Source organism: Tasmannia lanceolata, unplaced genomic scaffold (genome assembly GCF_043159265.1).
Source record: "Tasmannia lanceolata isolate RefF3 unplaced genomic scaffold, GAP_Taslan_0.1 ptg000013l, whole genome shotgun sequence".
NCBI classification, from domain to species: Eukaryota; Viridiplantae; Streptophyta; class Magnoliopsida; order Canellales; family Winteraceae; genus Tasmannia; species Tasmannia lanceolata.
The window spans coordinates 165,526-285,107 of record NW_027518690.1 but is presented as its reverse complement, the minus strand read 5'-3'; the positions used below and the strand labels follow the sequence as shown (position 1 = coordinate 285,107).

Genomic DNA, 119,582 nt, shown 5'->3' with positions numbered 1-119,582 from the left:
CACCCGAGTTGCCCTTATTGTATATTATGAAATGCCCAAAATAACCCTTATGAAATACTTGTATCTCATTGAAAATTGCCCGAAACACTCCTATTTCATTATAAAATGACCCTAATACCCCACTATTACGGATTGTATCGTACCCTCTCCTGTACTTGATTGTAACAAAACAAAAAAAAAACAGCTAATTTTTCTTTTATTGGACTCAAAATAACATTCTTTGTTTTGGATTTTGAATCGAAAACAGACTATTGGATTCGAAATTTTGTTTAATCTCGACACCAATAACTAGTTTTATCAGAATCCAAAACAAACAGGGTAATTTTGAGTCCAATAATCAGTATTACTCTACTCACAATCATCGTTAGCAAAATGTTTTTTTTATTTTAGAAAAACATGTTTCATTGGTTTTCCGTTTAATACTCCATTTAAAACTTATACACCCGTTTTTTAGAAAAATGTTTTAAACTTATTAAACACAGTTTTTGCCTATATTTTGTAAATGATGAAATTCTAAACGCTTTTTTTTTATAAACCAATACTGTTAGACTTGAATTTTTCCCGTGCCCTTTTTCTGCCAATCACCTTTTGCTAACTATGCTCCCAATCGGCTCGTGAAATCCAAAACAAACAAGGTCTGCCTATGTTGTCATCTTAGTGAGCTTCTTCAAGCCATGTACGCTCAACCTCTGCTGATGTTGTCATCTTCCTAGCATTATTTTTTGCAGCCGAGGGAAACAAGGCCATGCTTGGCACCTATTAAAAATCATTCTGTGGAGGGGTCGGAATGGACCGAGATTAGCACTGAAGTGAAGATCGAACTAATCACATGGATTAAAGACAGTAGGGGTGTCACGTACGGAATTGGTGAAATCTAGAGAAACTGGAACGTTGTTATTTGGGAGATGAAGATTGTGGGGAAGATAACCCCTAGGTGGGAGGCACCACCAATGGGCTAGATGAAGCTAAACTTTGATAGGTAATCCGGGAAAGGCTGGGGTCCGGGGAGTAATACGGGATGCAGATGGGAGAATTGTGATGCCTACTCGAGTCTGGTGGGAACTTGCCAATGCAAACGAAACCAAGGTAAGGGCTCTACTATTCTGTCTTAAATGGTGCATAAGCAATATCTCCGAACTACTCATTGTCGAGGGTTCGTCAAACACGATTACATGGGCTACAGAAAATTCGACAGGACCATGGAGACTTCAAAGTTACATAGCTGAAATTAAGGACTCCTTTCACAAATGAAGCAACTAAATAACTAAGGTGTCTCCGCTCTCGCTTCATCCGATACGTATGATTCGTCCCAAAACAGAGCATAGAAGGTCGGCAAAAGAAACGGCGGATCAATTGGCTAAAGAAGGAATATCGCTGGAATCAATTGGTGATTGGAGACGGATAATCTCAATCACTACTATCTAAGCACATTGCTTCCAAATTTTATTTTGATGTAATCCTGCCTGGATACATTCCCGTTTCCTGTTTTTGGGGACAGCTTGTCCCCTTGTTGTAGCTTTCGATATTAAAAAAAGTCAATTTTCAAAAAGAAAAAAAGTAATAGTCGCTTAAGATTTACAGTAATGAAGACAAATAGGGATGAGGAAGAAGACCAATTTACAGAAATTATATCTGAACATCTTTCCAATACAATTGGTTCCTTTGTTTTTTCTCTTTTTGTTCTTGATTTCCATTCCCATTCTCACATGAGCGGGTGTAAATATAAGAAACAAACCTAAAGAGGACCAAACCCTCATGACTGAACACCCAGATCAATGATAATTCCTTCTTTCTTGTTTCGGATTGTAATCAAAGGCCACCAAAGGCTGGATTTTCGTTTCTATTTTGAAATGGAGGCTGTAAAACATAAGGAATAAATCTAAAAAGTGATGAATAATAAAAATCATAAAACCTTTTACATGGAGAAGCTCCAGCAGGTTCTTTCTCGATGATGGGTATTGCTCTTTCTCCATGACTTCCCATGCGGCTCATTAAGACGGTAAAAATGTGTGGGTGCCAAAATAAGAGAGATGCTATCACTCGCACCGCACGGAAGCGTACTTTTCAGAAAGCGAGTTGTTCTTCATTATGCTGTTCACTAGCATCTTGAACTTCAGACTGCAGTCACCTCCACTGCAAACAAAATAAAAGGCCATTGAGGAATAGAATTACAAAGGAGTTTTAAGATAAATCAACATGTAATGTGCTATAATATTCTATTTAAGAACTAACAAAAATCCCAGATATGGACATACATTGTGTGAACTTGGGCAAAGATAGAAACATATATCTAAATTTCTTTAGTCCTGTGATTTATTGAGACAATAGGATGAGGAATCTAATCGTATATAACTAGCCAAACTTGTACTTGACATTGCTAGTCTAAATAACACTACTATATTGTATCCATTATTGCACCTATGTAACATAAATAGTATAACTTTTGTTCCTAGCAGGTCTTTGGTTGTGCCGTCAACTCATACAGAAATCCAAATACATCTACTTCAAGGCATTGTTGAATAAACTTCATATAAGAAAGAGATTTAAGTGATTATATGAAATTAGAAGTCTATTAGGTAAAGTAAGTCCCTTAGAAAAATTTTCAAATATTTGTCCTGAGCAAGGTGCTCGTATAGAGTGACAGAAGCAAATTCGCATATACACCACCCAACCATGGGGAACATCCAACTGTCCTACTCTGCATTTTTTAGAGAGAGAGAGAGAGTCATTGAAGGAAAAAATATAAAGAAAAAAAATGTCAAACTAGGCATATTAGGCAACCACACCATACTAAATCGCATTATGCGAACCATGACAAGGCTTCTGCTTCTTTCCCATCAGATTTCACACAGGGACCTCTCCACGTCCTATAAAACCCATGGAAAACAACCTTTTATGCCCTACCCAAATACCCAGTGCCTCGTTTGGCATAATTTTGTTTTACCCACTTTGCCCCTATAAAATAATTCAGGAGGGATGTCATGTTTACCCTCTTCCCTAAAATACGACTTACCCCAAATCAGCGGTATTTGATTTCCACTGTAAAATCAAATACGACTTAAAGCTCTCTCCTCCATTCCATGTCCGATGCCACTCTTCAATTCCTATCTCCACCTCTCTTCCTCTGAACTCCTCTCTGCCCATGTCCAGATGCTCCACAACCATTTCCACGCATACATCAAACCCTAAATCTTGCCGCCCTCCACAACATAACCCAACTCCTTCGGGGTTGCTGAAGTCTAACTTTGATGGCTCTAGTTTAGGCAATCCAGGGCCCGCTGGTATAGGTGGTGTTTGTATAGATTGTTCGGGTTTAGTTCTCTGGTACTTTTCTGACCCTATTGGGGTGGCTGAGTGGCTGACTCTAATGGGGCTGAAGTTAGGGCGGTTCATCAAGGTATCAAAATGATGGATCGTGATTGTTTGGCTATGATGATCGTGAAGGGTGATTCCAAGAATGTATCGGCTGTTCTTCCGTGGAGATTTTCCCACTTTTTCGATGAGATTTTTGATCGAGTGCTTGGCTCGTCTGTAATCTTCTTGCATGTCAGAAGATCTGCTAATGAAGATGTAGATAGACTTGCCAAAGGTGGTGTGGGAAAGTTGAGTTTGGAGTTATTTGATTTCCTCCCCCCTTGACAGTCCCAATTCTATGTATTCTTCTTTGATTTGTACTTTTGGGTGGACCATCTCGGTCTTCCTTTTCATGGAATGAAATTGCTACCATTCAAAAAAAACATAACCCAACTCCTCTGCTCACCATTCCTCTACATTGGCTCCACCCCAATGTCTTCACCCATCTCCGATCTTTTCATCAAGAACCCCGGCGACGAAAAGTCCTTGCCATGTTCCACTACTTGAAAAGATCCATCGACGGCCCAGATCAGCCGGATCAAGCTCATGGTCCCGTGCTTGTCTCACAGTTCAGGGAAGTTAGGCCGAGTTTGTTGACCGTGTCATAGAGGAGTGTGTTGACGGTAAGGGATTGAAGGGTGTAAATGGGGCAGTGACAGTTCAGATGGAGGAGCTGATGAGTGTTTTTGTCAATGCCAAAAGGCTGAGGGAAGTATCCTTGGGAAGATTATTGGCTCCTTGGACATTTATCAGTTAGTACTCTATCTCTACGGGCTTGCAAACATCCTCCTCGGATTCAAGGATTCTCATTTGTTGCACAATTCCAAACAATGAGATATGCCTTTTTCACCCTCCCTTCGTTGGTATTATTCTTTTCCCCATTTACAAGAGAGGATTATTCGATCGAATTCCCTAGTCTGTAGTTTCTATATTTATTTTTTTTTCTTTTAGAATGATGTCTCTAGTTTCTTCTTCTTCTTCTTTTTCTGAAGAGGTAATTATGATCTATTAAAAGGGGCAAAAAAGCCCAAAGCAAGATACAGGGGAATATACAATACAATACATAAAGGGAATAGAAGAGAAAATATCAAGGAGGAAGATAGTCAAACGATTGCATTAGTTTCTTCGTTTTTTAATGATAGTCTGTAGTTTCCTCTTCTTTCTTTTTTTGAGAAGAATTTATTACCTTGTGGAAGAAGTAACATGTAGTTTGTCATTTCCTTTGTTTCTCTTTTCTTCTTCTTCCCTCTTTTTTCTGCTGTGACAGCCTAAATATTTGATTGTGTCATTTTTCCTTTTTAATCTATTAAATATATTTCATTCTTGGGTCGAGATCCGGTCCAAATCCGATAGAAATATGGATCAAACAAGGGTAGAGAAGCTGGTGGTAGAATTCAGTTGGTTCTATCTGTTTGTAAACTTCTGATAATCAAACACAACTGTGAGGTATTCAAACAACTATGGCAGCAAATGCTTAGATTAACCTAAACTAGATCAAATACAAAATCCAAATTTTTGCTTTTAACCTTATTATGAAGGCTATAAATCTCTCTGCCTCTCATAAACTAACCAGAAAGCAAATGACCAATAACCCAGAAAGATATGTGGCCCAATCCATGTCTGCTCGGCAGTTGTAACAAAAGCCAAGGCTTTAGCCTTTAGGTTTCAGTTTCAGTCGTGATGGAAATGGAAACATGTCGGTTTCATATGGAAATTTTAGTGAAAATATTGTGAAATTACAGAAATGTATAGAAACAAAAAAACAATGGATATTTAAGATGAAACTTTAGGAAATGCTAAAAATAAGCACAGACACATACTAAAAACTATTACATAAGCAAAAAAAAAAAAAAAAAACCACCCATAATGGTTTAACAACATGGAACACTTAGTGGCATGGATTGTCCCACATGTCAATAATTCAAAACATACCACATTTCACATGTAAGTTATATAAATATTTATATATAATACATATCAGTGTTTAAAAACGCGGTTTCGACGCAGACGCGGTTAAGAACGCGGTTGACGCGGCCAAGTCAGATGAGTAGTATTTTTTTATAAAAATAAATGAAAAAATTCGAAAAAACTTAAAAGCTATGATTTTATCTAGGGGGATTCCCGTAGATATGATTTTATCTAGGGGTTTCTAGTAGTTATCCCTTAAATTAATCCCACAAAACATTTCAGTTGCCGCCTATGCATACCGCCCAAATTTTTTTGACTTTTGAACATCAAAATCCATCACCATTTATAATTTTGGTGGCTGGCAGCTGGCAGTGTGATATAAATGGCATTTACAATTTCAAAGCAATTTGGAAAAGAGACTTTCTTTTTCTTAACAATAGAAGTGTTGTATTATATGCGCCCAGTTTTTTTACTTGGGACAGCCACCTTGTTGCATTTCTTTTACTTAAAGTGGGCTGTCCCAAGTAAGAAAAAGGACCGAAAGTGTCATTTAATATGCTACACCCAGTTTTGTTTCTTGAGACAGCCACCTTCGATTATTTATATCAGTTCTTTTACATAGATGGGATTGTCCCAAGTAAGAAAAGAGCCGGATGTATCATATCCCAATTTATATTAAATAAATATCATAAAAGCTTTATGCCTAGGGCTTCGTTTGACTTACCTTAGCAGATAAGGAAACTAGGGGAAAAAAAACCTTTCTTCTTCCTCTTGGCAAAGAAACCTACGAACCAGAAGAAATTTTTTTTCTTCCGCTGAAATGGTTTTGGAACTAGGGAAAAGGGTTTTGCAAAGAAACTAAGGGCGATTGGGGGTGAATGAAAATGGAGGCATTGAACATCGATTTATAGGTAAAAATGGGATTTTTTTGTTGAATAAATCAAGCACAGATCTTTTTTTTTTTGTCTTCTTTTTCATGTTTTAGATTCGAAAATATGTTTTGGGAAGATGAATCGGTCGGAGTCACGGATTGCGAAGATTCGCATGCTAGTCCATCCCATCCGAGAGAAAAGTGATATTCATGTTTGACTCGGCCCGGACTCGCCGAATCTGCGACTCCAAGATGAGGTCTGCACGAAACCGAGTCGACTCAGCCAAGTTCCGAGCCGAGTCAGCGAGTTTTTAAACACTGATACATATATCACAGTTCACATGCAATTCATATAAATACACTTATGTAACACAAAGTGTTATAGCATACCACTAATAATACACTACTGATTTCGGTTTCACATACTAAAAACCATTAAATAAGCAAAAAAAAACCACCCATAATGGTTTAACAACATGGAACACTTAGTGGCATGGATTGTCGCACATGTGAATAATTCAGTACATACCATATTTCACATGTAAGTAATATAAATATTTATATATAATACATATATCACATTTCACATGCAATTCATATAAATACAATTATGTAACACAAAGTGTTATAGTATACCACTAATAATACACTTCTGATTTTGGTTTCGTTATGCATTTCGGTTTCAATATGTGTTGCGGTGGGGATGGGAATGGAAACATTTCGGTCGTTTCATGCCGATTTTGGGGGAAATTTAAAACTATGACAAAAGTTGTCTGACCCTCATGCATGAAGATTAAGGGCCTCTGGTAAACTAACCAGAAAGCAAATAACCCCTAACCAAGAACGGATATGCTTCCCAATCCATGTCTACTATGCAGTAGCAACAAAAGCTGTGTGATCCTCACTTTTTCACTAGCAGGAAGATTAAGGGCCTCTTTGGATGAAAACAAAATGGGTCCTTAGTTGTGAATAAAATTATTTGAAGTTAATCTAAATTGCATATGGGACATCAAGGCCTCTTTGGAAGACATTAACTCTCTCATTTTTATAAACTTTTATAACTATTATTTGTGAATAATTACATTTAACATCCAAGCCATATCTGCATGTAAGATTATATACAAATAATGTTTAGACATCCAAAGGGGACCCAAGTCTCCATTCCACTGGAGATTTTTTCTCCAGTATCAGTTAACCGTCTTCAACAGTTGTGTGAAGTGCCAATCTTGCGTATTAAGGGTAAGATAGATGCGACATATGAGTCCCATTTTTCTTACAACATGTGACGCAGGCAGAAGAAGGCTACATACGCCCCATTTATCATCACTAATAGATCCATGGTTGAGATACACCATCTCATCCATCTCTCCACCTTAACCTCAAAATGGGTAGAAGAACGGCCCGATTATCCCTACATTTTTAAAGGAAGGATGTCTTGGTCATGTCGATCCATACTAGTAAATCAAATATCACAGGATTTATCGCCTGAGGAACCATTTTTCTTTATTGAGAATTTGAGATTACTTTGGGAGGAAAATACAGGCCAATAAACCCAAGAAATCGGTTGATAATCATCTTCACCAATAGTTTCAGTCGTCATTGGTAATGACACATTGACCTATATCTCGATCTGTAAAGGATATGCAACTTGATTTCATGCAGCCCACTTGTTTCAATGTTAGATGAACTGTTTGTTATGTATGACTAGTTATAGATATAGTATTATATGATGTTTACATCAGGCCCACCTATTTGTATGATCTAACCCATTCAGTTATTGGTCCCCACCATAGATAGGTTGTACCTCAAAAATATTCTCCAGAAGATCACTCAAACCCTTCAATATATTTGATGTAAAATGGACAGCTTAGAAAGTTAAAACATCTACAGGGGTAAAATTAGTGTTAAAAGAAACACTGGAAAAATTTATTCCCTAGTTTGTTGTGCACAAAGAAATAGTCAAAAATAATTCAAGCATAAAATTTTACTCCAGAGAAATTTAATCTCGTAAAGCATTAGCCCCAATTTGATTTACATGGGCTTTACAGGGTGCGGAACAGAACCTTAAATAATATCACTTCGCCATAATGAACGGCATGGCTAACTACAAAAAAATCAGATTTGAAACCTAAGCATGTCATCAATAAAGTGAATAATCACACCCCAAAAAATGGATGACATCATCATGGCTTATATGGCCATAAAGACTCCAGCCTAAACCAACCTCAAGATAAGCACCCATTCCTAATTCCTGAAAAAAAGGTTGTAAGATTGCACCAGAAGACTCCGATCCGCAACATCGTAGGACCTAAGACCTGCAAGTGTGATGACAGTCTTCAATGAAACAAGAGCAACACAAGCTATCAGCTATAAACCTCTCTATGAATTGGTCAGCTCCTTTGGCAAACCAAAGTGAAGGGACCAAGCCTATGGTGAAACAGTGAAAGCAAGTAAAGTGACCAAAGTGCACCTCTGCAATGAAATAACACTTCCCTCAAAACAATTATAAACCCCAAAAACCAAGAAAAGGGATGCCTTGTATGACAAGGAAATGGGAATTAGACCTTGCAGTTGTTGGCTTGGGCGGGCACTGGACCCAAATCGGAGGTTGGCTGCGTGCTCTTAGGCCTTGTGCCATCAATGCCCCCTGGTCTGGACTCTTAATAAAGATAACGGTAGCGCCTTTCCCATCAGCAATTGCTTTTGGGATAGATGGTGAGCACCACGATCCTATAGGTGGTATCAGAGCCACGTCTCAGGTTCGAATCCCCCCGGGGTCATTGTTGGTTGTGGGGGGGATGTGTTTGTGGGTGAGGGGGACCCAATCTCACAGGCGTCCGGCATATCGCCATCGTGGGAACGGCTTCTCCATTATAGTCGATGTAACAATGACCGGAAACGGCTTCTACAGCTGCCAACTCGACTCAGACTGCCGAGGAGAAGGGAAATAGACTGATGCTGCTACCGATGGTAGGAAATGAGACTACTACTAGCGAGACCAAGCCATGAAAGATAACCAGGGGCATTGTTGGCCTGGCCGGGTACTGGACCCAGATCGAAGGTTGGTTGCATGGTCCTAGGCCTTGTACCAGCAACTCTTATAGAGATAATGGTAGCGCCTTTCCCATCAGCAATTGCTTTTGGGATAGATAGTAAACGCCACAAATCAGTTAAGCTCAATAGATCTGGAAACTAAGGTTTACAAGCATAGACATGGACGAGACTGATGGCAGGGACTCTAGCATGAGTCACAGACATTGTCGTCTTTTTTTATTATTTACTTTCTATTTTCGTCATTTTATTTGTAGCCTACTTTTTAGGCATCAAATCTCATCCGTTTGGCGCCTAATTTTGTCATTAACAATTCACTTGAAAGAGCTTTACCTATTGGTTGATTTGTATAGGGTTTATTTCATACTAATTATGTTCCTTCTAATTATTGAATGCATTCTAAGCCTCGATATTGCTGCTACCCGTTAATTTAACCTTCATTAAATCAGCCCTAGGTTAGTCCCTTTAGAAGTTTTAAGTCTTCTGAGTTAACCCTAAGCGGTAAGTTTTTATCTTTACTTAGTTTACTTTGCATTAGATGAATGGTTGAGATTAGTTTTTAACTTTAAGTTATCTTCTAGGGTTTCTTTTCTTATAAATACATCTTATGAAAGCAATGTAAAAGACTTTTTGAATATTGAATAGAATTGAGAATTTTTTGTGAGAGCTATTGTGGCTTGGACACCTCTTCTCCTCTTCGTGGTTTGGAGCTATTCTTCTCTCATCTCATCTCATCTATTATCTTCTATTGTCTTCTATTTCTTCAATCAAATCAACACAAACAAGGTTAGTAAATCAGATTTTCTATGTTCTTTGTTATTTACCCTAAAACTAGAAAAACCCAAAATCCATAGATCTCCCTTGTTCTCCAAGATCTTGTTATGAGATTTTGAGGGATTGTTTTTATGATTAAACCTCAGCCTAAACACCCAAGAACCCTAACTGCAAACCCCTTTTGAGCCATATTGCAATTTTCACCCTTTTCAAGCCCTAAAACTATTTTTTTGTGAACCCTAGGCTAAACCTACCATCAAATCAGAGCATAAACCCTAGATTAACCTTTCTTTTACCTTCTAAACCTTAACCTAAGATTTGGACAGCAGTATTAAACCAAAATCCCAGATCTGCCAAATTACCAAAATACCCGTACACCCCAAAACTGGACCGTTTTGAGCCTTTTACTGCTGCTGGACATTATTTTTGTTTTTCTTCATTGGATATTATTATTTCCATGCTTGTGTTACATCTATTTCATTGGTACTTACATTAGCTTTTAGTTATTTTAATTGGTTACATGCGTAAAACATAGTTTAGGCCTAATTTTGTCATTAACAATTCACCTGAAAGAGCTTTACCTATTGGTTGATTTGTATAAGGTTTATTTCATGCTAATTATGTTCCTTCTAGTTATTGAGTGCATTCTAAGCCTCGATATTGCTGCTGCCCGTTAATTAAACCTTCATTAAATCAGCCCTAGGTTAGTCCCTTTAGAAGTTTTGAGTCTTCCGAGTTAACCCTAAGCCTTTCCTAAAACCATTATCCCATTAGGAGTGTAGGATTTTCCCTAGATTAGGTATTGTCCTGCATCAACCTGTTTAAATGGCTGGCAACCATGTAGCAAGGACACCCATTTTCTAATAGTTGCTTTGTAAGAGAATGCATCAACATGGGTACTACCAGGTGAAACCTGATTTTTTTTTTCTTTTTACATTGCCATTTATAAACTAATCATAAAATATTGATGTGTATCACTTAATATAGAAATCTTCAGCATCAATATGGGTGCTAGGAAAAACTATTTTTTATCTTTTTCCTTTTTACATAACCATTTGTAAACTAATTATAGACTTTAATCAAGCAGCTTCAAAACTACTTACTAAACTAAGTCACACGACTGGTGATAGCAACAAAACTCAAGAGGCGTAGAAGAAGCGATTATTTCAATGTATCACTTTTTACACATCAACTATTGATATTTTTTGCCATTGAAAAGATCAATTTACCCGATGCAACCAAGATGAAAAAAACAATAAGCAATGCCACCACAAATAGATTCTTTTCAATGTAGAAGATCCAAATGCAACCAAGGAATAGGAACCACCACATAACCATCAGCTAAGACAATACTAATTTAGCATGCATAGTTTTATGATAACAAGACATAAGATGAGCCACACCTTATGCGGTTCAAGGAGGCAATTGCTCGCAGAGCACTCCGGATCATGTCTTCATTACGATCCACTTCTTGCTTCACAGCATCCTGCTTTGGCTTGAAATTGATAGTCTTTTCGAGAGGATCAACCAAAGAGTCCAAAACTGCATAGTAAAAATTGACCAGACCCTGAGACTCAAGTCTACAAGATATACAAAATTCGATCGATTCTCGTATCAATGGCAACACAGAACAATACAAATTCCTTAAGCATTAAACCTACCAGCATGGACGGCAGCATGACACTTGTCTGCAAGTTTTGAGAGGATAAGATGGCAAGGCATTTTAACATCGTAATGATCTGGAAAGAAAAAAAAAAGTTCTAGGTTACAGACTTACAGTCATTAACATCGATGTTTCAAAAAAAAAAAAAAAACACTAAACAGGATTATGTCAATTACATCCCAAAATGACTGAACTGGCATTAAAAGAACCATGATTACCAAGTTGGCTCAATCAGTAAAACCACTCACCCGCCCTCTCATCCCTCCACTCAAACCCCCACCATAAACCACCCATTGCAAAATATTGCCACATATTGCAAACTGTGTAGATAAAACTGATCGTGAAGAAAAGCAACTATTGGCTGAACAAGACTCGTGGTTGGGATTCAGGGAAATGTGTCACGAAATTTTATTAAGGAGATATGCCGTGCAACAAGGACAGCCCAATTTTCAAATAAAATGCAATGTCAAATAAGCTTCTCAGACACACTTTGACATTGCCATGTAGACAAACCTTAATTTTTCATTCTTCTAGTTATCTGGAATTATTTGGTTTAATTAGAATATTAGAAACATGATTGTATAAATTATACTTACATATTCAATATTATCTGCCAAGGTTATTGTGTCAGGCAATGAGTGATGTCAGGCAATGAGTGATGGGTGAGCCAGGGTGATTATGCAGCTCGTTATTGATAAAATCAAAACAGAAATAAGGTGGAATAAGAACAAATACAAAGTGAGTCTTGAAGCTCAAAATCGAGCAACTATAAGCACGACACAAAGTTTACAAGTATGAAATATCCAACAAATATAACACATAAATTATCCATCTATAAGACCTACAAACCAACCTTTAAGGATCCCAATACAATTAAAAACTCTTTAACCTATGATACTCGGATACTTTTGTAGGCCCAACGTACCGTGTCTGACAGGCTACGATACCGATATTCGTATTCTGATAATGGATATTTCTGATGGTCAATATAACTATAACGTTTGAAACATATATCAATCTTTTTTAATTAACTATAATACTTTTTGCGTGTTAGTGTCACATATTTGCAATTATAATTTTGAACATGTGTCGTGTAGATGCTATTCTAAATTTACTATTAGTTCTGTTTCTCATGTATGTGTCTATGTCCTAGTTATGAATTCCATTCCGTTACGGCCGGAATTGCCAGAATGGAACGTTCCGGTCGGGATTCCGGAACGGAAACCCTCCACTCCGTTCCAGACGGAATTATGTCCCGTTTCTTTTTCTTTTTTTTAATTATTTCAGATTTTTTTTCATATTTTTAACAATTCAAAAAAAAAATTCAATCGTCATAGTGGAGAGAAAAGTTTCGAACGAAACACCGAAAGAAATGGATAAAACCCCGAAAAGTTCCGTTCCAATCGCCGGAACGAAACGGAATTTATAACTTAGGTCTATGTCCATATTTGTATCTGGGTACCATAGCCTCTACCCACCTTACATCAATATACCAAAATAAGTATCCATAAAACTCTAATCTTTAACCTCCCAACTTGACTGAAAATAGAACTGTGGATTACACTTTTATAAATACAGAAATTTCATAAGTTGGAACCTCCTCTGTGGTTTCCAAAGTGTCGTGTTTTCTTACCTCTTCCAAGTCATACAGTTCCAATTCTTCCAATTTTCTCCTAAAATTTCAAATTCAGATATTACAAACCCATGCAAAGTGCCATACATATGCATGCAGGAGTGGGTTTTTAGAAACCCCTCTGAACTTCACCCAGAAACCCATTAAAAACCTCCCATTATTTTATTTTTTTGAATGGTCAATAGTTTCATTAATAAAGACCGGGATGGTCGTCAAATACAAAGAAACGAAGCAAGCAAAAATACAAGGAAAAGAGAGCAAGAAAAGTAGAAAGAAAATAGGAACAGACAACAAAACAATTAAAAATCCCCAATATTAATAAATAAAAATGCCCACTATTGCTTTTTCTCTTTCCTTTTTTTAAGCTGGGTGGCTACAGCTGACGTCAACATAATATCAAGATGAAAAGATGACATTGTGCTGACATCGTATCTGGAAATTATGCAGTCTCATTCCAATTTTTTTCTTTACTAGTTTTTGGCTGTGAAGGCCCAAATTATAGGCCCAATAGGGAAAAATTTTGCGCTGGAGTTTCTTTTGATTGTAGGTCCAATCGAGATAGGTCAAAGGCTGTTTTGTTGACAGCATCTAGATGATACTGTGCCAGATTTGCTAGTTCTCTATTTCAGAGACCACATCAGTGTCTGACAACGGCATATGCAAGTTCAAATAAATATTATTACTTTTTCATTGAGTTCCAATGTTACCCATTCCAAAGTAAATAAGGCACAAAATTATCTAAGCATCCGGGTAAAACCTTTTCATATCACAACTCTTCCATGCTTAAAACAAAAACATACTGGCAAGAAGGCCTGAGTTAATAAAACACAGTTATCAGAGAATGTGAAAGATAAAAACAGCAGAGGTGAATACTCACCATCTAAACCGGATTTAAGATAAGGAACAATGAAAGACGATGGATTCACTTGATCAAGACAACTGTCCAGCAATGTGTCTACACATTCAAAAGCTGCTTTTCTAAGCTCAAGACCATCATCTACGATGTGCTTAAAAGGACCAAGATCAACTGTCCTTATCAATTCTTGCTGCATCACAAACAGTAGTTAACAAAAGTTATCACCGTCATGGATTTAAATTTCAGTTCCGATCCCTACCGAAACTGAAATTATTTTTCAAATTTCGGTCATTTCAGCAGTAATTTTTACAATTTCGAACAAAATGACCAAATTTTGGCCACAATCTGAAATTTTCAGATTTCGGACACAACTGAAATCCAAAATTTCGGATTTCGGCTGAAATTTAAAACAATGATCACCATAACCATATTATAGTGAATGTTAGAACAACAACAGGTGTCAATGGGCAAGACCTGAGTTCAAAGTCAATCTAGCCCGTTTATATCTGAGCCCAAAACAGGAGAAATAAAATATATATTATCTCCAATTACACCTGGCACAACCAACACTTCTGGTGAACTTTCAAAGTGGGGCCCAACAATGTTGTGCCCAAGCACTTGGAGCCTTTAATGTTCCTCACTAACTATGTCCTACCCATTTAATCCTGCAAAGCATTGCATACCTTAATAACAGTCTGGTCATAAAGAAGTGGCAAAAGTTCGGGAAGTAGGCCCTTAATAAGGTTTGGCTTATTGTGAGCTGCTGTACTCAGGGCTAGGACAGCCGCACGTCTAACATGCTGCAAAACCATTTGAAGAAGAATAGAAGTTAATATATTCCAGCTATATACCATTCAATATATATATATATATATATATATATATATATATATATATATATATATATATATATATATTCAAGCTATATAAGATCATTTTTTTTTATAAATAATCATAAAATTATGTCGCCTACCCGGTCTTCATCTCTAATTAGCATCAAGAATGAGGAGATCTCAGGGTATATAATATCATCTATTTTTTCTGGCCGCTCAACAATAGAATATTTTACAGCAATCACAACTGTGGCTCTTGTGAAAGCTGTTGGACTAGTGGTTCTCACCTGTAGAAGTGCATGGGTTTAACAAAAACATTGCATCACAAAACTAAAATAAATTCAAAACTCTGCAGTGCTAAACAGCCAAATACCAAATTACGCACTAACTTGGACAAGAACACCAAAAGTTATAATCGTAGCCATATGTGTGTGTGTGGTGTGTGTGTGTGTGTGTGTGTGTGTGTGTGTGTGTGTGTGTGTGTGTGTGTGGTGGATTGCAATTTTGGGAAATGGTGTTTCAGTAAAACTTTTGTCAAGGAAATACAATTATCATTATCACTTAATGCCTACACACAACTACCATTGAAGGACCAACATAATATAACATCCACATGCTAATATGAAACATATTCTATGATATAAATATATGTTTATAACAGAATAAGATGAAAAGGAAAATTACATATATAAGCAGAATGATAAAAAGTCGAATGACAAGTATCTAAGTAAAACCGGAAAAATGAAACAGATACACTGCGGTACCTTTTCCTGTAATTAGATTAACATGTCTGAAATATGTCCCACATGTAAGTTTAATAAGTCAATCTTTTGAAATACAGTGTCCTCCCATAATTCTGTTCATATTTTAGACATGGACATGTCTATAAGTATTGGAGACAGAAGCTGGATTTCAGACACAGTAACTTCACCACACTTGATGTGCTGACATATTAAAAAATAGAAAACAAAGAAATTAAATAAGTTTGAAAAAACAATGAAACTTCTACACACCAGTGTTGAAAAAATTAAACAAACAGAAAAAAAGAAAAAGAAAGAAATTAGTCATGTCCAAATGTGTCAAGATTACTATTCTTGTTACGAACCTTAGTACGGTATATGTTAATTTCAATTTAAAAAATATAAGATTAGACCTCCATGACAGGTTGTCCGATGCTCATTACATTAGTGGGAATGGTGGGCAAGAAAGAGGCTCCCCGCTTGTATTGTTATAGGTCCCAACGATCCCAATAATGAGAATTAGTGGAGGACCCCAAATAACCCACCCACGTAAGACTCAAGCAGTGCTCTAAGATAAAACCAAATGGAACAGGACATAAGAAATTAATTTGGCTTACTATTTTATTGGAGTTAATACCTTAAGTGCAGGCACTAGCTTCTTGGGCTCAATAAGCGCAATTTTTCCAAGACATTCAGCTACTACATTGCGAACCCCCTCTTCCTCACTTTCACAGTGGTTAAAAAGCAATTTCAATATCTTCTCGACATTTGTATCCTGAAAATCGGCCTGACCAGCTTTATCAATAGAGTGTCTTGCTATAACCTGCAAGATGGAAGACAAATAATAAAAAAAGATTAAAATAAGACATCAGGACATATGAATATAGTACCTAAGAGAATTCAAACCACAAGTAAACACACCTCTTTCAAGGAATGAAGCAAGAGGTACTGCTTTTTCTGTTGGTTATCAATTTGATCCAAGATAAAAGGCAAGTATTTGGACAGATTCCCAACAGCTATATTTCCGAGAGCATAAGAAGCCGCTGATTTTATTTCTTCAAATGGAGATTGGAAAGACTCAATAACAATATTCTCAATGTGTGCATGTGGGCTGAGATCTTTTCTTCTCCCAATTTCTCCTAAACATAGCAAGGCCAGATGTTGTTTAGCCTGAAAAACAAGTGAGGAGCAATTACACAAGATTTTTAAGCAAAGAAAAAAACATCGTTTCAAATGTTATCAAGAATCATTACTATCTTTAGTTTTTTTTTTTCGAATGGCAAATCTTATTAGCAAAAAGAACCAAGATGGATCATTACCATCTTTAGATCTACTTCCATAAAGAGAAAATTGCATGAATGGGAAAAGGAAAACAATTGCAAACAAAAGAAAAACAATAAGGGCAGGAATCAATGCTGTGTCACCACAACTTTTTTTTGTCGGCCATAAAGTTAAATTAAATAATCAATATCTAATCATGTCCCAACACAAACTTATTTGACTTGGAAAATTCAGTATTTCTGCAATCATATTACATACAGTATATTATCCAATGTATAATACTTACTATATGCAAATCGTGTATTATGAGGAAAATGTGATATATATATATATATATATATATATATATATATATATATATATATATATGAGAATAGAGTTCCTAAGGTGTCACCTCATATAGCTTATGTGAGGTGGCGCTTAAAAACATAAGGGGCCCACTTTGTTTGGATGATCCAAAGCATTCATATGATAGGCCCTCACATAGATAGGGTGTGCCCAAAAAATCAACTTCATAGGATCATCCTAACCCTTCCATTTGTGGAGGTTGAAATGGATGGGTATAAACCTCCATAAATCTGCCCATTTTTAACCTCCATAAATGGAAGGGTTAGGATGATCCTATGGACCTGATTTTTTGTAGGCACCATATCCATCTAAGGGCCTTTCAAATGAGTGGTTTCGATCACCCCAAAAATGTGGGCCCCTTATGTTTTGTGAGTGCCACCTCATATAAGATATATGAGGTGACACCTTAGGAACTCTCTCTCTCTCTCTCTCTCTCTCTCTCTCTCTCTCTCTCTCTCTCTCTCTCTCTCTCTCTCTCTATATATATATATATATATATATATATATATATATATATATATATATATATATATATCTCACATACAGTTTATATTATATGTTAGAGGTATCCTATCTTCCATGAGAGTAGAGAAGATATTAGAGAAGAAGAAAGGAGAAAATTTGTCTCCCTCTCACATGAAAACACTACTTATATGTAAGTGAGAATAGGGTTACATGGAATGACCAAAATGACCCCACGTTAGTGGTGTCCAGAAATACGCCCACTCTTAACATTGTTAGAATATATGCTCTGAAAAGCCAGTAGAATGACATTTGTTAATCAATAAAGATTTATTTTATGACATGAATCGGTAATTATATTAATGAATGTGTGATGTGCTTGTTTATTGACATATGTTCGTCATTGACACAAGTTCACTCCAGAGACATTATGGACAGCATAGGAAGGTCGCAGCGCTGGATGAAAATCGTAGCAAAAGCCTACAATATGACCCTCATAGCCACAATGTGTACAGTAACGATGTAAATCGTAGCAAAAGCCTACAATATGACCCTCATAGCCACAATATGTACAGTAATGGGATCCACGGCCACCAAATCCAAGGCCTCCCCCTGAATCTCTACCACCACGACCACGGCCACCACGTGTACCACTACCTGAACCAGTATGCATTGCAAGAGCAGAACACTCGATGGAAGAATCAACAGGGACCTCTAGCCTCAGGGCACGCTAAACTCGAGAGAATGTCTCTGTGAGGGACGGCAAAGATTCCTGCCCTATAATCCGCTGTTGAATCGGTAAAAAATCATGGCCCAAACCATTGAGGAACTGAACAACTCTTAAGTCACTTCTCTGTTTCGCCCACAGGATCTATAGAGAAGGGTTGGAATGTGTCAAGTTGCTCACAAAGGTAAGGAAACTCGAAATAGTAATAAAAAACCACCCGATCACCATGCTCCAGACGTCGTAGAGCCGAGTAAGTGTCACAAATCCGCATCGGATTATTTTCACCCGAATACAATGTTTTAGCATGATCCCATATCTCTTTGGTCGTGTCAAGAAACATCATGTGCTCTACAATCTGTGGCTCCATGCTATGAAAGAGGAGAGTCTGAATGTATGCATCTTCCTGGTTACACTAAACATGTTCCTTACTTTCTTATGAAGGAAGAGTCTATGTAAGATAACTAGTTTTCCCTTGAGCCTTAAGGTAAATTTGAAGAGACCACGACCACGCAGGATAGTTCTTGCCATTCAATTTGACATAAGTTATCAGAACCACAAGGAGGGTCGTAGAGGACTCGGAAGCCACAGTCGAAGAAGTAGGAGTCGTCATATCAAATCTCCACAATTACTGCAAGCAACCCGAGGAATATATATATAATCATCAATTACCACAAACCACACAATAAGTAATAAGGGAGGTAACAATCCTCAGCAAAAACAAGCAACCAACAACTACGAACTAGTAGCCCCTTCCAACTCCACCAACAGACAACCAACAAGCAAATCACTACTGAAACCAATCAACTAGCAAATCACATGAAAAACCACCAATAACATCAGAAAATCCAACAGGGGGAGGCCAACCATCAACTAGCTCCACATCCACTATCAATGTGAGTCAACAACCACCAAATCGGAACAACGCACACACCAACACTTGTTGTCCCGCACATCAGCAGAGAATTCCAAAACCAAGAACTTCACCCAAAAGCACTACGAAGAAGTGAGAAGCGCCAGACATCATCCAGGAACCCACAACAGAGTTGAATAAGAGAAATGATGGATATTTAGCACATAAATATGGCAGATTAAAGAAGATTGGGGACTGATTTGATTGGAAACGAATGAAAAAGAAGAAAATAGGGTATGTATATAGGCAACAACGATGTAAATGGAGTGGGAGGAGGGGCGGCTAGGGTTTGAAGTAGAGAAAACACAAAACTATGGTCAAAGGGGGTGGGCAGTTGGATTTGGAGAGAGAAATGGATGAGGAAAAATTAAGATTTAGGGTTCGTAATGATGGAAGGTGATGAGATATTGAAAAACCCAAAGTGAAGGAGAAGCTAGGGTTTGCCAAAATTAATGGAGATTAAAAAAAAGGAAAAAAAAATGGGTTGGGGTAAAAAAGTGATGATGATTCACCAAAGTTTTGGTTGAAAAAGGTTTGTGGTTAGGGTAAAAGTCAAACGTTAGGGTTTTGGCTAGAATAGGATGTGAAGGAAAAAAAAAATAATAAGAAAGGATACCATGAGGAAGGAAAGAAAAGGCCATGTTAGAGACTTAGAGGTATCCTATCTTCCATGAGAGTAGAGAAGAGAATAGAGAAGAAGAAAGGAGAGAAACTGTGAGATAAAATCTGTCTCCCTCTCACACGAAAATATTTTTTATATGTAAGTGAGAATATGGCTACATGGAATGGCCAAAATGACCCCACTTTAGTGGTGTCCAGAAATAAACCCACTCTTAACATTATATATACGCGCACACCAATTTTTATTTGGAAAGGGAAAAAAGAAATTAAAGGGATTGTTTCCAAATACTCTATGAGAACAGCCCCAATGGTTAGGATATACTATACAAGCAGGGTAGCCAATCCTAGGAATAGCTTATCCAAGAATTTCTATCCCTGTGGTGAACAACCCCAAAAGTACATGCTCCTTGCAAATATGGACAATAATGTACAATCATGTACTACCAGATCCTCCACGCTATCAATAAAGTACGTCCTTTCATATATGGACAGTAATGATCCAATAACGTAGCCAATCATGTACTCTCAGACCCTCCACATACAATCAGTAAAGTACATGCTTGATGCTTCATATATGTATGGTAACGATCCAATGATGTAACCTCAGACCGTCATCTCCATCAACCCTCTCCCTCATGTTTACTCTCTCTCCCCATTGTATGTGGCCCAATGTGATCCAGATGTCGGGCGACAAGTGGGCTAGGCTAGTGCCCATAACAAGCTTATTGACCAGTGACTCCATAGTGAGGGTGATCAATTGATCCAAACTATATTGAGAAAAAACAGACGCATCGCATAGGAATGAACAATGGGATCCAAACTATATTGACTGCTTTATCGACCCCTAAGAATCTGCTTCGTCTATAGCTTATATCGACCGGTCCAACAACTTCTGAATCTACTAATCCACCTAGCCCTATTATTAAGGCTCCAATGTGTTTGGCTACTGATGCTTGCTCTGGACCTCACTTTGATGCCCGCTTTATGTTTTATCGGTGTCCCCTCTCTCTCTCTCAAGTCTCAACCGCCATTCCTCCATTGAGTTGTACCAAATCCATCTACTAGGAACTCTGCACCATTAAGTGTGTCACACTAGTCACCCATGGCTTCTCCTTCCTCGAACCCCTTTCCCTTTCACTTGTACTTCTACAACCATGTCCTCGTTTTCTATCCATCACTTATCTTTCGCAGAAATCACCTCCATTTCCATCCACTCATTGCTTCTACATCAGAGACATTTTCTTCTTTTTTCCTCGAATGGCAGGAAGTCGGTGGACTTCGAGAAATTGAGCTCTTTTTGTATTGAAGGAGAAGAAAGACGGTGCCCTTGAGTGTGTTTTAGAGAGGGGATTTGGAAGGAACTTGCTTCCAATCAATACTTACATTTGTTTCTGAGCATATTAGGCTCTTCAAGGGCATATTTGGAGCTAGTTAGATTTAATGGATGGCAATTTGTAGCTTGAGCTTGATGGATGGTTGGTTTCGTAAAATGGGCGAAATTTTTACTTTAGGTTAACACTAATGTTACTTTGTAATTGTTTTCTGATTTTTCAATTTACGACCACCTGACTGGAATTGAAAATAATGTGTCTAACTTCCATAGATTATCAAAGTTTAATAGTCATAATTTCACCTACATTCAAGAAAAGAGTAGGCAACAATGATTTATTATTTTTATTATATCTCAGTCTAATTATTGTAAAAAAAAATCATAACTATTCCTATTTTTATGGTTTTAAGAGTAATTCCATCACTTCATATTTTAGTTAAACACAATGTTCATTTTTTTCTTACTTTTTTTTATTTCCATCACTTCATATTTTAGTTAAACACAATGTTCATTTTTTTCTTACTTTTTTTTATTTCCATCAATTCAATATTTTTGTGTTTAATATTTACAAGTAAAAGACTGGACAAATGAAGAAATTTAGAGTCAACTAGCCTGCTCCTTAAAAGCAGCCCGGATGAATCTATTTGGATCGACTTTTTATACGTTAACTTGAAATGCCGGCCCCAAACAAAAAATTCCATCAAAGAAAAGCATGGAGACAGAGACACCCTCTGAATACCATAGACCATCTTGATGGAATCAAATCCAGTCTCAAATGTGCACAAAAAGACCATCAACATTTTTGTGCACGATGTCCCAGAGCCCCAGCACCACTAGCCCGTCGTGTCAATTTTTCAGAATGGGCCATAACAGAAAGCCCCTTTAAACTGGCATAGTCATGCTCTACTAAACCAACCTGCCCTGGATACAGCCACAAATTGAGCAACTTAATAAAAGGACCCAGCTTAGCAAGGCAGGGGGGCTAGAGCCACAAAACATCTGATAGTCCAAATATTCTTAGACACTTAACACGGATTGTATAAACTTTTAAGGAGAGGGGGCGCACAATATCGACATTGGCTCAATATTTTAGGGTACTCAAATTCAACTGTACCATCAAGAACAAGAATGAAGGCAACTGACAAATATTGGCAGCACGCACAGGCGAAAGATATCATTCAAAAAAAAAAAAAAAACAGGCGAAAGATACATGAGAAGAAAACCTTACCGAATTGCTAGTGCTATTGTCTTTGAGGACGTTTGTAAGCATTTCTACTGTAGATGCACATTTCTGATCACCAGCAGCAAGGCAGAGAACTGCCACACATTGAGCGACGGAATACAAAGCCTGCTTTGCCAGGCCACCTGACTGGGGAGATGGTTTAGCACTGGAAAGAAGAGAATCTAATAATGAATCAAAGCTTGTATTTGCTGAATGGACTAGAGCAGCAAAAAATCTTTGCAATGCCTGCAGTATTGAAACAACAAGAATTTTAGTGAACGCAAGCAGCATGTTGATGCAGCCTATGTCACAAATATCTCCGATATTTTCAAAATATCGCGTTTTTATCGCGACATTTTGATAAAACAACAAACTCTCGTAATAATCCCGAAATTTTAAAAATATAGCGATGTTTTCATTTTTATCATAAAAATATCGCTATAATATCACGATATTATACTGATATTTTTATTTTATACTTTTTTCATAAATTTTATATATTTATATATCTTATAAATAATTTTATTTTTATCATTTCTTCCCAATATAAACCCAAAAAAATAAAAAATAAATAATATATCCTGAGATTTTCCTTAGCAGAGAAATTCCCGAGAACGATATTTGTGACATAGGGGCTGCAATACCAGCATGAAGTTCTGTTCATACATGAAGGGCTTGACCCTGCAACAAAGAGCTTCTGATTAATATGAGTGCCTGTGGAAGAACTTTATATCTAACAGTCAAACCAACATTTTGGTTTGACTTCTTGTCAGCCATCAATGTGCAACAGAGTTCCAAAGCCAGAGCGGTCATGTGTAAGTCTGAATCACTGCACAAAAATGCGTGAGAATGTAAGAATAAGGCGTCAAAACAATATGCCAGAATCCGAAGGTAACCAGCTCAGTATACTTTAAAAAAGAATAACTATGATTGATCAAACACATAGATTAGAGAAGAGAACAAACCTTATAAGTGTAGAAAGTTCAACAATTATAACTTCATAAGCTGATGAACCAATTCTGTCACCATAGGCAACGACAAGGGAATTTAGTGTCCCCAACGTTGCCTGCCTCAATGCCCGGTTAGCCTATTTTGAAAGTTAGTTATGCCACAAAGAGAAAAATCAAAATACTGGAAGTAAGGGTTATAAAAGTAGACGATCATTCAATTGTGCGGTAAGAGTTGCTATATATGTACCTTTCGCAGGAAAGCTGTTAACTCTGCAACAACTTGCTCCAAAACACATGATAGATCTATCTTAAGTGGTGAGCTAGCAATTACAGCAAATGCCTGGACCAATTTCGAAGTCGATAGAAAATAAAACAAAGAAATAAGAGAAAGCACCAGAAAGAGAAAAATCAAATTTTAGAGCACTCAACAGAATTCCAAGAAAGTACTCCTGATTCCTGGGGTGGGTGCCGGTAAGTAACGATTTTTTAAGCTGTTGAGACTTAGATTACATTGAAAAAGTTTTTTTTTAATATTGGGAATATGAATGACAAAACTAAAGGAACGTGTGTAATTTAATACATTTCCAATAGTATAAATGGAATTTAACCTTAACAAATAATTGATAATCACAAAAAAGTACTTGCAACAATACTTGTCCATGCATACATTGGTAAAGGAACCAACAAAACCACCTCAAAGTGCAGTGATGAACGCATGAAGAGGAAAGGTAAGTCAACATATTCCATTTGGTAAAAACTAACTCTGAAAAAGATCCCAGAGCAGTATTCCTTTTGAAAGCATTTTTACAACATAACTTACATAAAACAAGAATTTAAGAAACTATAAAAGAGATCCACTTGATAGAAATAGGTGGTTATTTCTAGAAAAAAAATTACCTTTACTGCTGTAAGTCGTGTTATCTCGTTCCCCATACGATCAACAAGAACGGGAAGGCATGCAGGTAACTCCATTCGGAGATTATCACCAAAAGTTGAAATGACAAGACCCATGCAAGAAATAGCGCACTCCTTAACCTCCTGAAGAAAAAATATACATTTATGTAAGAAAAAAAAAGAAAAATTTATAAATCAATTGTGGTTTGCAGTTTGACGGACCTGATCTTGATCTTGATTAGCCAGACGCGTCAAGATGGCATAATAGATTGGATGAACATATGGTTTGAAATCAAAAGCACAAGCCTTCATCACATGACAAATAAGTTAGGCAATAGAATGTTAACATTCCCAAGACAAAAATGAAGCCAGACAACTATCACCTGAAAATTTGGGCGCACAACACGAACAAGCTCTCCACAGACTCTTAAAGCCTCAGCAGTGACTTTATAATAGCGCTCACTAACGGCAGATAAAATAGGAGTCGAAAGGGCCTACAATGACATTGATTGTAGCTCTTCATTAGATGACTAAGCAATGGCATCCATCTCACATTTCTAAGACAGTTATATGTTAGAATGGAACAAATATCATGTTTAACTCAACAAGAAGAGAGAGTTCATGAGTAGCCAATAAACAGTGTATACAAAAGGAACAGGAAAGGCATCTCATCCTATAAGTCTGTATTCCCCAGCCCATAAACAGTGCACACAAAGAAAAGAGAAAGCTACCGAGGAAAAAAAAAATCATGACAAATGGCAGGTATGGAGTATGGACAATCGACACAAGGAAAAACAGACGGCAATGAATAAAAAACTGCAAAAAAGATTGATCATTCGAAAAGGTATGCTTAAGCTGCCAAAAACTTACCTCACCTCAGTTCCCTACCGAATATTAGAAGGAATGGTTGAGTGAAAAAGCTTCTACCCCTTGCAGAAAGGTGAAATGAAGTCAGTAGAGAGATAACCTACCTCCCATACGCCTTTTATTCTTGATTGGTTCGACTAACAATCTGAGAAAGAGGTACCTCTTCTATACATTTGCTTCTAAATGGATGAGGCACTGCTAAAGGACTACAATTTCCTCATAGATATCCTCATTTCTCCTTGAGGGGATCAACTCCCAATTCACATATTTAATACTAACAACATAGGAGAAGCACATAATGTGCTTTCCAAGAAGATTATTGTTGAAAAAATATGTGAGCAAAAGATATGGAATTGGATAGTGATACAGCCATTAGAGCTAGAGGTTCGAGTGCTTGGCCATCTGTGATAGAGAATTTTAGGTAAGGGTTATAAATATAGGGTGTAGATTTTGGAAGAAACTTCCGTATTTAAGGGTGATAAATAAAGCGTAAGGGTTATATAACATTATGTGAGTAATCTTTTTTTACTCTTTCTCCCTCACTTTTCCTCTCTTCTATTCTTCTTCTTCCATGGAGGTTAGATTCCATTGAACACGGCCAAAGAAAATCCTACTCAACTCGGCACGACACGGTCGAGTACTTGGTTGACATGGCTATTGGACTTGAAATTTTATAAAATAGGGAATATAGTAAAATCCCAATCCCAATTTATTTTATGTGTGTGATTCTCTTTTTCATGCATGTGAAATTTGTTGCGAACAATGGCTGAGTGCTCGGTTGACGCAGTCATAATTCGGGAAAGTCAAAGGATTTTCTATAGACTCTCCAGGGCAAAACGCAGAATGCTGCCAAGGTAAAGGGGAGTCGATGATGACGCAGGGGAGTTTTAAAACTATCCATTAGATTAAAAAACATACAAAAATAGATGGGGGATGATCTCCAAAAAACTTAGACCATTAGAAAACCCTATATGCAACTCATTTATAAGCACCTACCAGAGACATAATCCACCATCATCCACAATTCAAGTGAGGAGAACATAATTGGTCGATAGCTCCCTACACAAATTATCTTCACTTCTCAAAAAAAAAATTATCTCCACTATCACATTTGATAGCCTCCAAGGTCCCAAACAAACTCTCAACACCTGGTCTAGACATTTGAAGATCCACCCTCAACTAATGGACTCCGTAAAGATATAGCAAAAAATTGTGAAGGCCAAGAATAAGTGTATGAAATACCATTTTATAAGACCCAACGACGCCAACAAGTACACCTTGATGACCTCTCTCAATCCATCCCAAATTGCCCCAAGAGCTTCCATTGAAGTTCAGGTACCCCCCCCCCCCCCCCCCCCCCCCTTCCAAGCATGCCATAAGTACGCCACACACGACCAAAGATCTTCGCAAAACCTAATCCAGTCTCCCATCCCCCAACACCCAGAAGAAATTCAAATCAAAAGCTTGTTATTTACATGCTGCCCCGCGCACAAACCAGTATTCGCCCGAACCTAAACACCTAGAGACCATCCGACACTCCCATTCCTACAAATCTCACACATTTATTCACAATGATTTTCCACCAAAGGGTGTCTCTTTCCTCCCCCACCTTCCAAAGTCACTCCTCCAAAAGTGGAATTATTCCCCAGCATAATATGACCAGGAGAAAGACCTTCATTATCCTTAGGTTCAAAAACCTCATTCAGACAATAAGGTGTTTGATCTTCTTTTCAACTTCTCCATTTTTTTTTTCAACTTAATTCTCCTCTCCGTTCTGGTTTGATTCAGCCCTAATTCTTTTTCATTACATTCCAGCCTTTCAAGTTAAAACTGTTTAATGCTGCTAAAAGTTTCAAGCATTGCATTGAAAAAATTCACACATCCACAAATATGTCTTGCAAAAGAATAAATTACAGCAGCAACCACCATAGAAGGCAAGAACTTCAATGAGATGAAGGTTTGAACATTACCTTTATGTAAGGGTGGAAAACGGAAGGTGAGTGTGATGCCATAACTAATCTAGTAAAAATGAGAGCCTCAATCTTCAAATTTGAGGTGGAGGATTTGTCCTAGAAGAGAAAAAGGAGGTTGATGGACATCATATGAGCATACGTAGAAATGAAACCAACCATCAATCATTTCTCACACAAATAGGTTTAACTTACACTTAATGCTTTCCCAATTCCAGAAACCAGTGATCCAATATGGTCAGCGAGGCAGTCTGGTAAAACAACAACTAGTTCTTTTAACACAGAAAATGAACCAACCTGCACGCAAATTAAAAAGCAAATCAGAACTGTTCCACAATGAACCAGAAAATAACAGAATGCTTTCCCTACCTTCGTTTTAATGGACTTTTCGCGCAGCTGCCTATTTATAGATTTAACAATTTTTGATACTTCTTGTTTCAGCAAACATAACGGACTGCAATGAAATAAAAATAGCCATTAGCGGCTAACAATCTGTAGCTCTTTTCCAATAGACTCAAATGTAAAGAAAAAATTGAAATGAAATGAAATGCTAGGACAAGCCGGTAACCCCAGATTGTCAACACAATGAAATTACTTAATGAAGTACTAGCCATCAGTGTTCCAAAAAACAAAAAGTGACAGAGATCATTTTTACTTATTATCCAATGTCTCGTTAAACTTCCTGGAAAACTTGAATCAAGGATGCATGGTTGTTTAGATCAGTGTTTCAAAAATCGGACTCTGATGAGAAGTTGAGAACTCGAACAAGGTAAAAAGGTGTCGACTCGGGCGAGTCAATGATTGATACAATATCAATTTTTCATTAACTCAAAGGAGCCAAAGGAGTTTGATTAACTTTGTAGTGTAGGAAGATCATTTTTCATTAACTTGTAATTTTGCTTTCCCATAGTGGAAGATTGTGTTCCCAACCATGGATGTAGGCATCTTGGCCGAACCACATAAAATATAGGTGTGCATCTTGTGGTTTGTTTTCTAGTTTTACTTTCCGTTTACTTGTGCACGATCGGATCGGATTTGCCCTGCGGATTTTCTCAACAGTTAGAATCTTAGTCAGAATCTTATCAAGACCTGCAAATAAACAACAAACAACTGCCCTGGGAGATCCTAGGAGAAACCACAACATATTTGGATGAGGTCAAAAGGTCCTATTCATTGGTCCACGCTCCAATTCTCATCTGTGTTGCTTTAACTCCAAATAAAATATCATTTGTCATTGATATAGACAACCAGAATGAGTAGACATGAAGAAATTAGGAAAATATGGTTTTCTTCTTTAGAATCAATTTCATGAGTAAAATTTCAAAATGCAACATGAAAATGTGTGTTTGGAAATGTTTCAGATGAAACAACCAAAATTTTTTGAAACAAATGCAAGCAATCCAAATGATTGCATGCATACATGCTTTTGCCTGGCCTAGGTCAAACAAATCCATTTCGCCAAAAAATAGTTCTAGTGTTTGAGTTTTTAATACATGTTTTTGAGAAAATGAATCAATGCCCATTGGGATCACTCTAAGAAGGGTGAGCGTAACCTTCTTACCATAATGAAATCAAGCCCATGTAGAGTGACAGACAAAAAATAATAATAACAATAATGATGATGATGATATTTAAAATAAATGAAAGGGTGATAGTGATTGTGACAACAACAATAATACATTCAGTGATATGAAAAGCACTTGTCCATCAGAATCAAATGAAATAACGTAAGAACAAAAAGTGTTTACCATTCAAAAAAAGTGTCAAAAGACAGAGGCCCAATGCAAAACTTTACGTATAACTGAAAAACCCATCACTCAAAAAAAAAAACTGAAAAAACCAGTGTAACAGATGAGTTTAAAGGGAAAGTTTAAACAACATTTACATTTCAGATTACTTGGTGGGATTATGCGAGTAAATCTACCCATTCATGGACAAGTATCCACCTATAATTTCATTCATCAAAGGCAAACTCCAAAGTAGTTCGAGAGACTGTAATGAAAGATTTTGAGTCAACATGAAGTGAAAGATTTTGAGTCAAAATGAAGTGAAAGATTTTGAGTCAAAATGAAGCTAAAGCGCATGAATGATTAAGCAATTCATTTGTTCCATGATATAAGGATGCAATCATCTATATTGCAAACGATTTGAAAGATCACTCCTCATCGGAATAAATCAAAAAGGTACCATTTCCCGTTTGAGTGGTAATGGGTCGATCTCAGAATGCAGGACCAAAACAACAATTGCGTGCAAGGGCTGTTCAAGGAAGATATGTCTGTATATCCAAAAAATCTTCTAAGTTGGATGAAAATTATTAAAGCATGGACAATAGCAATCAGGAAAAGGTATTTTGAAGCTTCAATTTAATTTGAATTTTTGGCAGGATCTGTTATGAACACACTCAAGACTAGTACGAATGTTCGTTTATGTGTCCCAATGCATCCACTCAGTTACCAACTCCACACTCTAAGAGCCATTTAGGTTCATGTATAAAACACGTTATCCACTTGCCTCGACTCAGTTACGCCAGTCTGTCCCTTCGTAACATTTCCAGTTTGGCGTAGTAACTCAATGAATGTATTAAACACGTCCATCTGCAGCAAAAAAATATCAGATAATCAACCGCGTGAGACGGAAAATAATTATGTGAATAGCATGTGAACATATATAAGAATACCTTGACATTTTCTTCCCTTTCTTTAAACCTTTCTATCAACTTAGGGCAAGCCTGCACAGTGCGGAAAAGATATCATCCACACATACTAAGATGCCAATGAACCAAAAAACCATTATAACAGAAAACGATGAAAAACAGTTCCATTCAAAACAGAATAAATAAATAATAGCAGGTCTGCAGTAGGTCTTAAAATATAATCAAATGTTTAACTGTTTGCTCCAAACCTCACTAGTCACTACCCAACCATTTTATACAATTCAAATAATTTCTAACCTCGATTTCTAGAACATTAACAGTCTAGAAGATTCTATTCGTATGAAAGCAACAGAAACGTGACTTATTTTTCATTAATTCCAATGAAAAATGAAAATGATTATTCTTAATATGAGGAATGATAGAATGAAGGGCGCCCTTGCAAAAACCAACTTCAAGGGCGCCCCCATTGGTCAATTTCAGCAAAGTCAAAACCGTGTCCATCTTTTCCTGCATCATCCATGTTTTTGTGCGCCATAATAAATGCACTTTGCTGAAATTGGCCAATGGGGCACCCTTGAAGCTGGTTTTTGCAAGGACCCCGCCCTTCATTCTATCATTCCCCTTCTAATATTTTTCTATCCTCCCTTGAGGAAAATAGAAGACTCTAAGGCATGTTAGTCTAATACATGCCTCCCTGTACAGCTTTGAGAGCATCTCCGGGCGAGAAACAATTATAGCAGCTAAGCACTTTGCTGCAGCTCTTCGAACCTTCCAGCTTGCATCTTCATCGTCGCTATATTCGTTTGCGCTCTCACTACAACAATGACATAACAACAAATTCCCTAGGAAATTAAAAAAAATTAATATTCAAAAAAAATCCGCAGAAAGTTCAGCAAGATAAAGCAAACAAGATCAATTCTGAAGTTTATTATGCAAATAATCACAAACATACTCATCTTCCTCCTCCTCATGACTCTCATCATCAGTATCCTCCTCCATGTTATCAGTGAAGTTCGGATCATAACTTAAAAATTCCAGAGTAACAAGTAAAATGTTGTCACAATATGAAGATATATCCCGGGGACATCTTAGTAAAAAACTTTCCAAAGCCTGCAAGCAAAATAGATAGGATCGTGCAGCAGGTACGAAGCAACAATTCCCATTAGAAACACACGTTTGAAACAAGAAGAGAATGGCGTATTAAAAGACTTCACAAAAGCTTGACACCCAAAATACCTGCAAACTGTACTCACGAAGTTCTTCATCGACATCTGATGCACTTGTGCAATAATTAATCAGCAAGGGAACTGTGTCACCAAGATGGGGTCCAAAGCGATATCCAACGGCACGGCTGAAACACCGCAATTTTAAAAACGTTTTCAAAATATCAAATCAAATTAGAGATGGAAATTTTAATAGAACATGTTCGAGATAGACAAAATCAAGATTTCCAAAGAAGAATATAGTAGGCAACAAGCCATTCAATACACACACACACACACACACACACACACACACACACATACATATATATAGTAGGGAACAAATGCGTCACAGATATGAAGAACTATATATCAATGATCCAGTGCATAATATTTATCAAGATTCCAAAGGAGAATATAGTAGGCAACAAGCCATTCAATATAAATAAATATATATATATATATAGCCAACAAATGCATCATGGGTAGAACTATATATAAATGATCCAGTGCACAATATTTTTTTAAGGAATACTCTAGCGTAGAAGTTGAGTACATTAAGAAAAAGTCAGAGCACCGAAATAATATAAAATTGGCAACAAAAGGGACAAGGTAAATCATCACTCCTTGGAACAAAGCACATTCATATAAACCCTTTAATTAACGTTAATGAAACCATATGTATGCAATGTATGCATGTATATGCATGCACGTGTATTTGTATGTACTATGTCTGTTAACGTGTATGGGGAAATAGATACATACTAATCATGTGTCGTAAATTATGAATTCCATCTAAGCAAATAGAAAGCACAAAGATATACGGTCACATGCAGAAACCATAGTTTGATATTTACCTTAAAGCTCCAATCATCTGTATATTTGTTCGGGTCATTTCAGGTTTCGGGCCCTTATTTTTCAAGAGATGAACAACTTCTACAGTTGCCTTTGCCAAGAGATCATCTGACAGGCTAGAGGCAAGAGAAGCTAAAAGACGAAAATCATGGTCAATTGCATCTACTGATTGGCCCAAAAGGTCAGTTGTAGATATAGATAATAGAGATATTTTCATGAAAATAGCACGCCTATAAATAAACAATCAGAAGGTATCATGGTGCATCTAATTAATTTCAGCTCACCAATGCAGGAAATAGACTTCTTTCTGACACTGGCTTGATTGGAACTCAATTGGGATAACAAAGAACTTAGAAGTAGCTCATGATCTGTTGCTAACAGATTGCCAAATCTATGCAGAACATCGCATAAGATATCAAGACACTCACACTTAATCTCTGTGCTTGATTCCTGAAAAACACGAATCAATAACAAAATATAAGATCCTAAACGGAGATCAAAGTCAAAAATATAAATTTGCAGGAAAGCTAAATCAGATAGCAGAATACACCATACAAAATTCATAAGAGAATAATCCAGTTCATTAACTATTTAAATCTGATTAATAACCAGACAGTGCGGGATATCCAAAAAACCAATAAGCAAATGAAAGGCACCTAGCATCATTCTTAAAGTAACAGATATTTGCCAGAGATATCCACCAAGCATTTCAAAATTTATGCAAAAGAGTGGAAGGTGAACCAATTTTGTGGCATGTCACTTTTATAGAAGTTTATTCTTTTACAATCAAATTGTGAAACATGCACCAAAAACAGGTTACTAAATTATGGTTAGTTATCTAGAGATAGGATAGGTTCTATTTTCTACATGGGCAATGAACAAATTTTTAAGCTCATCATGTTTCAAAAATGCTGATTCTTTTGAAAACAAATTGTTAACATGTGTACAGCAATTGGTTACAAACCGCTGGGCCCTAGCAAGTTACCCATATATTGGTTCAATTTTCCACCTTAACTCGACAGTTCTTTATCATCCCCCCCCCCCCCCACACACACACACACGCGCACAAAACGAAAAAAAAACTCGGCAATTCTTTCAAATAAGATAATTTATATAGGAACTTACAGCGCTTGTTATGCCCTTCGTTAATTTGGGAGTAAGAGATAAAAGAACACGTTGCGCAACAGCAGTGGTAGTGACCTCCGAAACTATTGTCTTCAGGGCTATACTTGCAATATCACGGTGCTGGTCCTTTCCATTTACCAATTTATTGCACAGAATGTCCGTCATATCCAAAACTCTGTCGTCGCTGACCTTCTTCACCAACGGTACTAGACTATAAAAGAAAGAAAAACAGGGGAAAGCCCCTGATCAGTTTTGACAGAAAGATTCTAAAGAAACAAGAACATGAATATTTGAAACTTCCCCATATCATTCAATGATGTGAATCAACCAATTACTCCAAAAGCTTAAACTGTTGGGGTTGGTGTTATTTAATCATTTATACTTCAACACTCCCCGTCACGTGACTTTTAATATCAAGGAGTTGTGAGTTTTGAACCCAGGACCTTGGGCTCTGATACCATGTCAATCAACCAATTACTCCAAAAGCTAAAGCTGTTGAAGTTGGTGTTATTTAATCAATTATACTTCAACAAATGACAACCAAAATGTTTTGAGGGCGTTTCTCTTACTATCATTTCCTGGCTCAAAGGCGAGCAGCGGCCTCCTTGGAGATTCTCATCCCTCTTTCGAGCAATGGAGGCTATTTGGTTACGCTTATCCATCACGAAGAAAGTCAAAGCAAATAAATTCTTGTTTAGGCAGAAATGCCAGATTTTTAGTTTTTGTCTTGTATGGGCCTCCATGTTGCTTGCCCAATTAGCTCTGTCTATGGATTAGGTTTTTGCCTGAGCTTTTGTTTGCTAGTTTCCGTTCTCTTTCTTTTCTCTTTTTTCTCCCTTGTCCATCTGTCTCTCGATTTGTATCTCTTCCTTTGTTTTGTTTTAATGAATTGCATGTTTAAAAAAAAAAGATGCAACTGAGACACAAGTTCTAAACGGGCTAAATACATCTGATGCACATGTGTCAGATTCCGACACTATGGATTCAATTGTGACATTACAGACTTTTCTCAGCTTTTCCAAATTGCAGAAAATATTAAATTAAAATTGACAATAGATTTTAAGTTCAAAAAAAATTATATGGAAAAGTAAACACTATATTTAAGTAAGTTGATAGGCTCCCTATTGTAACCCTAAAATTACATAAAATATCGAAGTTTAGAACTAAATCATCTGTTGTTTGGATATTGGGTGGAATCATGTGGAAAGTGATGCAATGTCACCCAGCCACGACAATAATCGAAGACTAGAAAGGCTGCAGCTCAGGATTTGGGAGTTAATACATGGATTCCCCCCACCATTCAAAAAACAAATACATGCATTCCCCTATGAAATCTTTGATCCCAAATGACATCTAATCGAAAATCCCATATCATGTGGACATGTAGATTTCAACTATGCCGAGAACCAAAATTTCAGTGGCAACCCAAACAGTATGTAAAATCATTTACCAAGATCACATGCGTCCAATACTTTTCCCAAGTGCAACAGTGAGTACCAATGTCGGTTTCCAAAACTCACACCATTCTTGCCAACACTGGGCAAAAATCTTGCGATTTTCACCCTAAGAAGAAACTAAAAGGTTTGAGAGAGAGAGTGTTTTCTAATTAAGTAAAACTTCCATAGCACCAATGCTAATAAAGTCGCAAAACATATACCATTTCACAGCCAACCCTGAAACATCGCCTGCCGCATCTTCAAGTTGCTGGAGGACAGTATGTGACACTTTCATCTCCAAATCAGTATCAGCCTTGAATCCTTCCTTGCTTAATTCATTGAGCAAATCCGAGGTCGCCATATATCTGAAATCTTTATCTTTACCCGTCATCTGCAGAACAAACTAGAAGAGTTAATACAGGCCTACTAAAATTTAGGAAGGGGAAAACAAATCATTCTGAAACTATAGAACAGCATGTAAAACACAGTACAAGAAAAATTATTCATTTAGATCCATTTCAAACAAAACCACACCTTCTCTAATATACTATTTATTGTCAAATTCGCCATGTTCGAAGCAGTTTCCAAAATATTATGTAATAGCACAGTGAATGGTCTCCCAGATACTATCTGCAGATCCAAGAAGAGGAAAAAGGTTAGTAATAAAAGAGATGAATCCAGAACAAGAAGCCTGAAACTACAGATTTATCCATCTATTCATCCATTAACATTTACGACCCAGAACAAAAGGCAATAAAATGGGGTTTTTAAAATGTTCTATGAAGAAAAGTTAGCTTTATGTTATTACCTACCAAAACAGAACATGTGGCCAGCCAAGGAGTTACCTTCATGATGATTAGGCAGGGAAAATAATTACAATCAACTCCTAGATTAAGTTTGTATCAAAAGTGGAGTTCATAGTTCGTGAAGTAATTGGCTTGATTTGTAAATGTCAAAATTTCAACACCCACTATCCTACCTTTTAGAATGTTCTATGCACAAAAGTTAGCTTTATGTTATTACCAGCCAAAAATGAACATGTGGCCAGCCAAGGAGTTAGGGGTGCAACTTGGGTCGGGTCGGGTTGAGCTTCTGCTAAAAAATGGATTGAAATCAACCCGAACCCGACCTGATTTTAAGGTAAAAGCTCAACCCGAATTCCAAAAAATCAACCCGAGTTGCACCCCTACAAGGAGTCACCTTCATGATGGTTGGGCTGGGGAAATAAATTTTCTGAACTGCTAAAAGAAATGCCAAGGAGGGGCAGAAACTTCTTTAATTTATCAAGAGAGAATTCCCCATTATTTCATACCTTTTTAGCATTGAATGTCCCAAGGAACTTAATAGCTACCATGCAGCTCTTACTACACCGATATCCCACCACCCAAATTCTCCAGCTTCATTTTGAATTACTCTACTGCTCCCATTAAAACTAAGCCGTCGCCACCCTTGAGAGGCCTTAACCCACTAAAGCCAAGGTCTTTGAGCCGCGAAATAATTCTTGCAAACTCCAATCTCACATAATTAGAATGCTAAAAGGAGATCCTCTCAAACCCCTCCAACTTTGGAGCTCTATATGGGACTTGAATATGGAATTGATTAATTACCTAAACTATTTAATTACACAAAAAAAAAAAGAGTTTTTGTTGAAGTGGACCCTATCGCAGGCCTTGTTTTCTTTTTCTTTATGTCCTTATTATTATTTATCATTATGCAGATGGGCCCCATCACTAATGTCACCAAATCTCATTTAAGTCACTTATCAGGGGCAACTATGTTATTTGTAATGTTTAAGTGATATGGAAAAGTTGTGGTTTTCAAGGGGTTTCACTAACTCTCACTAACTCCCTCTTCAGCATCTCTTGTTCTTCTCTTCTATTCCTTCTTCTCCACATACTCCAAAATCCCAGGTTTTCTACATGGTAGGAGCAAGGAAAAAACCAAGCTGATATTGGGTTTTCCCCCTTCACGCCTATGGTATGGGTAGAAGCATCACATAGGGAACTTTATGCTTAATGTAGATCTGTTCGTACATGTGGGGAAAATCCCGTCAGACCAAAAATCTGATCAAATAACACAATCAAAGGCAAACTAAAAATAAACAAAAAATTACAAGAGAATAACCGAGCACTTCTTTTGAAATTTAAAACTCAAACTCCATGTCTCATTTCCACTCATAAAAAAGTTTTATAACTGTTTCAGATGTTTGAGAAACAAGACATCACCTAGGGCCATTCGGTTCGGTTCGGTTCGGTTTTTATATCTACCGGTTCAGTCGCGGTTACGATTTTCACAAAACCGATCCAATCGGTTCGGTTCACGGTTCAAAAAATATTAATCCACAAAACCGAACCGAACCACAATTGATATGAAAACCGAACCGAACCGGTTCAGATATCTCTTTTTAGTATTTTTTGCCGTTCAACTTCAAACTTCAAACGGTTCGTCCATTATCCCCAAAATCAAATGGTCCAAAGTTGTCCATTATCCCCAAAATCAAACGGTTCATCCAATAGTAATCCATTATGTCTTTTTCTATTTATGACTGCGCATTACTTATAGGTAAAATACAGATAAACCGTGAACCGAACCGGTCAAAACCGGTTCGGTTTGGTTCGGTTCAACTGCCAATCGGTTCGTTTACGGTTTGGAAAAAATCCAAACCGATGGGATCGGTTCGGTTTAAGAAATTCCCTTAAACCGAACCGGACCGAACCATGTGCAGCCCTATCGGTATCTTCTGATGCAATATTTTTTCTCAGTGTGATTGGAATAAATTTATTTTTTTGTGTGTGCGTAATCCCATAAATCATAAAGATATCTGATAAAAGTGCGACAATTGGGGAATCTCTCGATTATTCTAGCATAATGACTGATGATTAGTGTATCGGACATGGGTAGTCATGACATAACCCTAGGTGGGAAATTTTGCCAATATATGGGTAAAAACAGGATATCCCTCACTTTCGAGGGGGGGAGAAGTTTATTTCATTGAGTAAATGAGAGGAGTATGACCATTACCAGCAATAAAGTTTAGTCTATTCTCCTGATGCAGCTGGTCATAAGAAGTTAGTAGAAGAAACAAGGATTTTTAGTTCTTGGCAGAAATCCATTCAGATTATGAGTACGCAATAATACAGATTCTTAGGTCTTTTCCCCTCCTTCTCCACATCACCTGTCTTATCTCATTTACTCAAGTTAGCCTAACTGCGCAGTTCAAATTCATTGTCTGAACAGAAACCCCCTCAAAAAAAGCCTAAATCTTTAATGCCAAAAGAACAAACCATGATAAAATCATGTGTGCCAGAGTACGTATAACAGTAAAATAAATCAACTGATATTCCTTTTGAAACAAGTATGTAAACAGCGCAAACCCTAATACATTACACAGTTAGGAAATAAGTCTCTAATCTCGTGATTTATGCAGAAATTTGCAGAGAAAATTCATGTGTATAAATGAAGAAGGACGAAAAGCGAACTAAATCAAATAAACGGGGAGTAGAGAAAGAAGACTTACGATTTTCAGCTCTCAAGTGCAAGAAAACGAAACCCTAGCATTTTTTTTTTCTATTTGAAAGCAGAGAAGTTTTTGGATGGAAAACTTTCAGCTAAAGGTGGGAAGTGTGAATTGAGATGAAAAAACCCTGGAGAGAGAGGAGAGAACAGCCGAAGCGTCTAAAAGCAAAGGGTATTACCATTTATAGAGGAGTCTAAATTACTAACAATGTCCTCTCTTTAAAGCAATTTACCTGGTTAGGAACGATGAGCGGATCACAGTGAGACTCGTCACGACAATTTTTTTGACTCGGTCGAGTTTTATTGAATTTAACTCGGGCCGTTGATTTTTCGCCCTACTTATAGGATAATGCGCCCCGTTGTTACTTGATTTGACGTCAAAAAACATTGAGTCTGCCCGCAATTCACGTTAATAGTGGGGCGTATTATCCTGCAGGGGGGCGAAAAACCAACTCCCTTAACTCGGTATGAAGAAATGCCAAAACGGAAGTTACTTTTTCATTATTATCGACACTTGTTGGACCCCATTTTTGACAAATTTATGTGATCGGAGCCGTTGATGTGATCATCAAGCATTTGATCATCCCAACCATTTATTTGTTTAGGTTCAACCTAAATAGTTTGTGCCCAAAAAACCATCTCAATGATCCTAATCATTTGATCTAATAGATCAGAGGGCTAGGATCATCCTATGAAATTGAGATTTTGGGGTGCAGCCTATGTACATTGTGGGGATCATTTGATCTAATAGATTGGAGGGCTAGGATCATCCTATGAAATTGAGATTTTGGGGCACAACCTATTTACACTGTGGCTAGGGGTGGCAATGGTTCGGTTTCGGTTCGGTTTGACCCCCAAACCGAAACCAAACCAAAACACTCCAAACCGAAAATCGAACCGAACTGAAACTGAAACACTTCGAACCAAACCGAATCGACTCGATGAAAAGGGGCACATTTATCATTTTCTTATGAAAAGGGGTGCATTTATCATTGTCCAAAACGAACCAAACTGAACCGAACCAAATCGGTTTGGTTCTACCGAACCGAAATTTGAATCGTTGGTTTGGTTTATCCAAACCGAACCACATTTTTGGTTCGGTATCGGAATAGTTCGGTTGATTTTGCCACCCTTAGCTGTGGCCCGTCAAATGGACGGGTCAGATCATCCTATGGTATGTGGTCAAATGGATGGGTCGGATCATCCTATGGTATTTGTCATATGGTCCATTTTGAAACATATGGGATTACACGGTCTTGCACCATATAAAATTTTGTCAGGTTAAGTATGCGGGGCCCACCAACTGTTCAAGTAGGAGAGAGAGAGAGAGAGAGATTGTATAAGTGTTGTACCGGTTGTGGCTTCAAAATCGTTAATGCTCTGTTTGGTTGATGGGTTTTTTTTTTACCCAGGATTTATGTGGGTAAAGGTTTAGTGGTCACATCTGCTTTTTCTTGCTGACATCAGCAAAATCTTGTCTTGAAAATGGTGTTCTCTCTTTCTCTCTCTACTCTCTCTCTCCACTCATCATAATATCTTTCTCTAATTAATGCTTGTCCCCTCTTTTGTCTCCTACCTTTACCCACATAAATCCCAGGTAAAAAAAAAAACCCAGCAACCAAACAGAGCATAAAAGGAAGGAATTTATCCTAGACGAGGGTGGGGGGATTTATCACTGCCCAAAAATTATTTTTTGAAGTGAGTTATCGAATATGATTCTAATTCAGAAGAATCAGAATGGGATTAAAAAACAGAATCAAGAATCAACATCAAAATCAAGAAACATAATCAGAATCATTACCAAGGCACCTTTAACTTCCATAACCTCTGCTCTTGCAACTTGTACCTCTCCCCATCGATCCTCTTTAACTCTTCCCTATTTATATCTCGTCTTCGTTTTGATTTCGTTGTAAGTCCGTATCAATGATTTAGAGTCTTGTACTTTCTTTCTTTATCCGTAACTTGTGAGAATTTTATATTACGTACTTATTTGGGTCCCACCTTGGCTGAAATAAATCGGTTCAGATATTTGTTATTTTGAGATTTGGTTTGTAGTTATTTAGTTAGTTAGGAATTTTAGAGATAAAGACTTATATTTGTAGTTATTTATCTAGTTAGGGATTTTTAATAAATAAGTTGTACGTAGCCTTTCGTTGCTCAATGAGAATTTTATCCCATAGTGTATTTTGTGCATAGAGGAGGACGACCCTTCCCTCGAAGTGGGTCAAGGGGCTGATCTTCCCTCTAAGAAGATCAAATCCGTTACGAACCGATTTAGGTTTGTAACAATTGGTATCAAAGCAGCCAGTTCTACACCATGGATACATCATTGGAGATTTTGGATTCCTGCACGATCATTTTCAGAAGATGAAAGTATCTATTTCGAGAATGATATAAGAGCAACGACAATTTGCGGAAGGCCTCAACAAAATCAGCATGTTGATCAAAGAAATGCGCGAAGATGAAAGAAAGCAAATCGAAGAAAAGACTGTTACAAAAATGAAACGGCGAAATGGAAAAAGATGAGAAAAGAAGAAGAGAGAGAAAAAATCAGCCAAAAGAAAAAGTGAAAAAGCCACGAAAGAAAGTTCGTCGCCAAAGAGTCTACCGTTCCTCTTCTCTCACACAACCATTTATGCATCGACATCTAAATCATTCCAGGAAAACACACTGAAGAATCTTTGATGAACAACACGATGAGAACGGTTGGGAGAGGGAGTTGTTTCAACCATTGATTTCAACTATATTTTCCGTGAAGATGATGCCCACTAAGATTTGGGACCCCGGAGGAAGAGATTATCTTCTCCAATGATCCAACCTTGAGGACAAGGTTGATTTCAAGGAGAGAGAAATGTTACGTGCTTATTTGGGTCCCACCTTGGCTGAAATAAATCGGTTCAGATATTTGTTATTTTGAGATTTGTTTTGTAGTTATTTAGTTAGTTATGAGTCTTAGAGATAAAACTTATCTAGTTAGGGATTTTTAATAAATAACTTGTACGTAGCCTTTATTTGTTCAATGAGAATTTTATCCCCAAGATAGTGCGTTTTGTGCACAGAGAAGGACAACCCTTTCCTCGAAGTGGATCAAGAGGTTGATCTTCTATCTAAAAAGATCAAATCCGTTACGAACCGATTTAGGTTCGTAACATTTTAGTAGAGAAATTAGGGCTAATCCATGCCTTCACCGACTCATTGCAGTCACTTCAGTAGCCCTTCCCTGGTGTTGAATTCTAATTCACGGCCAAAGGTAAGGAGGAATGTTGAATTGGTGGGAGAAAGCATCTGACCCATTCTTTTTTATCTCTCCTCCATCTCACCTTGATGCCACCGGAAACCCCATGTGAAAACATGAGAGATCATTCTCAATTTATTTTCATTTTCAAGCTTGGTTATTTCGTACCTTATGCACACAACATGCTCAATGAAATATTATTGGGATTTTAAATATTAAATACTGAATGAAATATAAGAACAAATCTGAGATCATTATGTCTTTAATTGAATCATGACATGGAAATTTAATCTTTCCACATTTTTTTTTGAAACCAATTCTCACTGATGCTATTTTCATTTAAATAGTTGATCCGCTTTCTGTATGATAGGCTATAGATTTGTTGCATTTAGGTGCGCCTGGGAAGCGGGAACCAGGAATGGGAATTGTCTTCAAATTCCATACCTATTCCTAATCTTCTGGTAAAAGGGTTTTAGTTTTACATTTGAAACCCTTGTGTGGAAGGAGAGGGGGACCGGAATCAAGAATACCACCTATTTGTCCACTGGGAGCATACCCACGACTTTAAGCCAAAAGCCACACCGGTACGGGTTCAATTATATCGGTACTTCCATCAAATCATCTTTGGTTCTTCTCTGTAGAACATTGGAAGAGAGTTGATGGATCAAGGGGCTAGAGTTTGGCAGATCAAGGTGACATCAACACCGATGGGGCTGCTACTACTACAAATAGCATACCCGCCTTACCGTGTTTCTGTAGGGTTGACTCACATTATCGAAAATAGAAACTCCAAAATATGGCTCGAGCATATGAACAGTGTAGGACATCCCCACCACTACATAGTAGGACCCATATTTTGGTCGATCTGGACCACTCATCTGATAGCTTGTCTATTGCTGGGTGGATACATTTAATGACCAAAAATACATATTATTGGATGGGAATTACTAAATAGAAAATAGTCATTCTAGAAAACAAGTACTAGGCCTCACGCCTACATGATCAGGTCCGTTGATCCAAACGGCAACGCTAAAAGTCAGCCTCCTGCCACTGAGATCGCCTTGATCAGATGATTGGGTTTAGCGGCCCAATTGGAGCGTAGCGTTATGAGATAGACGGTGTAGATCAACCAAAGGTGGGACCCACTCTGTATAAGTGGACCGACCTCATTATTTATGATACAAAAACTCAACTCCGTGGTAACTCTGCAACTCTCCCCTCCAAATCCAATAGTTACCCAACCAACAATGGCGAAGAGAAGTAGAAAGCTTCTTCCTCTTCTTCTTCTTAAACACCATCGCCATTTCTCTCTCGAACCCAACAAAACAGCTGTACAAATACTCCTCCAAAAAGAAGAAGACGACTGGAATGAGCAAGAAATAAGTTCTCTCTTCTCCTCCTCCTCCTCTTCCCATCTCCTTCAAATCCTCCGCACTCTACCCACCACCAAAAAAGCGCTCAAATTCTACCAATTCATGTCACCCTCTATCCATGGCCCCACCGCCTATCAAGTCATGTTCGAGGTCGCAAGCACAGAACCACAACCCCACCTCACAATGCTCCAACTCCTCCACAAATCAAGAGACCAAGGATTCTCTCTCACAACTCACTCCGCTTCTCTTCTCATCCCCTTTTTCGGTAGAGCCAAATTGATATCGGACGCCCTCCAAGTCTTCCACGACATTAAGCCCCATCTTCGCAATACCCACCTCTATAACCAAATCCTCCAACCCCTCTTCTTTGATTCAGACCCAATCTCCCATAAAACAGCCCTAAATCTCATTCTCACCGATATGCTCTGTAAAACCCTACATTCTGATTCTGATTGCCGGCCTAATCGATTCACCTGCCTAATTCTCTTCTCTGCTCTGCTGAAGAGAGATTTCAGAATGGATTCTCTCAAAGAAGAAGACAACGCCGCCATTTTAGGGCTAGTTTTGGAGCTGGGAAAGCGTGGGATTCCGTCCCCGGACGCAGTCCAATATACAAAACTGATGAGCAAGCTGTGCAGGAGCGGTCTAACGAACAAGGCATGGGACCTTCTGCACGGCGTGAGGAAGATGGGCGGAGTAATAGAGGTGCCTTCTTTCAATGCCCTTTTGACTGGGCTTGGTAGAGATCGCGACTTCCATAGGATGAATTTGCTGCTTTCAGAGATGAAGGATGCGGGCATTGAACCCACAATCGTCACGTTTGGTATTCTTATCAATCAGCTATGTAAATCCCACCGCGTTGATGACGCATTGCAGGTGTTTGACAAAATGATCAATTACTCCAAAAGCTTAAGCTCTTAGAGTTTGTGTTATTTAATCATATCAATCTTACTTCAACACTCCTCCTCACTTGTGATCCCTCTTTGTCAGGGGTGTCGTGCACGTGGACTTTTAATATCAAGGAGTTGTTGGGTTTTGAATTCGGGACCCAGCATGAGGCAATTGCTCTTATAGCATCTGAAACAACCATTTACTCTAAAAGCTTAAGTTCTTAAGAGTTGGTGTCATTTAATCATTTATACTTCAATGCGCAGCCCCTTTTTACTTGGATTGGCTTTACACTTGCATTTTTAATAACAAGGAGGAGTTGGGTTTTGAACCATTTACTCCAAAAGCTTAAGTGCTTTGAGTTGGTGTTATTTAATCATTTATTCTTCAACACTCCCTCTCGCGTGTGGCCCCTCTTTCTTTGGGTTGGCCGTACACATGGATTTTTAATATCAAAGAGTTGTTGGGTATTGAATTGAGGGCCTGCCGTGAGGCAATTCGCTCTGATACCATTTGAAACAACCAATTACTCCAAAAGCTTAAGCGCTTAGATTTAGCATTATTTTATCATTTATACTTCAACACTCCTCGTGTGTGGCCCCTCTTTCTTACATGGATTTTTAATATCAAAGAGTTGTTGGGTTTTAAACTGAGGGCCTTTCATGAGGCGAGGGCCTGCTGTGAGGCAATTGCTCTGATATCATTTCAAACAACCAATTACCCCAAAAGCTTAAGCTCTTAAAGTTGTGGTATTATTTAATCATTTATACTTCAACACATTGCAGGTGTTCGACAAAATGATGCAACAGAAGAAGCAGGCACCCGATGTCATCATGTTCAACACACTGGTAGATGGGCTTTGCAAGGTAGGTAGGCAGGATGAAGGATTGGTCTTGGTAGATAAGATGAGGAGCCAACAAGGTTGCTCTCCCAATACTGTCACATACAATTGCTTGATTGATGGATTCTGCAAAGCGGGTGAGATCGAAAAATCATCCGAGCTCTTCAAGCAGATGATGGAAGAAGGATTGTCTCCAAATGTGATCACTATGAACACAGTTATCGATGGAATGTGCAGAAATGGAAGGATTAGCAGCGCTCTAAGCTTCTTCAATGAGATGTGTGGTAGCGCCATGGACCGGAATGAGAATGGGGACACCCCACCTCGCCTCAGAGGCAACACGGTTACTTACAGCACTCTGATTGGTGCATTTCTTCGTGTAAACAATGTCAACAAGGCGATGGAATTGTTCGAAGAGATGGTGAGAAATGGCTGCTCTCCGGATTCCATCACGTATTTTACTTTGATATCTGGTTTGAGCCAGGCTGGGAGGGTAGAAAAAGCATGCTCTGTTGCGTCCGCGATGAAAATAGATGGCTTTCGTCTCGATGCAATGAGCTACAATGTCTTGATCAGTGGGTTCTGCAAGAGGAAGAGATTAGATAAGGCGTATGAAATTCTCAAAGAAATGGAGGATGCGGGTATCAAACCCGATGAGGCTACATTCAATACCCTCATTGCTGCAGTGAGTAAGGCTGGTGATTTTGAGATTGCGCATCAAGTGATGAGCAAGATGATCGAAGAAGGTCACGTGCCTTCTGTGATTACTTATGGTGCTCTGATTCATGGATATTGCAAAGCCGACAAACTCGATAAGGCCATGGAGCTTTTTCGAAACATGGGTGCTAAGGGAGTCTCACCCAATACTGTAATATATACCATTCTGATTGATTTTCTCTGCAAGGGAAATGAAGTGGAAGCTGCCATTTTGTTGATGGATGAAATGAAGGTCCAGGGCCTACTTCCTAGCATTGCTACATACAATGCCTTGTTCAAAGGCCTCTGGGAGAGGAATTTGTTGGATAAAGCATATGAGCTGATGAACCAGATGGAGATACAATGTTGCAATCCTGATTATATAACGATGGAGATTCTCACAGAGTGGTTCTCTGCCGTTGGAGAGATGTCAAGGTTGAGAAGGTTTGTGCAGAGTTCTGAGGCTCATGTCTCGTCTATGGAGTTTTAGCAAGGGTTCTCGGATATCCCCATCATTCTTCTTGCAGAGGATGTCATTACTTCTTCGAGTCAGATAGCTGATAGAGAAGAACAGCATCAATTTCATCCTTCTCCTAGCATAAATTTTCATTATGTAAGTTCTTCTGAACCATTACTTCACCCATTTCGGAAAAAAAAACAAAACAAAAACAATCTTTACTTTAAATGATGTATGTAGGGATTCCAGATTTTGCTTGTTCTGGATGACTAATTACATTTACCTTACAGTTATAAATTCTCATATTCCTTGTTCTAGAAGTTTTTCTTTCCCACTCTTTGTATCCTCTATTCTGTTTGCTGGACAACTGGGTCTAAGCTCATGATAACGGTTAAAAGAACTCAAAAAACCACTTTGATGCATTTTCACTAAGATGTCTGGTGGAAAGCAACACTAATAAGCAAAATTTCTCATTTTGAATAATTCCACGAGACGAATCCCAGACAGTAGGGCATGCACTTCCACATGGTTAGCACATGTCTTAGCCGGCAACCTCGAGAAGGCCCACTTAGTAGCACCATTTGAACTGCGGAGCCAACCCATACTGGTCGGACCCAGGTTCCTAAGTTGGAGCCATCAAAGTTCAGCCTAACAAAACCAGAAGTGGGCAACCACTTGGACGGCAGCTTGCTCAAGACAAACTTGCTGGCCTGCCCCACACTTCAGCCCAAGAATTAGTTGGGGGAGAGTTGGGGGAGAGGGGTTGGTCGCCCAACGGAAAAAATAATGCCCAATTCGGCCATTAAAAATAAAAGGTATTTGGCTGTAAAATTTGTTTCACACAGAAAGAAATACCCTATCAATTTAGGAAAAGGCATAAAATTTGTTTTCCTTCCATTTTTTATTTTATGTCAAGATAAACAGAGCCTCTTGAACTTTCTCTTGGACGTTGCAGGCAAAACAATGGATCATCTGTTCATTCGCCAGAGAAATCTGATATGTCATGCTTAATCACTTTGAGGTACAATTTTCCTCAGCGTATAGCAGATTTAGTACAGGAATGTATGCTAGTCCACTGGACTAAGAGATGAAAGATTATTAGCAATTCTTTCGGCTCGGTGTAAGGAAAGGAACAAGCGCATATTCGAAGGCTTGGTCAGAAGTAGTCTTGCCTTTAAAAGTCAAATATTATTTTTCTTAGTGTGATGTGCAGGAATTCTTCCAACCTTTTCAGGGTACATCAGAGGCCTCTATTCGATGATCGTGGGTAGAGATTAGGTTTTACAAGGGGATATCCAGTAAGCCAAATCTTAGATGGACACCCTCACCCGGGCATGATGAAGCTAAATTTTGACGAGTCCAGTGTAGGGAATCCTGACCGAGCTGGCATAGAGGGTCTCATTAAGGTGACAGACAGCATCACCAAACTTCATTTTCGGGTGAAGTGGGAATCAAGGCATTATTGGACGAGGATCCGCCTGGATGAGGAAGCGGATTTAAGACTTTTTGATTGTAGGAGGTGATTCTCTCAATGTTATCGGATGGATGAAACCAGGAGCCAATTTCTCCTGGAGATTTGTCGGCGAAATTGAGGAGATCATTGACCATGTAGAGGGCCCCTCTGTGATTTTCCAACACATGGCGAAGCAGCCCGGTTGACTAGAGACTGATCGGGATTGGAGATTTTTTATTCCCTCCGCCTCCTCTTTAATTCTAGTTTTTTCTTATTGTCTTTATATTTTCTTGTATTTGACCCCCTTTTCGATCTCCTATATTTCCTTACCATTCAATTTTTTGTTTACATAATATACCCATTGTCAATGATAGAATCACCTTTTCACCAAATGCAGGCGATTTCCATGATTGAAGCTTCCCCCAAGGCTAGACTGTTGCATTGTACAAACAAGTGCAACCACAGTATTCAAATGAAACTGTAAAATTAGTTAATACTCAATCCTCTTATTAATTCAGCCTTAATATTTCCATACACCACTTGTCCTAGGGTTCTGTAAACTTGCCCTGGTGCTTGTTTAGCAGGCTTGAAGCAAGAAACAAAAAGTTGTTGTTGAGACCAAAGACACCAAATTCAGAAACGTTCCATGAATTGTATTCCATAATAGAGAATGAACGTTGAATCTGTAATTGCTTTACATTTCTGCAAACTACTGGTTGACGATGGAGCAACTTAACATGATCCATGGCCAAGCATTAATTTCAAATAGTTGGCAGTGTTGATAATCCAGTAGAGAACCCATCTTCCATGATACAAGACTCTTGGAACGAAACCTTTTTGGATTGGAGTGAGGGAGAATTTTTTCTCAGGAGATTTAGAAGGAAATAATGTTGGTCATGGTTAATTTACAGGGATATTATCATAAATTGAAAGTCCCTCTAAATAAAAATTGAACAGTGTTGCTTCAACTTTTCTTTTTCATGTATGAAAAAAGTAGGAAATTTTAGAAATATTTTTCCTTTTTAAAACTTTTCCAAAAAATTCTTGCAGCCTGTAAGAGGAATTTTGTTAGCTTTATTGGCGTTGATGTGATAAAGGAAATACCAATACACCATTTGTGTTTACCATATATGTACAAAAAGGGAAATGATATATTCTCCCCCTCTACCGTAAAAGAGTAGTCATAAATACACTAGAGGGGCTCCGGATTTGCTGGGGTCCATCGCAAAAGGCATTTCGTGCCTGGTCACTCGCATGCCAGACCAGCCACGAAATGCCTTTTGCGCTGGCAACTCCCATTTAGTAATTTAGACATAGGAGATTTAAGCTGTTTTGTTCCCACTTTTTTTTTTTCATGTCAGACCAGCCACGAAATGCCTTTTGCGCTAGCAATTTAGACGTAGGACTAGGAGATTTAAGCTGTTTTGTTCCCACTTTTTTTTTTTTTTTTCTTTGTTTTTTATTTTGTTTTGAAAGATGATGGCATGTTTTACTGAAAACATAAGAAAGGAAAGTGATCAAGCTGACCCCTCCACAAGGCCAGGACAAAAAAGAAGAAGGAAGAAACACAGCAAATTACAAAATGATTATATACGACCCAAAAAAGGAGAAACCCAACACCATCCACAGCTTTAATCTTGTATGTCAATATAAGAAACGGGTTTTGTCCAAATTTCATCAAAGAGAAAAGAGTGTTGCTTAAACCGACAAAATATAAAATAAAACATCCTCAAATGACTGAAGAATTTTCAAGTCACAAAAACAAAAAATAGTTACCAGTGCAGAGATCATACCACTTCTACAGTCAGCCTTTGAAGCTCTGATTTTCACTCCTTACAACTATCATTTGGATTTCTTTCCTTGTTTCTTCTTTATGACTTCATCAATGTACATTATACCCTTACCTTTGTAAACTTCTGGAGGCTTGCAACTACGAACAGCAGCGGCAAACTGATGCACCCTCTGCTTATCAATGCCAGTACAACATACTATATTGGGTTTGAAACAAAAGACCCGAACGGCTGGTGGGACCGTCAGTTCTACCTCATGACTATAACCCAATTTCAGAAACAGCAAACGCCCTTCTGCTTCAGCTCTGGCTTTGAACCCAACTCCTACAATCTTAAGAAAACGAAAAAAATTCGCTTCCATGTTTAGTTTCCTAGCAAACCACTAGCAGCCCCTGCAAAGAATGATACAAATGTAAGAAGAGGAGAAAGAACAAGAGGCCAGTAAAAGAAAGGAGCTTAGAAAAAGAGGGGGAAAAGCAAATGAACAAGATTGTCTATCAATTCTAGAAAAAAGAAAAATTGTAACTGTTGTTAAAATCCAAAAAAATACTATTCAAGTGTCACAGTCCAGTTCAATCCTGCAGAAAACTATTCACATTACAACTTGCATCCTCTTTGAGGAAGCACATACATGAATCTTGACTTTGGAAGAGCTAGAAATTATATAGTTTTTAAATTAATTATATATTATGGATGCAAGGGAGATGAAAAGAAATTGCAATAAACATAATATAAACTTTTCCCCGATGTTCAGTTAGAATGCTTTCACAGTTCATCATGACATAGGACTGCTATGAATATTAAGAATAGACCTAAATTTGATGTAAAATGTCAGTATGTGGCTGATTACTTTAGATCTGAATCATCCATATTATGTGTGTGTGGGTGTGTGTAAAAAATGTCCCAAATGCCATTAAAAAAAATGTCCCATATACTTTAGAAGAAAAAATGTCCCACAATTTATGATATGATTTTGTGATCTGCTGCACATGTTCCACTTAATGGATTTACAGTCTAATTCAATTTACAGAGCAGTCAACAGTATAACACGACAATACCCGTGTTTTATGAGGCGTGCCTTTGCTGAATCCCATGTTTTCTTTCACCATGGAAAGCCAAGTCATTCAGTCATTTCCATGGCAATGTGAAACTTGTAAACATCAATCATTTGTAGAAAGTTGGGGGGAAAGGAGATTAACAAAAATATAGGATAAACTATATTCAAAAATTTAAAAATAGAAAAAAGAAAAATTAAGGTTGAACGTAAAGAGGAATTTAACTAGTATTTTTTTGTTCAAGCATACAAATACATTTCCATCTTCCCATTTGAAAGACTTCAGTTTGTTCAAATATTCATTTCACTTAATATAAAGGTGATTACAGGACAGTCACACCAATCACTTGCAAAAACAAATAGAAGTCAATGTAGAGGTGGTACAGAGCTCCGTTGTATCAATATCAGTTTCATGAGGCCATAGGAGCTTTCAATCTTCTCAACCTTGATTTACTTCCCCCGTTTTCTGATCCTCAGTTCCTTACAGATTATCTTTCTGTTCTTCAGGCTTCGAAGGACGTGGCGGTAGGATCTCAACCACCATATTCACCAATTCTTCAAGTACTGGTTCCAGACCACGATTCTCACAGTCCTCTATAATAGGGAAGATTTCGGGTTGGGATGATGGCCTAATGTTGATAATATTTAGTTTTTCAGCTTTTGAAAGCCTGTATTTTTCAGATATTTTCTGAAACTTGTCAATGCTTTCTATCGTTTGATTGCAAGCAGCAGTTTGAACCAAGTAATCAAAAACCTTGCACTCTGATGGGGTTACAGCACCAAGAGCTCCCAGAGGATCACTAGTCGCCACTCTAGTCCGTAAAATGTTGAGCACTTCAAAATTTGTTAGCGCCCCAGCTTTGGCTTCTATTACTTTCATTATCAGAGTACGAGCTCACAATCAGACCGTGAACACAGTGACGCAAAGAAACCAATTCCAGAAATAATCCACAATCAAACTGTTACTTGAATTGCATATCTGAAAACATCAGCAAAAAACTGCACCCTCCTGTATTTATTGACAAAACCCAAATAGTCTCCAACGTATGCAACCTAAACCCTAAAGGAAAAAAATTCCTGTTAACTGGTTTTAGGGTGTGGGTCTCTGATGTGGGTCTCCGGCGAGAGCTCCTTCTTCGATGTGGGTCTCCGGCGACCAAGCTCCTTTATTGTTCCTAATTGTTGAAAGTAGTAAATGAAACACTTTACAACCTAATCAAAAGTATTTTATAATCCAAATCCTAACAACTATCAATTTGTCCACACCAATGATATGAAACATAAGCGCTAACTCATGAACTGATTTTTTTAAGCAGAAAACTTCATGAAATGAAATTTTCACAAATTCCTTATATATATATATATATATATATTTGAAAGGTAACGATATTCATTCCAAGGAAGTTAAATATACAACGAAGGGACAAGCTGTCCCCACAAAATAAGATGCACGCAGCACCCAACATTACAGCAAAACAAAAATACACAGAATCTAAAAAGCGCAGAAATTACACAATTGCACAGAACAATAAGATTATCCGACACCTTGTTGGGGGAGTCCGAGAAGCACCTCAACCGTTTACAATTCCACACCATCCTCTGCCAATCTATCAGCCTTCTCATCGGCGACCTTCTCATGTGTCGATCTTGGGGGCAAATAAAGCGCACTAAATCCCGAATCTCCGCAATGATATTCTCAAGCTTCCGGGGACCCCTACTCTTATTTGAGGCCCAAGCTAATGCATTCGATGAGTCACCTTCGATGATAAAGGAGCCCAAGTTGTGCTCCGCGTACCATCTCAGCCCAAAGAGCAAGGCTAGACCTGGCAAGAAGTGACCTGGACCTGCGGGTCGACCCGGCCAGCCCGTAATTTTCGGGTCCGGGTCTGAAAGTAGTGACCCGTTTAATTTTGACCCGCGGGTCCACCCGGCCCGTCAAAACTTGGTCCGGGCCAGGTGGACCCGCGGGTGCCAGTTAAAAAAGACAGGAAATTAGGTTTTTTTCATAATACCCAAAAATTAGGTTATTTCTCTTTGTCCGAATCCTTCTCTCTCTGACTCTCTCAAATTAGGGTTTCCCACTCCGACGACCTCACCGGCGTCGCCTCCACTCCAGGGTGGACCAGATCGCATTGTCTCCACATGTATGAAAAAACCCTATATTTTTCTTTCTCAATTTCAATTTTTTTCTCTTTATAAGCCCTAGCTAGTTCGTTATTTGGTTTGCTTTGGTGGTTTAGAAATGGGTCTTTCATGGATTCATGTATTATATAGAATCAGAGCACCGTTGTTTTGTTCGATTGTTTGAAAGAATTCTGCTTGCCATCGAGTATGTCACTATTTTATGCTGAAATTTAAAAAACTCACTATTTTACTTGGAATATTAAAAACCCATTTTGTGTTTCTCAAATTTTGGGAGATCTTGAGTGGGCTTGCTGGGATTCAATATTACGTGCCTTTTTTTTGTTGAGCGAAACCAACTCTCTATCCATGACAATTTCTCACAGTTTTATAATGATAATACTACTGGACTAATTAGACTTTAGAATTAAGCTATAGTTTACGACATTCTAATCCATTTCATTATCATCTAATCCAAAAGTTTGAGTCGATATTATAACCACTATGTATCAGTTTTAAAACCACTATGTATCTAGATTTCTGCACTTTTGTTGAGAAAAACAGGGGGAAAACACAAAAAAAAAATTATAGATTAAAAATGGGTGACCCGCGGGTCGACCCGGCCTGTACGGGTGGGGGGTCCAGGTCCAAGATTAGTGACCCGTAAATTTTACGGGTCATTTTTTACCCGGACCCGTACGGGCCGGGTCAAACCCGGCCCGGCCCACCCATTTGCTAGGTCTAAGCAAGGCTCTAGCTTCGGCTTCGTTAGCATCACAAAAGCCAGCCGGGCCCGAGAAGGACGTCAATACAACACCGTTAGCATCTCAAATCAACCCTCCAATACCAGCTCGACAGGGGTTTGCCGATAGAGCTACCATCAGAATTCAACTTGACCCAACCCACCGGAGGAGTCTTCCATTTAGGAGGGATTTTCTCTTTCCATTTCTTTTCCCTAAAACTGCATGCCAATTCCTAAGGATTAAGTTACTAGTGCAAGTTTGATATCAAGAGCAATTCGCCAATTCAGTACCACCTCTTCTCCTTTTCTTCAAAAATCCTATTATTCAACTCTATCCAAATATTCCAAATCAGAACATAATGAACTAACAACCAAAAGAAAATCTTAAATAGCAGCATTTTTCAATACAATTGTTTCCCTATTGATGTTGATAATGAATATTTGTAGAGGAAAATAAACTTTGGGCCCGTTTGGATACCTCATGCATTTGAATTTTGATTTGGATTTGAGTTTTGGATACAAAATACATCCATCATCTTCATGAACATGTTTTAAGAGAGAGAGAAAGAGAGAGAGGAAGGGAGGGAGGGATGTCTCGCCGCTGCCGAAGCAACGTCGAGGAGCAGTGACGGTGAAGGGAGTTGCCACAACTATTGATTTCCAAATAATGTCTCACAGAAAAGATTTGAAAATCAGAATTTTTTGCACTGTTGTAGCTGATTTGGAAATTTTTAGGATCTGATCCAGTTCAAAATGTCAACTAAAACCAAATCTAAATCTTGTGGGTATCCAAATGTAGCCTTTATTTATTTGCATTTGGGTTCATAAAATGCTGCTGACTTATGTTTTAAACAATGGTGAAAATGAAAAAAAGAAGAAAGCAAGCCAACAGCATGAGCTTTAACACAATCCCAACAGCCTGTGACCCTTCTTATTCTCTTCCATGGATATTGGATACACTTTTCTCTCAAACTCATTTCTCTAAACAAGAAAGAAAACTCCCTTTTTGACAAAAAGGAAACCACGAGTGAAAAATATAATCTCACCTTGTTGTCTTCCTACACCCAAGGAAAAACACCAAGAGAAAAACACCCCTCGCCCTTTTTCTCTTATCTCCTCTTCTTCTCTACACGAGAGAATAACCCGAACAATACACCCCTTCTTCTTCTTCTTTCTCCAAGAGCTGAGTCTAATCTCTTGCTTTCTTAGAAAAAATCTCTTTGCCAAAAAAAAAAAAAAAACGTGTACTATCCAAATTTTAAACTCCTCCTCATGTTTCTACATACAAAACAGTTTTGGAAATTGATTTTCAACCATTTGAGAAACAAGACAAAACATAACACGATTTACCCTTGATAGACCCCTGGGGTCACACAGCATCGAAACGCTCCTCTTCTTGCTGAACCTCGAGTGATAAACAACCCACAATAGTTTCAGAACCCCTTTGCATCATCGTGGACTCCCCCGAATCGACTCCCTTTTACCATGGCTGTGTTCTTGTCAGAGTCCGCACTTTGCCTTACAATGACAATCAAAGCTCATTTAACTCTCCCGGGTTATGAACGAGTCAACCGAGTACTAAGCCGCATCAACAAAATATTTGACTGCATCGTAACAAGTCGACTAGGATTTGCTTTGGCCGTATTTTGACCCGCATCCGCATTTCGAAACACTGCAACTCTTCCTCATGTGAAATGAATAACAGATCTTGAAACCTTGCCTTGTAGACCAACAAAACATCAACTTTCCTTAGCATGACACTATCTCTTACAGATTTCCCCCCGCCCCAAGGCTCCTAATATTCCATGAGACTCATGTTGAAGCAACATATATGGTTCCTCGTAAAAAGAAAATCAAGCATGCACTAAACTGTGATGGATTGAGAAATGAAGTCTACATGTAAAACCCAATGAATTGCAGACATTAATCTTAGAAAACAAAATCAAAGAAGTGAAAACAGAGGAAGAATCTCAAGACAAAAAGAACCAAACAAATGAAATAGAGAAAGAAAAACAAAAAACAAAAGAAAAGATCTGAACATATAACCTATGACCAATGAATTAAAAATATACATTCATAATAATATAATGAATCTAACAACTAAAAGCATGCATAAATGTCAAAAAACTCAGAGGGCATAAAAGGTAAAATATGCGGCCATCGAGTTAAACCCATCACTGGTTTACCCTCTTCTCTATTGTTCATTGAAAATAAAGAAGAAAAGATATAAAACAACATACCTCAATTCAACGACTCAGACACAATTTATAGCAGCTTGATAATCATCGCCTTGCTCTTGCACGAGGACCGGAATCTCTTCGTTTTGAACCCTTACCCTTCTCCCTCGTCACCGTGAAACTTTTATAGGAATTAGGTTTTGGACACGGCATCGTATTCTGATTCCTGGGTTTGCTTCAAAAAATGGAATGGAATCAAGGGGCAGAAAGCCGAGGTGGAATTAAAGGGGGGAAATGTTGGGGTTTTCCAGCCCCAAGAGGTGGTATTCTGATTCCGCCCAGATTTGAATGGAATTTGTTAATTAAATTTATTATTTTATTTTTTTCCATTATGTTTCGATAGCAATCAGAATAGGGCGAATCCGTGGGGAAAGAATATGAACTGGAATCGAGGAAGTTATGGCTAATTTACTTGCATGATAAAGGTCTGTTACGGGATTTCAAATTTAGGATTATTTAAGTCATGTTTCTATATTGTAAGATACTTCAAAAAGATGACTGTGATTAGTTGCTTAAGTCTTAAGTTGGCTTTTAGGGTTTCTTAATAGTGAGGAATTATTGAATGAAAATTAGCAGATGGGCTTTTTAGTCTTGCGAGAAGTTTTGGGTTGCCAATATTAGCCCTGCAAAAGTATTTTCTAGTTCATTTTGAGAAACTCGACTTCAACTGGATTGAAGTAAATCTCATCCCCTTCAACGATGATTGAATGTCCCATTTTTTTGTCTTCACTGGTGCACAACGAAGAACCTCCATGGATTTAGATTAAATTAGCATTTGTCTAGGCCCTTTAAACCTGTTGTAATTAATGCTGGAATTTCGAGCCATTACTCGCTCGAGTGGCTGGTATTTTGATTCCACGAAAAAATCTCCAATTTCACAAAGAAAATCCCTCCCTCCCTCTCTCTCTCTCTCTCTCTCTCTCTCTCTACGCCACCCTCTTGCAAAAAATTCCAAACGAAAAAATTATAGAGAAAATCTCACTAGGAGAAAGGATCTCTCTATCTATCTCTCTCCACGCACCCTCCTCCTCCTTGGAAACCAAATGTTCACATATACTCTCTCTCTCTCCTTGCACCCTCCTTCGAGACGACCAAACGTTCAAAAATCTCCAATTTCACATACACTGTTACGGTCCTGAGTGGGGGTCCACCTAGGTATGGGACTGGATGGAACCCAGCCTGGTACGAGACAGGTTTAAAGGGCATTGCCTAACGTGTTCCATTAGCTCTGGAGCTTTTGGCGTATCTGTAAGGTACCTAATATTTGGCATCAGAGCAACCACCGCGCTATGTGTTCGACTCACGAAAGGGGCGACTTGTGGAAATGACTACCTAGAAAAAAGGCCAGAGTGAAAGCCATCGCATAGTGGGCCGTCAAGGACAATGGATTCAGAAGCGTGGTGGAATGTTATGGTCCTGAGTGGGGGCCCACCTAGGTATGGGACTGGGTGGGACCCAGCTAGGTATGGGACAGATTTAAAGGGCCCTGCCTAACGCGTTCCATCAGCTCTGGAGCTTTTGACGTATCGGTAAGGTACCTAACATACAATATCTCACTCTCACTCTCTTTCTCTCCCTTCGTTCTACGGGTTAGTGACTCATAAGGGGAAGTGATATATAACCTCCCCCCGGCGGTTCTTTTTACTGGGGACAGCCAGTTTCAGTGTATCAGTGTCTGCAAGGGGGTTGTACTTCACGTTGGAAGGATTCAACGGACTTGATTGCCACGTACATTGCAGCTAGCTGTCCCATGTAAAGAAAAGGAGCAAATTTATCATTTCCCTTCATATGTATAAGCCAATTGCTAACGCATCAATTCTCTTGGCTACCCCATGACTAATGGGAACGCATTAGTCTAGGCCATACCTCCAAAAGTGATGTGAAGGCCCCAGGACTAAAGGAATCAAGGTATGACCTAGTAATGATGCCGAAATCCGGTCCCTAGATCAAGGGCTGGTAGAGCTCCAATCTGCGACGTTCTGCGCTCACAGTGAAAGCATTAGGGTCCCGGAGCTGTAGCTCTAGGAAGCCACTCCGACCCTCAAGTCAGACATCGGTACCACAGATAAGAGCCAAGTGATAAGAGTAACGGGGAACTGATCTCAGGGTTCTTGAGGTTGAAGACGAGGTAGAGAATATGTGAGAGAGTGAAAAAAGATCGTGGTACCATTGAACGTGGGGGCTTTTATATGAAGGGGGGATCTTACATTGTGGTTTGGTGTAGGTGAGACATGTCGCGGCCTCATCAGAGGAGGGGTAATGATGGTATCATTCCATGTATCCTCGTCCTCGAAGAAAGCTGATAGGCCCTTGAGAGGAAGAAGGTTCCTTGCCTTCTCAGGTAGTGGTGCGTTCTAAGGAGGTGGCGGACAGGTTTGTGGGGTGAGGCCGTGCAAGGGAGCGGCCGTTGGTTGGCGTGCTTTTGCCACGTGTCGCCACCTCAGAGGGGGGGGGGGGGGGGGGGGTCTGATTTTACCCAGTTTACTATGGACCAGGCTTAAAGGGGGGGGCCTGAACTAATAATGCATTGCATTAGTGGTGGTGTGGTGCCTCTGGTGGATTTGTTGGGAAGCAGTTCGCTTATGAATCACTAACCTGTACCTGTAGAATAAAAGGAAGCAAAGGGGACTGTTCAAATTTGATCTGAAGCCTCGAATCCAATGCATATTCAGTTTGGGCAATCTAGCTATTTAACATGTGATATTGAATCATGGCCGTTCCAACGTGATCGGACCGTCAGATAGGTTCACTCGGGTCACATGGTTGCACGTGCTAGACATTATTATTATTATAGCGAAGAGAGAGAGATAGATAGATAGAGCCACAGAGGGCGAATGGAGGAGATTTGAACATTCTTGTCGTGATATTATTATGTTTTTGGTGGATAAACAGAGGATATGAACGTCATTACATTTTCTTGTTCCATCCCTATACCCAAATCCTTTTCTCTCTTCATTAAATCGGATTTCTACTCTTCAAAGAGAAATTCATCCCTGGGTTTGTATCGGAGGAATCCACGAATCTCTGTGTTGAAAGCATCAGAAGATGGATTTGTGGTTGTCGAGGACGATCTCCACGCACTTTTGCAGGTATGCCTTTTTTGCTTTTTATTATTCTTTTTCTATATTTTTTCTTCTTTGTTGTGGACTCTTTTGATGGGTATGCTTCATTCATGCTTCCTTTCTCCAATTTTCATTTTCCTTTTTATTGGTGTCCTCTTCTCATCATATTCTTAGTCGTGTTAGAATGTAATAGATCAGATCTAGAAATATCTGACCGTTGAATTATTGTCGTGGTTGATTAGGAAGTTACTTTGGTAATGTATTTTGAAATCCAAACACAAGTAGTTATAGGCAGTTAACCACATGTTTATCCTGTAAACTACTTGTAAACCCCTCTATAAATATAATGCAAATGCAGCCCAGAATGTATTTGGTTCTCTCCCTATTTTCCTATAATTTTCAAGCTCTTTTAAGTTGGGTCAATCTCAGATTTTGGATATTTTACTTCTCACCCTTTTTCAGTCATAGTTATATTGAATTTGGCATTACAATCTCAGATTTTGGATATTTTACTTCTAAACCTTTTTCTGTCATAATTATATTGAATTTGGCATTACAATCTCAGATTTTGGATATTTTACTTCTAAGCCTTTTCTGTCATAGTTCTCTTGAAGTTGGGTCCTCTTCTTTGATGACATAATGTTGTTTTGCTTTTACACATCTGCCTTCTGCACTCTCAATGGTTTGTTCATTTGGCCACTAGGTGATTTGTATATAGAAATGTGGTTCCTAATTCTTTCATTCTTTTTGAGGTTTTCTATAATCGATTTAACACAAGGAAATGTGAAGAAGACTTAAAGTGAGTACCTATAACTGTGATTTAGGTAAATGGTCTCACTAGTTATAGTTTTACTCATTTCTGAGATTGTTATCAGCATTTTAACAGCCCTACTTGCAATTAGCTTGCAGGGATGAACTAACAGGCATGTTTAACTGTTTTTATTGTTTAAGTGTAATTGAAGTGAGTTATCTCCTTTATTAGAGGTAAAATAGAGCACAGAGGTGCTTTTATCCTGATCACTCTGGTATAAATGTAAGAGTTAGTGGGGGCATAGATCTTATACTTTGACAAGTAAAACCAATGGTCTAAAGCTCTCTAAGAGACCCTCTATATCGCCAATTGAAATCAGTTTGATTGGGCCATGTCCAAACTTCGGTATTATGAAAACTCTGCCTTTGAAAATCAACACGGCCGGGTCGAACTCTAAGATTTGGAAGAGTAATTTTTGAGTCCATTCCATATTTTTTTTGGTAGGTAAGCTGGGATCAAACCTGAGACCTCAAGGGATTGAGCCTCAAGCTCAATGGTAAAAGGCTTTGTCCTTGCACCCTGAGGTCGGAGTTTCGATCCAAAAAAAAGAGGGAATTTGTCCAGTCCATATTTTTTACATTGACTATGGCTATAGAAATTTAGCATTCGAAAAGAAATTTTTAACTTCTAGAAATTCAAGGTAGGACCTATTAAATTTAGGGAGGTCATATATTCACCCTTTTTTTTAAAACTCTGGACTAGTGTTTAAAAATGCGGATACAGTGCGGGACGCGGCCGAAGAAAATCCTAGTCTACTCGAAACGATGTGGTCGAGTACTAGATTGATGTGGCTGAGTACCCGGTTGACGCGGTCATAATTCGGGAGAGTCAAAGGAGTTTTTATCGACTCTGTGGGGAAAATGCGGAACGCGGCGGCGCAACGCGGAACACGAGCAAGGTAAAATGGATTCGACTCTGGGGAGTCGATGCGGGCGTGGGGCAGATTTAAAACTATGCTTGGGACAGCCGCCTCTAGTGGAAAAGAGTAGTCATAAATACACTAGAGGGGGCTGTCCCAATTAAAAAAAGGGTGAATATATCATTTCCCTAAATTTAATGTAGTTTGTTTATTGGTATCTACTAATCATTAAGTTTCTTTTTTCCATTTACAATGCTTTTGTGACATTCTTCGAGAGGTGCTTAGTGAGTCCAGTTTATTTTCTTACTCTGGTCTATTTGTATTGAGAATCATCAGTTGCATTGAATTTCAGCTGTATTGATTCATATTTGCATATATTTTGATGTTAGATTATGCTCTATGGGGCATATTTCTTGCAATTTCTATCAACATCAGTTCCATCTCTGTTGTAGATTTTACCAAGAGATTTGCGTGAGAATCTTCAAAATGAATCAAGAAGAGCTCAGCTTTTAGAGGTGATTACTGTCAAACTTGTAAACGTGCAATGTTGTGCTTGCTTGTTTGAAATTAAAGGCAGGTTGATTCCTTGGCTGCCTTATGCATTATTGCATATATAGTAGCAAAATGACTAAAGTAATTGGATCTTTCATGTCACTTACATTTTATGTATTCATCTTGCAATAGGTTGTATTGGATTTGGGTCGTTTTCCGGAAGCACGTTTCCTCGGTGAATCTGGTGGGCAATATTTGAGGAATACAGAGGTAAACTTCACGATCTCGAGTTACAACTTTCACCTTATGATTGTTTCTCTCTCTCTCTCTCTCTCTCTCTCTGTTTATATCTCTCTCCTATCTATGTGTGTGTGTGTGTTTTTTTTTTTTTTCCTTTGTTTTGGTAAATGCTACAGTTAGTAGTTTTTTTCCAAACAATATTCACCGGTGACAATGTTGCATGGAGTTTTAATATTGTGGTTGCCTATCTCTTAATTTTTATCTATATAATAATTTTTCCTATATAATTGGGGCATGAAAAGAGCCTCGGGGAACGTTGGTCCATTGTGACCTGGTGGCCACGGGTTTGAGTCATGTAAACAGCCTCCCTGCAAAGCAGGCGCAAGGATGTGTACATCTAGCCCTCCCCAGACTCCGCAATGGCAGGAGTCTCGTGCACTGGGCCGCCTTTTTTTTTTTTTTAATTGGGGCATGAAAACATGTCGTTGTCAGTGCAAGGAGCTAGTCGTCAAATATAGTGATGCAAATTGTGGGCCCAATAGGAGGCATCTTGCCCATTAGGATTTTAGAGATTTATTTTCCATGTTATTTAGTTTCTAGGATTTTATTTTCATGTTTTAGTTTTAGGGCTTTTATTTACCATGGAATTTTATTTCCATTGCCTATATATAGTTCTCATGTATGGAACTTTAATTAGTTTTGGATGATTAATTGAATTGAGATTCTCCCCTCTAATTTCCTCTCTTTTTCTCCCCTCTAATTCTTCTCTTCTTCTACTTCTAGTTCTACTCCTCTTCTTCTATTCTCTTCTTCCCCTATTCTTCTTCTATTATTCTCCTCCTATTCTCTTCTTCATCTCCTTTTCTCCCCTTTCTTCTATTTCTCTTCCTGGTCCTACATCATTTAGCGGTTTTGAAAATCACATATGCTCAAAATTTCCAAATTGTCATGTTAACTCATGGGCATCCATGCTTGATACACTTCTGTTTCGACAATTTCTTAAAAGACTAATTTCCCTTGTTTTATCGCTTTTGGTTCAGCCATTCAAGGTTTCAAGACATCTCAAAGCTAGAGCTCACTAGCTCAGTATTGACTTCTACTTTTCCATCAAGTAGGTATCAATGAAAGAGTTGGAGGAAGCTCAAAAAGCTGTTGGAGAGTTTGGAGGAGACAACAGAGCAGGGATTGAGGGTACTCTGCATAGGATCTCTGCAATACGAAGCCGGAAAGGGCTGATTGTTGGGTTGACTTGCAGGGTTGGTCGAGCAGTTACTGGCCATGTTGAGATGGTTCGTGATCTTCTGGATTATGGGGAGAGCATCTTGTTCCTAGGAAGGTATATTGTTTTATTTCACATCATGTTACAAGATTCCAATTTGTAAGAAAATTTCCATGTTGGACACCCATGTCAAGCACATACAAATATGAATATTAGGGAAAAACCAAATCGTTAGTCATCCTCATACATATTTCTATCCCTTTTTCTTGCTCTTCGATATTATTTATATTCTATTCATACTGTTTTAAAGGATTCCTACAAACCTAGATACATTTCTATCGTTTTTTTTTCTTGCTCTTGGATATTATTTATATTCTATTCATACTGTTTTAAAGGATTCCTACAAACCTCGATACATATTTCTCACTCGTAGCATGAACTAATATTTATGTGGTAAACATATCTGTTTATATCACCATATAACTGTATTGACATTTCAACTAGTCGTTCTTTCCAAAGTTACATCATTATGGACATGCCAACTAATCATTATTTCCAAAGTTAGTTTTTTCTTCACTAGTAGATTACATAATGACAGACGAAATAAATGCCAATTCCTTCCAATCTTTCTTTTCTTCACCAGTGAATTACATAATGACAGACGAAATAACATGCTGATTCTTTGCAATCTGTCTTTTAGGCCTGGTGTAGGTAAGACTACGGTCATGCGTGAGATTGCACGTGTCTTAGCAGATGAACTTCACAAACGTGTGGTGCGTTAAGTATTTTGATATTCTTTTGTGGAGGAATGATAGATGAAAGGGCCCTTTTTATGCAAGGGCTAAAGAAGGGCCATTGAATAGATCCACGTCATTAAGTGCAACCGAATTCAGTTTCTCAACCGACTTTAAAAATGATGTGGATCTATTCAATGGCCCTTCTTTGGCCCTTGCATAAAGAGAGCCCTTGCATCTATCATTCCTCTCTTTTGTGTTATTTGACATTTGATGCACTCACATTCTTCATCAATGTACTAATGATTGAGATAGGTTATTGTGGATACTAGCAATGAAATAGGAGGGGATGGGGATGTTCCCCATGCGGCAATTGGGGGTGCACGGAGAATGCAAGTTCCAAACCCATCCATGCAGCACAAAGTCATGATTGAGGCAGTTGAGAATCATATGCCTCAGGTGGTCATCGTTGATGAGATCGGTACTGAAGTGGAGGCCCTCGCTTGTCGCTCTATTGCAGAAAGAGGAGTAATGCTTATTGGTACTGCCCATGGAGAACGGCTTGAAAATATAATAAAGAATCCCACTCTTACTGATCTGGTTTGTTCTTTTCTCTGTGCAAAATTTTCTCTTTCTACCGGAAAAAGAAACCCCTTACCTGTTACTTGGTAAACTTTTTACTTATTTTCCAGTACTTAATCCATTACTTATCCTCCTATTGGATTTTGCAATCAATGAACTTTGCTCTGTGCTAACTAACATTGTTAGGTTCATCTGTTATCCTCTTTGGGCTGGAAGATAATTGAGATTGGAATTATAGCAATGACATAAAATGTTTGTGTTTATGAAAAAAAGTTCCATTTTTAAGGTTATTTTCTTCTTGTGTCATGAGAACAAGTTATGTTTTCTGATTTCTCCTTGCCAATGTACTACTGGAAATCAAGTTTAAAAGAGTAAATTGACTAGTAAAAAATCTGACTGAGTTGACTTGATTTGTTCAAGCCATGCGTCAAGGGGATAGGTAAGCTTTCGTGGAAGCCTGAGGGAACTCTATCAAGTATGGAAAAGTTTGAACTACAAAATAAGCTTTACAAACTTATGGTTTCAATAACTCAACGTAGCTTCTAATCCTGTTGAGCTCTGGATTCATTGGACCTCAGTTGGATTTCAAATTTTTAAAGCTTTCAAGAAATATTCGCAAACATAAGTATGTACTTTCCTTTATCTTCCCATGAAACTTTATATTCCCATGAAAAGTTGACCGAGTGTCACCTAAGTGTTGAGCCATAAGGTTTAGCTATGTTTATCATCAACCCTTGACGTTTTTCAGATGATTTTCTTTATACATTTTGAATTTTTCTTTTCAACTTATTGAAAGAACTGCTGTTTTAGCATTTCAGTGGTAACTGGTTTGTTTATGATGACAGCTGAAATAATTGTACGATCTTATGCAATTTTATTTTATTTTGAATGGCTACGCAATTCTATTTTTTTTATACACATTTAGTCTATAAAGGTAAGCCTTGTCTCTTGCGTGTCCAAGCTTATCATTCCATGAGCCATGATATTACTTGATTTATCTTGGCAAAAAGTTTCAATAACTCTCCGTTCCGGCCTAGAGATTATTGGATATGTTATTGGATCAGCGAAGACATAATACATTATTAGCATTTTATAACATATTATTAGCATTTTATAACATATTACCTTTATAACTTAGACAAGGACCCTGTATCTGTGTCAAACATCAACGTGAATCTTTCCAGGTGAACATTTCATAACTTACTGCCTTTATAGTACAAGTTTTACCATTATACTAGAAGATACTCGTCTGTAACTGTGGATTAAAAAAATGTGTCTAGAGGTAGACATTAGAACAATGTATCTAGTAAATGAATAACATCAAAAAAGCAACAAACAGGTGAAATGAAGGGTTTTACCCCTAACAGTTGCATTTATATGTATCTGACACTCATGTCTCATATGTACATCCTATATATATTTTTTTTCGGGAATAGAGTTCCATTTTACATAGCATACAGCTATACAACTAACTTCAATATGTTAGAGGAATTTTAATAATATTCCCAAACTTAGTTACTTCAATTAAGGAACCTTTCTCTACAATTTCTAAATTTGCTAACGATATTTGATTTGGCTTTTTGATGATACCCGAGATGATGAGAATGCCGATCAGCTTTTCTAAGGGTTTTAGGTAGCTTTAAATGGTAGCAGTTTGTCCGCTTATACTATCCAATTTTGATATGTATTTGTGGAGGAATGCTAGATTCACTAGCGCCCTTGCAAAAAAGGAGGCAAAGGGCGCCCCTATTGGTCAACTTACATTAAAGACAGTTAAGACCGTAATTTTCTGTGCCATCTTTAATGGAAGTTGACCAATGGGGCGCCATTTTCTCCCTTTTTTGCAAGGGCGCCTGTGAATCTAGCATTCGTATTGTTAGATAGAGAACTAATAATTTAATCCAATATGATGCTATATGAAAGTTGTCATCTGATTCTTTTGTCAAAAATATCCAGGTTGGGGGAGTGGAGACTGTTACACTTGGAGATGATGAAGCCCGAGCTAGAGGTTCTCAAAAAAGCATTCTTGAGAGAAAAGCTCCCCCAACCTTCCCTTTTTTGATTGAAATGAGGGAAAGAAATTACTGGGTCACTCATCGGGTACATCAACACTGTTGTTACTTGTTAAAGCAAAAATGTGAAAACCTATCTTTCCTTTTCAATTCTAGGACTATTTCACCAAAATCCAATCTCAAGCAATGAACATACTTCCTTTAAAAATGCATTTCCATATTTACTCAAAAATGGAGCCTTGATAAGAAGTTTGAATTTATGATTTCAGCTAGTAAGATTTCACCATTTTAGGCGTTTTTGTTGATTATATGTATTCTTATAATTGGTGTTCTCCCATTCTCTGTGTATTTTGTATTTCCTATATACTTTGGGTCTCTGCTAAGTGTATATTAGCCATTTTAGTGTTTTCTACTATTTTCTTATTATTTTGTAGTTTTGCTCTTTAGATTGATTTTATTTTAATCATAGTGAGAATCATCTGTACTGTCCACATGGTTCTCTCTTTTTTCCTCTCGTTGTGACATGGTATGAGAGCTTTAAGGTTCTGTTGATACCCATATCCTGTCCTATAATTGATTTTCTGATATCTTACACTGTAAGGATGTGTCTTGTTTTCGCCATTCAAAAAAAAGAGGCGTCTTGTTTTCCAGTCTATACAGTTCATCATCACTTATTCATGCCACAACTAATCCACATTGTAGAATATTGACATCTTATTATGGGTCATACATATTAAGAGTTTTCAGCAACTTTTGGGAACTGTTTGGAGATATTCTGCATAGAATTTAAAGACACTATGGAAAAATGACGTGCACACGGGGACGGCCTAGGAGTTCAGGCTTACTTTTAACCTAGGATGGTCTTACTTTTTTCCTCTCGTGCATAAGAAATAGGGTGTATGATGTAGTGTTGGTGTGAGTATATGAGGTATATGCAAGGGAAATAATAAGGGAGGCATTTGAAGTGGCTGATCGAGTGGGGTATTTAGAGTGGTTGAGAAAAGGTCACAGGAGAATGCCACCTAGACGCAACCTCCACCTCAGCCTAACTGAATTTGCCATGTCAGCCTTAACAGCTGTCCAAGGCTGCAATTGAGCTAACAATCTAGCTAGCCTCCAGCTAGCAAGCTTCTAGAACCTCCCTCTCCTTCTATAAATAGAGGATGAGGCAATGCACCTGGGAGAGTTTTCTGGGGGGAGAAAAAAAATCTGAACGTGAGCTCCTTGGTAGGGGTTACTGGGTTAGTTTGTTTTCTATGTTTGGAGAGGAAAAATTCATATTGGCTGACACTGTTACCTTTTTTTCCCAGTTCTAAACTTCAATCTATAGGATCTGATACATTAGCAGAAATTCTCTGCTGTGTTGTTCCAGCCAACTTGAAAACTTGCTGACTTCTCACGTCCGGTAAAACTCCACTTGATTTCAGTCCTACTTATCGCCTTTGATGATCTTCTATATAGATTTTCAAGAACTATACCGAGAACTCAAGGATCTGTTCTTGAATTTGAAGGTTCCTGAGACCAATTTCTATTGGTTTTACAAGAGCGTAGCTTAGACTGGGATGAGGTTTTTCTATGGCTGAGTGATTCTTGCGTGATCTTGATGATCTCTTTCACTCGTTCTCTCTGCTCTCGACAACTCTTCGTTTCCACTGGCTAGGTTCACATCTGAAAACCTCGTCTGGACAATTTGGTATTTCATTTCTTTATTCCTATGCAGTTTGGTATTTTGGTTGAGGACTTTTGGGTTTATCGGTTTTCATTTGGTGATTTCAGTCGCAATTTTAGAACTGTTTATGGTGATTTTTCTGGTTTATAAACTATAACATTGAGGTTAATCATATATGTTATTTTTTTGTTATGAAAACCCGGTTGAGTTAGTTTCTCCAAAAATATTATTCATGATGGTAGTATAGGGAAAGAGTACTGCCGATTGTAATTGATTGTTTCCATTTTACCTACCAAGTTAGAAGAAAAGAAGGTTAGTGTCAGATTTGGGATTTTAAAGGCTGACAGTCATGATTGTCAGAGATTTATTGACATTGTACCGATTTTTCATGAAAAGAAGGTTAGTACTCCTCTTGTATTTCACGTTTTTTTGGTTATTTATTTGAAAAATAAATATGACCACACTATACTTCAAATTCTGTGATTGAAATCATTAAGGGGGCCTATTATTTGTTGCTGGAATTAAATTTTAGCATTTATGGTGCCCTACCAAAACTCACTTATCGCCTACATGTGGCGCTGCTTACACCATTATACGCACATAATATGAGGTTCTCTCCATATCAGCGTGAATCTAGTCGTTTACCATCAAACCAAACACAAGGAACTTTAGTTTCAGTTTCAAAAAAAAACAATGAACTTTACTTTCAGTTCATTCTTGAATGCACTTTTAAATGAATGGAAGACATGAAATGAAAATGTTATCTTCTAAATTTTAACACATGATGTCCTTGTGTGTGAGTTTCTTCTTGTTGTAATGCAAATCTTTAGAACTAATGTTAGTGTTTCATTGCACACTTGTCGTTAGCATATCCTGTGGACATAATCCCAGCCTATATTTAATGCATCTGAGACTAGTTCCTTTTTGTCAATTCATGCAGACAGAGAGGAGTGTTGATATGTTGCTACAAGGGAAAAGGCCTCTTGTTGAGGTAATTTTATCAAGATCTCTGTATCTCACCAGAGAGAAAAGTTTGATTTAAACAAGAAAAATTCTGTCTGAAACCTTCAATTACCTTGAAACAAATGACAAGTATAGTATTATGATCACAGCTATAAAAATAGTAAAAGATAATGCAACTGTCACTGAAATTGCCTTTGTTGCTGTTTATTTTCAAAATGTCAGTTAAATTTTTTTAAAAAAAGGTAAAAACATCTTCTTGACAACAGGGTTTTAAAGGCACATCTAAAATAGATAAAAATTATTTGAAATTGTTTATTATTGGTCTTGTATAAATGAGTCCTGAACTGCTGATGTTAATACTTTATATTTCTTTTTCCTTGGATCAAAATTACAAAAGATTTGGTTTTGTAGGTGAGGAGGAGGGATGAACAATTCAGGGTTGTAATAGAGAGATGGAAGGCATATGATGGAGATGGGATTTAATCCATTTTACCATGTAATGCATTTCCAAGCTGCTACAATTTGCCATCTCTGATCCTTATATTAATTCAATATTTACACCACCATCTTTTGTTTTTACCATTCCTTTTTTTTTTCTTCTCAACTCAGTATATGTATAGTTCTTGGTTTTACTGTTTTAGTTCACCATTGATGTATATGGATCCATATTTTCTGAGGGGAGATGACAAAGAAATATAATCTTAAGTACACGGATAGTCTTCTGAAAGACCAAATACAGATGATGGGACCACCCTTGTGAAGTTGCCACGATCCAGACCGTTCATCTGATGGGCTTTACTTTGGGTATTGGATGATCTTGATTGTCAAATCAGTGGCCTGTAAATTGACTGTTAAAAAAATTGAGTGTTGCTCACACGAGTTTTAATTTGCTGTCCACACATACCACTAGATCATCTAGATGTTGTATTGGTGGGCCCCATCACAAGGTGTATAATTTATATGGGGAAGTGATAGATTAGCACCCTTTTCTTTCTTGGGCCACGCCTCTAACAACTCTTTTTACACTCCGAGAGTAGGAGGGGATGGCACGGGAAAGAAAAGGGGGCTAATATATCCTTAAAAAACTATTTTGTTTTCTTTGAGGGTCTTTACTTAGTAAATTGGAAAATGTTAGAAAATAGGTTCTTGGGTCCCATGTGTGCCACGTGGATGTGTATGGAACCATTGATCCGATTGATGACCACAAGTCCGGCCCAATATTGTTAAGCCCCCCATGATTGGATGGTCCTATCGCTTTGGTCCATTAAGAGTTGCTTAGTCTTGGTTACTCAAGTTTAACTTGATTTTTGTGGTCATTCATTTACAGGGCCTTGACAATAATAAGATGGGCCTTGACAATAATAAGATGGGCCTCATCTTTTCTGTGGGTCTACATAGTTTTTGCCCCATATATTTCCCCGCAGGCCAAAATTTGTTATGACATTTCTAACCATTAGATCAACACCCTACAAATGGGTGATCAAGTAAAATAGATGGTCAAGATTGTCTGATCAAAGATACTTTACTGGAATTGGCCATCCGAGGTGCGTAGTTCAGATCGAGCAAAGGTGGGGCCCGCATGGTTGCAACAGGTAGATTCTGTATGATCATATCTATATTGTTAGTGTAGTTATTGACAATCTAATTAAAATTAGTCTAATGGGGCTCTTCCTTATGGTGATAGAAATCCTTGGATAGGCTAGCTGTTAATGGGATTGGCTATCCTGCATGGAGATAAATTTATGTTGAAACCATCTTGTAGGCTGTTTCAAGTTTTGATAACAACAGTCCACCTTCCTTATTTTATTCAACAAAATTAATAATTAGTGAAATAAAAAAAGATTTGTATATAAGGGTTGTATGGTGCAATGGTTAGGACTCTCGACTTTGAATCCAGCAACCTGGGTTCGACTTTCGACTAGATCACGTTGACCTCCACAAGCAACACTCATTAACGAACCACGCCCATATGATTACACCTTCATACGGTAACGAACCTCAAAAGAAGTCAAACACAATCACGGGAATCTCGCCATTGTGCGACCAATCCGGACTACCGTTGCACCCCAAACGCGATATTCAAAATTCAAGCATCCCGCCCAGGCCACTATCCAAGATCTCCGCCCAGAATCATCGGGAATCACATCTCCACGATTTTATTCTCCATCCATCACGCTCCACGTGGGCTAAATTAAAGGCCTGATTGATATCTCCAAGATCGTGGATCTCCCTCCCTATAAAAAGGGGTCTACACACTCAAGCAAAGGCATTTAGTCAATTCTTCTTCTCCTTCACCTTTTTCTCTTTGGTCTGGTAACTTGGCTTGGCCCTCCCCCATTCATCGTCCATTGTCTGTGATTGCCTATATCTGACTTGAGTGTCGAAGTGGTTGCCCGGAGCCACAACTCCGGGTCCACTGATGCTTTTCCTATGAGTGCAGGATTCTAAGTTCTGCCAAACTAGTTTGTGCGGTCAGATTTTGGGCGTCATCACTAATCATTTAAACCCTTTTTTTTTTTAGAGTGTAAACCCATCAAAATCTAATGAATGCTAAAAAATAGTGCAAATGATGGACCCACAACAAAGACAATGGTGGCTCATATCATGTCAGCCATTTGAATCGCAAGGGTGGAAAGGTGTTATTTCCATGAAACATGGTCATTTTAATCAATAATTCTCTCTCCACTTCAATGAAGAGTGTAGAATTTGTGATGTACATGAAATACGGGTATTTTGATCAATAAAATAAAATCTCTCTCTCTCTCTCTCTCAACATATATATATATATATATAGAGAGAGAGTGCGGGTTCTTATAACTAATGCTCCAATAATTTATAATCTCTTATATTTTATTGTTTAGACCAAGAATCAGCATTGTTTATATGCGGATAGGTAAGCTGGAATTGAACCTCTGAACTCAAGATCGGTTGACAACCACAGCCTTAAAAACCAATTGAGCTAGAGGCTGAACCCCATCATTGTAGCCTTATAGGAAGCCTCGACAAAGAATCAAACTTGTTTAACCCAACATACCTTATATTTCATCAGTAAAGGTGTTCAACTTTGTGATTCTCTAATTTTATTTGTTACCTCAAAATGCTAAGAAAATATAAGAAATCTACCATCACTCTCTCCCAACCCCTGAAGAAGGAGAACAAAGGTCCTACCATAGAGCTCACATCGTACGTCGAAGTAGGGAAATGTAAGAAATAAGAAATCTGGTCTTGTTTCCAAGATGGAGCCACTTCTAGGAGAAGGCAAACCAAAGAGCGTGAAATGCTGGAAAAAGGGGGTGTAAATATAATTTCCTAAAGAATTGTTTGCAACATTAATCTCTGGCAAAGATCACACACTACCCCTTAGATTCAAGTTTTTGCCGCTATGTCCAACATCTGATCATTACACTTAAATTCAAGCTGGAAGATTCTTAATGAACTTCCAAATATCCATTTCTTTCTCTTCTTTCAATTGTAATAGGCTGAATTAGACATGCTGTTAGAGAGAGCAGTGAGATATTAGGTTTTTTTTTTTTTTTTCTTTCCCCGGATGAATCGTGTTTGTGAAATAACAGTTCAACATGGCAAATTTATGAGGAGAAAAGACTGACATTCATAAGGTATTCAATTTACTTGATGCATTGTGCATTTGTGTGAGTAAAACCCTTGAATCTGATCATCCAAATAACTTGATTCAAGTTTGGAAAAACCCGGAATTGGATCTGCTTATTCTGCAAAAACCAAGTCAGGATGACAGATCACTCAAGAGATGCACACAATACTTTTAATTGCCAAGAGCCGACTTCTTGAAGCTGACTATGCATTCCAATGCTCGTTCGAATTCAGATTCCTCAAGAGAGATGATAAAGCGGCAGTAGCCGGAGATTCCAGTCCATGACCCGCTGTTGATGCATAAGCCTGTAGCCTGGAGAATGGCTTCCCGAATATTGGAGTCTTTGAGCTTTGCTTCATAAGCTCCTGATGGTTTTGCTACCATGGAAACACCACTGTAACAATCAACCACATCCCACCCACAATCCTTGAGCGTCTGTTACATTTCAATAACCAAAGAGTAAGATGAAAATGGAAAAGGTCAAATAATGTAATGAATTCACAATAGTTAACTCGATGAAGGTCCAAGTGCAGTTCAACTTGTAACTGGTTCAGTAGTCAATCAAGTTTTAAAGAGCGCTGCTCGACAAAGTTTTCCATATAAAATGAGTTATCACCTAGTTTAAAACCAAGACTTGATCCAAGTTTCAAATAAAGAATAAATTAGAAAGTATCATTGGGAAGTTGAATAACATGAGCAAACATTGGCAGAAAAACGGCCTACACCCATGAGTAGACTCGTTCAAATAGACGATCCATAAAGTGATCTTTGATTTTCCATGACTGCAATTTTTCATAAAATCAGGGATTGGACGGAGTACTCAGCACAGCAAGTTTGAAATGACACAGCCGAGTTTTAACTAGATGGGTTGGCCAGAAAGACTTTTAGAACCTGGGATTTAGAAGATCATATTATGATGCCTTCAAATCTAAGATCTCCGAAAATTGCATAAAGTTTCAAGACATTCCCACTATAGCATGAACAAATCCACAATGTTTGAGAACTTGCTAAGCGACCTGGAGCTCAGCCTGAAACTCAGCTTAGCATGTTCCAAGTACAAAACCCAAAGTTGGAAAGTTCAAAGATTTTGGAAGTTTTTAATTAACTTGATCCACGAAGTTTCGTAAACAGTCAGTTATGTCCAAGCTGTGTCAATTTTTTAACTTGTGCAGACACAATTTGACTTGATAAAATATTGGGTTGAGTTGGGGGATAAGTATATCTCATTTCTCCAGAACCTGAGAAAACTTGAACTAGTAAGAATAAATAAAAAGCAATAGAATTCAATGTAAGTTATAAAAGTTGAAAAATCCATTATTCAATTGCAGTCAAATCCAACTCCAGCACTAGTATATTACTGGTCGAAGTTCGAGTTTTTCAACTTTAATTATAATGGAAACCCACAAAAGAAGAGAATTCCCTGACAGCTAAAATGTTAATTGCAAAAATTCAAGAAGTGAGATAACACAAGTTAACTTCTGCACCATAAACAGGAAGGAAAAATGCGGAGAGTTAAAAAAGTGTACCTCCTTCATACGATTGAATCTATATTTCAGAACTTTTTTCTGCTCTGCAATGGCCTCCGCTAAATTCCCAGCCTTCTGCTCTCTGAGACCTAACAGCTTCTTTATTGCATATTTAACAGTGCTGTGCGGTTTGCTTAAGCCTGGAAAGGTATAGAATGCATCGATCAAAAGGGACTGATTTAGAACCAGAAACCCAAACTCAAGCCCTCCAGTCAACATCTCGAAAGACAGTCCACCGAGAATCGACACACAGAAAGATGGGTCCGGGCACTTCAGCTTTGACAAATTGTCTTCCAAGTTCCACCCATGCCAACCATCCGTTTCAAATTCTAACCCCGAGAATGAAGTATCAATCAGAGCCCTTGCTCCAAACTTGGCACAAACAGATAGTATTTCCCAAATCTCTTTATTGCTGTAAAGCAAGCCAGTCGGATTTATCGTCGGTCCCGAAATATAAACCCATGGCCTCTTTGCCTTCCCGAGCATGCTTCCGAGTGTCTTCTCTGTGAGCTTAAATCCTTCCTCAAAACGGGTTGGGACCATCACAATGTCAGCTTTCAAGAACTTGGCAGCAGACACATACGTTCCATTTGAGCCGGCGGGGAAGAATAGGGTGCCGCCTTCTTGGATGCAGCAAAGGACCATCTTGTTGAACAGAACTAGTGCAGAGTCGCCAAAAATGAATTCCGCAGAGTTATCAGCTGGCAACCCATAATTCCTCTTGATAAATTGTTGGATTCCAGTCTTGACATCGGTTTCGGACTCCACCATGTTCTGTCTTGAAAAACTTTCAAAGATGGCAGCCTTGACGGCCGATGGTATTGGCAGGAAGCTTTGATCTACATCCATGTGAATCAATGATGAGTTCTTTGGCTTGCTGATGAACAGCTCAGCATCATTGAGGGTTGAAATGGCCGAACTTGCAAAGCCAATCATCTCTGTAGATTCCACATTTTTGCATTCCCTCTGAAGGACAGAACTAATAGGAGGTTAGCATAATGGCAATACCGTACATGTCTAAGGAAATTGCATGGGTACTGCAAATTTTCAGAATGTTAGCCGCAAAATGGGTGACTGAAAATCCCAACAAACTACTTAAATTGAAAGAAATATCCAACCAGAAAACTTGTGTTTCTGGTTGTTTAGCAGCGAAATGGGTGGCTGAAAATGCCAATAAACTATTTAAATTGAAAGAAAGAACAAGAAAACTTATGTTTCTGGTTGTTTCCAAGGGATCATTCATCCCCTTCCACAATGGAACCTGTGATAATATCATATGAGCATAGCAAAGGAAAGCAAAACCAAAATGACCTTTGTTTTAGGTTACTTCTGCTCGTTTCGAAGGTATCGTTCATCTGTTCCACAATGGAACCCGTGATATTATCAATATGAGCATATCAAAGGAATTGTTTTAGATTACTTCATATATTCGATTCAGTACAGCGACTTCAGTTAATGAATAAGCTTTGTTTTAACTGTCCATCTTCTGATTGTTAATTAGAGTTTGGATTTTCTATTTGTGAACTTTTAGAGAATTCATTAGAGCATTGAGACCTCCATAAATTGTCCATGAGAGAAAAAAATTGAGTAACCTGTGCCGGTGGATGACGATCAGCAAGCTGAAATGCCAGAAGCTCGTGGAACAGACGGCCATAGTAGTACTGGCTAAACAGTGCAGTATGCCCTTCTAGCAACTCCACGGTCTTGGATAACGCATCAAATATGGTCTCCTCTTCAGAGATGACAAAAGCTACTTCTAAGTCCGAATAAACCTGTAAATAGAAGAAAAATCTTTAACTCGGTCGAGTCAATGAACACTTCACTAATTTTATGAAATCCAGGGAGTTTAAACTGAGTACATGGACTCCACTAAACTGAATCACCCCAACCATGCAATTGAAGTTAACAGAACTCACCTGATTTTTAATTAGACCACAAAGAATAGCTGCATGTGAAGGAAGAGCATTTCCAGAAAGATACTTCAGGACCCCATTTGAACCAGGTAGACTGGACAGCTCGAGATGGTCAGATATGTCTAAGAAAAGACGGGAACCAATGTCTCTAGTCGTGTTTAGAAGGTGCTCAAAAGCAGAACTGGTAACTGCCTCAAAATGTGCCATGCCCGTTATGACAACCTGCGGCTTCAGTTTCTTTATCAACTCAATCATGAGGTCTGATTGGCGTGGGGCTTCAATCACAGTAAGGACATCCTCTCCAGGATTTTCATCTGGAGTACCCTGCGAAAAAGGAAAAAAGGAAAAAAAATAAAAATAAACGAACTTCCTTCCACAGCTGCTAGCAAGGGCACTGCAAAATATGGTAACAAAGGATACAGTGATACCTATGTTGCTAACTGGAGGTAGGGGTGGGTTCGGTCGGTTCGGTTCAGTTTTTTTCCTTTTCGGTTCGGTTTCGGTTTTTTTTTTTTTTTCGAAATTTGCTTATTCGGTTTCGGTTATCTCAAAAAAAAAAAATAGGTTAACCGAAATAACCAAAATTATGATAAAAACCATTATTTTTTTCAAAAAAAAGTGCTATATGGTCACTCCGTAGGATGGTCAAAACCATCCATTTGATTGATCACAACTTAATTAGGTTGTGCTCAAAAAATCATTTCGATTGGATGATCCTAGCCCTCCGATCGAAACCAAGATTTTGCTTTTTTCCCTCTCTTTCTCCCACTATTCAGTTATTCGGTTATAACCGAATAAACGAATTTTTAATCGGTTCGGTTTTTCAAAATTTTGGTTCGGTTTCGGTTACCGAAATTTGATAACCGAAATTATTTCGGTTATCAAATTTCGGTTATTTCGGTTCGGTTATAACAGAATAACCACCCCTAACTGGAGACTTGTGTGAAATTCAAATATCAGGGAATCCTAATAAGCTAGGAAATCAAAAAGAGTTCCCTGTGAGATTCCCTTTTTCATGTCCATCAAATGGCCTCAGATTGAAATTGAAGACTCACTAACTAACGACCGTGTTTTGAGACGGCCATCACCACCTCTATGCCCTCAAGTAGAGCTGTTGTTTACGTCTTTTTGCTTTGTATTCAATGTATATCCTATTGTTTTTCTCATTTTAGATTTTTCACATAATAAAAAGATAAAAATGAACCCATATCATTCAACACTCAAAACAATAGGTAAAGCTTGATTGGCAGTTAAGTTAAACCAGGAACGGTGAAATCAAAATCTGCAGCTGGGCCCATAGTAGCAGAACATGCAGTGTATAAGAGAAAAAAGACAAAAAAAGAAGCAAATAAACATAAAAGCATATCTTAATTATTCTCATACCTCAACTGCCAAAGATGTAAGCCATTGCTTGGGCAGGTGTCTAGTCAGATGTTCATCGACAACAGCTAGCCGAGGTGAGAATAGTCGAAGAGCATTCTCAATTGCCACCGCCCTTGATGGAAATACAACAACATTCTTGTACACAAGCGAGAACAAAGGAGTCATAATTCCATTTTCCCTTTTCTTCTACTTTTTTCAATATTAAAATTGACTTGCATACAAGGTTTGCATTAATTTCTGCTGGAGAAAAATTAAAAGCATACATGGAAAATAGAAGAAGTTTGAATTAATATACTAAGTCCTCGTTTGTTCAAAACTGTGACATAACAACCTGTCATATCAGTTAAGACAATGTATACTGATACATTAAAGATCGCAACTCATAATTGTACAATTCAAACTTAAAGAAAATGAAATTGACTAGAAAAAATTGAATAGGTAACATAGAGGTGAGGAAGAAATAGGCTCAGGCTCAAAGAGACTTCTGTTATTTTATTTTTTTTCATTTTGACAGCACTTGGATTCTCCTAGGATGTCTAAATACCCTTATGCGCTTGTCGGGATCAGGCCGAGCGTAGTTCAGGGGCTTTGGCTCTGGTTTTTAGGGTTTACTTTGGTTCTATGAAAGGGAAGGTCTCAAGCTGCAGATTTTTTAGTATGAGACATAAAGATGCTATTTAAAATTAATTGTAAATTTCAACTGCTAATTTAAACCTAGTCAATCTTTATGATTTATTAATTATAATCTTTTATGGCTTCTCTCATGGTATGGGATACCCATATCTATATCTATTTCCTAGAATTTGAAAACTGTCGAGTTGTACCTCAGTTCCCTTGTTGTTTATGTCGACATCCATATTTGTAACTGGGTATAATAGACCGATTATGTAAGATTGACATGGAAAATGCATAAGGCCATATTTTCGTGGTATGGGATACCCGTAATTATATCCATTTCATAGAATTTGAAAAATGTTGAGTTGTACCTCAGTTCCCTTGTTGTTTATGTCCACATCCATATTCGTAACTGGGTATCGTATACCGATTATGTAAGATTGACATGGAAAATGCATATGGCCATGTAGATATGGGTTTGGGGGAGTATTTGATGGGTGTAATGGCATTTGAGAGAGGTGGAGAAAATGGGTTATGACATGCATTTCTGATGTGAACCTTTTTGTTCTAATGGAGCGGAGGCTAGATCTCTCCTCAGGGTAATTTTTTTCTTAAGGAGATTCGAGGGAGAGTATGAATTGAATGCCTAATCCTATGTGATTGCATGTTCCCTTCATCATTGTATGCGCCTTGGTGTTTAGCTCACATAATTGGTGAGATTGTGGATGTGTTTACAAGAAATGATTTCCTTTCCTCCATGTTGTTGAAGAGTCTAAAGTTGTTGTAAAGTTTTTTTGCAACATTATAGTGACGTTTTATTTGCGACGCAATCTCGGCCACATTTCTTTCGTTTCTTTTTAATAACCTTTCCATTGTCATTCAAGAAATTGTGGCTTAGAATCAATAAAATATTAGAAAATGAAGGTAAGCCATATGATGGTTTTGCTTGCAATGTATCTTTTTAAGTACTCAAAACATAAGAGAAATCTAATGATTTTACACCGACAAAGGGGATTTACTAAAATGTGCACTGACCAATTACTCAAAATTAGGGTTTGATATTTTCAGAATTAGAATTAAGTAGGTGGGTCAAAATTTCAATCTTTCGGAACAACGACAACCACATTGGAGTCAAGTTGACTCATCAAGTGTTTGAGCACTTCGTCAAGTTTGTAAATCACTGGTTGTAAGCTGTAACAACCATTGTTTTGAAAATCTTACGATTTACGATTCAAATCAAATCCTATAGATTGCGATTTGAATCCCATGATTGAATATTAATTTATATGAATCTTACAATATTTTACATAAGAGAAATATAATGATTTTACACCGACAAAGGGGATTACTAAAATGTGCACTGACCAATTACTCAAAATTAGGGTTGGATATTTTGAGAATTAGAATTAAGTAGGTGGGTCAAAATTTCAATCTTTCGGAACAACGGGCAACCACATTGGAGTCAAGTTGACTCATCAAGTGTTTGAGCACTTCGGCAAGTTTGTAAATCACCGGTTGTAAGCTGTAACAACCATTGTTTTGAAAATCTTACGATTCAAATCAAATCCTATGGATTGCAATTTGAATCCCATGATTGAATCTTAATTTATATGAATCTTACAATATTTCATCGAATCCTACGATTTATACGATTCATGCGATCTATCATAATTAAATTTTGTATAAAAGAATATATGATTTTCTTTCAAAAGACTCTCTTCCCTTTCAGCATTAGAAGAAACCTTTGAAAGCCCTCTTGTGTGAAGGAAGAAGACAAAGAAAGAGGAGGAGTTCGAACGAATCAAACCAGTTTGAACTAGTCAAGCCCCATGCATGTGCTTGAGGGTATTACTTACATCGAAGAGGGAGACGACTATAATGAGGACATACCAGTTTTTTATAATTGATATTTGATGTTTGGGACTTTGAGAATTAACATGATCATGTGTCTTTTATTATTTTTAAGATTATTATCCAATATGCATAGGTTTAGATGGGAAATAGATGATTAATGTGTGCAAACAACTTGTATTATGATATTGAATACCTAATCATGGTAGTTTCTATTAAAATATGAATTTGGATGAAAAAAGTATAATTAGCTATTTTATTATTCTTTAATTTGTTTATGATTTTGTTCGATGTATCCGAAGTTTCATGGAAGAAAGAGAAGAATGAGAAGTGGGAGAAAGAAGTATATTTCTCTTGCTCACTAAATGTATTATACAAGCGTCATTAGGGTTACATATGAAAAGACTCCCTAATCGGGTATGTAAATTACACTTCTTCTAACACTCCTCAAGCTGGAGTGTACATGTCATGCAACCCCAGCTTGGTACACATATTATTCAATTTCTCTTTGCCTAGTGGTTTGGTAAATATGCCAGCTACTTGGTCTTCTGATCTAGTGAAAACAGTACATATTTCCCCTTTTTGAATCTTCTCACAAATGAAATGGCAATCCACCTCAATGTGCTTCGTCCTTTCATGGAACACTGGATTTGAAGCAATATGATCAAAGATCCCCCGCATCATCGTTGACTCACCTGAGTTGGCTCCCTTTTACCTAGGCTGTGTTCTTGTCGAAGTCCATGTTTTTCTTAGGGGTGCAATCCGTGCCAATTTTTGGGAATTCGAGTTGAGCTTTGGATAAAATTGGGTCATGCTCACGTTGATTCCAATTCATTTTTCAGAAAAAGCTCAACCAGAACTGACCCAAGTTGCACCGCTAGTTTTCCCCCTACAAATTCATTCAAAACTCCTTCGACACTCAGAGTTATGACCGTGTCCACTGAGTACTTGGCCACATCAACTGGCAAGTGCCGCGCCAAGTCCACGACATTCTGCCTCCACAATTGGGCTTGGCACAAGCACCAGCTAACCAATCCTAGAAAACTGTCCGCATCATCAGATGTCCACTTGCCTGAATATCTTAAAACACACCCATTGCTGGTGCAGGCCCCTGTCAATTCATTTAAGTTTGGGTCTGTTTCTTTACTTTTTCATTTTTAGGTCTTCGAAGACTGCTCTTACAGATTGATGGTCCATAATAGGACTCACTGGGCACAAACTCGACTAGGATTTGCTTTGGCAGCGTTTTGGGCTGCATCCGCATTTTGAAATACTAACTGTAAGAATAAATTCGGTAATTCTATGTTACAAGTGAAGAAAACAGAACCCTTCAATAAAAGGACATCAGCCTTGGTCCTTACACATAAATCATCAAAAGGCATTTACATATCCTATTCCCCAGCCTGCTCATCCAATTTAAACTTAGTGGAGGCATGAAACCTCCGAGATGAATTACAAGTCATGCAGTACCACAATTTAAAGTTGACAAAATTTCCCAACAATATCAGAAAAATCCCTAATTAGTAAACTGATAAAAATGACTCTGATGTTTATAATGGCATGATATTTCACATTTCCAATTAGATAGAAGGTACACAAGCTACACGACATGGTATTACAAAAACAATCAACTCCTGCAAGCACTTGGAAGCTACCAACTGAAGCACATGAAGCACTAAAAATCTCAAGCGGACAGCAGCAAATACTTACATAATACGCAAGTAATAACCTACACAGACATGCAAAACTAGTATGCATGCATGCATGAAAGCATGAGCATCCCACAAACAGTTACAGCAAATAAGAAAGGTTTTCTTACATCGGTAGTAAGTGGTAAATGATGGTATATCCTCATAAATCCTGCAATAAGATTACGAAATCGCATGCTTCCAGCTGGAGGCTCGTAAGGGAAAAATGAGTTCTCCTTCAAAACACTGGCTAGATAAGCTAGGAAGGGAATCTTTTCATCAGCTACAGCATCATCATCAAAAGATAAATCCAAAGAATTGCTGATCTCTTGGAAGCCATTTTTGAGAAAATCGAAGATTGTTTTAACCTGTCAATTTACTGCCAAACATCAGCCACAAGCAGTTCTCCATCATTGCATCAATATAAATATAGCTATTAAAAAAAATCTAAGAGCATTGCCTGGTTTGGTTGGCGAAGTTGGCAACTGTACACAGATAAAGCATGTGAAATGCGCCCACCAGACATTACATAGGCCCAAGCTGTTCGAGCACAAATAGGCTGATCACCAACAAGTCCCATGAAGAACTCAAAATGATGGCGGCTGTTCTTTTCAATTTCGACCAAGGCTGTAATATCTGTATCAGCGGCCTGCAATAACATGTTTCAAGTAGTATTCAGTATTCACTGTCTTCTGAACAACTATTGTCCTGAGAAATATAGCATTATGGAGAAAACAAAAAATCTATGTATACTATAAAAACAAATCTCTCCATTGTTTGAATACAGGATTTCCATGGATGATGCTTGTTGCTAGATGATCTGATCATATCTGAAGAAAAAAATCAGTAGTTTTTATTTCACATCACAACCGCCTAATACTCATATACCTGCATGATTTTGGTCTGCCAAAGCTTCGTAAGACGAACACCACGGCGTTCAAACAAGCGATTACAGACACCTTGTCCCGGACGTCCTCCAATATTGAAGATCATGATACCCATGGGTTTGATGACAGATATTCCTTCCTCAACTGCCCTAGCAATTAGACCTAACCCAAACTGGTCCTCAACAAAACCCTGGAGAGAAGCAACAACACATACTCAATATAGACTCTTTTGAGTTGAACAGGTTCAGGAGTTAACCAAGAGAATGATAGATCATTCAATTTAATGTATTCATATAAATTCTTTGGAGCTGGAAAAGTATTAAAGAAGGTAATGATGGACCACTCAGTTTAATTCCATCAGTAGTCTTTGTAGCTTGATATGAACTCACTACCAAGGACAATAGCATAGTTATACCTGAGGCTGAATGTATCTTACATTATTAAATCTTCAAATTAAGTTTGGGGTAAAAGGTAAATGCCAGTAGTCAAGGTTGTTTCAAGAGAGAAAATAGAAACATACATCCTCAAGTAATATAAGATATCAGTTTGGCATGGACCTCGAATATCTCAATTAGGAAAAAAACTCAGAACATGTGCGATGATATTAGAAATTTTTTTAGGTGGGTAAGCTGGGATTGAACCTCTGACCTCAAGGTTGAAGAGAAGAGCCTTAATCAGTCTTAACCAAAGTTTACATTGGAGATTTTTTACCTCAAATATCTCAATTAGGAAAAGAAACTCAGAACATGTGAGAGTTTATATTGGAATTTTTTAGGTAGGTAAGCCGGAATTGAACCTCCGACCTCAAGGTTGAAGTTCAGAGCCTTAACCAGTCTTAACCAAAGTTTACATTGGAGTTTCTTCTTTTTTTTCTCTTGAAATGGTACATTGGAGATATTCTTAGGAAGTATTAAAGCTCAATGTAAATATAAGCCTTTGAAGCATTGCAATGGCAATGTGTAGCATAGAGCAATGTATACAACCTCAAAATATGTAAAGAACTAACCCAAGGCAAGATCAGGCCAACTGTGGCATACTAATGACTTACACAGTGAGTTTTTTATTACCTCTATGACTATAACATTGGTTTTTACTATTTAATGACTCGCTGGGGCCAAAACAGGATTGACTCTGGCAGGTGATATGACAAGTTTGTAAACATCTAAATAGAGTTTAAATGAATATTGCTTAGACATGGATCATTGATTTCTCTTTAGATAAATTATTTAATTTGGATAAGCATCCTGGAGGAAGATAATTATACCTGCAGTAATTGTAAGTTGATATTAGTACAGATGGAGTTCCTTTTAACTGGTAAATATCAGTCAGGTAGCATATCTACGTACTTATACACATCACATGAGAGAAAAATAAACCCACAAGATTTCCTCATTGGCGACGTATTTATCCACTATAAGAAGGTAGCTTACATTTTTTTTTTGTTAGGCTAGTATTACATACTTATGGAATATTCATTTAAAATAAAGTATTAATAATGGACTTATATTCATATATCAGTGGAATATTATTTATATACTGTTAGAAGAGATTGAGAGGAGAAGAAGTGAGTTAGGGCATCTCCCCCTCACTTATGTATTTATATAATAAGAGATGTACAAAAGACCAATATGCCCATAGGCATATACACACACCAACACTCCCCCTCAAGCTGAAATGTATATGTCAAACATTCCTAGCTCGTTGCAATTATCACTTAATTTGGCTTTGTTCAACGGTTTGGTAAACATATCCGCTAATTGGTCGACCGATCTAGTAAATACGGTGCATATTTCACGGTTTTGAATCCGATGGCGGATGAAGTGGCAATCAACTTCGATATGTTTAGTTCTCTCATGAAAAATTGGATTTGTAGCAATGTGAATCGCAGCCTTATTGTCACAATATAATTGAGAAGGAGATAATGGGGAGAAGCCAATTTCTGACAAGAGAGCGTAACCAAATGAGCTCTCCACCTGTGTGTGCCATAGCTCTATATTCTGCCTTTGCACTAGATTTGGAGATAACATCCTGTTTCTTACTCCGCCATGACACAAGGTTACCTCCTACAAATGTGCAGTAACCTGTGGTAGATCTCCTATCAGTTGGAGACCCTATCCAATCTGCATCTGTGTAACCTTTAATTTTATGATGTCCATGTTTCTTAAAGAACAACCCTCTACCTGGAGCACTCTTCAAGTAACGAAGAATCTGAAGAACTGCTGCCCAATGTGAAGTACGAGGCGAACTCATATATTGGCTGACAGTAAGGTAGATAAGTTTACCAACCATCCTCCGGTATCTGCGTGGGTCATCTAACAGATCCCCTTCTTCAGGTAGTAACCTCACATTTGGATCCATGGGAACGGAAGCTGGTTTCACTCCAAGAAGACCTGCCTCCTCAAGTAAGTCTAAGACATATTTCCTCTGTGAGAGATAAATTCCCTTTGTCGAATATGCAACTTCAATACCCAAGAAGTATCTGAGACGGCCCAAATCTTTGGTAGAGAACTTATTTTGCAAGAATGTCTTCAATTTCTGGATCCCAACTGTATCGCTGCCAGTGATGATGATGTCATTGACATAAACTATCAAAAGAACGCACCCAACTTTAGATTGACAATTGAAGACAGAGTGATCAACTGCACACTGCTTCATGCCAAAGCGCATAATGGCATCACTGAACCGTCCAAACCACGCTCTAGGAGATTGCTTGAGACCATAAATGGATTTCTTCAATCTACACACAGAGGCTGACATCTCCCCTCGAGCAACATACCCAGGAGCATCGTTTTAAATTTCGGCAATTTCGGATTTTCCCTAACCGAAATTTCGATTTATTGTCATTTAAAAAAAAAAAAAATTTGTTACAAAATTTCGTCCGATATTTCGAAATTTCAGTCTAAAATTTCGAACTAGAATTCCAAATTTCGGATTTCGGTGGGGTATAAATTTGGTACCGAAACCGAAATTTAAAACCTTTCCTAGGAGGTTGCTCCATGTAAACTTCCTCTGTGAGCTCACCATGGATAAACGCATTTTTGACATCCAACTGATGTAGAGGGCAGCCCTAATTGACAGCAAGAGAGATGAGAACACGCACTGATGGAATATTCGCTACAGGAGAAAAAGTCTCACAATAGTCCACTCCAAACGTCTGAGTGTACCCTTTGGCAACCAAGCATGCCTTAAGGCGCTCAACAGATCCATCAAGCAAATATTTGACCGTATATACCCAACGACATCCGACAGGGCATGCACCGGGAGGTAGAGGAACGAGATCCCATGTTTGATTGGCCTGAAGGGTAGCCATCTCAAGGTCCATAGTAGAGCGCCACCCCAGGTGATCAATTACTGCAGCTAAGGACTCTGGCAAAGAAACAGAAGATAGAGAAGATACAAAACTGCGGAAAGAAGGCGTGACAGCATCATATGAAAGAATAGAAGAAATTGGATGTACTGTAAGAACGAGTGTGGGATGCAATAGGAGAGTCGATAGGTACCTTAGACGTGGAAGGAAGGAGCTTCTGATGGGCTGGCAATGGTGCTGCCGGAGATAGATGAGTGGCCTTGTTATGACGCCGCTGATAGGTCTTCTGAACAATTGGAGCTGGGGGCCGAGAATGTACCTGTAATGGAATAGAGGTCTCGGGAACAGGAGACACAGTACGTGAAGGTGATAAAGACGAGGAAGAGGGACGGTCCACCTGGTCAGGAAGAACAGGAATCGGTAAAGGTAGATCTGAAGAATGGGAGAGAGGCATCGTAGCTGGAGGGCTCTGAAAGGACTTAGTCTCGAAGAAGGTGACATATGCCGAGACATAGGAACAACGTAACCGAGGGCTATAATAACGATAACCCTTCTGGGTTCGTGAGTAACCTAGAAAAATGCATCGTTCAGATCTAGGATCTAATTTATCCAGTCCAGGCCCAAGGTTATGGACAAAGCAGACACACCCGAATACCCGAGGAGGGAGAGGAAATGGCTCATGATGAGGACGTAAAATGGAGAAAGGGGAAGACCCGCCTAAAACAGAAGAAGGAAGTCTATTTGCCAGAAAGTTAGCAGTCAGAACTGCATCACCCCAATACGACTTTGGAACTCGCATATGGAATAGAAGAGTGCGAGCTCCATCCAATAATGATAGCATTTTCCGTTCGGCAACACTGTTCTGTTGAGATGTGTGAGCACATGAAGATTGGTGCAGGATACCACGAGTGGAAAGGAATTCCTCAAAACCATTTGATTTCGAGAAGTATTTCCTGGCATTATCAGTGCGAAGACATTTAAGAGTGCAATTAAATTGATTAGTAACTTCTGAAAGAAAAGTAAGAAAAACAGAGAACACTTCTGAACGATCTTTCAATAAATAAAGCCAACACGTATGTGAATAATCATCAACAAAAACGACAAAATAACGATGTCCAAACACAGAGGGTGTCCGCGAGAGACCCCACACATCGGAATGCACTAAATCAAAAGGGTGCGAGGCCCGACTAATAGGCCTACACGGGAATGACACCCTATGATGTATCCCAAGTTCACAGGCCTCGCACGAAAAATGTTCAACAGAAGAAGGAACAATAGATGTCCGCCGTAAGCGATCAAGGCTGGGATGTCCAAGACGGCAGTGCCACTGATATGCGTCTCTGGAGCTGTGTAAAATCGTACGAGGAGGGCTACAGTCCAGACAGTACAACCCATCAATCTCACGGCCCGAGCCAATCGTCCTCCCAGTCAAGAGATCCTGAAATAAGCAATAAGAAGGATAAAATGAGACAGAGCAGTTGAGATTTTTAGTAATCTGACTAACTGAGAGCAAACTAAAAGGGGACTTTGGCACACAAAGAACAGATGATAATGTGAGAACAAGACGAGGAGAAGTATCACCAACACTAGAGATAAGAGTGAACTCCCATCAGCAAGTGTGATGGACTGATTAACCAGGGGACGAAATGAACTCAGGGAAGAAGAAGTACTTGTCATGTGGTTGGAGGCTCCAGAATCAATAATCCAGGAGTTGTAGTAAGAAAGGATGCAGGGAAGCTACCTGGCTGAGCAAAAGTCGCAATCTGTGGGTGACTGGTAGACCTGAGACGCTGTAACCAAGGTTTTAAATCTCGGTTTCGGTTTCGGTACGAAATTTCGGACGAAATCTTGTAAATATTTCACGGAAATTTTCGAAACGTTTCACCGAAATTTCACCGAAATTTTGTACTTCACCGAAATGTTTCACCGAAATTTCCGAAACGTTTCACCGAAATTTCCGAAATTTCACCGAAATTTTACCAAAACGAAACGTTTCGGCCGAAATTTTCGAAACGTTTTGGCGAAGTTTGGTACTTTTCCGACTCACAGTGAATTTCGTTTCGGTTTCCACCGAAACCGAAATATTTCGGCCGAAACGAAACGTTTCGGCCGAAATTTAAAACCATGGCTGTAACTCATCAAAGTCGGCACGAGACATAAGGACCCCATCACCCTGTGGGCCAGTGCCGGGTGGAACGGAAGCAAAGGAGGTCTCGGAAGTATCCGGTGCAGCAAGACGTGCGGTACGGCCAAAATGAGTCTCTGAGGAAGGACGGAGCTCAGGGTGTAGTACATAGCAAGTCTCCATATAATGGCCGTTACGACGGCAGTGCGAGCAATATGGGCATGGGCGGCCGCCACGGCCTGCAAGAATATCATGGCCGCCGCCACGACCGCCGCGACCAAAGTCACGACCACGGCCAAAGGTGCCTCCACCACATGTAGCACGATCACCTACACCATAGGCAGCAGTAGCACTAATATCGGCGGAAGAAGCCGAAACAGAGTCACTCATAGTACACTGTTGGGCACATAGGTAAACCTCCTGAAGGGAGGGCATCGTGCCGGACCCAAAAATCTACTGACGAAGGTGCATGCACTCAGGGCCCAAAGTCTTAAGGAACTTAACGACACGTGTCTGATCACGCAGTTGAGTGGCCTCAGTCAAATCAGTGGTAAGAGGCATAAGAACATCTAACTGTTGTAGTAGGTCGAGAGAGGAGTGTCGCCGCGACGGAGATTCATCCACTTAGAATAAGTGGAGCAGATCCGAGATAGGTTGCCCTTCCCGGAGAAAGTAGTAGCAGTATGATCCCAAACTTGGCGAGAAGTGGGAAGGTGAATCATGGTCCACGCAATCTCAGGAGACATACTCTGCCAGAGAAGGGTACGAATAAGGGCATCATTCTGTTCCCACTTCTCATAAGTGAGATCTGTAGAAGGAGGGGGGTCACGACGAAGAATAGAGATCTTCCCCCTGGCAATCAAATAGGTTTCCATAGCCACTTTCCAATTCATGTAATTGGATTCATCAAGCCGCACTGTGGTCATAGGAGGAAAGGAGCCATCCATCGAAGAAGACGAGGGAATGTAGGATGAAGATGATGATGAGCGAGTCGAAGAAATAGTAGTCCCAGAGGGCTGTATGCGAGTGGGATCCTCAATGACTAGGCTATCCATAAGCAAATAGGCGAAGGTAGGAAATAAATTGACGAAAAAGTAATATGCCGGCAGGAAATAAAAAAGGGAAGTCAATAAAGGAGATGGCGGCTCCTGAGGGAGACTAGTGAGAAATAGGACATGAGAGAAACCCTTGATGTCATGAAGAAGAAACGTGATAGAGAGAAATGAGATAGGAGCCGCAGAGAATAAGAAGAAAGAGAATAGCTCAGGAGTTTAAGCCATGGGAGGAGAGGGGAAAGAAAGATGACAAATCTAGGTCAAGAAAAAAAAGGGGGGTTAGGGAATTCACAGTTGGTGAGGTGGGGGGGGGGGGTAGAAGGGAATGGTGTGAGAGTGGGGTTGGGTAGAGGGGAATTTCACGCGGAGGGAAGGTGAGATTTCTAGGGTATAGAAATGTTTTTTTTTTTTTTTTGGTACTGTAGCGCGTACTGTAGCGGTTACTGTAGTAGTTACTGTAGTAGTTACTGTAGCGGATTACTGTAGCAGGGGTTAGGGGAAAGGGAAGAGGGGCAGTGGGAGGAGGAGGAGAAGGGAAGGGAAAGGAAGGGGGGGGGGGAGATAGAGGTTGAGGTTGATGGAGAAGAGAGGATCAGAAACCCTAAGGCTCTGATACCATGTTAGAAGAGATTGAGATGAGAAGAAGTGAGTTAGGGCATCTCCCCCTCACTTATGTATTTATATAATAAGTGATGTACAAAAGACCAATATGCCCATAGGCATATACACACCAACATATACAATATGAAGTTCTCATCTATTCTCTTCCTATCTCAACTTCTAAACCTTGAACATTTTGAAGACATCTTAAACTCATGCTGCAGAAAACCATCCCTGCCCTGACTATAACCAAGCAACTATCACAGTGAAAACCACTTCCATCATTATCAACAACTCTGTGAATGTTTGAAGACCAAGTTTCCAGAGCACCAACAAGAATCATTCTTCTACCAATGAGAAAGCAATCACACTCCCAAGAAAACAATCTCCATGAAATATACATTGGTGTGCCACAAAAGCTTGAATAAAGAAAATAACAGATCACAAAATAACAAGTTTTGGAACTCTATTGAATTTCTTACGTTTATAAGTGAACGCAAATTTCAAATCAGGAATTGGGGAACAAGTGAAATGGACAGAAATACCACTAACCTGGAGAGCACAATAGTTGCTCAAGGAATACAAAAATTCCTCACTCGCATTTTCAGTAATCATCTTTGACATAGCCTCTGGATTCGGGTTGAGTATCTTAAAAAAAAGAAAGCAACGAAAAAGAAATTAGGCTGAGTATTTGTAGAAGCCTCCAATTTGCTAACAGCTGGCCAAACAACCTAGTATAGTCCACTATTTCGCCAACAAATGCATAAACACCTTCACCATTAAGGTTTGAGCCAGTACCTGCGGTATGCATCCAACTATGCGATCAAGCTCTATCTTATGATCTCTACAATAAGCGAGCAGGTCAGATTCATAGAATTCAACCCTATCAAGCAAAGTTTTCTGCTCTTCATCATAGATAGGAAGCCCATTCTCATCCAAAGCATTGAGGTATAAATTTATCCACGCAACTTTGACTGCTCTTGGATTTATATCGAGGCCATAAACCTGTAAAATATCATGTTAACGCTTCTTAGTGAATTCCAGATATGAAATCAAATGAAAAAACAATGATATGTAGAACTGCTTTCACACAGGTGTACGTATACAAAAGGCACCATTTAAGTTCAACACAACGAGCATATATCCATTCAGCCGGCAGTAGAGATGGTATGTCCTAAAGCACGACATGGAGGAAAAACTTGTATTTGTTCAATCTTTGAATATATGTTGCTCCTAAACAAGTATGGGCATAATACAAATAAAAGAATCAGTTTTGGCAAATTGTTAGCATAAAGTATAAGAAGCAAACCTTCAAAGGACTCCACTTCTCGGCAAGGGCAATGGAAATCCACCCATTTCCACAACCAAGCTCAGCAACTGTCTTGTCCTTGAACATAGAATTAGGGTGCCTATTTAATCCTTCATAAAAAGTGTAGGACCAGTCTTCTGGAATAAAGATGCTTGGAATCTCCATCATTGTCAATTTTTTCCTTTCCTGATAGCCTGCCATCATAAGGAAGGGTCTCATGGTACAACCACAACATTAAAATGCCTAAGAAAAGAACCATTGAAGCTTCTCCAATATCTAAAATCGACATTATGCTACAAGATGGAGAATACACAGCAGAGTTCACTTTATGACCAACTCATTCAACCAGAAGAAATTGCAAGGGAATTGTGAAAACCCGCCTCTTGCTTACAAAGTTACAATGTTATCAAGTTCAATGGCTAATTTCTTTAATAATCATATAATGATGAAACTAAATGATCATGTCATGAGGCTATCTCAAAATAATCAGTTCTTATGTTCCCCTACATAGAATATCCAGATGAAATGGCTGTCCAAGTTTTTATCAATCATATGGGCATAAAAAAAGATTAGGGATGTATGGCTCCATTATAATCTGGTTATCTACAACCTCTGTAGTGACTCTTCCTAGTGCATCTACTTTATGAAAGAAATATTACCCATTATGGATCTGAAAAAGAAAAGGGTAACTATAGAATACGAAAATCCAACTCTACCATAAAATAAAGAAGGAACACAAAACTAATATCAATGAGAGAGAGAGAGAGAGAGGAGAAATCAGTAGAGATTTGGTGACAGATACAGAGAGATATCGAGAAATCGATCCACAGAGTGAGAGAGAGAGAGAGAGAGAGAGAGAGAGAGAGAGAGAGAGAGAGAGAGAGAGAGATCTAGAGAGAGAGGACCTTCGAAATCGCCGAGCAGGGCGTCGTGAATGCGGAAATGATAAGTATCGAAGCATTCTTGGGAGGATTCCTGTGAATGGAAGCGTTTGTGAAGATTAGCGAGGAAGATCCTAGCTCCCCCTCTGCTCTTCGGATCCTCCAGTTTCTCCAGCACACTTTTCATCGCATTGTATGCACTGTCTCCCGACTCCGAACACTGCTTCAAGAAACTCTCCATTTCTTCAGCAAACCCCAAATCCATCTCTCTCCCCTCTCCCCTCTCCCCTCTCCCCTCTCCCAACTCACAACAACAAACAAATACAAGAAACGAAACCAAGGAACAGAGATATGCGAATGGCGGGGCTTTAAAAACGAGTCCACGTCACTTTGCTACCCCCTTACTCAAACCAACAGAGCCATGAAATTTTTTACGGAAGAATTCTGTTTGGTTGGCTATTTTCAAGGAGACTGAGGGGAGAACATCTTGAGATCTTCTTGAGATTGTTTGGTTGCCTTTTTAAGGTCTTTGACCACTTGCACTGTCGGGCGACGGTCGGGGGTGATGTGGCGCGCTCCAGATCTTCTCTCCAAATTTCTTCAAATCAAAGAAATTTGTGGAGAAGATCTTGGGGAGATCTTTTTGCCCTTATCCCAAACCCCCCAATATTTGCAAGACAAACCAAACAATGTTTCTTTCTTCCACCCTTAATCTCCCCGCTGACTAATCTGCTTTAGATCTCCCCTTTAATCTCCCCTTTGACCACTGGGATATAGATCTCCCAACGAATTAATGGCATCCAAACAGAGCTCGAGAGTGTATTTCCTTTCCCTCACTTTTGTGATTTCCTTTAATCGGGACCGTTCATCTGGTGGGCCATCACATGATCCTTTTTTTTTTTGGTAGGCAACAAAACAAAACAATGGGATCATGTGATGCCCATTCACTGTAACTCAAGGGAGTAAGATGATCCAATCACGATTGGGCCATTGGAAAATTAACGGAATCCACATGGCACACAAGTAATAAACTTGAAGAGGGCTATTTGTTGGGTTCCCCAGTCACGATCCCCACCTCTGCTTACCATATCACTATTCTAAACTTGATAGTATTAAGGGGTTTCTAGTTGCTACCACAAACATTGATTATGGCTCACAGCAAGCTTATTCTATACAGTAGCGTTTTGATAATGACACCAACCAACCAGAGAACAATTTCTCCTTCCTCGAAATTTTTGAAGAGATTTCTAGTCAATTTGGTACAAAGCTGACTTTAGCGCGATATATAATAAAGAGGAAGGGAGGTTTACTGTTCACTGCTGATGTGGCAGCCCTCCCCTTCCTCCTTCGAATCTAATTTCTCATGTGCCAATTTTCTTTTTCCTTTTTTAAATCAAATAAATTAACCAACAAAACCTTCTTTCAAAGAAACTTGAGGGGTGTCTTTTGATGAAGTTGAAACGACAGGGAACCGATTGGAAATTGGCTATAGTTGAGGGGGTGTAAATGTAATTATCCTTTTTTTTTTGTGGACAAGGCTAGAGAGGCGCCTTTTTTGTTTCGCGACACAGACACCTTAATACCAAAAAAAATCCCATGGTTTGTTTCGCTTATAGCCTGACGGAAGATTTCTATTTACGAATGGGCTTTAGCTGTTATTGAAGGATGTGGATGATTTTTTCCTAGACGACCAATAATTGTAAAATAACCTTGAAGACAAAGAAGCTTTCCTGCATAAAAAACGGTGGAGGTCGATAAAGAAGAGGAAGAGGAAGAGGAATAATAAAGTTATATGAATGGGAAGTAGTTGGTTTTATGAAGATAGAATGTATAAGACTATGATGAGGATGGATATGGGTGATTCATATGCCGATCTATAGACTAAAAAGGTTTTATTGCTCCTTCACCGCTGGAGTGTATGTTAAATATCTTGCACTTATCCTTTTAGTTGGCCTTTTTTTTCATTCATCCTTTCACCTCGTATGACTGATCTCTCATGCAAAAGTCAGCTGCAAATAAACTTTCTGCGAATTTGCCTAGCAAAACCTTCTTTTGAAATAACATCCCAATCCACTTCACTTCCCATGGTATTTGTACAACCAGACAGGCCGTTAGATCAAACCTCACCGAAAGAAAGAGAGGAAAATGATGGCACTGAGCGAAAGGAAAAGGTGAAGGCTTTAAAGACGAAGAAAGTGATAGGTCATCAGGGGTGAAGCATTTTCTAAGGTTAGGCAGAGAATTGAATGGGAACTTTGAGGTGCGTGACATGATGAGAAAAATATATTATTCCAATATTAAAGGAAAGGAAGGTGGTGTAACTCTTAAAAGTAAGGGGCTGTGAGTACCAACCGCACATGAAAAAAGTTATCCACCGGAATTTCATATGGTGTGGGGAACAAAACTTGGCTCAGTTCGGGGTGTTCCGTAACTTTCTTCATACCCCTATAATAGCAAAGAGTGTGGGGTGTGGAAATATCAATTCCATGCTTACTTTTTATTTTCAGAAGTAATTGATATTTCCACACCCCTTGCTATTAGACTATTAGCAAGGCGTCTGAGGAACTTCCTCAAACCTCGACTCCGACCTGAGCCAAGTTTCGTTCTGGTGTGGGCGTGCTCACAAGCTTCTGTATTTTTCTAGAAGTACTCAACCGTTAATTCGCTTGACCATGGGCAAATATTTGTACCCCGTAAATCATCTCCATACGGTTATCCTAACTCTCCAATCCATAGAAGTGCAGCGGGCCCACTTCCTAGGATGATCCAAACTGTTCATTCAGGCGGCCACAATGCAAATAGGCTCAACTCAACTCAACTAAGCCTTGGTCCCAAACTAGTTGGCGCAATGCAAATAGGCTGTACTGTACCCCATAAATCAACTCTATAGGATGATGATGATCTTAACCCTCTAATATGTAGAGACACTGAATATTATAGAAACATCTCTGAATCAGAGGATTTGGATCATCATATGAAGATGATCTACGAATTACAACATATTAATCTCAAGGCTCAACAAATGATCGCTTAGGATCATCCTATAAAGTGGGCCCACACTATAATACTTTTTGAATACCAAAAAACTTCTTCCATAGGATACTGACATTGGCACTACTTGACAAATGATCGTCTGAGGAATTTTTCCCAGTAAAAGAATTTTCCTCCAAAAATATTTTTCTTCCAATCGAAACAGTGGAAACGAAACCCCTTGGCAGTTGGCACTACTTGCCCACTAAGACCCTGAACCGATTGTGACTCTAAACTGATCATTGGGCTCAAATTTGCGTTATTCAGTCTAATAATCACTTTTGGACTCAATCGATTCTCAAAGTCCAGAATAAACAGGGCCTAAAAGTAAATTTGAGTCTACTAAATCAGTTTTGAACTCACAATCGGCTCTCAAAATCCAAAACATCTAAACATAATTTTGAGTCCAATAATCATTTTTGCACACAATTAATTCTCAAAATCCAAAACAAAACAGGGCCGGCAAATGAGACACCTAGACGAATTCCTGCAACTCAGAACATGTTTTGCAACCATGAATTTTTTTTCATGGAATACTACCTTATCAAGTGTTGAGAGAGGGATAGGGAGAGTGGGAGAAGGGGAGAATTGAGAGGGCATGAGAGAGGAGATGATGCAAAGTAGCAGACAAATAATGAAAACAAAAACTCTATTTTGAATAGAGTTTTTCATTTCCCTATTTCCCCCTCCCACCACTTATAAACCAACATTCTATTCATGGCTGCCAAACATGGCCTGAGGCTCAGTTTACACTGTAAAATGGACGTAAAACAAATTTCTCACCAAATTTCCACTAGAAAATACGGGCAAAATTTAGATTATGCCCATTTTACCTTGAAAGACAGAGTAATTGAACGAATTTGATTTATTTAGATTCTAATATATTTAAATAGTCATTTGAATCTCAGAATTGATATCCACGCTTCCTTGTATCATAATGGCACTTCAATCATTTCTAATTAGCTTTTAAAGGTTCTTATAATTCCCTAGCTACTCTCACTGGCCAAAATCAGGAAAGTGGGTAATGAAGTGTTGAGTGCCATTATCAAAACAAGGGAGTATGAATATGATTTCCCTTCATAATATCCATATTAATTGTTGAGTAGTCTTACTTTCTACTATACATCTCTTTTACAATGAATCAGGCAAAATGACTAATGGTTAAAACTAACATATACTGCAGCATGAGGCTGATTCTGTTCAAATTAAAAAAAGAAGAAGAGAATTTCCATTAATAACTGTTTATCACTCTTAATCCCTGAACTCTTACATGTAAAACTATTTCAAAAGAAAGTTCATTGTTACCCTTTATTTCATCCCATAAAAGTTCTCATAATAAGCACAAAAAAGAAGTGAAAGACTCAGTTCTGTTCTTTTATAAACTTAAAGAATGGCTTAATTAAAAAAATGTAAAAAACGCAAATCTGAGCTTCCAAATCTGAGTTTTACCTATTTCAACTCCTGTGTCTGTTATCTATGGCCTTCGATTTCCCACACTGTCCAAACCATAAAAAGCGTCCAGGCTTATGTGATCGTGCACGGGTCCCTTGCTTGACCTGATTAAATAAAAAATGGTTATTTTTCTAGATTGAAATTTCTGATAAAATATGGGATTATGATAATGGGAAGCTTACTCAAATCTCCTACCTTTCCTCTATAGGGTGGTTTACTGGTTTTCCAGCAAAGAAGACCATTGCAACTGGGTCCGGATTCATATCCCCTATACAAAAACATTGCTAAATGAGTGATATATTGAAGTTATGTAAACTAAAGAAATGAGATTAAAAAGATTTAATAAGAGTCCAAAATTATAACAGTCAGCTACAACTAGAACTCTTAAAAATGTATTTATACTCCATCCAGCACAAGATGCCTATTTCATAAACCTGTATGAGTACAAATTGAGTTGTCTTAGAAGGGTTGTGTAAGCAGTAAGAATTTCTTTTCTGAAAAAATAGAAATATGAATCAAGAAAACTAAAATAATATTAAAAAGAGACGTGGACAATAGATGATATTCGAACTTCACAGGTGAGAATTCTTTTCTGAAACACAAATATGAAAAAAAGAAAAAAGAAAAAAGAAAAAGAGATGTGGACAATAGACCATATTCAAACTTGAGACGAATTTTAGTTAAGGAAAACACTTTGAAAACGGGATTCTGTTTTGGAAATTAAAACGGGCGTGACATAACCGTTGATTTGACATTTTCAAAGTGTATTTATTGCTATTACAGGGATTTGTGCTCCCTACCTTTGTCTTTTAGTGGACATGGCTCAAATGATTGATGCCTGGTTTTTTCCCCAAAACGGAATCCCGTTTTCCTAGCAGTGCTCTTTAGTTAATTAATGGCATTCCATGGTATTTCTTCAGTGTAATAAGCATCCAGAAATAGTGAAAAAAAGAAGATAGGGACAAATAAATCATATCGTAACTTCCACTCAAATTTTAGTTAATTTATGGCATTTTTGTGTAGTAATTTTTTTTGAAAGATGACAAGTTTTATTAATATTAAGATCGCAAACGGGACCAGGAGTCCCATCCTGCTTTACAGAATATTAACAAGTAACGACCCAGGCATATCCGAGCCAATTCGAAATACAGAGACTGAAATAACCTAACCAACTACTCTCTTCCTTTCCACCACCTTTTGTCTTTACAACTACCATAACGATTTTGTATCGTTACATCTGTATCTTTTTAAGACTTACCGGTAAAACAACTTTTCTAACATGGACCAAAGTTGCACCCTAAGCTTCTAAACTTCTAGATCTAGCGCAACCCTCCAGGAGGGACTAGCAACTAGACTATCTAGACGAGAAAGTCTAAGCAAAGGACAGAATCTCTCAAGCCATGACTATTGAATATTGTTCTGGGAGTAAGCAGATAATTCTCAATGCTATTAGGCATATTAGCTCACTGGGGTGTTCCTTAACAGGATTTGCCATCTACGAATTTTATCAGTGACCTTCCATGGTTAGGATCTTTCGACGGATTCTACCCTGTCCCCTATATTCCTCCTTTAATTCCTAACTGATCAAAATAACAATAATCCTCCTTGTAAACCTAAGCCTTCCTCATACGAGAGCTACTACTCATGCTTCTTCCCTAACTTTCTTCCTCGCCTCTTTTGCTCTAATCTCCTTTTCTTCCTTACCTCTTTCCGCCATTCCAAGAAACTTATCTTTGGTTGCTTCCAAGTTCTCATAATAATTTATCCAAAAAACATCTCCCATTGATAAGAAATTAGCAAATTCATTTGGGATTGGTGCTTCACTCAATAATTCTTCTGGTTTACCATCAACCAGCTTTTCCTTACCTTAGGAGACCCCACCAAGCCTTTGAGGTTCCTCTGAGAGCTGATCTTCTTCCTGCCGTACAGAGTCCGGGATAGGCTCCGCCTGAGACCAGCTGATCTCCAGGTCCCTGATCACAGAATTTCTTCCCTCCTCCCACAGGCGCCGACGAGTGTGCTTTCCCTTTCTAGTACTTTGCTAAACATGGGGAGATCAAGGAGGGATAGGTGCAATTCCATATCACTCATCGATTCAGAGTGATTAAGGTCGATCCTAGCTGAACTGGAAGTTCTCCCTAGCTTAGCCCAACGCTTCTTTAGCAGACTAAGTGAAGCCTTGCAGGGGGTGGGAGATTCCTTCTTCGCTAGTTTTTCATTATAACGCAGATCCTTCAAAAGCTCAATATCTCCGGCGTCAAAAGAGAATTCCTGGGCACTAGGGGTATCTCCACCCCAACTCGGACCATTTTCTGACATGGCAGGCAAAGAGAAGTTTTCAAAATTTCTAAGAATCTTCTGTGAGTCTTCGATGAGTCCTCTTTCTGTGATCCTCTTTTCTAAAAATGCCTTCCAATTTTCTTGTGAACACAGATAGACCACCTTGAGTAGCTAGCACCCAAGCTTCCAAAATAGTATTTTTACGCGGTAGGTTACCTTTCCCTATATGCAAGTGTTGTTCCTTAGGATTTTTACATCCAAAATTAAATCTGTTTTTTATTTTTAGGGTTCTTTTCTCCTTAACTGAATTTAGTATATAGCTGTCAGCGACATCTTTCCGAAGGGCCTTTCCTTTCACACCTCGAGCTGCAACATTTAATGTTTTCGGAGCTGATTTGCCTTCAGGTTGATCCCACCTTCCGGACGCAACAATCACTTTGCTTTCTGACATTCTAGGCACCATGATGGATCCAGGGCCAGGCAGGGGTTTTTCAAAATTCAAACTTGAGCCCACCAGCGGCACCCTGGCCGTATCGCCACCCTCAGGATTAGCGTTCGACACCATTTCCGGTGGGATCACCCTCGCCGGCGACCGAATAACGGAACTCTGCTCAGGGCCCTCACAAACAGCCAAATTATCCTTACTGCTAGACTCCCCCATTACTGACATCGTCTGACTATTAATGCTATCCTCAGTAATCACCTTAACTCTCACGGAGTAAATGCTGGATTCAACTCTTAGGTTAATGGATGAGGGGATAGACTTCCAAAGTGAAGTTAAGATCAGAGCCGAGGCATAGGTCATATAATGATCATGATTACCCGAAAGTTGAGACTGAATCACTTGGCCAGGTGCTGTCCTAGGTGAAGAGCGATATCATAAAATCTGACCCTAATGGTTCGAGCACCAGTGTTATATGCTGGAAACCAGGGTTGAAGGGCGTAAAGATACCCCCCCAAAGAATCACCTCCACGCCTAAAAATGGCGGACGCCTGCAACTTTGTCTCAAGGCAAAAGAGGATATCCACTGAGTTGATGGAGTAAGGCTTTGGCAGATCCTGAATACCCCAACATTTTTCAGCCCACTCCCATACTTCTTCTAACAGCCACGATCCATTTTTCAAACTCCCAATAAGACATCTCTTAAGACTCTTCTTTCTCTCCTCCACTAGGGTAATCGGGACCTCAAGTGCTAGAGGTTCTGCATGAATATCTGCCTGAGAGGGGCCGGCTTTAGGTTTCCAGACCATGGCTGGAGCCAGTTTGGTCTTAGGCTCCGAGCATTTTCTACAGACATCCCGCGAACCGAAGTTTTTGTATTGACATTTCGGGCACATCCAATCGCTGCCATTGGAATGCAGGCGTATGTTAGATTCAGTGGGGCGACGACCAAGGATTCTTCTAGCCCCGAACTCCAACCTTCTTGCTTTAGTGTCCCTATCCTCGATACTTCCCAGGGACCCCGAGTGGGATCTGGGGGGAAGCCCAATGGGGCCGACCCAAGTTAACTCCTTGCCCAACCAAACTTAAAGTCCTTCGACAACAAATGTTGAGTATCCCTGGAGATTCAAAGGCTTCTAAAGAGGGACATCCAGACTCTATGAAGTTAAAAAAGTGAACTACTGTATGATCAAGGTTGGAACCACAGGAGCAAATAATAGGGTCCCCCAGAAATCCAGAGCCCGACTGCCTCTAAAAACATCTCTAATAGATAGTCATCTTTTTCTACTCCTTTCTATTGTGCTTTTTTTTTGGTGTAGTAATGAACTATAGTATTCTAGAACATCCAGACCAATAACACTCTGGTATGACATATCACTTCTCTTCATGGGTGATAGAACTTTTAAACCATTAGCAATCACCATTTGTTTCTTAGTGTATCCTATGATTCAGACAGGGTTTTTACTAAGCACGATTCAATTTGAATTTTAAATTGCTTGCTTTGGGATTCAAATTAAATTAATCAAATGTAAGATGAACCGTAAAACCCTGCAATGGCGGGAGCCTCGTGCACTGGGCCACCCTTTTTTTTTAAGATGAACTGTAAAAGTTGGGACCTTGACAACACAAGGGCAACTGGTTGTGACCGGTCTATTCACGAAAAACACCCAGGATAGCATGGTCCAAATATTGGGAGCATCCCTCATGGGCAAATGTCCAATTCACTGATTGACTCATATCAACTTCGAATTAATTATAATGTTATTTGCTTGTTGAGCTAAAACTTTTACTAAAAAGAAGTAAAGGAAATTGGTAAAAAATGGTTGCAAAACATATGAGAAAGTTAAAAAAGCTACGATTTGTGGACACGGACACGAGTGTCACGTGTCGACATGGACACCGTTTACCCACAGCGCATTTGCGAATTCATCCCAACCGAAACCCAAATCACAAATTCCATTTCCATCAACCCTCATTTTCAACTCTCTACGTAGCTCCACACGGAGGTTTTGAAAAGGATTCTGATAGATGGGACTTTCTCCCAACTTCGACCCCTAGAAAGGTTGCAGGGACACTAGACTCTGTTCTCATTTGACCTTGGTAAATTGCATCTGGATCCGCTCAAACTCCGATAGACACCGCATTATCTGCATCACCTGTTCCAGAGCAGCGACTAAGGGCGCGGAGTTACACGCAACTATTGAAAGATAGTGCCCGATTTCTATATCCTGCCTGCGAATCAAAGCTATCATCTCTCTAGCTCATGGACGAATCATCCAACAGAAAGGAATAGCCGTGGTCCTCATTAGCCAAGTTGGAAATGGAAGTGGTTGGCTTGCTACTACTAGCCGGAATAGAATGAAGGAATGATTCAATCTCCTACCATTTTTACCTCTCTTGTTAGGAGTGGACCTTTGTCAAATGATCTTGTCAACCAACCTATTAACTAAACTAGATGACCGCTTGACGGAAGGATTCCTGGACAGGAATGACTTACCTAAAGGCGGATAAAGCAAGGAAGGCATATCTATTTCTTACTCAAGCAAGGCAAGGTTCTTAAAAGGAACAAGAATAGGTTTGACTAAAGCAAGGAAGGCAAGACGCACGCACAAGATGGTACATCGTTTGTATCTCCGATCTGAGATAAGAGTGAGAGGGAGAGGGCCGAAACGATTGGATTCGAGGGAGAAGGGTAGAGCGCCGTTCATGGGAAGGAATGCTAAATTCTCTAACAAATTGGATATCTTGCAATCAGCTTGATCAACGTGGGTACCATCCATTCTCCATTCCCAAATCCCAAACCCTAACCCACACTTTCATTTTTAACAGAAATCCATTCTCATTCCCTTCATCCCCATTTTCATAAACTCCAAATATCACCTATCCCTCCCATTCTCATTCTCATTCCTATTCATATTCCCCAATCCTCCAAATCCCTTGCTGCGACTCCCAAATTGTCATATCCTCTTCTGTAAATCCATCCACCCTCATACAAAATCCAAAATCCTTTTCTAAATCTCAAAATCCCCAAACCCTTTCTTTATGGTTTGAGCCCTTCTCCCCCCATATTCTGTGATGTTGGCGGCTCCGGCTGATGTTGTTGCGCCCTCTTTGTCAGTTGGTCACTTCTACGCTTGGTGTTTGTTGGTGCTTCGGAGCCGCGTGATGTGTGTAGTTGCTTTGTGTTGATTTACGTATTCGTTGTGGTTAGTTTGCGTTGCTATACACCTTGTTGTTGATTCGTCGTTGTTGGAGCTATCTCTCCTGTTCTGGGTTGATTGTTGTTGTGGTGGGATAGTTTTATATTGCTCTGTTGGTTGGTTGGTTGGTTGTTGGTTACGTCTGTTGCCTCTCTCGAGCTATGTGGGTTTTTAGGCCTCTTCTCTGTCGGCTCTCATTTGTTCTTTCCGTATTGTGGTTGTTGCTGCTGTGGTTGGGTGTGCTCATTTGTTGGTGATTCATTGCCTTTCCCCTGAGGCGCCTCCGTTATGGCCCTCTCCTCGCGTTCGACTCCTACGGGTGTTCCTGCTCAGTCTGGACGGGCTCATAATTTCTGTGGGAGGCCGGCTCTCGCTATTGTACTCATTGTGGCCGGGATGGCCCCTCCGTTGCCTTTTGTTATGATTTTCACTAGGTCTGCACGCAGGAATCTTCCCACATGGTGCCACTCCCACCTCAGAACCTCGATTCGGCGCTTCTTAGGAAGGAGCTTCCAGGGAGCGCGACCCCAAAGAGACAGGAACCGCTCTCATGACGCTCCCAGCCTGCTTCTATTACTCTATAAGTCCCACTATCACCAACTTCCTTACATCAAACTCTTCCAACTCTTCAAAGTACTTCGTTGGAGCAAGCACAAAGGCTTGTGCATCTTCAAAAGGCACGAGGAACGAGTGCACGCAAATGAAGATGGTTAGAAATTAGCTTTTAGATAAATTTTGAAAAATACATATGAAAATGGTTAGAAACTATTATTTTTTGATGTACTTGAATTTTGAAAGACATACACGCTCCCAAACTTAGACTCTTCTAGACCCCACACTTCCCTGTCCCCGCTCCCACCTCCGCCCCCGCCCCCGCTTCGTGCTTCTAAGGGTCTGCATATCAGTTGGCTGATGTATTCACCAAACCATTGGCAAAATCTAAGTTGCGGGATAGTTGTAACAAGCTGGAGTTGTATGATATATACAGTCCAGCTTGAGGGGGAGTGTTGAAGGGTATTATAGTCTTTGTAGATGTAACCCTAAGTTACATATATATGTATATGTGCGTGTGTGTATCATATTACATGGGAGCTCCTAAGTGGAGACTCCATCTTCTCCCTCACTTCCTCTTCTTCTTCTTCTCCTCCACCACAATAACAATTTGCAACAATATAAATATGCTATTCACTTATCAAAGTAATAAATCTTGGGATTAATCAACTATAATCTAAAACAAATGTGAGATAATCAAATAAAAACACAAGCATCAATTTAATCTAGTTCTCTTCAGTCTCCAATATGCAGCGAAAAAGGGAGAACAATAGGATACAATGAATATAACATTCGAGTAAGAGTTTGTTTAGAGTTTTAGGTTTAGGGGAGGGGATATAACAACAAATATTAGTTAAAGAAGAGCTTAAAGAAGAGTTTATAACAGATGAGTTAATAATAGGAAAATGATATCAGCACCGCCATGTTTTGTTATTTGCACTAATGCATCTTGTTTAGTATTTAAAGAGCTGTCAAAAGGTTGTTACAGTTACAAGTCAACTAAAAAATAAAACAAGAAAATGGATGCACTCATGACATGTATAATCAATCAAAAGAAGTAACTCACAGGTTCTCTTTGTCGAACTTGGCTACAAAGCTGTTACTATGTAACAAGCTTGGAGACATGGCATAGTGATCAACCCTTTTACTGCTTTTGTCCTGGTGGCTTTGGTTGTCGTTCACTTTCAGGGCTTTAATTTCACGATTTTGTTCATCCTCCCAATGTTTGGAGGATATGGCCAGTGCCAGCATGGATTCCATTTGATTCTGATGACAGATGCCATCTTGTGGCAGTACTTGGTTCCTCTCAGGCTTTAATCTGGTTACTGATCCAGGAGTACCTTTTTCTGTGGCTTGTAGCCATGCACTCTCTAACCTTTGCTCATCAATGGCCACATGTGTGCTTTGTGTTGGAACCTCCTGCCTTTCCTCCTGTGTACTACTTACTTCTATATTTTCTTCTTCCGGGAAGACTCGTAAGCTAGCCATTTCGAAGTTCTCATGCAGCACTAGAGAGCCATCACTTGAATCTTGTGTTCTTTGCAGCTTGCCCTCAGTATCATTAAAGCTTTTCCTGGGCAGTTTAACTGATTCCTTGGGTAGATTTTGATCAGGCGAACCATTTAATTTATTATAATCTCCTTTTACTTCATTGCCCTTGAGGCCAAACATTTCCATCTCTTTACCTAACTTAGAGACTGGCAACTCAGATGATTTTATTCCATTTATGAGATCCTCCCAATCTGGCAGAAGTCCTAGTTTGACTTCTACATTGTATCTCAGAACTACTTCAAGCGAATTTGTGATACTGCTCAAAAACCTTTCAGCTCTGGATTTTATATCCTCGGCCCCAAATGCTATATATGCAATCAAAACACCTGCATCAGTAGCATGTTAGACTCATTGGTCAAATGACATATGCACAAGCATGCACACGCACACCTACAGAGTTACAGGGGTGAATTATCAGAGTTAAGCAAATTTAAAAGACTGAATCAAAAGAACAAGCTTTAAAAGCCGAGCAGGGACTTGAAATCAGTCCTTTGATTTCCATGTTTGGCTCAACTGAGTCAATGAAAAAATCATTATTTAAAAAAAGGAAAATGAAATAAGTGGATAATTTGGTACTCAAAGCCCCACCAACCTAGTTGACTCAGCCAATTTCCATGTTGTCAGAGGGTGAGTGAGGAGGGAAAAAAAGTCCGTATTGTGAAACAACCAGTTACTCCAAAAGCTTAAGCTGTTGGAGAAGGCATTATTTATTCTTTTATACTTTAATACTCCCCCTCACGTGTGGCCCCTCTTTCCTAGTTGACCTACATGTGGCACAAGTGGCCCCTCTTTTGGGTTTGACCAATGCATGTGGATTTTTGCAATCAGGGAGGTTTGACCTCAGGACCTTTGCCCTGATACCATGTGAAACAATCAGTTACTCCAAAAGCTTAAGCTATTGGAGAAGGCGTTATTTATTCTTTTATACTTTAACAAGTATAACTTTACAAAGCTGTTGCAATTTGTGCTGAACCATCGAACAAAGAGACGCTCTTGCATAAAAAAACAAATAGATATGTATGATGAATATGGTTATGAACTACATGATAGCACTAGTTGTTTTGTCTTTTGTGTGATGCACAAGGCACTCCATTGAACAATTGAAACTCAACATCATAGCACGGGCTATTTGTTTTGTGTGAAGCACAAGGCGTTCCCTTGAACAATTGAAACTCATAATCTGAATTGAACATTTAAGCATAACTAAGCTTTTGCTCCATCATTCAATGTGAAAGTAGTGATGAATGATTAGCATACAAGAAAATTTCCATACACCTAGCATAGAAGTTACGAGTCTCTCAATTCATGAATAGCACATTTCCCTCATGGAAAATAACTGTAGACAAGTTAGTTATTCATCATCTCTATGCTAGCATAGTTAAATAGCTATATGACAATCAACATTCAGTCAAGTACTTTCCCTAGGCAAAACTAGGTTGATTTGGGAAAGTCAACAATAGGGCTGAGACCAAATTGATTTAGGCATGTCAATGAATAACCCAGTGAGCTTTGACACTAGTAAAAGACTTCCAAAACTCACTGAACAACTTGGAACTCAGCTGAGTTTACTTGGTTTGGTTGGGCTTCAAAAACCGAGTCCAGGCTCGACTTTATAAAAAAGAAGACCGATTCAGCGATTAAGTTCACATTTTCTATAAAATTGGTTAGTGTTCACTGGGTTTTTATTTTTTAAATACTGGTCTGTAGTTGTAAGTCATAGTTACAATCTCACACAGAAGGAAATGCAGAAAAAATCATGTTTCTGTAGTAAAGGCACCCCACTAAAACAGCCCTGACATTCCAAGAAAAATATTGCATAGCGTAACTAGCAAGATGGAAAAAAAATACATATCAAGTCAAAGACTTATCACCATTATAACGGAAAAGGATTGTTTATGGCATGTTCCTCACAAATCTGAGCAACTAATTTGGCACCACGGTTTAAGGCATACCTTTGCCTTGTGAAATGGATATCAGCTTCCCATGAGTGCACAGCAACTGCCTCAATGTCTTGGAGTGACATCTCTCTATACACATTCTCCAAATCTCATCCAACTTTTCTGTGGACATGGATCCAAACAGCCTCTTTCCGAACACAATATTGTTATGAGAACCAGCCAATGCATCACTCTCCACAAATTGGATGCAGCTTGGAAACGCATCAAAACTTAAATGATCCATCATTGACATGCTAGGTGAGGGTTCCCCAAAAGGGCTACTATGCCCATTGTCTGATGCAAGCATTGAAGGTGAACTAGATTTGTGTCGCACATGTGAACCATCAGACTTCTTCACAATGGCCGAAGTTTCCGTAGCAGTGTCTGATGCATCTTCCTTCATTTTCTTATGGCCCTGTTTGCTATTACTGCTTGAATAAGTATCTGTAGAATGTCGAGAACCAAGCTGGAGCAGAGCAGCAGTAAACCACGTTGAGCTCTCACATGAAAGCCTTAGCTGCTTTTCGGCTTCGGAAAGAATCTTTAAAGCTTTCTTTAGTCTCTCCAATTCTGCATCGGTCACTGGAGAAAAATTGCCAGAAAACAGGAAATAATTAGGTAATGAAGACAACAAGTTTATTTTATCCAGCATCAGGCACTAATGAGTATCGCCAGTATTAGAAAATAGATTTACAAAATAAGAAATAAAAAATAAAAGATAGAAATATCAATAATGTCTGTGCAGGTAATAATAAATTGTGATACAGTACAGGATATTTTATATGAAGTTCACTGTACAAGACGGGTCTATAGTGGCTGAAAAAAATACATAGAAGCCATATACTGTGAGGTCTAGGAAGCTGCACAATGTTAGACAGATATATCGGTGCCAAACATTAACACAGTGTCATACTAGGTTGTTAGAAGAAGCAGTGTAATTTACATACCCGATTAGGGGTATTCTTGACATTTCACATGTAACCCTAGTGATACATAAATATTACATCTTATGAGAGAGAGAGAGGTATGTCTCTTCTCTTCTCTTTCCTTTCTTCTTTTTCTCTCCAATGGAGGTTCGAATCCATCGAACATGGTATCAGAGCTTTAGGTTCTGATTTCTAGGAGTAGCGAAGTGACAAAAAAAAACCCAAAACCCTTGCCCTACCGCCGCACACCCCCTCTCCTTTGGTTTTCCCTCGCGGCTTTGTGAGATTTGGCAGATTTGTGCGTGGCATCATCATGCCTCACACATGGATGGACTTGCACTTGACTTGAGGGCCTTGTGTTCAGATACTCGTGATGCAGGTCGATCACGATGGCCGGAAGTTGTGCATGGCAAGAGCAAGCTATAAGAAGCATGAGCGGGCTAGAATGGCTTGGTGATCGTGAGCATATGCAATGTAACAAGAGGTGTTGGCCGTGCAGGGCCTTCAGGGCCTTGCATTGAAAAAGGCTATGTGTCACACGGGTTCGCCGGTGTGGAAAACAAAAGGCCCATGACACTATGACTGAGAATCAACCATAAATGCTAGGCTTAGTCAATGGTTTGATTTATCTAAGAGGAAAAACAAGAAATCCTTTGGTTATCCGTTAAAAATCATCACTTCCCTCATTACCCTGAAAATTTGGGAGAGATGCCTCGTCGAATGGAGCGCAAAGTTAAATCGTTAAATCTTATCATAAAAGCAATCATGTCTCGGGACAAGGATCTTGCTAGCTCCTTTACTCCGATGTCAGACTGCTCGCCGAGAGAAGTGGGTGCCCTTAGAGATATAGGCATCACTCCCATTCCTACAAAAGTATTAAAGGTAACTCAAGTAAAGTGGTTAAACGCGAGACTTGGTGGATCTCAACAAAGCGACTGGACCGTGGGTCCTAGCGGGCAACATATCAGAAATCCGGGATCCTGTAGCATCACAATCTCCTAAATTTCAACACATGCGCAGATCGGCTAATGAGGAGGCCAATAAACTGGCCAAAGATGGAGTGGAAAGGGAAGACATACTATTCTGCCTGACTTTCGAAATATATAGGTCTGGTATGGACGTAGGATTGGTGCATGTTGTTGTGGTAGGACTTTGCGTAGCCGCTGTTATTATCGGAGGGACATCTTGTCCCCGTAGCATCATTAATAAAATTGTTACTTTTCAAAAAAAAAGAAAAAGTGATGATTTTGGCGGATTTGTGCGTGGCATTTTCATTTTCTGTTTGCTCTAGTTTCATCTCTCATGGGTGCTGCTCCAGTGTTAGAATCGTGATTTGGCACTCCTTACGAAGGAAACCGCTCCCATGATGCTCCCGAAGAGACAGAAATTGCTTCCATGACGTTCTCAACCTGCTCCTATTACTCCATCAGTCTCACCATTGCCAACTTCCTTGCCTCATACTCCTCCAATGCTTCCAAGTACTTCATTTGAGCAAGCACAAAGTTGTCTTCAAAAGGCACGAGGAAAGAGGGCACCAAATGAAGATGGTTAGTGTTAACTTACCAACTTCTCCAAAAGCTTAAGCTGTTGGAGAAAGCGTTATTTAATCTTTTATACTTGAACACCCCCCTCACGTGAGGCTCCTCTTTCTTTGGGTTGGCCTACACGTGGCACATATGGCCCACTTTTGGGTTTGGCCATTGCATGTGGATTTTGCTATCAAGGAGGTTTGAACCCATGCATTTGCTTTGATACCATGTTAACTTACCAACTTCTCCAAAAGCTTAAGCTGTTGGAGAAAGCGTTATTTAATCTTTTATACTTTAATAGTTAGAAATTATTACTTTTTGATGTACTTAAATTTTGATATATATATATATATATATATATATATATATATATATATATATATAGAGAGAGAGAGAGAGAGAGAGAGAGGAAACTGTTGGTGAGCTTAAGCGCCCAATCACATGGGGGCCCACTTTGTTAGGATGATCCAAAGCATTCATTTGAAAGGCCCTTACATAGATGGGGTGTGTACCAAAAATCAGCTCCATAGGATCATCCTAACCCATCCATTTGTGGAGGTCAAAATGGACAGACATTGTTTGTCCACAAATGGAGGGGTTAGGATGATCCTATGGAGCTGATTTTTGGTACACACCCTATCTATGATAGGGCCTTGCAAATGAATGGTTTGGATCACCACAGAAAATGTGGGACCCATGTGATTGGGCGCTTAAGCGCACCAACAGTTTCCTCATATATATATATATATATATATATATATATATATATATATATATATATATATATATATATATATATATATATGAGAAAATGGTTCCTACACATATGTGTAGAGAGTTCTCTACACACTAGCTTAAAATACAGTGGGGGCCCACATTGTTTGGGTGATCCAAGCCATCCATTTTAAAGGCCCTCACATAGATAGGGTGTCTACAAAAAATCAGATCCATAGGATCATCCCAACCCTACGATTTGTGGAGGTAAAATGGATGTCTTTAAACCTTCACAAATTAGTCCATTTTTTGCCTCCATAGTTCGAATGGTTAGGATGATCCTATGGATCTGATTTTTTGTGGACACCCTATCTATGTGAGGGCCTTAAAAATGAATGGTTTGGATCACCCAAATAATGTGGCCCCCACTGTATTTTAAGTTAGTGTGTAGATAAGTTATCTACACGTGTGTAGGAACCGTTTTCTCTCTCTCTCTCTGTCTCTCTCTCTCTCTCTCTCTCTCTCTCTCTCTCTATATATATATATATATATATATATATATATATATATATATATATATATATATGAGATTTGATAACCACCTTCGCAGAAAGCCTCAGTGAATAAGACAAAATCTGTGTCAAAACTCAACATAGATGGCTGTCATCACATGCAAAGGACGGGTGCGAAATGACTTTTTGCGAAGGTGGCTAGCAAATCCCTATATATATAAAGATGGTTAGAAATTATTATTTTTCAATGTACTTGAATTTTGAAAAACATAGAAAGAAAATATTACATAAATGTTCCCATGTGCTCCCAACCTTGACTCTTCTAGACCCCACGCTTCCCCACCCCCGCTCTTGCTCCCGCCCCTGCCCTGCCGCCGCTTCGTGCTTCTATGCAGATGGTGCTTTAAAAGGATATCCTGGTAAATCTGGTGGGGTTTTTTTTTTTTTTTTGGGGGGGGGGGGGGAATGTCATAAGAATCCACGGAGATGAGATTTTATTTGCTTTTTCTCATTATTATGACATTGGTACTAACTTGTAGATAGAGGCAAAAAGCATATTGGATGGCCTAAGGTATTGCAAAGCATTTGGGTTATCTAATACTTGCTACCTGATTCTGTAGCAAAATTTTCCAATAAAGATAAAGATGACTTCGAGATATAAAATATGCACACAATATTACTATTGGAATGGAAATCTAACAAGAAAGGAGTCCTAACATACATCCTTAAGAGAAATCATTTAGTATCAATTAAAGATAATGAGTCAAACCAAAATAGAACTATGTACTTACAACTTCTCCAGCCCAAAACAGAAGCACTATATTTGGAATCAACCAACTGATAAGTTCCAGCGATGATGTCCATGATAAGGCCAGCTAACTGAGACATCAAGGCTAATGGATCAACACCAGAATCCATCAGTTCTCTAGCTCTTTTAACTGTTTCTGCAGTCTCTGATGACATGGCGAACTCCAAAAGATCCAGTAATTTCTCATCTGACACAACCCCAACCTACAGGAGAAACAAATACGTAGATAGTTTGATTGAGATAACATATTAAAAGGCTCCTCAAAAAAATCATAAAGAATAAGTTACACATTCTCCTCTTTAGAGCTCCCAAGGTGAAAAGTGCAAGACATAGATTAAGGCCCTGTTCGTTTAAGATTATGGGAACCAATTTTTAGTCCAAAACCAATTATTGGAGTCAAAATTATGTTTAATCTTGAGTCCAATAATTGGTTCTGGACTCGCAATCGGTTGGCATAATCTTAAATGAACAAGGCATAAAAAATTTGTAGGGTGATGCAGAAACTGGCTGCTTAATTCGGTTGGACCAAGCTCCAAGTAGCAAGTCAAAAGTACGATTTTATAAATAATAGGTCAAGTGGAACAGCTTTTACATAAAATCACCCAGTTTTCCATTGATTTGTTCTATTCGAGCTTAGAAATGAATAACTTCTCGGTCAAATCTATGTAATCAAATATTTGCCTAAACCATGTGAAGAAAGTTTCACAAAATTAGTGAGAGATCTAAGAACATGGTGAAAATCAGGAGCATAAAAAGGGAACTTACAAGATCATTTACTAGAGAAGTAGTGATTCTTTTGCCGAGCAAACTCAGTTGGTCTAACATCATTTCCGCATCTAGAAGTGAACCATCAGAGTTCAAAGCAATCAGATCCAGAGCATCCACCTCAACATCCAAATTTTCTTCAGCAGAAAGCTTTTTCAACCTGCTTACTATATCAGCATCTTTGATCTTGAGGAAGAGATATTTCCGACACTGTGATACGACGGTACGGGGTAAGCTGTCCTGATCAGTAGTTACAAATATGATGACAACACGTAATGGCGGCTGTTTAAGAAACTTCAGAAATGATGACCATGCTTTGGATGGTAACATGTGGCATTCGTTGATAATGAAGATTTTGTAACATGAAAGTGTTGGGGCCATATACAAGTTCTTCAATAGGTACCTAACTTTATCTATTCGCTTCTTATTAGAATCCACTTCCGTCACATCCATGCTCTTTCCAGAGGTAAAATCAGTGCATGCCCGGCAGAACCCACATGGCTTAGTTTCTTCAGTAGAAAGGCAATTCAAAGCTGCTGAAAATATCCTTGCCATTGACTTTTTCCCTGTCCCACGAGGACCTTGAAAGAGATAGAAAGGTGCTATTTTTCCTCTTAAAATGGCATTATTAAGTGAGTGAACAACGATATTCTGCCCAACTAACTCATCAAAAGACCGCGGTCTATATTTCTGGCTCAAGCTTCTGTGCTCTTCTGTAACTTCGCTGCCGCCCACAGTTAATGCTAATTCTAGTCCGTCTTGGCTTCTGCAGCTCGACCATCTTTTTCTATCCAGCCGATTTGAAGCCTCCAAGTCAAGCTCCCGAAAGTTAGTCGACAGTTCATCACTTGCTGTACCTACCGATGACCCTCCACCATCACAGCTGTTAGTCAACAAGGGTAGACTATGGGACGATTTTGGAATTTTTTTCTGCTTATGTGAAGCCAGTGATCGTCGTTTATGACACAATGTCTGGCCTCCGCAGAAAATGCTACTTCCCTTTCTCCTTAGTGTATCAGAAAGTGAAGGAGAATAACAACCTCTGCAGCCCCTTTGCGTAGTTGTTCTCTTTGACAAATAGCAAGGAATTCCACATCCTTGGCGTCTCGATAAATCCAATTGATCCATTTCATCCCCATCGAAAGAAGCTGTAGTACCATCCCACGACTCAACTGTACTTGTGTATCGGTAACCAGATCGATTGTAAGAACTAGCCGATGCAGGTGTATGAGAATAAGATGAATCCTCCCTTCTACTACTGTTTAAGATTTTTGATGAATGGGACCGATTTTCATATACAGAGAGCAATGGCGATGCTGAGCAAGAATTGTACCCAGTTGCCCGAGTCAATTTGCATGTCGGAAGCTGTAAATCCTCAGAGTTGCAGTACTCTGTATCATCAGACTGCTCAACAGAGTTAACCGCTCCTAAAGAACTGCATGGAAGATCCAACTGCTTTGAAATTGTGGAGTTTCTAATATAACGTTGTTCTGAAATAGCACTTTTCTTCAACTTCCTACCCATTTTCCTCGTCAGTGTTTCTGAATTTGTCTCTCTGATTCTAAAGACCATTCTGGGATTCTCAAGATATGTGTCACTCTTAGAATCTCCCTTTCGAGAATCACTCAAGCTATCTTCAGGGCTTCCCATAAATGATCCCAGCCTATTATCCCTACCCAGTTTTGACCCACCATCACTTGATTTACCAGAATGCTCCCTACCCAGTTTCAACCCACCATCACTTGATTTACCAGAATGCTGCCTCCAATTGTAGAGGAACACTTTTTTCCTATTTTTTTCACTTCTTGGAGGTAAACTCGACTCGGGTTCAAAAAAGCCAAAGGAGGCATTTGTTCTGTTAGCATTTCCTCTAGTCCCATCTCCATGGTTCCAATTAGAAATGGCAGCTACTGATCTAGAACTCAAAGGGGACCTCCAAGATGAACTAGTTTCAGGGTCCCGTAAGTACCGTGCCTTTCTAAGTGCAGTAAGCTCCCTCTTCAAGTGAAACCCACTTGGATCAACACGGGTACCTGACATTTTCTCTCAAATTTTCAAAATCCAACTCCAAATCTCCATTCAAGACGACACACGTCGAGGAAGACTAACTCCAGTTGCCTGTTCCAACATGCATTTAAACACCATAAATCAAACCTGTTAATTGTTTCAAGAAGGCACCTTTGTCTGACCTCAACCCCCAACTTTAAATTCAATAATCTCAACAATATCTAGAACTTATATCATAACACTAGAATTTTGGATATTCATTCTTTTATGCCACCAATGAAAAAAAAAGAAAAAGAACACAACAGAAATCACATTACTGAAGCAACTAGATAACCATTTAAGCAATGGATAAGTAAACTAGTGACTGAATCATTTATGTAGAGAATCCACATAAACATGAAACCTTCAATTTTAAAAAGTACTAAATAAAGTGAGATTTTTTTTTTGAATGGTACTAAATAAAGTAAGATATTGCAGTGAAGGAAATATAACTAAGCATCCAAATCAACAAGATTCTCTTGGGCATTTCATTAAAGCTAACCTTCTAGTCTGAAAATACAATATAAAATTCAAACCCATAAAAACATTTTAACTGATGCCAGCATACATTCAAATCCATAAAGAAGGAAAGCAGATATTCTGGTTTAAATTTTCTACTGGATAACCAATAAAAAGACAAAACTATGACAGTATACACCGTAAAAGTAAATGCAATCATAAATGAAAATTAAGAATTGGACATTGCAATTTTTAGTCAGAAAATCTGAAATGATTCCTTTTGATTTTCTTTGCTACTGAAGAATAAAAAAATCTATAGAACTCGCGAAAAAACACATGAGAAGGAACTGAGTAATGAGTAGGATTCACTTCATCTGATCCCATGTAAAATCTAGAAGACTGGAACTAATGCAAAAGTTCAAAATCCCACCGTCTAAAACAGAGAGCCCAATTATCTTGTTACTGGATAATAATCTAAACAAACAAAATCGGTAAAGGTGCAGAAAAAACAATAACAGTGACGGCCAATCTAAAACAAGAACAGCAGATGATATCATAGATCAAATTCAAAATCCAACCATCTAAAACCGACAGCCCAATTATGATGTTACTGGATAATCATCTAAACAGACAGAGGAAGTAAAGCTGCAGAAAGACTAATAGTGAGCCCAATCTAAAACAAGAAATGCAGTCTCTATCAAACAACTAAAATATGCAATAGCAGTAAAACCCTGGTGGAGAAGTAAATCTAAACGCAAAAGGAGTGCATGGGTCACGATTTAGACCAAGGAAGCAGGAATCTCTACTCAGAATAGGGAATCACGATTCTCCGAAACGTGATTCGGAAACGGGAATCTTCTCGATTCCCCAATTTTTGGGAATCCCGTTTCGGAAACGTGGGGAATGTGATTCCCACTCTATGAGAAACATGATTCCCACTCTATGGGAAGCGTGTTTCCCATAAAGTAAATGTCTTTCCTATTTTTATTGTCCATTTACTTAAGATTTACATGTAAATAAGGGAATACCCCCTATTTGAAAAAAAAAAAACGGGCCGGGTCAAAATCTTAACTTCCTAACGATTGGGTATTTTTCCAATTTTAAAATTTCATAAATTCTATTATGTCCAAACATTATTAAATCTCAAAAGTTTGGTAAAAAAAATCTCATAATTTGGTTTCTAAATATTTTTCATCTTGTCAGGCACTGGTCAAAAGACTGGTCAACACAGGCCTGATAGCGATTTTCCTTTAAGTATATGTTGGATCTTTTAATAAAAAGTGTTTTTTTTCAAATATTTGGTTCATATAATTATTTCTTATATTTTTTTAGTAATTTTTTATTTTTAAAATTTTTTAAATATTTAACTATTAAAAAAACTCTCTGACCCTTCACGCTTCCTGCTTCCCACCTTCCTGAGAGCCTTTGCTTCCCGCTCCCCACTTTCGCTTCCCACTCTGGAAACCTTGATTTAGACTTCTAAAAAAGAAACCACATTTCACAATTGTAGCCTACAGAAGTTTGCATATAGTACATAAAACATTGAAACAAGAAATGAAGGGGAAGAAAAGTTATGTAAACTTCTGACATGAATGGATAAAATAGCTAAAGTAAACGTGAAGACTTTTGGAGAAAGAACTAGCAAAAAGGTAAAAACATGAACAACACCTTCTAACTAAGGATCTAAAAACATGAACACACACACACACACACACACACACACACACACACACACACACACACACACACACATATAGTGGGAAAAACTGAGTAGCCATTACAACCCCCATGCTATTTAAAAGCTTATAAATATAAATTTCTGTACCTATGCTATATATGACTAGTAAACTGGGGTTGCCAGCAACATCAGAATGTACAAGTGGAAATCAAATAAATGGGAAAACATGGGTTATAATGTGCATAGCCCTAGATTATTATGAAATAGCTTAGAGGTTGGGGGTTCAATCCCAGCTTACCTACCCAAAAAAGAGATGAAATAGCTTAAATAACAAAAAACTAAATTAAGGGAATCTATATATTATTTTAAACTATAATAGAATGCAATTTAAATGCAAAAACAAAAGAAAAGAAAAAAGTGGTTCTAGGCCTCATGCATGCCAGGTGTACATAACTAATTCATTGATATGGCGGGCAACCATGAGCCCATCCCATTGCAGTCGTTCCCGCCATGATTGTATGAACCTAGAACCTCGACTGTTTTTTATTTTTTGAAAATCGACAATATATTCATATATTGAGATCATTACAAGCAGAGGGGACCACGAGTTCCCTTGTGTACAGAATATGAAAGGCATAGAACTAATTCTTATGCCAAAAGGAAACCTACCATGTCTACAAATAGACATTACATATCCACAAACTTAAAAAAGCTTCATTAAAGACCTACTTCATCTTCACTCAATCATTCATAAAACATATCAAATACCCATTCATCACCTAGCAAGTTAGAGATTAACAGAGGATAATTCCTCGAGCAGCGAAGGACCAAAGTTCCTCAAGCATGCTTAGATAATCTCATTAGCATCCAACTCCCTCAATTAGGGTAAAGGGTTCAATAACAACTTCCCTCCCTCCATCGGCCAACAACATCCAAACCAACACGACCTTCCAAACCCTGCCAAAAACAATTTCCTCCAAGACAACCCACAAAAGTCCACCAAAAAATATTGACATTGTAAGAAAAAACCTTCATTTCTTCTGAGCCTTAAGCTCCCTGCTACCCCTAGCTGGAATCTTTCCCTTTTCCACCGTGTCTCGCTTCTCTATGTCCAGAAGCATCTCCTTCGTCTTCTCTACGTTTTCCTCAAAGCCAATGCCCAGCGTCATACCCATTTTTGATATTTTGTCAAACTCTTCTGAGAAAGCCTGCTTCTCCTTCTCTAAAAACTCCACATTTTCTTCCACCGATCCTGTTCAGCCCTTTCCAGACAAACTTATATCTTCCCAGTGAGATCTGCATCCATGGAGTCTCTAGACTGACCAGTCTCTCGAGATGGCCCTTCAGTGACTACATCCTCCCAATCCTCTTCTGAATCCGTCTCCTCTTCCAAGGCTTTCTTCTCTTCCGCCAGCGCTTTCCTGAAGTGGGGGAGCTCGTGAAGAGGAACATAGACCTCTTCCATCGTTTAAACCTAGAACCTTGACTAAAAAGGTGTCTTTGAGGGCTTTCCAAGAAAAGCTAAGTCGTTAAACTTTTGTGAGCATTGATGTTACAAATGGAGCATCCGTGTGGCATTGGGACGACATAAATGTGCTATATGGGACCCAAGGTCAGAGTATTGAGTCCCACAAAAACATATACTCAGAAAAGCATATACTTTTAGCATGTATCACATTTTCATGCATATTACATGTTCACTCTCTTCTAACTATTAAATATCTTATAAATGTAAACTTATTTATAGCCTATGATTTGTGTACACAAACATGAGTGGCGCTTGTCGACAAGGATATGGAGTATCGGACACAGAAAAACCGCTATAATTTAGAAACGGGGCCACGGATAAACCAGCAAGTATATATGATAATGACTTGTGGACACGGATACAAGGTGTCTGACATGGAAACCCCTAAAAATCTAGAAATGATGATACGCCTATACATATACATACGTATAAAATTACTGATTGCTATTATAATTTGCAACAATATAAATACGGTATCCACTTAACAAACTAATAAATCTTAGGATTAATCAACTATAAACTAAAACAAACATGAGGTAATCAAATATCAACGCATCCATCAATTTAATCTAGTTCTCTTCAGTCTCCAATATGCAGCGAGAAAGGGAGAGATAGGATACATGAATATAATAATGGAATAACTGAATAAGAGTCTGTTTAGGGTTTTAGGTTTAGGAGAGGAGATATAACAACAAATATTAGTTAGAGAAGAGCTAAAAGAAGAGTTAAATAATAAGAGCAAAGGGTTTCTACGCTTGAGTGCAAAAACAGGGGTGGGCCCACATTGTTGGGGGGATCCAAAGCATTCATTTGGAAGGCCCTTTCGTGGATAGGGTGTCCACCAAAAATCAGCTCCATTGGATCATCTTAGGGTGTCCATTTGTGGGGTGAAAATTTGGGCAGATTAGTGGACAAACAGTATCTGTCCATTTTCACCCCCACAAATGGACACCCTATGATGATCCAATGCAGCTGATTTTTGGCACACACCCCATCCATGATGGGGCCTTTCAAATGAATGCTTAGGATCTCCCCAACAATGTGGCCCCACCCTTGTTTCCTGCACTCGAGCGCAAGAACCCATTACTCAAATAATAAAAGAGGTAAACAAAATATTCAATAATAAAATAGAATGTCACACTTGACATGGTACAAAAATGTGTCAGCACGCCTTCATTAAGTTTGACGCTTCAAGCAGTACATTTACAAATGTTGAAAGGAGTGTCGACACGTGTGTATGTGTGTGTCAGCAATAAATTCAAAGCGTTGTCTAAATCACAGTTTTTAGCACTATAGCTATTATATCTTATAAATGTAAAAAAATTTAATTGCTATTAAATACCTAGTTGTATTTGAAAATATATTAAATATTAAATACCTAGTTTAGCAAACAACTATATTAAAAGAATGAGTAAACAGTTCCTGAGGTAGCGGTAGCGGTAGCGCAAGCTTATATGAGGTAGCGCTCACAAAACATAGGGGGCCCACTTTGTTTGGATGATCCAAAGCATTCATTTGATATGCCCTCACATAGATAGGGTGCCCACAAAAGATCAGGTCCATAGGATCATCCCAACCCTTCCATTTGTGGAGGTTTAGATTTATGGAGGTTTATAACCATCCATTTTAACCTCCACAAATGGAAGGGTTAAGATGATCCTATGAAGTTGATTTTTGTGGGCACCCTATCTATGTGAGGGCCTATCAAATGAATGTTTTGGATCATCCAAACAAAGTGGGTCCCCTATGTTTTGTGAGCGCTACCTCATATAAGCTAGAGCTAGCGCTACCTCAGGAACCTTTTTCTAGAATCTATATATTGTTATATACTGTAATAGTGTGGTTAAATATATGGAAATATTCTACACATGACAACAAAATGTCCTAAGGCTAAAAGATGAAAGTAGTCAGCCTCTTGTTTAAGGAAGTCAGCCTCATGTTTAAGGAAGTCATCCGTCCCATCCAACGAATAAAACAGCTATCTATCTCGCACCCTCTTCCCACCTGGCCTTGGCTTCTTAGCCTATCCTTTGGTTAAATATATGGAAATATTCTACACACGACAACAAAATCTCCTAAGGCTAAAAGATGAAAACTAAGCTGTAGAAAAAGGAAAACAGAATACCTAACTATTTTGAAGCCCCCTTCCAAGGACTTTTGGCCATATACACATACAAAAACGAAAAAGAAAATGAAAAAACAAAACAAAGGAAGATGGCCTCGACCCCATCCATAGTCATCTATACAAAATTGAATTCACTGAACTGGTGGGAAGCCAAAGGTCTAGTCCATTGCAGTTGGACTCACCATAATTGAATGATCCTAGAATGTTGATCAACAACTTGTCTCTAAACAACTTATTTTCGATAGCAGCAGTGAGAAAAATGATAATTGCTTGCATGACAAATTCAGGAAAAAGACTGATAATGAAGCTTCAGATAGAAGAAGATTAATGCAGCTTAGATAAGTTAAAATATGTAATTAGGCATGAAATGATTCACAAAAGCACATGCAAATTACTAATAATAACAACAGCAGCAGCATAAGCAAGACGAACATCTGAATTTCAACAGCAAGTTAGGCAATAAAAAAATGACAATGCGAGAAATTCAAAATGAAATGCAAATTTTGTGAACATCGATTACCAAAAGAAGGATCAGGATTTTGCACTTGAGCTTCAAAAGATTCAAATTAAAAAAAAAAAAAGAACAATGTAACGAAGAAGATCTGAGGATTCGGTAGTAAAAAAGAAAAAGAGAAATATTTGGAGCAAATAATACCTGAAAGTTTTGCTACTTGTAGAGATGAGTGAAGAGAGGGAGGATGAATGTAGAACGTAAAATTCGGAGGATCTAATTGAGCAGATTTTCAGATCTGACACAGTGATGAAATTTCTAGGGTTTGAGTTGGCGCGCCTGACATAATAAGATCCCAAAAAAATCCCTTCAAACCCGCCGAGATTTTCCCATTTGTGTTTTTTAATTGCATATCTTTATTCTATCTAATTCTCTTATTACCGGTAGATTTTCCCGTTTGTGTTTTTTAATTGCGTATCTTTATTCCATCTAATTCTCTTATTACCGGTAATGTACCTCACTTTTTACTTCTTTGCTCATCATTCCATGAATTTTTTTAAAAAAATAGGGAATTTTAAAATGAGGAGCCACTTGTAATTGTCCCCACTGACATGGCATAAGCATGAACTGGGGATCATTCATTTGTGGTGGGTCCACTTATAATAATCTTCTTTATCTAATGATCCAAACATCCTGTTGTTGGATGATTCATAAAATTAAGATACAAAGATACTCAAATTGGATGATTAGGATAGCTAAATGTAGAAGATTTTTTTTTTTAATCTTAGGACCCATAATTGCATGACCCAAAAGATGAATGGTTTTGAGATCCAAACCATTAGGACCGACTTTTTGTCTAATCACTAATATTTTCCCCTCAATCACCATATCAAGTGGTGTCAGAGCGGCCGATCTTGCACCATGACTACATTTTTGGAGATTTGGATTCCACATATGATGATTTTCAAAAGATCAAAATACTTGTTTCGAAAATGATAAAAGAGCAACGACGATTTGCAAAAGGCTTGAACAAAATCAGCATAGCAATTGAAGAACTGCACAAGGATGAAGAAGAGTTAAATCTTAAAAATGTTGTTGTTAGAGTAGAGTTTAGTAGATTTCCAATTTTATTTGAAACTAGGGAAAATTCTTATATTCGGAAAAAGTTAGATAGAAAATAGGTTAACAAAACATAGGAAAATGTACAATGCGTTTGTTAAACCTCTTCGATGGCTCTTCAATGCTTTTTCATAGTTGGGAATGAA

The 119,582-nt window shown here is 38.6% G+C and overlaps 6 protein-coding genes and 1 pseudogene across 10 annotated transcripts; 2 read left to right on the top strand and 5 right to left on the bottom strand.

Annotated features, from left to right (window-relative positions):
* Positions 1-1,602: 1,602 nt before the first annotated feature.
* Positions 1,603-38,212, bottom strand: LOC143889384 (cullin-associated NEDD8-dissociated protein 1-like). Its single transcript, XM_077393557.1, has 29 exons — positions 38,054-38,212; positions 35,071-35,166; positions 34,758-34,927; positions 33,101-33,311; positions 32,260-32,425; positions 31,978-32,107; positions 31,155-31,269; positions 30,871-31,028; positions 30,609-30,732; positions 29,943-29,993; positions 29,777-29,859; positions 27,635-27,719; positions 27,461-27,562; positions 27,266-27,364; positions 24,812-24,922; positions 24,651-24,734; positions 24,432-24,572; positions 23,782-23,874; positions 23,550-23,671; positions 23,251-23,413; positions 22,591-22,830; positions 16,605-16,853; positions 16,321-16,506; positions 15,084-15,230; positions 14,794-14,910; positions 14,132-14,300; positions 11,620-11,697; positions 11,362-11,500; positions 1,603-2,133 (listed from the first exon to the last, which is right to left on the bottom strand). Exons 2-29 carry the CDS (start codon positions 35,104-35,106, stop codon positions 2,037-2,039), a joined length of 3,666 nt encoding a protein of 1,221 aa, XP_077249672.1. The 5' UTR covers positions 35,107-35,166; positions 38,054-38,212; the 3' UTR covers positions 1,603-2,036.
* Positions 38,213-42,485: 4,273 nt separating this feature from the next.
* LOC143889383 (uncharacterized) lies at positions 42,486-47,407 on the top strand. 3 transcript variants are annotated; one of them, XR_013254826.1, is made up of 4 exons: positions 42,486-43,536; positions 44,334-45,698; positions 46,498-46,563; positions 46,777-47,406. XR_013254826.1 is itself a non-coding variant. In XM_077393556.1 (2 exons), the coding sequence occupies exons 1-2, from the start codon at positions 42,535-42,537 to the stop codon at positions 45,573-45,575; spliced, it is 2,244 nt and encodes a 747-aa protein (XP_077249671.1). In that variant the 5' UTR covers positions 42,486-42,534; the 3' UTR covers positions 45,576-45,862. The 3 variants fall into 3 exon arrangements, 1 of the variants encoding a protein (XP_077249671.1); XR_013254825.1 differs by having other exon boundaries at positions 46,498-47,407; XM_077393556.1 differs by lacking the exons at positions 46,498-46,563; positions 46,777-47,406 and having other exon boundaries at positions 44,334-45,862.
* A 1,214-nt stretch (positions 47,408-48,621) lies between these two features.
* Positions 48,622-55,142, bottom strand: LOC143890657 (large ribosomal subunit protein uL6m pseudogene; annotated as a pseudogene). Its single transcript, XR_013255209.1, has 2 exons — positions 54,943-55,142; positions 48,622-49,177 (listed from the first exon to the last, which is right to left on the bottom strand). The product of XR_013255209.1 is annotated as a large ribosomal subunit protein uL6m pseudogene (transcript).
* On the bottom strand, positions 50,321-50,719 carry LOC143890556 (uncharacterized). The gene has a single exon (XM_077395283.1). It carries the CDS (start codon positions 50,717-50,719, stop codon positions 50,321-50,323), a length of 399 nt encoding a protein of 132 aa, XP_077251398.1.
* A 2,602-nt stretch (positions 55,143-57,744) lies between the features above and the next one.
* LOC143889386 (P-loop containing nucleoside triphosphate hydrolases superfamily protein) lies at positions 57,745-68,292 on the top strand. Of its 2 annotated transcripts, XM_077393559.1 has the most exons (9): positions 57,745-58,028; positions 60,124-60,186; positions 60,356-60,433; positions 61,519-61,739; positions 62,323-62,395; positions 62,672-62,956; positions 64,895-65,038; positions 67,560-67,610; positions 67,994-68,292. In XM_077393559.1, the coding sequence occupies exons 1-9, from the start codon at positions 57,837-57,839 to the stop codon at positions 68,063-68,065; spliced, it is 1,179 nt and encodes a 392-aa protein (XP_077249674.1). In that variant the 5' UTR covers positions 57,745-57,836; the 3' UTR covers positions 68,066-68,292. The 2 variants fall into 2 exon arrangements, with proteins under 2 accessions (XP_077249674.1, XP_077249675.1); XM_077393560.1 differs by lacking the exon at positions 60,124-60,186.
* A 2,696-nt stretch (positions 68,293-70,988) lies between these two features.
* Positions 70,989-91,099, bottom strand: MMT (methionine S-methyltransferase). The gene is made up of 12 exons (XM_077393555.1): positions 90,357-91,099; positions 89,452-89,645; positions 88,941-89,147; positions 88,695-88,790; positions 81,057-81,245; positions 80,629-80,817; positions 80,300-80,536; positions 76,015-76,149; positions 74,635-74,955; positions 74,311-74,490; positions 72,719-73,684; positions 70,989-71,627 (listed from the first exon to the last, which is right to left on the bottom strand). Exons 1-12 carry the CDS (start codon positions 90,595-90,597, stop codon positions 71,364-71,366), a joined length of 3,219 nt encoding a protein of 1,072 aa, XP_077249670.1. The 5' UTR covers positions 90,598-91,099; the 3' UTR covers positions 70,989-71,363.
* A 3,468-nt stretch (positions 91,100-94,567) lies between these two features.
* LOC143889381 (protein STICHEL-like) lies at positions 94,568-118,771 on the bottom strand. Its single transcript, XM_077393554.1, has 7 exons — positions 118,522-118,771; positions 110,031-112,148; positions 109,249-109,468; positions 104,792-105,358; positions 102,355-103,165; positions 95,010-95,082; positions 94,568-94,918 (listed from the first exon to the last, which is right to left on the bottom strand). Exons 2-7 carry the CDS (start codon positions 112,068-112,070, stop codon positions 94,817-94,819), a joined length of 3,813 nt encoding a protein of 1,270 aa, XP_077249669.1. The 5' UTR covers positions 112,071-112,148; positions 118,522-118,771; the 3' UTR covers positions 94,568-94,816.
* Positions 118,772-119,582: the final 811 nt, after the last annotated feature.

What these genes read in the sequence shown, in the direction of transcription:
- LOC143889384 (XM_077393557.1), bottom strand. Translation starts at nt 35,106, where the DNA reads ATGGCGAATTTGACAATAAATAGTATATTAGAGAAG. An exon ending in CATGAGGAGGAGGAAGATGA is followed by an intron (nt 30,733 to 30,870) that starts GTATGTTTGTGA and finishes TCATTGTTGTAG; the next exon opens with TGAGAGCGCAAACGAATATA. An exon ending in CTAATCAAGATCAAGATCAG is followed by an intron (nt 24,573 to 24,650) that starts GTCCGTCAAACT and finishes TTTTTTCTTCAG; the next exon opens with GAGGTTAAGGAGTGCGCTAT.
- LOC143889383 (XM_077393556.1), top strand. Translation starts at nt 42,535, where the DNA reads ATGGCGAAGAGAAGTAGAAAGCTTCTTCCTCTTCTTCTTCTTAAACAC. An exon ending in GCGTTGATGACGCATTGCAG is followed by an intron (nt 43,537 to 44,333) that starts GTGTTTGACAAA and finishes AACACATTGCAG; the next exon opens with GTGTTCGACAAAATGATGCA.
- LOC143890556 (XM_077395283.1), bottom strand. Translation starts at nt 50,719, where the DNA reads ATGAAAGTAATAGAAGCCAAAGCTGGGGCGCTAACAAATTTTGAAGTG.
- LOC143889386 (XM_077393559.1), top strand. Translation starts at nt 57,837, where the DNA reads ATGAACGTCATTACATTTTCTTGTTCCATCCCTATACCCAAATCCTTT. An exon ending in ATCTCCACGCACTTTTGCAG is followed by an intron (nt 58,029 to 60,123) that starts GTATGCCTTTTT and finishes TCTCTGTTGTAG; the next exon opens with ATTTTACCAAGAGATTTGCG. An exon ending in AGCATCTTGTTCCTAGGAAG is followed by an intron (nt 61,740 to 62,322) that starts GTATATTGTTTT and finishes TCTGTCTTTTAG; the next exon opens with GCCTGGTGTAGGTAAGACTA.
- MMT (XM_077393555.1), bottom strand. Translation starts at nt 90,597, where the DNA reads ATGGATTTGGGGTTTGCTGAAGAAATGGAGAGTTTCTTGAAGCAGTGT. An exon ending in GGCAGACCAAAATCATGCAG is followed by an intron (nt 80,818 to 81,056) that starts GTATATGAGTAT and finishes ATGTTATTGCAG; the next exon opens with GCCGCTGATACAGATATTAC. An exon ending in ATTTACCACTTACTACCGAT is followed by an intron (nt 76,150 to 80,299) that starts GTAAGAAAACCT and finishes CTTGTGTACAAG; the next exon opens with AATGTTGTTGTATTTCCATC.
- LOC143889381 (XM_077393554.1), bottom strand. Translation starts at nt 112,070, where the DNA reads ATGTCAGGTACCCGTGTTGATCCAAGTGGGTTTCACTTGAAGAGGGAG. An exon ending in ATCCATTTCACAAGGCAAAG is followed by an intron (nt 103,166 to 104,791) that starts GTATGCCTTAAA and finishes CTACTGATGCAG; the next exon opens with GTGTTTTGATTGCATATATA. An exon ending in AAGTTCGACAAAGAGAACCT is followed by an intron (nt 95,083 to 102,354) that starts GTGAGTTACTTC and finishes GTTTTTGTATAG; the next exon opens with GGGATATGAATCCGGACCCA.